General features: G+C 40.4%; 6 protein-coding genes and 1 long non-coding RNA gene across 8 annotated transcripts; 4 read left to right on the plus strand and 3 right to left on the minus strand.

The window, feature by feature from the left end:
• Nucleotides 1-6,287: 6,287 nt before the first annotated feature.
• lrrc58b (leucine rich repeat containing 58b) lies at nucleotides 6,288-17,219 on the minus strand. Its single transcript, XM_026145261.1, has 4 exons — nucleotides 16,669-17,219; nucleotides 10,606-10,734; nucleotides 10,125-10,402; nucleotides 6,288-8,735 (listed from the first exon to the last, which is right to left on the minus strand). The coding sequence occupies exons 1-4, from the start codon at nucleotides 17,124-17,126 to the stop codon at nucleotides 8,542-8,544; spliced, it is 1,059 nt and encodes a 352-aa protein (XP_026001046.1). The 5' UTR covers nucleotides 17,127-17,219; the 3' UTR covers nucleotides 6,288-8,541.
• An 11,361-nt stretch (nucleotides 17,220-28,580) lies between these two features.
• On the minus strand, nucleotides 28,581-52,303 carry fstl1b (follistatin-like 1b). The gene is made up of 11 exons (XM_026144873.1): nucleotides 52,147-52,303; nucleotides 51,943-51,999; nucleotides 36,474-36,575; nucleotides 36,222-36,351; nucleotides 33,572-33,604; nucleotides 33,088-33,218; nucleotides 32,421-32,539; nucleotides 31,953-32,065; nucleotides 31,214-31,324; nucleotides 31,039-31,133; nucleotides 28,581-30,001 (listed from the first exon to the last, which is right to left on the minus strand). The coding sequence occupies exons 1-11, from the start codon at nucleotides 52,147-52,149 to the stop codon at nucleotides 29,960-29,962; spliced, it is 936 nt and encodes a 311-aa protein (XP_026000658.1). The 5' UTR covers nucleotides 52,150-52,303; the 3' UTR covers nucleotides 28,581-29,959.
• Nucleotides 52,304-67,589: 15,286 nt separating this feature from the next.
• LOC113008414 (myosin light chain kinase, smooth muscle) lies at nucleotides 67,590-82,107 on the plus strand. The gene is made up of 6 exons (XM_026145791.1): nucleotides 67,590-67,654; nucleotides 67,747-68,064; nucleotides 77,895-78,194; nucleotides 78,280-78,370; nucleotides 81,505-81,589; nucleotides 81,724-82,107. Exons 1-6 carry the CDS (start codon nucleotides 67,636-67,638, stop codon nucleotides 81,832-81,834), a joined length of 924 nt encoding a protein of 307 aa, XP_026001576.1. The 5' UTR covers nucleotides 67,590-67,635; the 3' UTR covers nucleotides 81,835-82,107.
• Nucleotides 82,108-83,312: 1,205 nt separating this feature from the next.
• LOC113008415 (uncharacterized) lies at nucleotides 83,313-86,749 on the plus strand. The gene is made up of 5 exons (XM_026145792.1): nucleotides 83,313-83,520; nucleotides 83,699-83,998; nucleotides 84,084-84,174; nucleotides 85,751-85,817; nucleotides 85,908-86,749. The coding sequence occupies exons 1-5, from the start codon at nucleotides 83,451-83,453 to the stop codon at nucleotides 86,007-86,009; spliced, it is 630 nt and encodes a 209-aa protein (XP_026001577.1). The 5' UTR covers nucleotides 83,313-83,450; the 3' UTR covers nucleotides 86,010-86,749.
• Nucleotides 86,750-107,371: 20,622 nt separating this feature from the next.
• On the plus strand, nucleotides 107,372-112,208 carry LOC113008125 (uncharacterized). Of its 2 annotated transcripts, XM_026145303.1 has the most exons (5): nucleotides 109,039-109,277; nucleotides 109,427-109,744; nucleotides 109,830-109,920; nucleotides 111,117-111,186; nucleotides 111,290-112,208. In XM_026145303.1, exons 1-5 carry the CDS (start codon nucleotides 109,202-109,204, stop codon nucleotides 111,389-111,391), a joined length of 657 nt encoding a protein of 218 aa, XP_026001088.1. In that variant the 5' UTR covers nucleotides 109,039-109,201; the 3' UTR covers nucleotides 111,392-112,208. The 2 variants fall into 2 exon arrangements, 1 of the variants encoding a protein (XP_026001088.1); XR_003269987.1 differs by lacking the exons at nucleotides 109,039-109,277; nucleotides 109,427-109,744 and adding an exon at nucleotides 107,372-107,475.
• Nucleotides 112,209-113,067: 859 nt separating this feature from the next.
• LOC113008060 (uncharacterized) lies at nucleotides 113,068-114,208 on the plus strand. Its single transcript, XR_003269983.1, has 2 exons — nucleotides 113,068-113,270; nucleotides 113,882-114,208. It is a non-coding gene; the product is annotated as an uncharacterized LOC113008060 (long non-coding RNA).
• A 19,418-nt stretch (nucleotides 114,209-133,626) lies between these two features.
• Nucleotides 133,627-135,295, minus strand: LOC113008031 (beta-1,3-galactosyltransferase 1-like). Its single transcript, XM_026145145.1, has 2 exons — nucleotides 135,105-135,295; nucleotides 133,627-134,797 (listed from the first exon to the last, which is right to left on the minus strand). Exon 2 carries the CDS (start codon nucleotides 134,788-134,790, stop codon nucleotides 133,669-133,671), a length of 1,122 nt encoding a protein of 373 aa, XP_026000930.1. The 5' UTR covers nucleotides 134,791-134,797; nucleotides 135,105-135,295; the 3' UTR covers nucleotides 133,627-133,668.
• Nucleotides 135,296-144,179: the final 8,884 nt, after the last annotated feature.

Here is a 144,179-nt window from a genome sequence, read left to right on the forward strand (position 1 = left end):
TGAATATTGGATAAAACACCTGTACGAGATCGCTTAAAGAAAATAAGCCTTCCTCCGGGTTCGGTAGCATAATCAGCTGTGAAGTGCGATCCTATCCGGTAAAAGAGGCGACCGCTCATGGCTGTAATTAGTAGGCTGTACAGTAAAGCAGCCAATTTGTCAGCTAAACCCGCTGAGAAGAAGAAGAAGAAGAAGAAAATAATGACTTCAAAAGAACAAACCTCGATCTTCAAACCGCACGCAGGATCCCATTGCTTCGTCCCGTCTCGGACTCCATGTCGCCAGACTCAGAAACCTTATGATAATAAAAACTGAAAATAAATTAAAATATAGTTCCTTATCTAACATTGCTACATGGCTTTCGCGGCCGCACACTTGGAACGATTCCCGCCCGTCACTCCGGAAAGAGCCCGTCACTCTGGAGAAGTTCAGCAGAACTCTGGAGTCCTCCTTTGCGCACGGAGGAAGGGGAGGGCGCGAGTGTGAGCGAGTGTGTGTGGGAGATACTGTCTCTCTCTCTCTCTCTCTCTCTGTTTCTCTCTCCAAAAAAGAGAATTCAAAGCGTGATGCGGTGCAAGATTGTGACAATGTGGGTCCAGTACGGTACAGGGGGCCCCTCGGGGACCTGCGTGTGGCAGATGGGACAGGGCGGCGCTCTAACTATCACCAGTACAAATAAATAGAGTGAAAACAGCGCTCGTTTTAATGGAAAGAGAAACACACATCATCACTGTTTATATTATCGTTATTTTTCTTCCAAAGCAGACGTTTATGACGGATGGACATGAGGTCGCCGTGCAGCCTGATGAGGACAGATTGAGTTTCTCAGATTGCTCAGCGAGCCTCTGCAGAGGTATGTCAGCATTTATTCAGCCGGCTATATGAGACATAAAGGTGTTATTAAGACGTCACTGTAGGCTTACAGTGTGAGCCTACACGGCGGGTCATTCCTGATAAGGGAGTGCCACCACTGAGAGCTGTAAGTGGGGAAACAGAGACAAACACAGATTATCAGAAAAGAAGAATATGCGGATATCCACTCGTGCGTCCATCTGCCCCCATTAGTCCCATTCACACGATATAAAATTTTCTCCCATGGCTGTATTAATCTATAGGTTCACTGCTTTTAAATTTTAAAGTCACTTAATCTATATTAAAACTCTGAACAGACGCATATAGCTCCCTGTTATTTCAAATAGGCCACAGTACGTGTTTACAGTGCACCATTGTTTCATGTTTGAAAAAGCTTTGTGCTCCTGTGGCCTTTCCCCGGAATTAAACATATAAATTATTCTGGCATCGAAACTATGACAAACCAGATTTTCCAAAACCGGAAAGCTTACAACAGGGGCCCTGCAGCAGTTATCCCAAAAGTTGGGTTTCATTTTTCAGACTTCTCAGGTGGGAACCAGGTGAAACGCAGACGCAAACATATTTACGTAAACAGGATGGAATGACTGCGTTGTGGTTAATGAACGCCCAAACAGCTTCCGGCACATTGAGTGTATTCTTCAGTAACAGCATTGTTTGTTACTTTCAACAAGTAAATATTTCAAAGCAGAATTAAATTCAGTGCAGGCTTGTAGTCATGAGAAGAAGAAAAAGATAGTAGTTGTTTTTATTTGTTATTTTTAAAATTGCACTTAAAAAATACAAGAAATTCTCTCATTTGTTGAGTAAAAAGACATAAAACACGATGTAGGCACTTGACATCCAGCTGCGTCAATGCAAAAGACCCATTGTTTATTTGTGTCTTTTTTGGACCTATATTACATTGCAATATGCATTATTTGGAAGATGGTTTTCATGTCAGTGGCTGTGGCCAAACTGTTGGTTTTAAATATGATAAAGTGCCGGGAGAACAGATTATTATGAAGCATGTTAAAATATGTAATTCAACATCATGTATTTCATTAAGGACAATTAGGTCTTCATTGGAGGCTGGCAATAGGACCTTATGAAAAATGCACTGACTACAGTACTAATCACTCATCAGTGTAAGAAAGTTTTAAAAGAATGCACAAAGAGCTGGAGTGGAATATGGGACGAGTGTTTTTAAGCTCATAATTTTTCTTGTGAGCTAAGCTCAAATGACATGATGTCAGTACTCCACTGAAAGGCTGAAATGCTGTCACCAGCTCAGTTACACCCAAAGTGTGTCGATCACTCTCGGGTTTCCTTCAAGATCAGGTTCAAAATAACTGCAGCAGCAGGTGGACTGCAATGATGCTCAGGTTACTAGGAGCTTGAATAATTGATGTGAGGACAGGGAGGGGGCTGTCACCCATAAAGCAGGAGTCAAACAGACGAGGCTGAATGGGAAGGCGAACTGGATGAAACAGGACACATGTTGTTCCACTGAGCTTAACATTGAGATGTTATAATTACCAAATTAAGGTATCAGTGAGAGCCTCTATCTTTCTCTGCCGTGTTGTGCACATGGAGCAGCTGGAAGTCCACCAAACCAAACAAAAAACAAGCAAAGCTTATAAGCTCCTGACACACCATTTCCTGTTGAACCACTCCTGAATGCACCGCTGTTTCCTGACATGGAAGCATCTGCATTTGTGGTCCAACATGTGACCGCAGCACCAACAGTGTACTGTGTGGGTGGAAGCACATTGTTCTACGTTTGAAGCATCACAATCTTTTTTTTTTTTTTCCAGTTCCAAGCTGTCCTTGCTTGAGCCCGGACGCTCCTCCGTGACATGCCCAGGTTTGCCCACTGACATACCGGGAGACAAAGCCCTCTCTGGAACACCGCAGATCCTCCTGCAGTGTTGCTATGGACCTGGATTAGAAACTTTGAATCAAAGCTCCCAAGCAGGTTCCAATCATGGTGTTTCTAAAGCAGCGGATTATGATAATGATTAATGTGGTAGCTGTAAAGCATCAGCCTACACACTTGTTAAAAAAAATAAACAGGTAACAAGTGATTATGCAATAACTGACAGCTAAAGTTAAACAGTTTTAAAGAGTCCTGACGCATTAGGGGTTTGTTTACTCAAATAACTGTTATTTAATCAAATTCTCATTTTAGCTCCATTTATGGTCTCAATCGAATCATTCTCATTTTCATCGTTAGCTATATTTAATTGGATTTATTGCTTTCTATTATATAATGTGATTGATTACATTGTTTACATTGATGTAAAAATTTGTCAACATTGTGAAACTGTAGATCCAAAAGAGGAGTTTGCCGTGTCACAGTCTTAAGCTATTTGATCTGTCGTATACACTTCTGACACTCAAGCAAAGACATGCAACAGTTTTAGCAAATGCTGAAGCAGACTGCTGTTAAATGCTTTGGAAAGACTGAAAAAGTGATGCTTTTTTTGCAGCCATTCTTTTCTACTACACATCATCAATGAAAGGCAAATATATCCAAAAGCTGCAGTCACATGTTCCTTATTGTGTGTGATTAGCTGCTGCACATGGTTTCTTTCAAAGTTCCCGAGCATTTATGTGACAGTGTTGGCTGCTGCAAACATTTGCCTGAGATGAATGAATAAGAGATAAGTGATAAAAGAAGACTGAATGGCTTAAGGAAAACAAAGGAAGGGAAGAAGCTATAAACCAAAAAAACAAAAACACAGTTGCTCAGCTCTGGATGGTTATTTACCTGCCACTTCTTCTTACGCCCTTCTTGCTTCTCCGAACTCCAGCCTGATTTTCACTGTCGGCGGGATTAGCGGTATGACTTTGAAGACAAGGCTTCCTTATTGACAGGGTGTCTGCAGTGTGCGGCTGTCATAAGTAATAAGTGTAAATTTGAAAGCGATCGTGTGAGGTCTGGCACGCATGTGTAAAACATACTGGCTTTACTACGAGCTGATATGGGCTGGTATGCCTCAGACTGTGGGGCATTAAGAGGATTAAAGTATATTTAAAAAAAACACGTAGAAGTGCTTTGATTTTTGGATCACCTGCAATGCTGTAGTGTAACCACCAAAGAGAGCTGTGCTGCATGGAATTCAGCAAACAAACAAAAATTATATATGTTTGCATTAATCCTCAGATGTGACAAGGACTACACAGACGCTACCTTTCGAGAAGTCTAAAACATCCTCCTTGCTGCAGGCCCATTCTGCTTCAGGAGTGATCCGAGGTTTCAAAGTCTATGTTCAAGCAGTATTTTACTTTCTATGACTCTGCAGGACTGATTTGACTCTTTGGTTTTGGTGACAGCTACCAGTCACAGCTAACTGTGCTTCATCACTGCTTGCGTCTCAGGTTGCATTTGACAGCATCCCCTTATTTAACAGACAAGGTATACCACTGTGTGCGTGCAAACCATAGATGTAACTCAGCACAGTGATGCCAGAGTGTTTCCTTGGTGTTTGCTGTTGGTAGAAGGGTTCATGTGCAAGTGCTGAGAGCAGAAATGAGGAACAAGAGACACGCTGCAAAAACAGTGGAACCCAGCTGTGACTTGCTCAAAGACCATTGAAAATAAACAAAATATGTGCTACCCTCTTTGCCAACCAGGCTTAATGAAACAGTGAGGTGAAAAGAAGTGGAATTAGATGCCGAGGTAAGAACAGAAACTGTGAAAAGAGGCGAGAGAAAGGAAAACAAACTAGTAGTTTAGCAGCCTTTGGCTGCTGATGTTAAAGGATTTGCAGATTGTGAGAGGCGGAATTCACTAGCTGTATCAGAAAAGGGCTCTTGGTATTCAAATGCAAGAATGAATTCACCTTCATATGCAAATGAAACCTGGACATATTCAAGCTACAAAATGGAACGGTTCGTGCAAACAACAAACACAAAGTCTTTAGGAGCCAGTGTTGCGCATGAATACATTTTAAAAAGAGTATTTCTGTGAACGCTGACCCAAACAAGTTCAGTTTGCAACTAAAAAACAGCATGAGCATGAACAGGTGCTGTGAGGTGCCTGTACAGCATTTGGTGCAACATAAAAAACAATGCAGCTTCTTGGTTTCACTACTACTAGTCAGATAATAGCAGCAACCAGTGATTCTACAAAAGCCAATCCAACCCTGTTCTTATTTAATTTAGGCATGTGGCTAGTATTAGGAAATATCTGCAAGTAACTGATCAGAAGAACTGAGTGTTACTTTTCATCTGTGATCACTTTAATAAGTACACATGCTCATTGCAAGTGTAGGCATGTAGACAATTCAAGATGACCAGTCAAACTGAGCTTCAGCATGAGGGAAGAAAGGAGATTTAAGGGACTTTGCCTTTGCCATGGTTATTGGTGCCAGAAACTGCATAGAAACTGTTGGTGTCCTGGGATTTTCCTCCACAGACATCTCTACAGAGAATGGTCCAAATGGTCCAAAAAAAGAGAAATACCCAGTAAGCAGCAGTTCTCTGGGGAAAAATACCTTGTTTATGACAGAGCTCGACTGCTTCAAGCTCTTTGGAAGGCAACAGACTTATTGCAACTAATGCAATGAGTGGTTGAATATCAAACATTAAAGCAGATGGAGTACGGCCGCAGACCACAGCAGGTTGGCTAAGATCAGCAAACAGAGGCTACAACTTGCACAGGCTTACTAAAACTTGACAATACAAGATTAGAAAAATATTATATTTAATGAGTCTTGATTTCGTTTGCAATATTCTCATGCTTGTTCAGAACTTGGTGTAAATAACATGAAGGCATTGATCCATCCCAAATTAATTTCTTTATGACCGCAGTGTACTTATCTTCTGATGGCCACTCCCAGCAGGATAGAGCACCATATCACAAAGCTAAAATCAGATTGGTTTTGGAGGAAATTTCAGTCAATAAATCTGCAGAAACAGTTTCCAGTGCCTTGTTGAGAATAGGCCACGAAGAATGAGGCAGTTCTGAAAACAAAAGGTAATCCAATATTGATAAGGTGTACCTAATAAAGAGTGTGTGTGTGTGTGTGTACATATATATATATTTATTTTTTTACCAGCATTAAAAAGTACTCTGATTCTATTAGGGTTAAACAGCAATCAATGTAGTTGTAATCACAGGCTGTGTGGATCTGAGGAGATTCTGCTGCTCAGACCAACACATACAAAAAAAAAATATATGTAAAAGGAATGCAATTCAGTCCTTTTCAGGACTAAAACGGTGAACATGTAACTTTTTAAATTGACATTAGTTATAGTTTCAGCTAATAGTTGTGCGAATCATTTGCACACATGCATATTACAGATACCAGATATTTGAAAAGCAGCCTCTGTATTCAAATCGTATAACAACATAAATGCAACTGAAGAATTCCAAGTTGTTGCTCCCATTTGCTTTAATTCAATCAGAAAAGATCACAATACACACACAATTTAAAGATATAACAATCAGTCTTTATTAATGTCATTATTTACTGTACATCTACTTACAATATCTGAGGTTAAAGCATTGTCTATTCCAAAGCTTGTTACAAATGTAGCACTTTAACATTTTTTTAAAAATGGATTTATACATTTATATAAATCCATTTTGTTTTAAAGGGCTATTTTGTATATTTGCTGTTAAACAGATGAGTATGGAAATCAGATAAGTGACTTTTATAAAGCTAAATTATTCACATTTCAGGGTGCATATATCAGTTTCTTCATACTTGCTTTGCTGTTAGAAGTCTTGATTAGTAAGGCACTTAGGAATTGTAACTACTGTAACTTCTGTAACATAGAAGAACGTTCTTCTGTTTTCTTAACATTAAGGTCTAATGTGAAGCCAAATTGGATTTCTTCTCCTGACTAATGGACACAAACTGTCTGGGACATTATAAAATGATCCAGCTTTCCACACAAGCAGAAAGTTGCAGCAGATATGTAACCATACATATATCACTGACTGTGGGTTTTATTCAGATACATCTTCATATGTTTATGCCCACAGAAAACTAACAGCCCTGAACATAAACACAAAGGCTGGTACTGGGTTGCGCTCAATAGCTATTGTTTTTGTGAGAACACAGTGAATGGTTTTCCCTGGCCCAACCCACATCCACTTCCTGTGAGTCAGCCTGGATAAGCATTCTTCCACATAACCACTATGAGTTAATTTAAAACTACTAAGCCATCGCAGCCTTCCCCCCCCAAAGGTGGCATGCAGTTGAGACAAAAGCACTGATAAAAGATCGCCACCTTGCTATTCGGAAGGCAGTATGCAGGATTAAGTGGGATCTAGCAACATGACAACCAAGTCAACACCTCTGAGGAACCTGGAGCGGCTGCTAATGAAAGGTCCTCTGTAGAGACAATGTTTGGCTCATCTCTTCTGGGCTAAAGTAGAAACACTGGAGCTTGGTGGATGAGGACCCGCTCCTGTGTTGAAAGCCAAAACCAGGTTTTGTTCATCTGGTTTGTGTTTAGCCAAAATGCTGCACAGCCATTACAACCCATAATCAGACACTCAACTGTTTCACAACTGCTAACAAAGCGCAGAGTGCAGGACTCCATGTGAACCATTGTCTATGACACACCCCAGTCTTTCAAAAGCAAAGACATATTCTATTGGCATAGTTAACAGTTACTTTCCATCTGTGAGGACTCGGTCCTCAGTCATCTCCTTCACAGATACCCAGGTTGTCAGTGATGATTTATTTGAAATGACACACAATGGTTTAAACTTGACCACAGTTTAGTTCTCCCTTGTCATTGAGTATGCTGACTAGACAGCCACATATCTAACTTATGGTTCACAAATCTTTGCTTTTCATATTTGGGTGATCTAAACATGTGGTTTGAAATAGCTGGAAAATTGACAGGTGTGCACTTTTCCTCAGTTATGTGGCATATCTAGCTTTGGCCAGCAATGTTTAATTTTCTTTTGGTCCTCCAGGGTTGATCACATGACTGAAAGTGAACCCTCCCCATCAAAATCCTACATACTGGTCCTTTAGTATTTTGGGGGACTGGCCACAGCAAAGTGCGCATAAGCCCATCTCAAACCACAAAAAATATTTATAGTACCGCAGTTTGAAACAGTGTTCAAAGTTCCTGCTCACATACTATAAAAAACACTGACTTTTTCTTGGTTGGCACATCAGGCTTGATGGTCAAATAAAGTCAGATGAAGGCTGACAAAGAGCTCATACTCAAAGTGAAAATGCAGACTAATACACTGTAGCATCTGCACAGAATGAAATGTTGTAATTACAACTAAACATGTTGCCCTGAAAACAAAAAAGAATCCTTTCACTCCTTCAGTCAAACAAGAGTTTTACTGCCCTCCTGTGCTCAACCATGAGGCAAGCAGGTGTGGAAGGACCTTCCTTCATGTGCTCTAGATAGACTGATGTATGGTGAGACAACACGCTTCATGAAACAAAAGAAAAAAAAGATTAAAAAAAGAAAGAAAACCAACCGAAAACATTCATAGAATAGATTTCACATTAGTAAGTTGTCTCACTTTTTTTGTGCGTTTCAGTGGCTGAAACGGGGGGGGGGGGGGGGGGGGAAATAAAAATGTGTATGAGCACTAATATGTCCAATAAAGTCTTAATCAGGGTCCTTGTTAGTGTTATAAAAACAATGGCAAACTGTCAAGGATTTGTCTGGACAGAGGATCAGATGTTCCTCTTGGTCGTACTATCCCAGAAGCACTCTCTGAAGGCGGTCAGCAGGCACACTGTTCTCTTCCTCAGACTCTGCGTCGCTCTGCGGGTTGGAGCTACAGGGAGAGGTGCACTCAGGGGAGCACAGGTAGTGCATGAGGGGTAGCCGGTACTTTCCACAGAAGTCTACAAATTTGATCTGGCGCACGCACGAATCAAAGTACACACCTGGAACAAGAAGAGTGACAGGAAATGCACAGTCAGGCTTAAGTAACAGTAACTTGTGCTGTTCTTCTCTCTCACACTCACACACACACACACACACACACACACACACAGGTGGGTGATGGGCTCCGCCAGGGCTGCCCTTTGTCATAGGTTCTGTTCAGAATTTCTAGGCGTAGCCAAGTGGTGGAAGGCTTTCACTTCGGTGGTCTCAGGATCTCATCTCTGCTTTTTGCAGATGATGTGGTCCTGTCGGCTTCATCAGGCGATGGCCTCCAGCTCGCCTTGGAACGGTTCGCAGCCGAGTGTGAAGCGGTGGGAATGAGAATCAGCACCTCCAAATCTGAGGCCATAGTCCACAGCCGGAAAAGGGTGGAGTGCCTACTCCGGGTCAGGGACAAGTTCCTGCCCCAAGTGGAGGAGTTTAAGCATCTCGGGATCTTGTTCACGAGTGATGGGAGAAGGGAGCAAAAGATCGACAGACAGATTGGTGATGCGGAGAGAAGAGAGAGCTGAGTGTAAAAGCGAAGCTCTCAATTTACCGGTCGATTTACGTCCCTACCCTCACCCTATGGTCACGAGCTGTGGGTAGTGACCAAAAGAACGAGATCGCAAATACAAGCGGCGGAAATGGGTTTCCTCCGAAGGGTGGCTGGCCTCTCCCTTAGAGATAGGGTGAGAAGTTCGGCCATTCGGAAAGGGCTCAGAGTAGAGCCGCTGCTCCTCCACATCGAAAGGAGCCAGTTGAAGTGGTTCGGGCATCTGACAAGGATGCCCCCTGGGCGCAGTTTTACGGGCATGTCCCACTGGGAGGAGGCCCCGGGGCAGACCCAGGGCACGCTGGAGAGATTCTCTCTCTCTCAGCTGGCCTGGGAACGCCTTGGTGTTCCCCCGGATAAGCTGGAGGTGGTGGCTGGGGAGAGGGAGGTCTGGGCTTCTCTGCCTGGGCTGCTGCCCCCGTGACCCAGCCCCAGATAAGCAGAAGAAAATGGATGGATAATATACAATATGAGGAACAACAGTTGTAGTGAGCAGCTCACAAGTGTGGTGAGCATGGTGACATAACTGTGGTTCCCAACCTGGGATATGGAATTTCCATAGGAAGGTCACAAGATAAAATTAAAGGAGCTATGACGCTTATCCTTATCCTGTCATATATACTGATACAATGGATAGATGCTCATAAAATAAGTTTCAAATAAGGAGGTCACCATATGTACAATTAATCCATGTGAGATTTCTTTTGCTACATTTAAATCTGTATATCAAAGAGAGGATATCCTCAATCTGATTATCTGAGGCACACAGCTCCGGCTTGGAGCACAGCAGCCTCACCCACCTATTGTTCACTGAAACTGGTGACATGGCATGTAATCATTAGGCACAACTCACCGGCACACTTGGGGTTGGGACACTTGCTGGCCAAGTCCAGATAACGCACCAGGTTTGCAGGCAGGTCAAAAGGGGAGTACAGAAGATTTCGACTCTTAACGGTGCGCCCTGCCAGCTCTAGCAATGAGGGTGGATCGTAGGTCATCTCCTTGACAAAGCGCACAACCAGCGGGTTGCCTCTAAGACTGAGCTCCTGCAGGTGCACCAGGCTCAGGATCTCTCTCGGCAGGTAAGTGAGCAAGTTGTTGTGTAGGCTTAAAGATCGCAGCGAGTGGAGCCTAGAATCGGATGCATAAGCACTCTGTCAGTTTTGTTTGCACTTTGATAAAAATCATGACTACTTGAAAGTTCAGCTACCTGATCAATGCAGGATAAATTACAGTTCTAACTCAGATAGCATCTCTGAGGAGACCATATAGTCAAGCTGTAGGTAGACTGGTGTGTGGCGATTGCTAGGATAGTTGGAGAGTGCTGATATTACCTGGTGAGCTGCGGTGGGACACTTTGGATGCGGTTGTCACACAGGACCAAGTAGGTGAGGTAGGGCAGATTCGCTACTTCAGGAGGAATGGCTGAAATAAGGTTTCCGCCCAGGTACAACATCTCCAAACTGACAGATGACAAAAGAAAACAGGTATTGATTTGCAATCTCAAGATTTTTTTCCTCCGTGCATCACACAGAGCACCATCTTTCATATGGTGCTCTGTTGTAGAGCATCCATTTCTCTCCTTTGTGATTTTTACCATGACAAATTTAAATAAATAAGTCTAAATGCAATAAAATTACACTTTCCATCACAATTGCTGCTGTGCAGGTATTTTTTTTCTTCCCCCAATTAAACTCCTATTGTCTATTGTTCCTATAGACAATAGGAGTTTATAGCCATAGCTTCAGACTCCTGTCAACCCTGCTGATGGCTGAGGGCCACAGATACCACAAAGAGCACTGTATTAGCCACCAATGATGATTTCATCTCATTAAATAAACAAATAAAGTGTTACATTAAAGTATGCCACAAGGGGGCGCTGAAGCTTCACCTTTTCATGGTCAGAGTTCAGGTTTGTCACCAAATATGAAACTTTGCTTACAAAATATGTTGATTTAAATAAAAAACAAAACAAGGACATGAAATAAATTCTGAGATGATGATGATGACGACATTTACATTGAGGAAAACAGACATACATGCTTGTTGCTAGGCAAAAAAATTAAATAACCCCCCCCAAAAAAAACAAACAAAAAAAACCCCCACCATGCTGAGTTATTATAGGTATCAAGAACACGAGTGGGTGGGGGTGAGGGGATGGCATCAAAGAGAGACATGAGAGAGCTATGGGTGGCTGGTCAGCGAAAGTAAGCTGTCAGGCCATCTGCCTGCAGGAACTGATGACACAGCGACTGCGAGACATGAAGCCATTATCCTGTCCTTGGTGGCTGAGCCTCTCTTTGAAAAGAACGGAGACATTCAGGGTCTGCTCACTGCCCACACCAACACCGTGAAACAAAACTACTGACAATTTCAAAGACATATCATGAACTGACTCATGGTACATCATCATCCATGCATAGTTTTGTTATAGCCCGCTGCTGTATTTTATAAACTGTCATTTGATCACAGCAGTGTTAGTGATAACTTGCACAATGACCAGCCATCCTACAAGATCGCTTGCTGAGACTAATGTTTGGGTCATGGGAAGGATAAACCTAAAGAAACTTGTTAGTATAGCACCTCTCTCCGTCTTACAGGTATCTAGCTGATATGCAAGGTTTATCAGCTAATCAAGTTCAGCGCGTCCTTAAAGGTTATAAAGCTGGTTCATGTGGTTACATGTACTTTGTCTTCTTCTTCTGTTTGCACCCCTGAAACACCACAGCACGACACATTCATTCACTGCTTGCCTAGATAATTCACCAGTTATTTTTTTGTATTAGTTTATTGGCAATATGACTAAATGTCTATTTTGTAGACTCTACAATTAATCCCCCCCCCCCCCAAAGTCTGTCACAAATCTTATGGAGTTGTATCAGGTCAATTGTCTTTGTAGGTTCTCAGTCATCCACATCGCAGTAATCTAAGGAGCTTGGAATGAAAAGTGACTCAAGTCCCCCCCTTTAGATTAACCATTTTTGGGAAATATAGTCAAAGAATACTAGCTTGACTTTTTTCCCCTTTATATAGTCTATAATATATATTAGAGATATTATATAAAGCCTGACTGATTTATTGGTTAGCCAATATTAACCATTAGTATTGCCTTAAAAATCCCATATCAGGCAGGCTCTAATCTTGTACACACATTTTAATGGAAGTCACTTCTTGCATTTCAATTCAAAAACAATGTCCAGAGGATCAATCAAACAGTCTTAATTCACAGTAGATGCTTTGACTTTAAAAGACAGAAATGCAGCATAAGTTTAGATTTAAAATTTAAAAAAAAAAACATATTAATGTAGTTGAAACCTTTATTAGGATAACAGATTTGGCTGCAGTGACAGTTTTCGCATACAAGCACCATCCAGTGTGCTTCAGGATTTTTTCAGATGCATTCCATCTTTCTCATCCCTGACCAATCAGTGTTGTCTCTGTGATCCAGGACCTCCTGGTTCATATACTGGGCACTGGATTGTCCTTTCATGTTCAATAAAACACAGTGCGAACCAGCTCTGTGTGAATGAGGCTCACAAACTCACAGGGTCAGCGAGGACGGACTACAGGCAACTAGGTCAACAAGGACAAACTGAAAATTACTCAGGCAGAAAAATGTGTAGAGTTACAAGTCATTTTGCTGCATGAGGGATTATTTTTGAAGAACAAGAAAAACTTAACATACAGTGATAGTGAACACAGATGAGTTTGTATGACGTAATCAATTAGATCAGGAGACGGCCTTTAAACCTGTGCTGTAACAAGTCACTGAGCTTTTTGGAAACAAAGATCACCAGTGTGTAATCAAAGTGTGCTTATCAATGATTATGATAGCAAGTGGACAGTAACTTTCCTACATTGCAAAGAGACTTAATGAACCCTTATCAGGTGCTATAGGACACATAACCAAAAGGAATCTCTTTGCGTGCACAACTGTTGCCAGGGTGCTTCAGCTGATGCAGCATTAAAGCTGAGACAAGAACGTAAATGTCCACACACACACACACACACACACACACACACACACACACACACACACACACACACACAATTTATTAGTCCTGATAATAAAGAAAAAAAGTATATACTGTCTTTTTGCAGCAATTAGGTGGCTTGTCTATAAAATATCCCTTTTATGATATGTTCACATCAAATGTGAAGCCAAGTTTCCCCTTTGTGCAAACAGAGTCAACTGTTTGGGTTTTTTCAAAGTCCTCAAATATTCACTTATATTTGTTCAATATTCTCCAAGACCCCCCCCCCCCTCTTTTTTTTTTCTACATAAAAGAGAAGTTGAATCATAGGTCTCAGGCTGCCCAGAAACAGTTTAAGTATGTTTGTCCACCATTTCTGGTTGTCATCTGAAGATGAAATATTTTGAACTCTCATTTGGTCTGAACACATCTTCAGACATCTACTACTTTCCATTTAACTGGCATCACCTGAAAAGGGCTTTGTAACATTGTAACGATCCTACTTCCACATCATCGAAGTAATGAGTTTCGAAAGACAGCCGTGCAACAAACTGAGGGAAGCTTAGCAGTGTGGAGTTTCTTTTATTGTGTCATTAAGTTATTTTAAGTGAGTATGCAAGAATATTAACAATTAAGCCCACCATATCCATTCTGCTCAATAAGCACCTCCAGGAACAGCCACAGTCAGAGCCCAGACTTCGATCCATGTGAGAATGTGTAGTTGAATTTGGAAAATGCAATTCAATGTTGAGCAGTTTTCAAGGAAAAATGGTGAATACAATACTGTACTGTCCACATATAAAAGGCTTACTGTAAAAAAAAAAAAAGTCTAAATACTTCCTGCCAGTATGTGTCTTATAATTAAATTTAAATAATTAAATCGGTTGCCTCTGAGCTGCAGTATTTTGTACGCGTTGATAAAACGATTAGGTTTGATCTTTGGCCCAGCATTCGGTCACTGTGACACTTGTACCTGTCAGCAGTTCAAGATAAGAAGTCCTTACCCTGCTTTGCCCCATTTAACAGAAAACAGGGCTGAAAAAGTTTTGAACAGACTTGAGCTGTTCGCTTTTATTTTGAAATGAGCTCCTCTGATCTCAGTGAACTTTTGAGCTTGGTTATAAAACCACGTTCTTGCTCGTGAATTTATTCAACTGCTCACTTTCTGCATTTTCTGCCAACAATGTCTTCAACAGTGCCGCAAACCTCCTTTCTGAAATTGAATAATCAAAACTTACAAAATAGAGTTAGTGTCTTATTCAACATGAAACCAAAATGAGCGACTGAGTCAATAAATTCACCAGCAAATTTGTCAGGGTTAAGGGACATTTTCCCATACACTCCAATCGAATACAGCCACAGTCAGACAGCCCTAAACACCATTTGGCAACCAGCAGCTTCAAGTGGTTGCAGGAGGTTGATGGCAGTTGCTGTGAAAATAGGAAAGCAAGCCTGCGACCCCGTGCAATCACCTGTCACTGGGAAAAGTGTATTCCCCCTGTTGGCAAAACCCTCATAGTTTCTTTGGTTGCTACTGCAGTCACAGTTTGAATGGAAGTGAAAGACTTTTCTCCAAAAACTTTTTCTGAAATTTTTGGCTGCACAGCTGGAGCAAAACTTTTACTGTAAAAGACAAACCTCTTCCATTTCCAGTTTTTGTCATACCTTTTCAAGTTGTTCCGTTGCTCGGCTAGTAATTAACAAATGTTTGCAGACAAACATGAAAATCTACAAGCAACTGTTGCAATATGCAAGCAACCAAAGCAATTAGTAGGATATTTCTAGTGAAGAACCTTCTTACAATCGGATTTCACCCAGCGAGAGCCAGCAACCACAACCAACCAGTAGAGAAATACATTTCCCTAGCAACCAGTCGAAAGATCCCATTCGATATGGCACAAGGAGTACTGCGAGTACTGCTGGGCCCAATACTCACATATCCTAATATATTCCCCAGAAACAGCATCTACTTTTCTTCTTTAAAAAAAAAAATAAATAAATAAAATAATAATAATAATAATAATAATAATAATAATAATAATAAGTTCAAAATACAGAAAAATTAAAAATGATATATTATTTCAACAATTTATATATGAAATTAATATGGAATTTCACATACATTTTAAAATTAAAATGTATGTGAAATTCCATAACATAAAGAACAGCAGGAAAAAGTAATTTTTACTAAGATATTTCATTAATCACCAACTTATGGATTTATGCATTTTAACATGTTTAGCGTCCAATAAGTTCAGAAACATCAGGAAACAAATTGCAGATCTTAGCAGTAATATTTTAGTCGCCTGACAGGTGAGATTTAGTTGGCTATATTCAGATATTGTTGCTGACTGGCTGAGCAGAGCCAGGCCAAGTCATAAACAGTCTAAGCCCTGAAAATGTCACATAAGACAGGTTGATGAATGTATATTTTTATTGTGTAATCATACAAGAGAAAGTGAATGTTTGACAACTTAATGCTACTGGGATAATAATTTTCATTGTCAGAGTTAGGACAGTGTTTATCCACACTAACTGCAAACAGATTGCAATAAGTATATCTGAGATTTAAAAAAAACAAAAAACAAAAAAGGATGTATGAACAAAACAGGAAAAAACAAAAACAAACAAAAAAAAAAAAAAAAAAAGCAAGATAATGGTATGCTTCCTTTATCTTAGTTATTTATCATTATGATTCACTAACAGTGATTCAAACAGATGAAAGCCTAGACTTGACTAGATGCGACTTTGCATTAAAACCATAGGCATTATCACTGGTAACCAACTACTAAGTTAGCAAGTTTCTATTTAAGTTTGTTAATATTGTCTGTTTTAACAATTGCATTGCTATGCAAATAAATTTAAAAAAAAATAAAATAAGTCTATGCCTAAATAACAGCTAACTAGTTTTAGAAACTTATTGTCTGCTGGTTTCTTTTATTTTTTTTATTTTTTTACAAGCACAATAGTTACCCATTATAACAGTTGTGCCAGATGTATTATGCCGAGACGAAGCGTGGACAATATATAGTACTAGTATTAGCAGCGTTGAAGTGTGTCGTTGGTGGTGGGTTTAGCTCGGGCCGAGGGGCCCAAAGGCTGGCCCGTCTCTGCAGCAGATAACCATAGCAACGACCATAGCTAATTACATTGTTAAATTTAACCAAAAGGGAAGTCGTAAAAAAAACCTATGTAGTGACCAATACAGGTAATATTCAGAGGGCTTTACTGGAGAGAAATAAAAGATTGATTCCTCTCCACCCCCTCAATTATCAGTTGGTCAGATTATATCGTATGCAATATAGTCGATTGCCTCAAGCAAAGATATGCAGATTGGACACTATACGTAATCCATTACCTCAGCGCTGGACTGAAACGTCACTCATATATTGACTTTTCGGCCGTTTTGTGTTGTTACCTTACCTGGTTAAGTTTTCTATCTCTGCAGGTATACTTTTCAATCTGTTTCCTCCGAGTGAAAGCGACTGCAAGCGCAGCAGTTTGGTACACTGAAGCGGGATCTCCTCGAATCGGTTCCCGCTAAAGTTCAGCACCTCCAGCTGCAGAGAGCCGAACTCCTTGGGCAGCGAGAACTCGTCCAAGCGGTTGTTCTTGGCTATAAGTGTTTTCAGCTTGGTCAGGCGCATAATGTCCTCACAGATGAACGAAAGTCCGTTGTTGCTAATGTCCAGAAACTCGAGGTTGAAGAACAGGGTGACCGACGACGGCAGCGAGCCTAGTCGGTTGTAGTTCAGGTAGAGTTGTTTGGTGTCTCTTTTCCTCCTGTCGGTGATACTGTCAACGCTCAGAGTGTTCAAACCCAAGCGTGAGAAGTCGAGCACGCCGTCGCCCACTGCCGCTGCCCGTTCGTGACTCTCCATTTTGGCAATTTTGTTTCCTTTTTTTCAACTCTGCAAAAGTTTCGCAGAGAACGTTTAACGTCAACGCGTGACTTAGCTCCACAAGTTGCCTATTTTTAACATAAAGCACGAGCATCTACCAGTAACATTTAACAGCATTTCTAATCACGTCTAAATGACTAATGTATTGCTTACAACAGGCTGAAATAAGCCACAATAGCTACACCGAACGCTGTGAGGCTCTTCTACTCGCAGCTGTTGGGATGGCCTGTGGCTTCCTGGTTCAGATTGGCTGATTCTCCATATAAATCCCGCCCACCCACGCGCCCATTGGGTTCGCTCCCGATCTGTCATATTACATGGCATTGATTAAGGGAGTTGTAACTGATTTTTGGAGTTTATTAACAGTTTCCTGGCACAAGTTGCCATGTACAACCTCTGACTGCATTTTTTTTCTTGTTTTTGTGTTTTTTTTAAGTCTTACGAAAACGGGACAGTGGTGGCCGATGATCGATAAAATCAGCTACCCATTTTCTCTGCCCTTATGCAACACGCGTCCTCTGTTACGTTATGCAGTTCAATGCTGACTTGGATGTGCATGGAATGAGAAATAGGTACAGGATAATTGGGTTCCTCCCACTGAATTCAGGTCTATGCATAAAAATGTCACAGCTTATTCACCGCGGTAAAGTGAGCGGTCATTTGTGAGCCGCGGTCAAGCCAGCTGCTTCTTCTTCGCCGCATAAATTTCCTTGCGCTTTTACACCAGTCTTTACGGTAGCGCCTTTTCGCTTTATATCCTTGCTGAAAGAGCAGAGTGAAGTATTTAGTGAGTTAATAATCTGTTAATTTATGTGACCCCATCTTTATATTTTATTTTCACTATATATGAAAGTTGCTAATATGTAAGAAATGTTTATTCTCTGAATCTGTAATATATGGTGCATTTTGTTTGTATGTTTATATTACTAATAAAGAAAAAAAAAAAAAAAAAAAGAGCAGAGTGAAGCTGACCCCCCACCCACTTGAAACGTAAAGGCAAATAGGCGGAGCGGTTAGTGCTACGTTTGTGCAGATTTGTGCAGGTAAAATTAGCGTTTGTGCTGCTACGGTTTCCGAGATATTAAACTTTATTTTATAGGTCATTCAAAGGTCACCATCCCCCCAGACTGCTCCAAAACGGGCCAAAATGGTCTACTTTTTTAGTGCTACGTTTGTGCAGGTAAAATTAGCGTTTGTGCTGCTTCTGTTTTAAAGATATTAATGAAAATGTAAAGGTCAACCAGCCCCCCCACATTACCCAGATCCAACAAAAGTGGTATCAAACGTTTGTGCTACGTTTGTGCTGGTTTGTGCTGCAAAGATTTTCGTTTGTGCTGCTATCATTTTAAAGATATTAATAACAATTTCTAGAGGTCATCAGAGGTCAACCAGCCCCCCCACATTAATTAAATCAAACAAAATGGGTGTCAATCAACTGTGCTACGTTTGTGCTGGTTTGTGCTGCTAAAATTTTCGTTTGTGCTGCTTCTGTTTTAAAGATATTAATGAAAATGTAAAGGTCAAAAGGTCAACCAGCCCCCCCACATTACCCAAATCCAACAAAAGTGGTATCAAACGTTTGTGCTACGTTTGTGCTGGTTTGTGCTGCAGAAATTTTTGTTTGTGCCGTTATTATTTTAAAGATATTAACAAAAATTTCTAGACGTCAACCAGCCCCCCCCCCCCCATATTAATGGAATCAAACAAAATGGATGTCAAACGTTTGTGCTGGTTTGTGCTGCAAAAATGTTTGTTTGTGCTGCTAACATTTTAAAATGTTTAATAAAATAACGTCTTGATGCGTGCTTAATCATCCAGGTAAGTAAATCCCAAAAGGTTGATTCTGTTCATCTGGACATTTTCAGTTGGAGAAACGTTTCGTCACTCATCCAAGTGACTTCTTCAGTCTCAGCTGACTGTAGGTTTCCCCAACCATATAAACAGTACATTTGCATAGTGAAGGAAACTAGCGCCACTGAATGAACAATGTGCCGGGGGGTTAATTCCATGATTGTTAGTATGCAAATTCTTATGACCATTGATCAATGACAACTAATCAAAGCCTATTGATCAATGGCCATGAGTACCATTCACAGAATGTGTTGAATGGCTACAATCACAGCATTGTAGGATGGCGAAAGATGTACCCTTGGGCCCCCCTTCTCGATCCAGAGATGGTCAGCATCCTGACAGCCCGATGGACGAAGCTGTCTCTCAGTCTGCTGGTTCTGCCCCGGAGGCTCTTCAGTATCCTTCCTGATGGCAGCAAACTGAAGACGCTGTTGAAGGGATGAGTGGAGTCACCTGTAATGGAGACGACCTTCCAGATGAGGCAGGTGCAGTAGATCTCCTGGGGAGGGAGGCAAGAGAGGTCCCCACAATGCTCTCGGCTGCTCTCACTACCCGTTGTCATTTTTTCCTGCAGAACCCAATGCAGGAGTCATACCACACAGTGATGCAGCTGGTGAGGATACTCTCAACTGTGCCTCTGTAAAAGGTGCTCATAATGGGGGTTGAATCTCTTGTGCTTCTCAGTTTGCAGAGGAAGTAGAGTCACTGTTGATCTTCTCCACATTCAGGGACAGGTTGTTGTTGCTGTACCACTCTGGCAGATGGTTAACTTCACCCCTGTAGTAGATCTCGTCGTGGGTCAGCAGAGTGAAGAGAAGGGAGCTCAACACACATCCTTGGGGAGCCCCCGTATTCCGTGTTCTTGGGCTGGAGGTGTTGCTGTTGACCCGTACTGTCTGCTGTCTTCCTGTCAAGAAATCTAGCAGCCCGTTATACAGCAAGGTGCTGATCCCCAGCAGATCCAGTTTGGGAATGAGTTGCTGGGGAATGATGGTGTTGAATGCTGAACTGAAGTCTATGAACAGCACTCTGACATATGAGTCTCTAGTGTTCAGATGTGTGAGGGCTGAGTGAGGGGCAGTTGAAATTCCATCATCGGTTGAGTGTTTTGACCGGTATGCGAACTGAAATGGATCCAGGTTGGGGGAAAGCAATAATTTGATTTGATGCATGACTAACCGTTCAAAGCACTTAACTTAATAATGATGGAGGTGAGTTTGACAGGACGGTAGTCCTTAAAGCAGGAGATAGATGACTTCTTGGGTTCAGTAATGATGGTGGAGGGATCTCCACACACTGTCTGGGGATTGTGTCACCACGGTCTGTAGAGTGGGCTTGTAGTCTGTGATGGTTTGTATTCCTTGCCACTGCCTCCAAGTATCTCTGCTGTCGCTGAAGCTTTGCTGTAGCTGATGCCACGTGACAGGTTTGCCCTTGCTGTTCTTAGACTCACCTAATTCCCGGCTCTGAAGGCTTGCATTTTTCAACTTTAGGAGCATTTAAACCTGACCTGTGAGCCATGGTTTCTGATTGGCCCAGACAGTGATAGTCCTGGTCTCTGTGACATCATCGATGCATTTTGGGATGTAGGCAGTGACAGTTTCTGTATATTCCTGAAAGTCTGTGGTGTTGTCGTGTGTGGCGGCCTGTGGTGGAAAAGCAGTGCCTCTGAGGACCCTTCTGGCCACACCTGTACCTGCTTACGAACTGGTTTGGTGACTTTGACCAGGGGCCTGTGGGAACCCATGGCACACCTAGATTTCTGCCTGTACTGACCCTTATGCACAATAGGTGGAATTAAGACAGTTCCAAAAGCAAACATGACGTCTAGAAATTTTTGTTAATATCTTTAAAATAATAACGGCACAAACAAAAATTTCTGCAGCACAAACCAGCACAAACGTAGCACAAACGTTTGATACCACTTTTGTTGGATTTGGGTAATGTGGGGGGGCTGGTTGACCTTTTGACCTTTACATTTTCATTAATATCTTTAAAACAGAAGCAGCACAAACGCTAATTTTACCTGCACAAACCAGCACAAACGTAGCACTAAAAAAGTAGACCATTTTGGTTTGTTTTGGAGCAGTCTGGGGGGATGGTGATGTCATCAGCAAAAAATATAACTTTTAATATCTCGGAAACCGTAGCAGCACAAACGCTAATTTTACCTGCACAAATCTGCACAAACGTAGCACTAACCGCTCCGCCTATTTGCCTTTACGTTTCAAGTGGGTGGGGGGTCAGCTTCACTCTGCTGATTGAAAGCCTAGACCCGTGCACACGTGCGCGCGCGCGAACAGTCACACACGCGCGCACACACACAAATTACAATGGAACAGCCCAATAGAGTCAATACAATTATGGAAAATTCAAAAATTCATTAAAAATCATCCTTAGTAGTTGAGGTCCAACTTTCAACACATTCCTTCTCTGCACCTACTGTACCTGTGCGCCAGGTTTCATCCAGATTTACTGTAAAATTCCTCAAAAATTAAAGGACAGTTATATGCAATTCAATACAGCCAATACACTACAATTATGGAAATTTCAAAAATTCATTAAAAATCATCGTTAGTAGTTGAGGTCCAACTTTCAACACATCCCTCCTCTGGGACACCTACTGTACCTGTGTGCCAAGTTTCATCCAGATTTACTGTAATATCCTTCAGAAATCACAGTAAATTTGTGTTCAGTTCAATACAGTCAATACACTACAAATTTGTCTATTTCATAAATTCATTAAAAATCATCCTGAATAGTTGAGGTCCAACTTTCAACACATTCCTTCTCTGGGACACCTACTGTACCTCTGGGCCAGGTTTCATCTCAATCTGCTGCATCAATAATTGTTTAATATTGATGGATCAAAAGTGCTGCTGAGAGAGTCATGACAGGGACTATAAAGAGACAGCATATTTGCTTGTCTTCACTGACTCGCTCTGAAATCCAGATTTTAATTTTGGAATATTAGGTGTGGTTCCTATAGAATTTTAAGGTTGAACGGTAATCAGAGTCTTCATCTCTTAGACCTCTCTTCTGTGGATGCAGCTCACATCATTCTGTACAATACGATCATTTTTAATTCTACAACTGTTTATAACCTGCATAGTTCACATTTCTGTATAGCTGTATATCTCATATTCTGTATAGTTTTTCATATTTATATCCTGTTCATAGCCTGTACATAGCTTGTACTCACTACAGCCTGTAACTATACTTATAGTTATAGCATATTCATAACATACCTTCATACCGTGTGCATTGTAACATACCATAATAGACCCATTTCTGTAATATACTTACATACCTATATTATTGCTAATATATATTCTAATATATCTATATCATGGCTAAAGCACTTCTGGATGGATGCAAACTGCATTTTCTTGCCTTGTACCTGTGACATGTGCAATGACAATAAAGTTGAACTCTATTCTATTCTAAATTAATTCAGAAGACAAACACCCGTCTCTGCTTTTGAGATTAGCATTAAAACCCTCAGTTTTGACAAATAATACAGTTATAGTGGATCAGGTGACCCTGGATCTTCCCTTATTTGTGCTGCAATAAGCCTAGGCTCTTGCTGGCTTCCCATCATGTATGAATTCTTTCCTTCTTTGCTCGTTCTGTGTTTATACACCTCTCTGCATTTAATCATTAGTTAGTATGTATCTCTTGCACAGTGTATATGTTGTCCTATGGCTGTCTCTCCTTGAGCCTGCCAGATGTTTCTACCTCTTCAAATGGAGTTTTTCCTTCCCACTCACACTAAATGTTAGCTCATATGGGGTACTTAAATTGTTGGGGTTTTCTTTGTATTATTGTTGTGTTTTTACCCAGCAACATAAAGTGTCTTTAGGTGACTGTTGTTGTGATTTGGTCCTGTATAAATAGAATAGAATAGAATTGAATAGAATACTGTACTTCAGACCGGGAGATTGGCAAAATGTATAAATAGGATGGCGATTAGGGGAATTGGAGACAGCTGTGTAACACAGCAGGGATACATTGGGAATAAGAAGACAGTGGAAGTAAGACTCAACACAAGAAAGACACAAGAGGCCACCAAACTAAAACACAGACTAAGACACACAAGCTTGACACAGACAAAAGCATAAACAGACATGAAGACAAGACTGGCTTTAACACTAGAGTGTTTTCACAAGTCTTCCATCCACTTGTGGAACGCTGAAGAAGAACTACACTTAAAAGCAATATGGAACTGAAAACAAAAGAATACATAATGTAAACATATCATCAAATAATCCAGGACTCACAAACAATGATATGATGAACAGAACTATAAAGAACAAAACTGAGAAATGCTTGGTAAACTGACCAAGGACTATGTCATCATGTCATTTTTAAATATCATACACTCAACAAAAATATAAACGCAACACCTTTGTTACTGCTCCCATTCCCCATGGGATGGACGTAGAGACCTAAAATTCATTCCAGATACACAATATAACCATCCCTCCCAAACAGTGGTCACAAATCAGTCCAAATGTGTGGTAGTGGGCACATCTGCTATATTGAGATAATCCATCCCACCTCACAGGTGTGCCACATCAGGATGCTGATCTGACATCATGAGTAGTGCACAGGTGTACCTCAGACTGCCCACAACAAAAGGCCACCCTGGAATGTGCAGTTTTGTCTCACAGCAAAATGCCACAGATGCCACAAGCAATGAGGGAGCGTGCAATTGGCATGCTGACAGCAGGAATGTCAACCAGATCTGTTGCCCGTGCATTGAATGTTCATTTCTCAACCATGAGCCGTCTCCACAGGTGTTTCAGAGAATATGGCAGCACATCCAACCGGCCTCACAACCGCAGACCTCGTGTAACCACACCAGCCCAGGACCTCCACATCCAGCAGGTTCACCTCCAAGATCGTCTGAGACCAGCCACCCAGACAGCTGCTGGAACAATTGGTTTGCACAACCAAACAATTTCTGCACAGACTGTCAGAAACCGTCTCAGGGACGCTCAACTGCATGCCCGTCGTCCTCATCGGGGTCTTGACCTGACTCCAGCTCGTCGCCGTAACAGACTTGTGTGGGCAAATGCTCACATTCGATGGCGTCTGGCACGTTGGAGAGGTGTGCGCTTCACGGATGAATCATGGTTCACATTGTTCAGGGCAGATGGCAGCTGAGAATGTCCCAGTTCTTGCATGGCCAGCATACTCACCGGACATGTCACCCATTGAGCATGTTCGGGATGTGCTTGACCGGCGTATACGACAGCGTGTACCAGTTCCCACGAATATCCAACAACCTCGCACAGCCATTGAAGTGGAGTGGACCAACATTCCACAGGCCACAATTGACAATCTGATAGACTCCATGCGACGATGTGTTGCACTGCATGAGGCAAATGGTGGTCACACCAGATACTGACCGGTTCTGGGTCCCCAGACCCCCAATAGCGCAAAAAACTGCACATTCCAGGGTGGCCTTTTGTTGTGGGCAGTCTGAGGTACACCTGTGCACTACTCATGATGTCAGATCAGCATCCTGATGTGGCACACCTGTGAGGTGGGATGGATTATCTCAATATAGCAGATGTGCCCACTATCACACATTTGGACTGATTTGTGACCACTGTTTGGGAGGGATGGTTATATTGTGTATCTGGAATGAATTTTAGGTCTCTACGTCCATCCCATGGGGAATGGGAGCAAAAACAAAAGTGTTGCGTTTATATTTTTGTTGAGTGTAGTTAATGTGTCCTGATTTGTAGATAGTGCCATCTTACAAATACCAGGAAATCTAACTGGGTGACAAGCCAGAGTTGTCTGCCCACACACCCACTGACTAGAAAAAGGGTTGAAACCTTAACTACTAAGGATGATTTTTAATGAATTTCTGAAATTGACATAATTCTATTGTATTGGCTGTATTGCGTTGAATATAAGTTTCTTGTAATTTCTGAGTAATATTACAGTAGATCTAGATGAAACTTGGCACACAGTAGGTGTCCCAGAGAAGGAATGTGTTGAAAGCCGGAACTCAACTATTCAGGATGATTTTTAATGAATTTTTGAATTTGACATAATTCTATTGACTGTATTGAATTGAATATAAGTTTCCTTTAATTTTTGAGGAATTTTACAGTAAATCTGGATGAAACCTGGCCCAGAGGTACAGTAGGTATCCCAGAGAAGGAATGTGTTGAAAGTTAGACCCCAACTAGTAAGGATGATTTTTAATGAATTTTTGAAATTTCCATAATTCTATTGTATTGGCTGTATTGCATTGAATATAAGTTTCCTTTAATTTCTGAGGAATTTTACAGTAAATCTGGATTAAACTTGGCACACAGGTACAGTAGGTGTCCCAGAGAAGGAATGGGTTGAAAGTTGGACCTCAACTATTCAGGATGATCTTTAATGAATTTTTGAAATAGACATAATTGTAGAGTATTGACTGTATTGCACTGAATATGAGTTTACTGTGATTTCTGAGTAATATTACAGTAAATCTGGGTAAAACCTGTCCCAGAAGAGGATTGTGTTGAAAGCTTGGCATCAACTTTTAAGAATGATTTTTAATGAATTTTTTAATATGCAACCAGACTGTCACGATGGCTGTATTGGGCTGTTCCGTTGTAATTTGTGTGCGCGCGTGTGCCTGTTCGCGCGCGCGCACGTGTGCGCGGGTAGGCGCTACCGTAAAGACTGGTGTAAAAGCGCAAGGAAATTTATGCGGCGGATAGGAGGCGGCTGGCTTAACCGCGGCTCACAAATGACGGCTCACTTTACCGCGGTCTTTATTCGGGAGAAGCACAGCAGTTGGCCATGGGTATTGTTCCTGCAGAATTATCTGGAAGCGGTTCGGAAGAGTTATTGTGTAGGTTAGACGTAGTTACATGTTTTCATGGTCATTAAAACACCTAAACGAACACTGTAACATTTGTGAGGTGTTGAAATACTGCTGATATGTAACATGTACACACAGTATAGCAGAAACTAATGCATCTATGTCATCTTATCAAAAAGTTAAGTAATTCAAAATAACACTGTAAATAAAGTCCTGTGTAAAACGTCTTGAGCCATCCTTCGTCATTTGGTGGTCTCAAGCAATAGTCCTCCAGGTTCTGGCAGCTTTTTCACTCATTGCCAGTCCAATTCTTGTACTTGACTATTTTTGGAGGAATATGTTTGTGTTTGATGAACCACTTAACACTATGAATCATTCAAACATAGTCTTAAAAGGTTAATGCAGTTCTTTAAGTTTGTGAAGATATTTTTGTCATCTAAGAGGTTTCTGCAGCTCAAAAAACAGAAAGTGGAGAGATATGGGTATTTAAACCATAGTGGAGGTTTTCCTCTTCTGAGGTGGTTGTTGACTGATCATGAATCCAGTGTGTGAAAAAAGTGGGGGCTAAGGATTAAGAAGGCACCTAACTCAAAGGATGAACCTGTGTTGTGTCCTGACATAACACCTAATTTTTCCAAAGAAACTGTTTAAAATTGTATCTTTAGGCGCTTTGTTTCTAGCATCATGCCACAAATCACATAAGTTGTTTGCATTTCTTTAGGTGAATAAATAAGTAATTGTCAAAGATTACTGACATATCTCAGCATGGTGTGCAGTGAGCCATTTAAGTGAGAACCTTTCAAGAAAAATAAATGCTTTATGAAAAAAGCTAGAACATCAAAGTAAAAAGAGTCCATAGATCTCAGGCTCAGTGGGAGAGAATTCCAGAGTCTTGGGGAAACTGGGGCAAAAACTCGTGCAGTTTTCAGCAGGCTCTGATTTCATGACCTCAGGGACCTGCAGGGGATGTATGAGTTTGTGCTGGTGCTTGTCCATACAGGGCTCTAAAAGTATTAGCAGAATCTTAAAGTGGATCCTGATACTAATGGGGAGCCAGTGCAACTGAATTAATAACTGTAAGATATGTGAGTTCTAACATGACTTAGTCAGAAGCCTTGGAGCAGTGTTCTGAACAATCTGCAGACGGTCCAAGGAAGATTTGTTAAGACAAGCGAACAATGAATTACAATAAACCAGACATGATGAAATAAAGGCATTAATAACAGGTGCAAACCATTCTTAAAGCATATCTGGATAGAAAAACACAATGGGCCAGAGCCCAGACCTCAACATTACTGAAAGAGTTCAGGTTGTGTTGAAGCATAAAGGTGATGATACCAAGTGTCCATTTTGTTATAATTGTACAAACTCTGTTTTTGCATAATAAACTGAATTTCCATTTACGTTGGCCCATATTTAAATAAATCCTCTAATATCCTTTTTAATAAACTAAATATAAAGGAATAAGGGCTGGTACAAAACTTTTGCACAGTATTGTACATCCATTTTGCCTAACTGGAACAATAAGTTGAATTTTCACATTATTTCTTCTTCTTTTTTTAAACAAACATCTATTTCTGATTATTAAATCAGTTTTTGTCAGCATGAAAGATACCATTTTTCAATTTCTGCATAGATGTTCTGCCATTCCTCCAAGAGCATCTTTTTTTAGTCACTCTTTGATGGAAGAGCTGCATTGCTCTACCCTTCTCCTTGTAACATACTTCAAGCAACATACTTGACCATGTTATGCTGATTGTTTTCTTCTTTAGTAATCCGTTTTTACTTTTGCTTTGAGATATTCCTCTACTGACAAGCCTTGGTCAGCTGGCTATCTTCTTGTTAAACAGCATTGTGGTATACCCACATACATTCATGGTGCCAACTATTCTCTCCTATAGCCTCATGCATTTCTCTGACCTTTTCACCTTCTGCATCACTGTTGGAACTGCATTCATATTGACGCCATTTTAACCAAAGAATTCCCAAAGCTATTTTTCATGTTCTTTAGTAGACTTCAATTTTGTGCCACAGAAAATAGTCCACACATGTCCAAATTATGCAACATCCGCTGTACTATTTGCATTTTGCTCCACTGACAACCCCTGTACCAAGTCAGAAGTGCTTGTCTGTTATTCAGAGGTAGATTCGGGAGTAGGTCAATGTCTGCAGTGTCACTTGCTGTAGATTTAGTTGGTGCAAAGTAGGAATAAACACACACACCCTTAAAAAACAAACCCCCAAAAGTCTACATTACATAATCAGCCAAGTAAATGGATGGAACATAAAGCATGGGATGGTTCCTTGATAAGTTTTACTTGAAAATGTTATTTCATTTAAATAATGTATTACAATAGCCCGTTAGGCAAGAGAAACTCCAGTTAACATTTAGAGGTAAAGACAACAAATGAGTTGCCCTTTCAAGCTGGAAGACTAGAACAACCAGCAGTCACCGATTTGCTGAGAGGAGCACCTTCATGTAACTATAGGCACAGCAATACGCTCATTGGTCTCACTGATTGGTGCTTTTTAAGTAGGAAGTGCAATTTTTTAATGCGATTCCCATCTGTACTGGCAACCAGTCCAGTGGTGAGATTACTGGCTCACTGCACTTTGGAAGACAATGGAATAGCTTAATAGCCAATGATTTAAACTTTTTCCCCACTAACAGTATCTCATAAGTAAATCTGGCAGATAAAAGCACAAAAACGTACGCGCACACAGACACAAACAAAGTGACAAAGCTGTGTTGTGGTGAATGGGCTTTATTGGCATACATATTCCTTAGTCTCTGCACTTTTAGTGAAATATAAAGATTCAGCTTCAACGTAGTAATGCAAATTTCACACACATAGGAAATAGAGTCACAAAGCACTAGTTTGATGCCATCTTCATCAAAGCACACTTGTTCTTGAAACGCCACATGGCAAAAAAAAAAAATCCTATGTGCAGGTAATGGTAGCGACCTGTAAAGTTTGCAGGTCTAAGGCACTGATTTCTGGTGTTTAGACATCCCAATTCAGATGCAGGATTTCAACAAATGAACACAATAAACAAACCAAGCTACTCTCAGCGTCATAATTGAAAATCGCACACACGCACACAGACACACACGCACACATTTCATATGCACCAGGTTATCGACGCGCCTAAGCTACTTCCACTGACAGTGAGGCTAGTCCTTCTGTTAAGAGTGATATTGAAAGCACAGGTATAGTGTTGTTGCTGGGTCCAGAGTAATGGCTTACCTGGATAATTTTGTACATCATTCAAACACTTCATCTAGACTTTGGTTTCAGGTTTCACCATGCTATATTCAGATCAGGTCTCAACGAAAGCTGGACCACTACATCTCGGAAAAGTAAGACACACATAGAGGGAAATGTTTAATCCCTCACAAAAAGGAAAAAAAGCACCAGAGAGACTTTACTAAGTATAACATGGGAACAAGATGAACTCCAACTCAAGCCAATAACATAATGTATAAAGAAGCAAACTTTTTTTTGGCAGCAATGTTATTATTTTAGCCGTAAGATACAAATAAATTCATGGTTGTGGTTGAACTAAAGCCTAAGAAAGCTAAAGAAAATGAAAGAGAAGTGCAATGGTCAGGTAGTGGCCTACTGTGGCAGTTCTACAGGCAACAAAATTTTGAAAAGCACTAGTAGCTCTACCTTGTTATGCAACATTCTGACAAGAGGTTGTACGAGGCGCCAAGCAGTCAGTTTTCTGTGTACTCAGCGCCTATATTTAAACAACCCTCAACCTCACTACCTTTTCAAACAGTGACTTCCATATTCCAAAACAGTGATAACTTGACAGTTTTCTTTTCGTAATAACTGCAAAAATATAAGGATTGTAGTAAAAAAAACATAAAACAAAAAGCAACCCCGAGGCTAGAGTAGGGGTGCAGTAATACAATCAAACATGACAGTACTCAACACAAGGGAATCCACTGATACGCTTTGATTGAAACTAACAAACATCAACACAAACACTTAAAAATGTAAAAAAAAAAAAAAAAAAGGATAATAATTAACAGAGCAGAGAAACATAATAAAGTGAGTTAAATCAAGTATGGAAGAAGGATGATGGCGTGCACCCTCTTCTTTCATTGCATCCCGACTTAGGCCTCCTTTGTGCTGGCCTTCATCTTCTCCACTGTCTCCTATGTTTAAAACAGGGAAAAGAAACGTGAGCTATAGTGTCTCATTTGACATGCTGACTGAAACAGTATTTCTGGAAATCGCACGCCTTTCCCGTTAATATCAGCACTGCATTTGTTTGAAGGTGAATTTGGTGTCACCTATCGAAACTTGTACACACGATGAACCACATTTGTTTACAGTGGCACTACCAAGTATTCTTCTGGGGTGCAGAGTACACGGCTTTGCTGACTCAGTCATAAGATAAGATAAGATAAGATAACCTTTATTAGTCCCACACGTGGGAAATTTGTCATGGCCTCAAGCCAGATTCCTAGAGCTACCTTGCGGACATCACGGTTACATTCACGCACACAAGCAGACGCACAAGTTACAAAAACAGCAATCTGCAAAAGATTTTGTACTTTTGCAGATTGTTCTAAATACATGTGCCAATTAGTCTACTCCTACTAAACCTAATGCACTGCCTGTGAATCAAAATAAGCAAGAAACGTTAAAGGAAGATGTCAACACATAAATCTGTTAAAGGTAAAAGAAACTCAAGCATTGATGGGTTTTTTTTTTAAGGCCATCTGCCCTACATTTCATATCAGCAACATCATTTTATGGCTCTAAATTTGAAAACATCGCTCTCCTTTGGATTTATTGTTTCACTTGTTCTGTCAGAAGCAATAAAGCTGCTGATACTGTGGCTCGCCGAGCTCTGCCAGGTTGGAACGCATCAAATATTTACAGCGACCTATTCCTCTGTCGGTTGTATTGAGCAATTTGATTTGAAAGGAACTACAGGTAATCAAGGAATATAAAAGCAGGCACGAGGCTATTGGCTCATAAAGGTTATATTTAGTGGACCTTATAACCAATTCTACAAGCAGTGGACAGTGAATGAGCTTTGGAGTGCAGTAGAACCAAGTGGGGAGAAAATCAAATATTAGGTTCTAAGGTTGGGAAAACACTTATAATTTTTTGATTTATCTTGTCTTTAACTCGACTGATATACTGTACTTTTTTTGATGGGATTTAGTTTACAGATACACACCTGGTGCTTGTTGAGCTCGGCCACACGGAGGTTCCACTCCTCCTCAGTCATCTCCACTCCAGCATCTGCTAAGTCATCCACAGCTGGCTGGTTATCTGGTCAGATTACACAACGGTTAAGTGGAATGTGTGCGTGTAAACAAACAGGATAAATGCCATTTTCAGGTTTTTTTTACCAGTGCACGTCATGGCGGTGCAGACCCAGTTGCCGCATGCACAAACGCAGCGATTGCACTCCACCTGGGTCTCTGCTCCATCCTCATATGTTTCATCCTCCAAGGCACATTCTGCACAAAGATAAAGAACACGCTACCTAGATAAGGCCACAGATAAGACTCTAGTAGAACAATAAAAGTTTTACATTGGTACCAATTTTATGACTTTTGCGAGTTGCCAGCATTTTAAAATGCTGCATCATTCATCCACCAGCATAACCACAGTGTCACATTCTTTTGGTTACTTTTGCTTACTCACAAACACTCAGCAAAACAGCCAACGCCAAGCATAAAACCTTTGTGTGTAAACTGGAGAAACTATTATGTAAAAAGAGAAAAAAAATCAAATGCCTTAACCAGGCATGAAAATCTTGATTTGCATTTGAAATTTTGCATGTGGACTAAACCCAGAGTTTACACAGCTAACAGTTAGTTCACCAAATAAACGTGTGCGTCCTTGAATCTGGTGTAGCTCCAGAGTTAAGTCAACCGCAGAGATTGGCTGCTGGAGAAATGCCCCCTCTTCCTGCGAACTTTATCCCAGATATATCAGCACCAGTCAACTGAACAGATTGAAGGGCTGAGTCTCAAAATCCTAAGAAAACAGCAGCTGCACTACTGAGCTTTCTGTGCTTCGGTCAATTTATATAGTAGATCTAATGGTGTGCTACATTATGTCAAAGTATCACTCCAAGCTCACTCTTCTCTGGTGGATTGAAGCCAGGCTTCAGGCAGTTAAGAAACTCATCAAAGCTCAGCTTCCAGTCGGCATTCTCATCGGAGAGCTCAATGAGGGCATCAACACACAGGCTCCTGGGGAACGAGAAGCACACAAACACAGAATAAATATTAGCTGTTACATACAGTAACAGTGGACCATTACAGAAACAATGCAAATGCTGTAAAAATCATTTTGATAGCTGCTTTTCTTTTTTTCTACACAGAGTGCAGGTGTTTTTACCAATATGGTTTCCCACAAGAGGCCTGCAATAATGTTTGCTCTGGCCAAGATCAGGTTCAATGACTTGTCTTAAAATAGTGCTGCAGCACAAAGATAAGATTTTCTGCGCACAAGCAGTACCATTGGAAAAATAAATATGTGAAGGCTCTCTCACCTCTTCCACTTCCACACTTTTTCGTAAACATGCAAACTTGCAGACACACTAACCGGAGCAGGTTGTTGCTCTCCTGGTCTGCATAGGACTGCAACTCCACAACTGACTCGTTGTGCTGGATGAATTTGAGCAGCTCTGAGGAGTCCAGCTGAGAATCACCACTGTCATATGACTGCAAACACACAGACTCATGTGCATGAGGATTGAACACAAAGAACTCTGTAAGAAGTCATTTGGGGTTCTGATCCACAGGCTGGGTAGGCTGTAGCGCTACATTAACATTTTTATTCATTTATTCATTTTTTAAAAATGACTAGTTGTTGTTCAAACTGATTTAGCATCCAAGCTGACTACTGTTTGACTACTGTACATGGGCTTCATATATGATGATGAAATAAGAAAATCTTGGGCATAAGTAAAGTTTTAAATCGTCCAACACAAAACCCCCCATCTTTTGCTATAATGGCATTCATGTCAAACCATGGAGAGGAAGGGGCCCTCCTCTGCAGAACAAAGTTCCTCATTAAACTGAATTATCACCACCAGCTGACTCGCTTGAAAGGTCTGTCACATGAATAATTAGACACAGTCCCAAGCAGCTTTAAAAAGCAGGCGGACTGAAAGAGGCCCGCGTGGACAAATAAACTGGGGTATTCTGTGAAAACACTGGTTTTGGAGCAGTGGTGAGCATAAAAACAGAAAAGGGTTAATTCTGCCTACCTTGAAGTATTTGAGCAGGATGTCAGAGAAGTTGGAACCCTTGACAAACCAGCCATCTGGGATAATCTCAGTTTGCAGCCACTGGATCACACGAGATCTTAACTCGTTGCGGTCAGCAGCATAGCAAACCACTGCAGGAGAGGGGATATTTCCAGAAGTCAGCAGCATGAATAAATAACCCAGTACACCTGGTATACTGTGCATCGGTGTATTCAGGCTCAATATGTTCTTTCAGTTAGACCATAAATGTCTGCTACTGTATAGCACGTGTGTTAGTAAACTGTAACCCATCCATGTAACCATGGACTAGACCTTAATATGCCAGTACAATCCAGTGAAAAAATTACAAATACATTCAGTTGTAAATTAATTTATATGTTTATATAACACGCAAACTTGATAAGGATAAGTGGAAGAAAAAGGATGGGTGAATGGATGTTTATATAAGCAAAAAGAGCATGCACGCACATACACATAAACTTACCTGGACTGGCAGCGGCCTGTTCTGTTTTCTTTTCTAAAGGTGATTTGAAAAAAAGAGAGAGAAAGAAACAACATTTGATACAAAACCTGGAGAACATTATTGGAGATAAACATGTCTGTCACTGAACAATTGGCCAAAGGTCTGCAAAGAGCATGCTGTGACATAATGATTTTCCCTCGCTGACCTTTCTGTCACCGATCAATGTCCAGGCTAGCCTTCTTCAAGTTCTGCATTTTGTTTTCTTTCTTGTATCTTTCTTTCTAGTTGTACATTTTTGTTATTCCTTTGTGATTTCATTTTTATGTTTGATTTTCTTTCTGAAAATCAATGTAATTTCTTTTCTTTTCAGACTGCTGCTGCACTTCATGACACACACTGAGCACTTCTTCTCCCCGTACTTCTTTTCTCTCCTCACGTGTTTATACACCACTGCAGTATGCCACTAAATTTTTGTCTTCTCTCTGCTTTAATCTGTGTTTTTGTTCTGCCTCCCTATGCTGTCTTTTTCTTTTCTTGTCTTTGTCTTTCTCCTCATCCCCCAGCTGGTTGCAGCAGATGGCTGCCCCTCTCTGAGTTCGGTTCTGGCGGAGGTTTCTTCCTGTTAAAAGGGAGTTTTTCCTCAGGGATCTCCTTATTGTTGGGCTCTCACCAGAATATTGTAGGTTCTTTACTTTACAGTATGAAGTGCCTTGGGGAAGCTGTTTTTTTGATTTGGGGCTATATAAATAAACCTCAACTGAACTGAACCTCAGCTGAAATTAGTTTCAGAATTAGTTTTGCTTATTTATTTATTTATATGTATTATTTGCATTACTTATGTTGACCAAAGCATTTTAGATTATATATCACAGATTAAGGTCCAGTTAACTAAACAACTTCATGTCAGCAGGGACCAGCAGGGAAGTGAAAGTTCACTCGAGATCAGATAAGATACTAATACGAGATATATGAAGAGGTGGCTACAGGGCAGAGGTGTGATAAAAATGATAGTGCAGTGTCATGGAAGGGGACATTGTATGACTGTCAACCCAGTCACCTCACATTATCAGTTCAGTGAATGTATGCTAGTTCAGAGATCACATACTAATCAGTTTAATTGCTTACTATCAGCGCTTTCACAATTAGTCGGGTGAGCTAAATGACATTACTGAAAAGGGGCCAAATTGGCCTTTTTAGGCCTCCCATTGTCACATCTACTAGATCTCAGGGATTCACTTATACTTAAGCTTCTACTCTGTACCTGACAGTCCGGCAGAGCGATGTGGTGTCACCGCTGTTGTTCAACATCGTCATCGATGCGATAATGCGCAAAACATTCAAGGGCCGCCGCGGAGTCCAAGCCTTGACCGATCAATTTATCACCGATCTAATGTTCGCTGACGATAGCGCCATTTTTGCCGAAGACGACACCGAGGCGACTCACATCCTCTACTCCAAACCGTACGGCCTCAAGATTAACGCCGAGAAGACCAAAGTCCTGACCACCGATGGCTCACCAGCGATCGTCCACCTCGACAGTGGGCAGATCACACAAGTCCAACAATTTAAATATCTGGGGTCCCTCGTCGAGGAGAAGAAAGTGGCATCATCAGTGGAGATACGCTCCAGAATTGGGCAGGCGGCGGAGTTCGCTTCCCTGCGCTGGTGCGTTTGGAAGAAGAACAACATCTCATTGACAAAGATCCGCCTTTACCGAACCCTGATCCTGCCCATTCTACTTTATGGCGCGGAGACGTGGACAATGCTCAAACACGACCTGAGCAAGCTCAAAGTTTTCCAAATGCGTTGCCTTAGATGCATTCTCGGCGTTTCCCTTCGCGACCCTCATTCGAATGACACCATCCTCACCAGCTGCGGCAGCCAACCGACGATCGGTGACCTAATCCAGCGCTGCCGACTCCGTTGGTTTGTCCACATTGGCCGAATGGACCAGAGCCGCTACCCCCATGGCCTACTATGGTTGACCCGCCCCACCGATTGGAGGGTGCATCGAAATGCACCAAAAAAGACATGGATGAAACAAATCCAGGATGATTTGAAGGCCCTTTGACTTGACCTCGAGCAGGCAAGAACCATCGCCTTAGATTGAAAAGCGTGGAAGATAATCGTTGGTCAAGCAAGAGAACCTGCGGCACCTACAGCAGCGCACTGGTTGCGCAGCCGACCACCGCCGCTGGTCGCCCGCTAAAGGACAAGAAGGAAGAAGGAAGGACCTGACAGTAACCTATGACTCTGACATTCGGTGTTATGAACACGAGATTTTTAGTCAGTGTTGTTAAATTCCTCTCTAGTAATTCAGTCATGACAGGTTCCAAACTGTGTTTTCATCTTTTCATCTCTATAGCATTCTCGTGTTATCAGAAACCTGATTTGCTATGTCCTATCCTATCAAAATGTTGTTTCTGTGTGTACATTTTTTAAATTGTAAAAATTAAAAAGAAGAAAGAAAAAACCCTGAAAACCGTTCAAGGCAAGAAAGATGATGATGTTAAAAAAAACATTTTTTAGCAAAAAATCATTTAACAATTTTTGAAAAATACATTTTCAATGTCTAACATGAAAATTATGCAACTTCCATTTCCATTTCCAAGGACGATTGTGTGATAATTATGCCGGTTTGAACTGTTTTATCAACATTTGTTATCCGTACCCTTGCAGTGTCCGTCGTGTGCCACTTGGATCTTCAGGCCAGTCAGACAAGCATCTCTGTGGAGCTCACAGTGATTCCTGTAGGTCTTACCATTGCTGCCACATACTGACCTCTTGTGGGGCTTACAGCTCTGCAAAGAAACAAAGTGCAAAGGGAATGAATGTGAAGTGAAACCAAAGTGAGTTTGTAATCCAAATCTATTATTTGGACATATATTGCTTCCTTGCGTAAAAGCAATGACCCGACACTCACCTCTATGCACAGACAGCTGGGCTCCCCCTTCTCATTGACAGCGCACTCCCTGCCGGCCCCGCAGAACACATTAGCACACACTTTGCTCTTGGTCTGCACCTCCTGTAAGGCAAAATAAGTTTGTGATGGTTGAACACAGGGCGGCGCTGTTGTGCTTTTCAAACAGAATAGCCAATCAAGTCAAACAGGAATCTGCAAACGGGATCCAAAACACAAATATTTAACTTTCACAATAAGCCATGTGGAACCAAACTCATGTCACAGATAAAGAGATCGTTTCGCCCAATTAACTGACAAGAGTCTGTCCCCTGATGGCATCCGAGATGAAAGCTCACCGATCTTGCACTGCACTCAGTCTAGGAGGTGATGATTTTTGTATCTGTTTCCTATCTTTTTTAGCAAGATACCAAGAATTACTTAAATCATTTTGGTAAATAAGCTCAGTTGCTTTGTGCACGTAGTGGTTCATAATGTTTCATTGGAGACTCTGAGGAATCCTCAAACAACTGACTGCATTTCAATTTTATTTGTTCCTTTCTCATCAACATGATAAGCAAAAAAGGCAATATTTACGTGCTCAAACAAATGTGTCCTGGTTTATTGCTTATCTTTGTTGTTTTTTTATGTGTGTGTTAGTATCTGCACTTTTAATGAGGTCTCCAGAGCTGTCTGAATTGTTGCCCTGTCAGTGACAGTTAGACTTGGATCCAGAAGTTGGCATGAAATAAGGCAGAATACAGAAAACATGTAAGTGGGATGAGTTCCTGCTGGACCATGCTGCCTCCTCGAAAATACTCTTTTTCTTTCATCCAAATGTCTCGAGCAAATCTGTTTCAGTTAAACAGCCTTTTCTCTCACATTTAGCGTGTCTCATTCGCTCTCGTTGACACTCATGGACACACACACCGTCTCATTTGCTCGTCTTGACATCTTGTGTTTGCTCATTTTAGGGACTGCCAGCAGACTCAAGAAATGAGCTCTAGCAACCAATCAGAAGACGCCAAGTGGAGCTCCAAGAGCTGGTTTATGACCCTCATTACCGCCTCCTTTCCCCATCTGTTTGTTTTTGTATGTGTGCCATTGTGTGTGCTTGCATTTGTTTGTGTGCGTACTCGTGTGTGTACAGGGTGTTTCCACATCTGGAGTCTGAGCTGTGTTTTCCTTTAGGCCCATTCCCATGCAGTGCAAAATCTTTTCTCCCCCCCCCACCCCCGACTCCACTCCTGCTCCCTAAGCTGCTGTTTCCTGTAACAGCGAGACAGAAGTTGGCCTTCTTTGTGTGCCTGCACGTGAGCTGGCTTCCAACTTTGTCTCTCTGTGTATGACTGCAAGGTCTGGTATGTAGGTCAAAATGAAGGTGGGATGTTGTTACTGAACCTTCTTGAGCTCTCATGATAAAATGTAACAGGATGGATTTCAGAGCTAAAGGGATGACAGTGGGGGAGCAGTCACATGCAATCATCACAGTGTAGCAATTTTGACTCAAAACTGGTGAGAGGAATTCGGTTCTATGCATGCTTCAGAGACATATACATACACACACTTCCTATCCTAAGATGAGGTCATGGAAAAATCTTCAAAGCAACCCCCCCGGCCTTGAACATGTTGGACAATTCAGTTTCTCAGACACAGATGGGCAAGAGGCCTGTTGAAACCTGCAGAAACCTCCTCTGAGAACATGAATAATAGATGGGCTCCTTAAGATGAATCTGGTACAAACACGGAGTTCTGTCTGTCCATCTCCCTCCTAGCAGAACCAGCTGAGAATATCTGACATTTAGCTAATGAATACAGAGGTAGAAGGTCCCTTTTTTTGCAGCTGATTCATGAGCTTTGTTGCCATAGTGAGAACATATACTGGCTTCTTTTGATTACAGAAGTGTCAGTCAAGTAAGCCAGATGGAAGAAAGCCTCAAAATGAGATCTCAGCAGGGCTCTTTGGACATACAGTGCTGTGAAATAAGTATTTCTCCCTTCCTGAGTTCTTTTTTCATGTTTGTCACTCTTACATGTTGCAGATCATCACACCATTTTTTTCATTAGACAAAGATAACCAAAGTACAAATATACAGTACAAAGTGCAGTTTTTGAAATGATGATTTCATTTATGAAGGGAAACCAAACCTACCTAACCCTATGTGAAAAAGTAATAGTCTCTTAAACCTAATAACAGGTTGTGCCACCCTTCACAGCAAAAACTGCAATCAAGTGTTTGTGATAACTGGCAATGAGTCTTTCACATCACTGTGGAAAACTTTGGTCCACTCTTCTTTGCAGATCTGTTTTAAACATATAATTCATGCTCGAAAACTGATTCAAGTCTAATTCCAGTCCCAACGCTGACTAGGCCACTAGTTTTTGCTGCCAGCGGTGGCACAACCAGTTATTAGGTTTATGGAGCATTTACATTTCTTTCACACAGGGCCAGATAACCTTTTTTCTCCCCTTAATAAAGTAAATCATCATTTAAAAATGGTATCTTGTATCTTCTTAGGTTATCTTTGTCAAATATTAAAATCTCTTTGATTATCTGAAACATTTAAGTATGCCAAATATGCGATAAAATAAGAAATCATGAACAGGGCAAATACAGCACTGTAAAAGAAAATAACAGATGAAATAGTCTCTTCGTGTGTTCTTGGGATGCCACAAACGCAGTGCATAAAACATGCATGGACAATGCGGAGGGATAAATAAAAACTACACATAGCAAATGTCAGAGACATATGGTCACATTTCATGCGTCTAAGAGGAGAAAAATTAGTAGACTTTTAAATCCCCAAATATTGTAATCAGTAATTAGTTACTGATTACTTTTTTCAAGTAACTTGACCAACACTGGTAACAGCATATAGAATAGCATGCAGAAATAATACTCCAAATAACTTCCTGTAGGAGTAAAGCTGACAACTTCCCCAAAAAAGTAATCCCGTTACTTTACTGATTACTTATTTTCAAAAGTAATTAATTACTTAGTTACTTTTTAAAAACACGATTTACAACCTGAGTAGGTGATAAAGTGATAGATCTTTCAGTCCAGTTCTACTTTTTCTGCATAATCCATCATACAAAATGTAATCAAATGGAAAAGTCTCTTTTTAAAACTTGTTTTATTAGTTTTAATCTTTTAACTTTATGCATCAAGCAAAGATTTAATTATATGCAACATGCTCTGACTGGAAGAAATTTCTTTTAAACCTATTTAAACCTATTTTCTGCACATTCCAGCACATAAAATAAAATATTTTTTTGTGTTTACACTCACTCTTTCAAATAGATGCAAGTAAAACACAGCAGAAAATAAATAAAATCAAAGACTCAGCGGTCCTGTTGCTCTATTTTCACCTGTAAAGCAGCACTGCGGTAGGCGGAGGTTTACCCTGGTGCAGGTGTGCCGCAGCGGTCAGTGGAAGAATCCGCGAGTTTCGCTGTGAGTTTCCCATTACGTCGTTGCGCACTCGGTGCTTGCTCGGAAGTTTAGGGGTTTTTTTCGCTGTAAAAAGAAGTTTTCTTCCCACGCACGATGGACGCTAATGTTTTTGTCACTTTTTATGGAATCAAACTCAAAGTAAGGTCGGTACTTCCATGCTTTAAACGCTGCACGCTCATACTCTCTCCCGCAGTCGATCCATTGTTGATCTGCACACAGCTGTTGTCATGAACGTCGCACTTGCTTACGTCACTGTCGTGAGACATTCTCGCAAAAAAATCACGGTTTTAGTAACGCAGTAACGCAGCGTTCCTACGGGAAAGTAACGGTAATCTAATTACTGTTTTTGCAATAGTAATCCCTTACTTTACTCGTTACTTGAAAAAAGTAATCGGATTACAGTAACGCGTTACTGCCCATCTCAGGCTGTTACAACATAAAAGCTTAATTTATTTACTTGAGTGTTAGTAGCCTGAAAATATGAGAAGTTTTTTTAAATCATTGTTGTTATCACTATTTTACTTTATTTGGTAAAGAGCTTCCCATGTTTCCCCTCTTTGAATCTTTATGTAGTTCCAAGTTCATACGCTGAGATTGATATCAATGTTTTTATTCAAGTGGGTATCACTTTCTGTTTACACATTGTAGGGACTTGGCATCAACCTCACCATAACTAAAAGGCACTCATTAACACAGTCACCAGCAGAGCAGACATAAAATAAGACATGACACAAAGTCAGCACAAACAAAAACACACCCATTATGCATGTCCCAGATAAATTATTATTTTTAATTTACTGACAACAACTGCCTTCTTTCCCATTTAAAGCCAATCAGTGTTCTCATAAGAGACTGGTGAATCATACCAGAGTCCTTCATACAAAGAGCTTCCCTAAGCTCATTACAGTCAATACGGACACATTTCACAGCTCACGACACTAATCTCTTGCCCCGCGTTTCACATGTTTTCTATTTCAGTGTTTTAGTCACGAGGCTGAAACGACTTAAAGGTTTCTAAAAGACTTTTTTTTCTCCAAAAACTCTTTGCATCATTTCCATCTTTTTATATCAGCGTGGCAACTCTCATTTCAAGTCTTGCTTTCATTTCTGCTATTCTTTAGTTCTTTCTCTTGTCATCTCATCTCTAGCACCATGCCCTTTTACAGATGCAAGACACGTGTCTGTGAACGAAGGCCAGCCTTGAAGAGCTAGATGGAAATCAGAGGAGGAAAATAAGAGAATAGTAAGAGTCTGAATAAAAGGAGAAAGTTGTGAGGACAGTCTGAATATTAAGAAAGAGGTGGGTAGTGAAGAAGAGGAGGGGGGCATACGAGCATGTTATATGGCTCGTTGATGAGGCGGACTTGAGTTAAAGTGGAACACATCCTTGCTTTAGAGAACAAAATGCCCTTTTATCTTTTATCCAATGAAGACAACAGTGAAAAGGCACACTAACTAAAGGCACCTAAAGGCACCTTGCACAACACATAAAAAGCATCAGAACATCTGCTCTGCCTTTGCACGCCTTTCTTATCTCTGTGTCCTCAAAGACTCAAAACAGTACAAGCAGCAGCATATTTGTCTGTATTTGCATGCTTAGTGTGTGTACCTTCAAATATCTTGGAGATGTTCCACTAATCGAACAAGCCGATCAATGCCTCTCTACTGTTGATGTCATTTACAGCCACCGTGAGCACTTTCCCATATTGCACCCTGCCCCTTATTAGCATAGAAAACATTAACCTAGAGATTGCACTGAAGTCCCTGCCATAGATATGCCTACAACAGTGAAGAGAATAATGGAAGCAACTGCAAAAAAGCAGTAAGTGCAATAAATACAGAGTGTGGCATTTCTAATAATACTAAAAGATTAGTTTCATCTGTTTGATTGGATTAGTTTTGGACACAATAAATCTAATTCAATAGAATCCAATACAACGAGCCTGCAGTTCGACTGTTTTCACATAGAGCTTCTTTTGCCTGTCTGCTGTGTTCGAGAGGTGTTGATTCAGCGCTACTTTCACTGTGTAGGCTGTACTTTCTGGTGCTGTTCATTCGTGCTGCATTATAAAAAGGTACAGGGTAGATCAGCTTGAGCTGCTTCAACATCTGTATGACACATAGAGTTTCATCGATATCTGAATGTGAAAGGCTCGAAAAGGCTTTTCAAGAAGTTTGGATTTAATGCACGGGTGTAAGAGACACCTCACTGTAAATGATGCAGGCTGGGCCACTTGAAATATTGAAATGCTGAATAACAATGAAGGAACTACAGCACACTGTTACACATGCTGCTGTCGTGCTGAGACACTGATAAGGCTTCGGTTTGTGAGGAAGCAGAGGAAATATTTACAGTGATATTGAAATCTAATCTAAGTATGCACACAGTTGTCTGTTCAATTTACTGCTTATAAAAAGCATCTATTTCCCCGTATTTACATAACAAACTGGCAAATTTGAAGAAAAATGAAAACTATCACAAGCAAAAAAAAGAAAGACTACTGAAATGAGAAAAATAACAAGTAAATTATTTTCTTTTGATTAAAAAAATTAGCTTTTTCAAAAACATGTCACGTCCTTGCACAGAGTTGGTTGAGAAAGGTTATATAAAAAGTCTTACATTTGAATATAGGAGTGAAGGAAAAGTTCTACACTTTAGAGGAAAAGGTAGATTTTTTTTTGTGAGAAACTGAGAAGAGCGAGGCTAGTACCAGTCACACAGGCCTACAGAACAATTAGCGTCCTCTGGTCACTAGATAATAATATCTATTCCCAGACCAACTGGAGGTTTCTGGCAGTCAAAACATTGCAATCGCCCTTAGTCTACATGGAATACAGTCACTTGTCTGCCAGCACTCACCAACTGCTTGCCGAGCAGGAGTGAAAATATGACAAGTGTAATCCAAAATGTACACAAAGTTAAAATTGTGCTGTTCGAAATGTGTTGGCTGCAGTGCGAATGTTGAAGGTGAACATTCTCCGTTTCCAGCTGTCTTTCCTTCAAAGTAATCTGCTAGTGACCAAAGCAATCACAGGGATCTTTTTAATGCAGCACCGTCTTTGTGACCTATTTCACCCAGCGACAGTCAGGAATGCACATTCTTGCCTAGTGACTGGAGATTGCTGGGGGTCAGAATCTGAGGCCTAAGCTACAAAAAGCTAGGCTGTTGACTGCAGCTTCAGAAGTGCTTCAGAGACAGTGGTTTCTCCTTTCATATAACTCCCTCCAAGGAGGTGCATAAGTCTATTTAAACAAATGCTGACGTGGAGGAGATGTGCACTAAAACGTGATTTTACTTTGAGCGAGGCTATAACAGTGACAGATAGAGACAGTCAGCATGACAGATGGACAGACAAATGCATGGACGCCCCCCCCCCCCCCCCCCCCATTACCTCTAAATGCAACCGAGTGTTTTACAAGAGATTCTATGTAACAATGAGGTGAAAAATGAAAGAAACACAAGACTGAAAGGCAGGAAATGTAGACAAGAGACATAATCAGGAGAATGAGAAGGTAAGAGGGGTTCATTCCCGAGCCATGTAGTGCCTCAGCTGGAACCCGACCCAGTTTGCCTTGAGCCAAAATCTCCTCAGTATTTGGGTCATAAAGGTGGCCCTGCTCTTCCCCTCTCCAGCGTTTTCCCCATGGTGTCCCTCCAGCGTTAGATTGTCTAACACTCTTCAGCTCCATCAGACATGAGTCCATGCCAGGAGCAGACAGAACAGGGAGGGCTCAAAATTGAGCAACTTGTTTCCCCTTAACTTCTAATCAGAAGAGAAGTGGAGTGCAGCCAAAGAAGAAAACCACTTACCCGATACACTGCAAGCTAACTGCGATCCAGTTTACTCCCTTAAGGAATTTTAACGAGATGATGGGAAGAAATATTTTTTTTTTTTGGTTTTGAGTCATTACAGAAAGCTGTCTCTTTTGCCTTCAATAATTCACATTGCTCCATTCTCAGACTCTGTTGCCTTTCCCCCCCTCTGTGAATCTGTGTCTTCATTTATATCAAATCAGTTTCAGTCTCATTTCTTCTGTACTTGACAGCCTCGTGAGATCAGATGTACAGTAAAGCCTCCACTCAGAAACAGGCAGTCAGCCCATCAAAAAGACACGATCGACTGCCATGCTTCCTTTTGGCTCAAATATCTGCTTAGTATTTCATGGATTACATGACAAGTGATCGCCAGCAGTTGAGAGCAGTATGTGTCCTTGAAATAATGAGGCCAAAGAAGAACTAATTTGAGCGGTTTATAAGAGCACTAGGGGTGGTCTCAAATGTTCTCTGAGGGACCAGGTCCGAGATTAAATCTTCAGAAACAAAAGGGCTCAGAGTAACGACCAGTTTACAGAGTTCTGCCTGTTATTCTCGTCCCTGTTTCTTATTCAGTGTAAAAGGAATGCACCAATGGATGGGATGATGTCACCCCAGTCTGCAGCCTGTTATTTTACACCCAGCAGCCTCATTGTTCAAAAGCTGAAATGCAGCAACTAAACTGAAAAGAGACATGGGGGAAAAAAGAAGAAATAGAAGAGGGAGATAACAGAAATACACGGTAAGATAGGTGTAGCAGAGAAACAGAGAGAGTGAGAAAATGGAGAAAGCAAGAAGTACAAGACTAAAGAAAAGCAGGAAATAAGTCACCGTCTGGGCAGAGCAACATCTGCTAGCAGTTAAAACGTCACCAGAGAACACAAAATGCTGTGAACGCAGCACCGCCCCAGGCCTGCCCTCCCCTGTTCACCCCGCTGTCACTCTGCTCGGACAAAAACGTCCCCTGTCCTCACTACCTGCTTCATCTTAACCTCTAGTCAAGTTTTCTTTCTTATCATCATTTTCAATAATTTCTCATCTATTTTGCCTTTAATTTTTTAATCCCTTTCTTTGACTCTTTACAGATAATCTTGCTCATTTCCCCTTATCCTTTTAAACTTTCTCTCTTTGCTCACTTTGTCACCTTTCTTTCCCCTCTGAACCACCCCCCACCCCCCTCTGTTCTCTGCATTTTTCCACCACGAGGAAGGGCAAGTGAGGGGGATGGGGAGGGTGGGCCAATGCAGGCTCACACTCAGTCTAGGGGAATGAGGAGACTCCCTGCCCTCCTCTCTGCTCCCTCTTTGAGGCCAGTGTAGGGGCTAATGTCGAACGCTTTTGTACAAGGGAAAGTCCAATTAGAGACTGCAAGATGTATTTAGTGTGTGTAGACATTTCAAACCTGTTGTGAGATCAGACCTTCATTATATTTAAACAACTGTATTTTGCCTTCCTTTTAATCAAAACCTTTCAAAGTATGTCAGGATACAGCGAGAGAAGAAACAATCAAAATGTTATCTGATTCACAGAAAGTAAGTCAACTGTTTCATTAAGGCACTGTGGCCACTGTATCAGGCGCATGTGTTCACTAGGGGTGCAACGATACTCGTATCGATATTGAACCGTTCGATACAGTGCTTTCGGTTCGGTAGCATATGTATCGAACAATACAAAATTTGTAATTTATTTTATCAACTTTTCTTCTGACGATGCTGTCTGTGTTGAGAGCTCAGTGGATCTGCGTTCGACTACTCCGCCTAGGCTGCACTGTTGAGCGCAGCTCCACTGAGCGCAGCACAAGCTAGCAAGACAGAAGCTAAGCTCCTTGCAACATGGCAAATTGAACCTCCCCCACCCTCATTCAGATCTGGCCTTTGGAACTATTTTGATCTTCATGTGAAGTATGACCCTGATGGTAAGGGCATCATGGACAAAAGTAAGACAGTGTGTCGGATGTGCCACGCAATGCTCAATTACGTGGGTGGGAACTACTGCATTAGCGCAGTTAGCTCGTTAACGTGTTGACGTCGTCCAGCCCCACGCACGGGGCGATCCGCGGTAGCTCGTTAACGGAGATTTGCCGTGTTGTGGTGTTAACGTCATTTCAGATTAACACTGACAGCACTAGTGGGAACACAATGAATATGACTGCACATTTACGCCGACATCATCCTAGTGCAAAGACAAGTGGAAGCAGACAAAAACAACAAGCACGCATGCTACAAACTTTACCCGAGTCATTTAGACAGCCGTTAGCACATGATTCTCCTTATGGGGACCTGATATGTTTAATATCTGTCAGTGCGCCCCAGGGCAGCTGTACCTACAATGTAGCTTGCCATCACCAGTGTGTGAATGTGTGTGTGAATGGGTGAATGACTGAATGTAGTGTGAAGCGCTTTGGGGTCCTTAAGGACTGAGTAAAGCGCTATACAAATGCAGGCCATTTACCAATATGCTGCTGAGAATATAGCCCAGAAGAAGCGTATAGTATAGCTTTTATTTTGGAAAGAGCCATTTCTCTGTAATAAACTCTCTTTTCCAAAGATGAGTGATTCCTCAATCAGATAGAATTATTATTTTATCCCTGTGTTGTTTCAGCAACATTAAATTTAAAAACTGTACGTTTGAGTTAAAATATATAGAATAGAATAGAATAGAATAGAATTCAACTTTATTGTCATTGCACATGCACAGGTACAGGGCAACGAAATGCAGTTTGCATCCATCCAGAAGTGCTTTAGTGATATAGATATATTACAATATATATTAGCAATAATATAGATATGTGAGTATCTATATTAGTGCACCCCTAGTGTTCACGTGTTCCTTGTTAGCACAGATATTTATTCAGCCAATCATATGGAAGCAAACTGACATATTTAGGCAGGTAGACGTGGTCAAGACAAGCTGTGGAAGCTACAACTAATTATTAGAATGGAGGAGAACGGTGATTTAAGTGACCCAGACTGGTCTCGGGATTTCAAAAACTGCCAAACTTCTGGGATTTTCCAGCACAACCATCTCTAGGGTTTAGAGAGAATGGTCTGAAAACAGAAAATCTCCAATGAGCAGCAGTTCTCTTGGTAAAAATGTCTTGATACCGGTTCAGGCTAGTGGTGGTGGTGCACTGGTGTTGAGGGGAAAGTTTCTTGGCTTCAGCCTACCTGAGTACTGGTGCTGACAATGTCCAGCAGGATAACACACTATGTCACAAACCTCAGATCATCTCAAACACATCTCCTGAACTTAACAATGAGATCACTGTTCTCTAATGGCCTCCACAGTCACAAGATCTTTTTTCTGCAGACCATCGTTGTATTTTGGATCATGTGCTATATAGACCAAGCAATCACCTGGGCTCAGAGAACTTAATTGGCAGATTAAACAGTAATGAAATTTAGCATTGTTGTAATCTAAGAACTTGCAAGTCACACTTTTTCATGGTTCTTGAAATTCCTCATGACATTTTAAATTACAGATTTTTAGTACTTTTTCTTTTCCTTTGGGTTTGACAATCAAAGTCATCCCCCCTGCTTTGTATCGTGTCTCATTCGTACTAAAATAGACGGAGAAAAGAGCCTCTCACTATGTATCAGTCACGGCTGAGGTATTTGAGCTATAAATGATCAAACTGAATGAAACAGTCATCTGCGCACTCCAATCTATTCAAAAATCTTTTTACCGGTAATTAGCGAGCTTCACAGTATACTGCAGTGAGGCTAATCATGGGATGTTCTTTTAACCTTTTGTACTTCAGCTTTCACTTGCTACCTGTTCATGCCTTGAAGAAGACTGAAAGGGTGCTAATTAAAGGGATTTTTTTATGAAGAAGTGGCTTCCTTCCACACATATTAACCACATTTTTGATCACTTGAAGAGCTGCGGTTGATACGTTTTTTGACCTCTGCTGAGCTACATCAAATCCAGCTTAAACTACTTATTTTATTACAATTGTTCATCCTGCAGATTACTTTCTCAGCTGACTCTTTAGAGAAGTAGGATGTGTTGTAAAGGGAAAACTATTATGTCCTAAAGCAGTGGTCCCCAACCCCCGAGTTGTTTGGTACCGAGGGTTGAGGCTCGGGTATGAAATGTATGGTTTTCAGGGTTTTTATTGTTATTTTTTTAAGCGTTTTTATTGTTAACTTGATTTCCCTGGGTCTTTTCCCATGTGTTATGAATACATCTTTTTATGGTAGCGGTACTGGTTTTATTTTGTTGTATTTATCCGCGACACCTTAAAGGCCAGTATATTGTCAGACATAAACTGGTCCAAAAAAGGTCGGGGACCGCTGTCCTAAAGCATGCAACACACCCTGGTGTAGCAAACAGCACCAACACACTCATAGTACAGTGACTCAAATCAATGAAATGCTTTTATTCAGCACCGGTGGTGGTACAATACCACCACCAGAGAAAAACAAGCTCCATCAAAGTTGTTTTGCCCCAAAGGAAAAAAAAAAAACTATATATTTTTAACCATCATTTTTTTATGTTAGGGTGTAATATACTGAATAACAGGAAAATTGACAGATTTCTGTAGCAAACAGGCTGTATGTGGATCAATCATGGTTGTGCGCACAGTCACCCTTTGCAGGCCCTTGAGCAAGGTTTCTGCATGTGATAAGAGAGGTATGCTACATTATAGAGTGCTCGCTTATCACATAGATCACAAGAAAATGGAAGAGTTACAAAAACTCAAAACAGCCACTTTAGCCTCTATGTTTTTTGCTCAGTGTTGGAAAACAGCAGTGTTCGCTTGTTGATCATTCCTCCTACAGTTAAGCCTGTTCAACAGAAAAAAAACTGCATTGCATATACAGGGCGTGATCTGTCTTTGACAGGTCACTGGACACAGAATAATCTCTGCTGGAAGTAAATATTTGTAGAAGTTTTGTTTTTTAAGATGTCAAGCTCACAGTGATGTTCATTACATTTTCCAAGAGCTTAAAGTGGGCAGAAAAGCAGCAAACAGTCAGTCATCAGTAAATTACCTACTTTTGCTTTTTAATTTTTATGATTGAAAATGATGCATTACCTCATTCTTTACAAAATGCTCAGAGAACCCTTTGGTGCCAGTCTTTGTGATTTGCGTGGGTGCCTGTGTTAATTTATGTGTGAGTGCAGAGTACCGGTAATGATAAGACACCAGTACAGCTGCTAAGCTAAATGAGGACTCCTTTCAAGCCAAGCCAAGAGTGAGGAGAACACACTGCAGGGACGTGAAACGTAACACACCTCTTCTTTCTCTACCCCTACACCACACAGCCAAGTCTTACCTCACTCCCAGTCTGCCTGCTGTAATTGCATGACATCTCCTTCCTGTTTTACATCACTATCTCACCGCCCTGAACAATCTCTGCACGGGATCCATGACTGAATGTCGAGCTACAGTAATTAGAGCAGGCTCATACGGACAGAGGACACGGCGTCCCCTCATGCTTATGTTCTCTCCACCTGGGCAGATATTTTTAGCCCACCTTGTATGGGAAAGAACAAGCATCAACATGGCAACATGGCGGGTTGCCCGAGAGCATTTAGCTCAATCAGGGTGCAACAAATCCAGGGCCAGAAAGAAAAAGGGATCCAGCTCCTTCATTTTTTCATGTTTTCTTTGTTACGTGAAATGTTGTCCTGGCGAACTAGTCTGGCTGCCTGTTGATGCCAGAGCGCCATAAACTAAATTAACCAATGTGTCATTCACCGTGGATGATGCACAATAACACAATAACACTGCATGCCATAACAGCGGAAATATAAACACTCTCCTCCCTCTGTTTATATGCGGCTGTGCGCACACATGTCCCCCGAGGCCGCAAAGTCTTACGACTTTCACTATGCCTGCATCCGACCTCGTTTGCATATCAAGCTCCCGGTGTGTTTGAGTAAGACATCAAGGTTTTTTTTCCCAAGATGCATATCTGCTTTCCAGCCCGCGGGCACACACACAAACAGAGTTTTGAGTCTCGACCCCGGCCACCCTGTCACACTGCATTTCTGAGCAGCTTATCTTCAAACGCAGCAAATTCTCACCTCAAGAAGCACACACGCATTCGACTTCTTAATAGATCAGGAGTTCGTTTCCACATTTTAATAGCCTAAACTCGTGCCAGCAAATAAAAACACAATCGATCCTCTTTTCAGTGATCTTTCCAGCTTTTTTAGTGATGTGTATACAGTCAATTTAACATGCATCCCATCGTTGATACACAAGCTAAATAGATACCCTATAGGCTCAGATTCACCTCTTTGCTGCAACTTGTTGACCTTCGTTAGACAGCACGCTGGTATGCCAGTTCAGGCCCTTCTCACAGCCTGTCAACAGGCCATATATTATCAAGAGAATTACCTTTGGAGAACAGATGCCTCTTTTTTTAATGGGTGCCCATTACTTTGCGGGTCCACCCAACAACAACTGCCGTTTGTTCTATCCCATCTAGGACATACCTCACAGATCACGGCCATAGATTCAATTAGGAGGCACACAATCCCACATTTAACAGCCAGCGGGTAAAGATAGGAAGAGCAGGGGAAGGTCAGCCGGGGTAGCCGGCACATCAGTCTATGAGCAGTGTTGCAGTTCCGACACTAATGGCCATCTGCATTAAGCCATAAAGACAGGCTCGGCCACAGATAATTGATTTATCTTTCACATGTGGCATTGCTCTAACCTGCTGAAAAATCCCTCTAATTAGGCTACAGTTATTACCGTGTTTATATCATCCTCCTGTTTTTGTTGTGCCGGTCAACAGAGGAGTCAGCACAAAGCCAGGTGTTCAACAGCTGCGTCCACTGAGGGTCCAGGCCATCATCAAGTGCCACCTGGCATGTGTGTGCTTGCTCGTTCTTCGAGGAATAATTTGGGACATAGAACAAATGACTTTTTGCCAAGTTATATGAGAACATCCATCCTGCTTTCAGGTCTGCATAATAATTAGGGAGGTACAATGAGCAGCTGGTTGGCATAGATTGCCACAAAAGCTAGAAACAAAGGAAAAAGAATCATTTTTTACAAGAGACCATGTGCTGGATCACAAAGACATTCTTGTAGTTTGCTTTCTTTTTTCTTTTTTTTTTACTCTTGGATATCTTGATAGCTGTTTCCATAACTATAAATTTGTTATTCTTGCACAATCACAACAGACATCTCAGAACAGGAAACTTGCCAGTCTTCATGCTCAGCTCAGCTAACTGACTGCTAGGTTTACTTTTAATCATATTTAGGCTTACTGAGCATCCACCCCAGACAGTAAGCTTCACTCATTCTTCAAACCCACTGACATATACGAGCCCATCTGTCACCCCTGTGAGATGCTTAAACTTTAATAATTGCACGCTGTTTCAGTTAATCATTCTTGTGTGCAATCGGGCCACCTACTAACAGCACATCCTGGTGTTTACCTAGAGAGGAGACTACTTAGCACTGCAGTGTGATACCCATGAGGTGAGCATTCTCACAGCTCTTGAGGCACTCACTGCCCTGCAGACAAACACACATGCTCCCCGACCAACCACCAAAACAAACATTATGCCATTAGAGCAGCTGCCAGTTGGCACCAAAACACCCTCCAGTATTGATGAAGAGTGTCATCCCCCCCAGAGATTTGTGAAAGCTAAACCCATTCTCCTTCACAGCTGTCTGTCACTCCTCTCGTCCTCTCATGGCACATGTCAGCTTTTGTTGCGATGTTACCTTCAAAAATCACAACTCAGCAAAACAAAAACAGAGAATAGGTGAAGGACTTCTCTTTGTGCGGTCAGCAAACAAGATGGAAAATGTGAAGGTTTAAGAAATATGTGCGCTCACTTTTCCAGTGCCTCATGGGTGCAACCTCATTAACAACAATACCCCAAGTGGAAGAAAGCAAACTAGTCAGAATGTGTCTGTAATGACGCTCATGATTGCCGTAATTGTGTGGTTCCGCTTAGGAAGATAAACAACCCAGCCTACATCACATAGACACAATACAGCCTTGAAAACCCAACTATAAATGGCCCATTTTCACCACGGCACCAAGTTTTCTCCAATAAAATACTTTTTTTCTTCTTCTCGTTTTCCAGATGTGTTGAAGCTCAACAAAGCTGTTGTTTGGCTGCCTTGTTTTTTTGTTTTTTTTAGCGGTTATAAAGTGTTCAGTACAGGCGTAAAACGGCTGATTCCAATATGAAGCCTCGCAAAGACAACTGTTTGAAGAAAAGAAAAAGAAAAGAGCAAACTTACCTCCGCGTTGTACAAAGCTACGGAGAGCAGAAGGAGCACAGCCACACTTCGGAACATCTGGACAAAAAAAAGGAGGGGAAAAGAGAGAGAAAGTATGGTTTTATGGGAAAAGAATGAGCCAGCGACAGTGTCCATTCGTTTTCATACCATTCATATTGTCAAGACAAACTTGTGGAAAAGCCAAATTTTAGTCCTCTACATTACCATTTTATATTCGGCTTGGGAAATCTGCTCGGAAAAGGGGTGCTGGTCCGGATATCTGTCGGGACGCAGTCGAGCAGAATTGCCGAGATTTCAAGAAATTTGAGGAGCGCTGAGGAATTCCTGCCAGTCCGTCAGTCTCTCCTCCTCCTCTCGTCTCACCCTGGCCAATGAAAACGTCTGGAGAGGAGAAGAGGAGGCGGGGGAGGAACGATGGAAAGTGTGTAGGCTATTTATTGTGTGTAAATTAAAAGGTAAATGCAGCCTTTCTCTCAAGAAAGGTGGATGGCTGTGTTTGGGGCTCAGTCACATTTTGTGTTCGGTTCGTATAAAATCTTTTGTATCCTACTGATCTTATGGAAACATTTCTCTTGGCCGTTTCAGTCCATTTTAGTCAAACTCTCAAAGAACAGCCATAAAATCATCCAGTATTATTAACAAGGTTTCGCTTGCTTTTCTTTGCTGCCACCAGGGGGCAGAAGAACTCTTAAAACACACAGCTGCTTCTTTGTGTCGTTTTAAGCTTATATTTTGATTATTCACCTCTCTCTCCATCTGTTTGATGCTTCTGGTTCTTGATGTCTCACTTTGATGATTTACTTCCCTCGTTTCTCTTCAGACTAAGACAATCAAATGTGGAGGTGTACTGCACTGAATGGGTGCACAATGCATATGCGGACATCTGCACCTTCAGTTTGTATACATTATATTGTAGAGTCTATGTAAATAATGTTTATTAAATAAAAGTGACTCAACAGAACCTTCTGTATTTATTTCTTGATGGTTTGTAACATCAGCAACGCTCAGAGCCAAAAAAAACAAAAAACAAAACCCCTCAAACTCTGACATGTTAAAAATACTTTAATGTGCTGAGACTGAGCACTTTTTAGGCATGCAACAGGTCCTTAGTGAACATAATGAAGTATGTTCCCAGATGTTATGTTCCCAAATGAGGACACAAGATCTTAGGAGGAAAAAAAATGAGAGAAGCAGCTGTGCTTTGTTTCTACAGTTATGAGTATAGGGCCAACTGAGGTCTCCTGCTTTGAAGTTCAATGTTTTGTCACCCAATCCATCCCCTCCAGCCTCCTCCTTAAGTAGTGTTTGTATCCCCAATGGGGACATTCCCATAGGGCTTAAAATCTGGGACTCTCCACCTGAACTTCTCCAACTGAAGAAGCTCCTCGGATGAGAGGTGAAACGTCTTCAAGGAAACTTAAAGAAGTCCAGATGCTTTTCTTTCCAAGCTCCTTATACTGTTTGTGATTGAATAGTCTCAGTTTTCCACATGCATTCAAATGGTCACTGGAGGGTGCTGACACAATGAAACGTGTAGTCATTTTTAATGAGAGGATGGCCTTCTTTTAAAAGAATTCAGATTTGATTTGATAAGAACCTATTCATTTATGCACATATTAATAGTATAAACAAGTGCATAAGGAGATCAGACTTTGTGCTTTTAGTGGTATTAATTTAAAAAAATATATATATATATTTTTCAGTTTTGAATAGGCTTTTACATCATTAAGCATCGCGTCCTTCGATCAGAGCTTAGGTTCATAAAAGTCCTCTGCAGAAAGACCTTTGTTGTATCTCACGTACTGAAAGATTAATGTTCTTATTTCTTTCAGGATTTCAATATTTCAGGATTACAAACCATCAATGGTGTGCACGCTCCACTGAGGAGTAATTAAAGAGTGATTAAGAAGGACAGTCTGAGCTCTGAACACAGCGGCGCACTGAATTTTGAACAGAAAAAAGCGAATGAAGAATGTTTTTCAACTGCAACCCATCAATTATATATAACTTCATCTCCTTTGAGTCTACCTATTTAAACAGATTCTGTGTTTATTTGACACCCCGAGGCGTTTTGTATTACTGTGTGTGAAAGCGTGCACATGCACTGGGCCTTGTGTTTGGGATAGCACTGGTGTTAAAATTCATGAAAAAATATTTTCCTTGTGTTTACAAAGTTAGTTTCATGCCCGTAATTGACCCTGTTTCTAACACTGTAGGGAGATATTCTGTATTTTTCCATATTGTCTCGCTTATACACTGACCTTTGTTTGTCTCCCTGTTTTGTTGCCATGCAGGACGCTGTGAGAGAAGAGGAAAAAGACTTTTTCTCTTCATGCTTCCCATTGGGAGCTGCCTAACTAAACTTAATGTGTTAAACAAAGCAACAATGCAGCACAGACAAATTTAATATGGCATTTTCAGTGAGAGAAGTGCAAAGCACATCATTGAATATATTGCAATGCAAAACGTGGGAATGAGAATGGGCTGTGCAATGTGAAACTAAAGCCACAGCAACAAAACCAAAGAACACAACGCGCAATAAAACATAACATAAAACAACAAAACACACTTCAGGAAATAAAAACGTGCTGCTATGGATTAAGTGGGAGAATGGGGCGTCCACTAAATGCAGATTTGGTGTTTCAGTCCCCAGACTCACCTGCTAAAGTGTCACCGAGCAGATGCAGAGCACCGAGCTCCTTTTCATGGGCAGAAAAGTGAATTAAAAACATGCTGTGAAGTGTTTCGTGTAGCTGATGTTAAAGGACCTGCTGTATGTGTGCACACGGCTAGCAACATTCCCTTTGCAGATAAGATTTTCTTCATTTTCTGCATCAAAGCTCTGCAGCTCTCAGTGTCTGTGGGTGATTTTACCAACTGTGAGAGGCTAAAAGAGGAGAATCAAAGACTAAGAGAATATTTTATTCTCAATACAGTTTAGCACAGTTGTATACACCGATTTCCTGAATCTTTGCCCACAGTAGGCTCAAAACACAACGACAGAAAAACAAACAAACAAACAAACAAACAAAAAAAAAACCCCACAATATTTTTTTTCTTCTTTTCCAGAAAAATGCAGCTATTTGTACTTAAATTTAACATGGATGGAACTGAAGTTCCTCATGGCAGATTGATGTCATTTCCTCTGCCTATGCTAGTAGTCAGCAGTGTCCTTGCCTGAAGTTTAAACTATGTTTGAAAGCATGGAAAAAGGAGAGAATAAAGGGGACATTTTAGCAAAGGGGCATTCACATAATATATTTCTGGATATGCTTTTAAGATATAATGACATTGAAATGTCCATTTGAACCCTGAAAGCATGTTAGATTGAATTAGGACTGAGGAGATGGGCTGCATTATGCAGAGTTCTGCATGCACACTGAGAGCTGCACACGCCCTTTCAAGGGACCATGCAGAGCTGAAGAGGAAATAATCTTTAAGAGGCTTATAAACAATTAAATATTGTTGCTCGGGTTCCGCGGTGCTAAGAATTTTAAAGCAGTCCATAGTTTATAAAGTCTTCATTTTGAATGTCCTTTGATAAAACATTCCCTTGTGATTTCAATCTCCTCTTACATCTTTTCAAATTAGGCTCAACAGTCTTGCTGAGACACCAGTGAGTGAAACAGGAAATGGCTTTAAGCCATCATCGCAGACTTTTGTTGTTTCGATTCCAAAACAAGAAACGCTGCCCCATTTTTTTTTTTCCATGAAGTGGTGTGTTGTTGAGTTTAGAAAAAACAACAACAACAAAAGGGGCCCAGTTGTGACTCATTTTGTCAAAATGCTAAACACAAAGCAGAAAGGCAAACCGCACTGTTTTGCAAAACTGTTTTGTCTCAAGTATGTGTTAAAATTGCCTCGTTCTAAAATCTTTGTTGATCAAAAAGACACACACATACTGTCTCATGAAGAGGTTTTTCTGTCATCCAACAACACACTGATATACTTAACATATACACATATCATGTGCAGTAATAAATTGTGTGGGTGATTACAGACTTGATGAGTAATTAGGCTTACTGTGTCAAAACATTTAGCACAAGCCGGATAACATGCAGCGATTGTTCTTTAGGTGGAGCTGTTCTACACAAGCACAGTGCATTTGGTCACGGAAACATGTTAAAAACAAGAAGATAAGAAACTTGTGGCATGGCTGTTGGTGACAGATGGGCTAAGTATTTCAGACACTGCTGAGTCACTGGGATTTTCCCCACATAGCCATTTCTAAGGTTTACAGAGAATGGTCTGAGAAAAATATCCAGTGAGTTCTTTTGGCAAAATGCTTTATTGAGGTCAAAGTTTAGAGGAGAATGGACGGATAGCTTCAAGCTAATAGGACAGCAACAGTAACTAGGGTCAGAATTTGCTGTAAACAACATGAAGCATGGATCCATCCTCCCTTGTAACAGTTCAGGCTGGTGGCGGTGGTGTCATGGTGTGGGGAATATTTTCTTGCCACTCTTTGGAACTAACCTGAGCCTCATTTATATGCCAAAGCCTACCGTTGTATTGTTGCTGAAAAGCTCAGATCATCTCAGACAGGTTTCTTGAACATTACATTGAGTTCACTGTACTCAAATGGCCTCCTCAGCCACCAGATCTCAATCTAATAGAGCACATTTGGGATGTAAAATAACAGGAGAATCGCATTATGGATGTGCAGCTGACAAATCTGCAGCAACTGTGTGATATTCGCTAACATTTCCAAAGAATAGATCAGGGGTCTCCAACTCCTGGCCTCGAGGGCTGGTGTCCTGCAGATTTTAGATATAACTGTGAGTCAACACGCCTGAGTTACATGATTGGTTCGTTACCAGGCCTCTGGAGAACTTCAGGACATGTTGAGGAGGTCATTTAGCCATTTGAATCAGCTGTGTTGGACCAAGGACACATGTAAAACCTGCAGGACACCGGCACTCGAGGCCTGGAGTTGGAGACCCCGGAATAGATTTTTCAAGGCAGGACATTTTGTTTTCCTACAATGAGCATGGTTTCCAGGTAAGTTTATTTCCAGAACCAAACTTTACTGATACAGCAGGGGGCCCTAGGGAACAGGAAAAACCAAGGTAAATACCCAGATAAACACAGAGCTAGAAACAGGTGTGTGCCTGAATGTGATGCTGCATGTACTGCTGCAGCAATCTGGTGAACAGAGGGTGAATAAACCAGACCTTAAAAATTTCAGGTAAGTGGAGATTATCAACACCTGCTGTTGATCAAGATGCTCAACAGCAGGTGCCTGTTAAGAGAGCTGGCAATCCTGGCAGAACTTATCCCCTTGCAAGAAAATGCACACTGGGTAGAAGAAAACAGAAAAGCATGAAAGAAAATCAGATAGAGGGAGGGAAAGAGAGAATTTGCTGTCCAGCACTGAAAGCAAGAGGGAACATAACAAAAAGGGCCTCAGGTGATCAGCTGAGTCAGTGTCAGATGGGACTGAAGGCAAGTTTGAAAATGTGAAGATAAAAATCTTTGTGTGTGAGGTTAGTAAGGAATGAGAACACCATCTCTGACGTTATGTGGCTACAGCAGTGCTATCAGTCATCATGCATTGTGGTTACTTCAGTGCATGAGCATGCATGGGTTTGACAAAACAGAACAAAGCACAATAGAAAACCCATAACTCTTATTGAACTGTGCATCATAAATAAAATGAGGTTCTAAAAGTGCAATGCTAGATAGATCACTCACTGGGAACATTTTTCCATGCGAAACTGCACTTTTGTGTTGAGGCTATCAAAGCCTATTACACAAAGCAAAAGATGGCTTTCTGGTATTGAACAGCAACAGCAGTTTGTACAGTTATTTACCTGAAACCATAATCTACCTGAGCGCTAACCGCATTGGAGGTTCACAATCTCTTTCTAGAAGGCAACACTGTGAAAACGGCAACATAAAAAGCTATCAGTAGAAAAAATGCAAAAATATAGTTTCCCAGAAGTGTTTGATTGATAAATTCTGCAAAAGCTGATACAGCTGTTATCAGTTGTACTACACACACGCACAAACGTACATATTTACACCAAAACAGATAAGTGTGGTGGGAAAAACAAAAGACTTTTACAGCATGTTCTGCAAGCAACTGAGAGAAGCTAACCAACAACAACAGCTCTTTCTTTCCAAGCTATTATTATAAAAACTGTCTTCTTCATAGAAGATTTAAATTCATTCACTGTGCACGTACATGTGAGAGGATCAAGCTGCGCTCAGAACAGAGAACTGAGGTATTTTCTCTTCTGATGTCTCCCCGTTTTCTGCCAGGGGCTTTCCAAGAGGCATCTCGAATATTCACGATCATCCATCAATGCCTGAAAGGGTCAGAAACTAGTCACAGTCATTGAGAATCACACACTCGCAGACACACATACACACATTTAATTATTTCCTTTTTTTTTTTTTTTTTTTGCTCCTGGAGTTTTGTTTAATCACAGTTTTTCTATCACATCTTTCTCTGAGGCCTGTATAAGTCAAATGTAAGCGTGAGTCATAGGCAGCTCTTATGTTTGCAGGGGTGTGTGTGAAACATGTGGGGAACAAAAATTTAAATATGCTTCCGGAAAATAAATGTACCTCACTTTGAAGTCCTCTGAAGTGATAGAAAGGTGTTTGGTGCATGTGCATGTTTATATGTGTGTTTTAGTATGTGGTTAAGGGTTAAAGGCTTCCTGTAGTAGATATCTATGTGTCGGGGGGGGGGGTCCTATTTTCACTGCAGGGCAACCTGCACGTGGCGAATAAAGCCTTGATTGATTGATTGATTGATTGCATGCTAGAGGTCTACAGAAATGGATAATTGTTCTTAAGGACTTGTGTTTCACTGAAGTATGCACAATATTGTTCTTTTTTCACAGTTGCAAATACGAGAGAGAAAGGGGGGAGGGATAAACAATGCAAAACAGGTAATCACTACTAATCATGGTTCAGTGATGAATAGTTTGGGGATGGTTTGCTTAACCTAATGAGACAAAATTAGATGACAATAAATCATTTGCATATATATATTTTCCTGTTTTTAAGCTGAACCTGCTCTCACTTTGGCACATATGACCGGGTGCTCTGGTTGACAGCTGTTAACCATAGGCCGCAATCATTAACACAGCATTTTGGAGAAACAGGCCCAGCAAGTACACAAATAAAGTAATGCGGGAAGAACGCGCATGCGCAGTATAGCACAAACTGGAGGGCATACGTGCAACCAAGCAATGAGTATGTCATCAGTCATGTACTGCCTACAAAGCAATAATACTTCTTTAATTACACACACACACACACACACACACACACACACACACACACACACACACACACACACACACACACACACACACACACACACACACACACTCTGTGTCCTGTTCATGTGCTTTCTTTGTAGTTAAGGTTGTAAGACCGGGCAGACATAAAGGAATTGAAAAGCTTCTTGGGTAGTGATGCTAAACTCTTTATCTACATTGCATTTGCTGGAATGGAAAAGTTAAAAGTACTCAAAATTAATCATTAATCAATGGATCAGTATGTGATCTATCTAAACCCGATTGCCCTGAACTTCCCCTTGCTTACTTTCAGTCTGCAGTAGAGCGAAGTTTACTATAATATCTCATTTCACACATCAAAGCCGCAAAGAAGGAAATTACACATGCTTGACACAGTTGTCATAATTTCTTCCATCAGAATTATGCCCCACACATGATGGGTGCGTTTAGAACCTCAAGACCAATATTAAACTTGTACTTAGTTTAAACTTCCATTAGCTTGATAGGTTTATATAATATAACATTTGGAGCATCTTCAACACAGATACATTTATTTAGTGAAGGGAAAACTAAGTGAGAACACTTAATTATAATTATACTCAATTTAGTTGTTACAATTTGTTGCTGAAGGGAATCATTATATAGACTCCTCAAAAAAATAAAATAACATAACTAAACATAAAGAGCACCAAGCACTGCAGGATCCCTACAAAATGACCTCCAGACCATTGGTGTGAATGTCTCTGGCTGAACAATCAGAAGCTTCATGAGTGTGGCCTGAGGGGCTGGCATCCTCTAATGGGCCTTGTGCTCACTGCCTGGTATTGTGGAGCCTGACTGACATTTGCCATAGAAGACCAGAGTTGGCAGATCCACCAGTGGTGCCCTGTGCTTTCCACAGATTAGAGCAGTATGATCCCAAGGATATGTTACAGACATGAAAGGGTCTGGAGAAGCTGTGGAGCATCACCGGTTTGGTGGTGGGTCAGTGATGGTCTAGGGAGGCATGGCCATGGATGGGAAGCACAGACCTATACAGGCTAGACAGTGACACCCTGACTGCCATTACGTATGAAGGATGAAATCCTTGGACCCACTGTAAGACCTGACGTTGGTGCAGGGGTCCTGGGTTCCTCCTCGTACCTCGTCTCGTGTGAAAAAAGTACGCAGGCAGTTCTTAGCAATACAATAACTAACCGCTTCCTTTTCCCCTGCTGCTCTTTCTCAGATACAAATATAGCTGATCGTGAAGTTCAGTTCTCTTTCTCTCTCAGTCTGATGGTCATGATGTTTAGACTGAACCAAGCAGCACTTCTCATTCCGCTATTAGTGATGTGGCATGTCTTTGCAGGTACAGACATAATTATGTTCATCCTGTTATCGAAATTTGTCATTACCGATGACTATATTAATTGATTAACTCCTTTAAACTATAGGAATCACTAAAGACGACCGCAGAGCTTTGCTGGTGTCCAGAGGAGACTCCGTGACGCTGACTTGCAATATAAGACATAATAATGTGACCCTAGTCTCCTGGACCAACAGCAGATGTGTTTTTCAATATTCCAATGTGCTGAATCGCACCCATTCAAATTTCTCTTTTCATAGACTGAAAATAAGTCGTGAGTTTCCTACAAAGCTAATTATTTTTAGTGCTCAGCCTGAAGATCCAGGACTTTATACATGTAGCATAACAGACAGAAGTGGCATATACAGCATTACATGGAGTTTAACTGTGTCTGAGCACCCCAAAGGTAGGTAGAACAAAACACAGAGCTAATCACTTCTAGTAAAGGTCAAACAAGCACTTGAAATTAATTTACTGCTGATTTTATACAGATTCCGCTTCATCGAAGTATTTTCTATACATACTCCCATCTGCAATTGGAATCATTCTATGTGGCATCACACTAGCTGTCTTTATCTGTGGGTGAGTAAAACCTTTTAACTACTTAATTGTAAGAATGAATACATGAATGTAATCGAGGATAGTTCTGAATAATCAGTACTGCTTAAGACTGGTTAGACTGATTCGATCAATAATCTCACACGCTTTGTAACATTTTGTCTTTTTTTCCCACTTTACACCAAATTAGAAATGATCATTTTTTTTATGTTGACCAGACCGTTTAGTCTCAGTTATATGTTCAGCTTTTGAAATATATTTGAAGGTTGCACCGTATTAGATAAAAGACAGAACTGGAGTGTAGTTTGGTGTTCATTAACTAAATCAGCCATCAGAGCCTTTTGATGATGTATCTTTCTATGGAGCAGAGACCGAAAGAGCTCAGAATCCATAGGTTCAGAATCAAATATTCAAATATCTGATATCTATTGTTGTAAATCAAAGTTTGGTAACTAATCCAACAAAATATGAGTCATGCAACAGGAAAGACTGCACTGTTGAATGCTGAATACATGCAAGGATTATCAGCGAGGACAAGAACTCACAGTTTATAAGTCCACAGGAGACAGAGGCAGGTACAGAACACATTATGAGAGGAAACCACAAAGGTAGGGAATGCAGGAAGTGAAAGATGAGAAATGAGAGAGAATGATGAGTACAAAATAAAACAGGAACAGAAATAATGCAAGAAAACGGAACAAAACATGCAGCCTAAAGTTTCTGCAGGGTTCTCACAAGTACTCTTTGGTGGCAGTGACTTCAGTTTTACTGAGAAAAGCATTTCCATACAACAAACTGCATTCAGACACATTTATGCTTTTTAAAAATCTGATATACTCCATCCAAGGGAGGCTTGTAGGCCCGTTTAGCTTTTGGTATTTTGTGCATGATGACCTGATGAGGACATTCAGGGAACTCGGGACTAAACAAATAACATGGAAATTAATAGACCTACCTGCACCTACCTGAGCCACAGCTAAAGAAAATCTTGAGAACACAAAGACATTAATCTGTTGTCATAACAGAGGTGCTAGAGCACGCGCATTTGTCCTGCTTATAGACATTTTGGTGGCACAAGGGGTGAGCTATACTGGGCAGATAGTTTTAATGTTGTGATTGAACAGTATTTATCAGATTTATGATGTTAAAAAATTATTACTTAATTTCTCACATTGGCAAATGTTTTGTGTTTATTGCATGCTTTGTGTTTCTTACAGTAGGATGTGCAAATTGTGATGAAGACACTGAATCAGGATCTGGTCCAGGATCAGTTTCCTCCCCAGTCAGGAGAAGAGGTCAGAAGATGGTCACTCACATGTCTCAGCCTTTATTTTCTATTTTAGAACCTGCACTGATTTTTATTTTTCTCTTTTTGTCTTTGTAGGCAGTTCTTCCTCAACCACAGGGTGGCGCTGTTTGTTGTGAAAATAAAAAGCAGAGGCATCACTATATGGAGAGGGTGAATACAATCTATGATAATGTCTAAGCAGATTAACAATCCACACAAAAAGTTTTAATGAAGGGGATTTTAAGGGGGCACCATCAGAGGGAGGACAACGGTGCTACTATAGCCAATAGAACAAATCCCTCTGCTTACACGAAGCAGCCAATTAGAAGAAGGTTTGTATTAAAGAACACGAGAAGGGAACTAAACATGTTGTTTCAGAGACAGGATGAACTGCAGGTCTACCAAATAAATAGGGATGACATGAAACTGTGAATCAGAACAAGTCGACTCCAAGTGTAACTTAAATGTTCAAGAATTTTCCTTAAAGTTTTCACGTTATGACAATAATGTATTCTCAGCTCAAGCTCGTTAATGTTTTTTCCATCTAGGTCTTCATTATAAGCTTGTTCCAGAGTGATTGTGTATATTTTTTTTTTATAGCGTGCGTGTGTGTGTGTGTGTGTGTGTGTGTGTGTGTGTGTGTGTGTGTGTGTGTGTGTGTGTGTGTGAGTGTTATTCCATCTGTAAACAAAATAACTTGAAAGAAATTCTGATAAAACCTTCACGAGTGGGGTCATGTTAACGATCCTTTAACATTTTGATTATGTCCACTGAGGCCTTCAAGGTCAACTTAATGATGATTCTTACAAGTGTAATACGGAGCTGTTTAAAACTTTGTTTATTGCTACCATTGGTTGTGTTGACAACATATAAAGGATATGAGTGAAATAGGGTCAAACTTTCATAAAAGTACTATCCCCTTAAATGTAAAAACTGCTCCCTTGGTGGAGGTTTGTGCTCCCGGAACACTTGTTGTAATAGTTATATATTACATAATGTTTTGTTTATAACTAGTTTATATCGAATTATTGTTTAAATATTATATTGATTATGATTTAATTTGTCATGTGCTTAAACTTCATGCATCGTTAAATGAACTGCTTTTTTGTCCCCTGCAAGTAACCACTTCCTGTTCTTGGCATCACCTTGAAAAGCACACGTAGAAGTGAAGCTTCACTTTGTCTGTCTGTAATCATGTTTGATCCAGATCAATCAGACATTCTCTTTAATTCATGCTTAGCTGTGTGCCATGTCCTCACAGGTACAGCACAAGTTTTTGATGCACATTTTCCGAGTTTAGTAACAGAATTTGTTTTCATTGAAAGCACACGGTGCACACTGTGCTTTGCCTGTGAGGTAGGAGAAAGGTGATTAGAGCTCGATCTGCAGCCACACAATACGATTAAAGAACTTCCTCTGTCTTTAGTGTACCTGATGCTGTAGTGGACTTGTTTCTGAGAATAATAACAAACACTGTGATCTATTGATAAAATGAACATTAATTGGAATCGATTACAACACCTAGTAGAAGAAAAATGACATGTTTATATTTAGCATACCTGTGATTCACGATGAGGCTATAATAACTAAAATATACTGATAGTGTTTTTCTCCAACACCTTTGAAAAGTGTGAATTTCCTGTTTGTACTCTTTCTTTGCAGTGTGAGACCCTGTGTGTGGGCATAAATAAAGGAAACGAGAAGCACCTTCTGTACTGCTAGACCCTTGTTCTGCATGTGTGGTGGATAGACAAAAGTCATTTTTGTATGTCATGCAGGCTGTTACTCATAACACATAGTTTCCTAATTAGTGAGTCATTTTGGGATCTGATTAGACTTTTCAAACGGGTTCAGTTATTTATTAGGTTTTGCATTATCTAACACCATTTCCATTGAACATATAAGGTTTTTAAAAACATTTTCTTTCCTCACTTTAAACCTGCAGTAGAGCAGAATGCACGATAAGGTGTCATTTTCCACAGCAAGGCCACAAAGATGGAAATCATACGTTGAAGAGTGTTACGCACGCACGCACGCACACACGCACACTTGCATTCAAACACATATACAATGTTTAACATTATTTTGAAAATCTAGAAAACCTCAGTTTTATTGCGAATATACAACTTAACTGACCACTATTAGCTGGCCACTTTATTAGGTACACCTTGTTAGTATCAGATTAGATGGTAATTTTTGTTTCAGAGCTAATCTAATTCTTCATGGCAACAGGGGTGATGGGCTTTTGGTTGAACATGATAGCATATTTGTGCGGATTTGTAAGCTCCTTGATGTGACTTTACCATCCCACCACATCCTAAAAGTGCTCTGGTCAACAGACATGCTAACTGTTCAGTTCAGTTTCAGTTTCAGTTTTATTTGTCATATGCAAGTTAGCACAGGGTCAACATCGCAATGAAATGTATTTGACGAGCAGAAGACAGTCACTCAGTAGAATGGTACAGTAGAAAAAAATAAAATAAATTAATAAAAAATAAATAGAAAAATAGTAAAGAGCAAAATATTAATAAAATGTAGTAAAGGAAAAGGATTTTCAGTTAACTGACTAAATATATATATATATGTGTGTATATATATATAAATATATGTACACACTAGTGATTAACTAAAGAAAATCTTAAATAGGAATGGGGGGGGGGGGGGGGCAGATGGGATATTGCACAGAAATAAGCAGCAGTACAAACTAAACAGTACAAAAGTTTTTGTTTTTTATGGCAGTTGTTACAGTATTGCACTTTTTTAAAAATATAAATATCAATAAAGTGGAGTGACCAGTGCAGATTAAACAGAGTACTTGTGAAGCTGCAGGGTAGCTTCTGAGTGCGTCCTGTGGAGTTGTTGTGTGTGTTTAAGTGTTGTGGTGTCGTATGGCTTGATGGTAGAAACTGTTTTTAAGTCTTGTAGTCCGAGCCGACAGGCTCCTGTAACGTCTGCCAGATGGTAACAAGGAGAAGAGCTGATGTGCTGGGTGGCTGTCGTCCTTGATGATGCTGTGTGCTTTATGGAGGCATCGCTGAAGATAAATGTCCTGAATGGCAGGAAGTCTCAAATGCCCTTCACAGGAAGCTCCACAAGAAGCTGTGGAGGGCATTTGGTACCTTGAACACATTTTCATGTTTAAAAAAAAAGTTTGACAAGATTTGGACTTGGTGCGTTACCCTGCTGGAAGCCAGCACCAGAAATTGGGTACGCTGTGGTCATAAAGGGGTGGACAAAAAATACTCATCTTGGCTGTGGACATTTCGCTCAGTTTTTACAAAGACCCTCCCACCATTACAACACCAGCAGCCTTCCTCAGCCAACTGCTGATAAAGGCAGCACGGATCCACCATGTTATAGCCACCACCATAAAGTATCCATTATTATTTGGATATAACAGCAATAGAGACTCATCAGGAAACATTTCACCAATCTTTGGATGCCCAGCTGTGGTGAGCCAGTACTAACTGTTGCCTCAGTTTCCTGTTCTTAGTTAACAGGAGTGAAAACTGGTGTGATCTGTAGCCCATCTACTTCAAAGTTTGACATATCATGTGCTCAGAGATGCTCTTCTGCATAACTCAGCTGTAATCAACGGTTATTTGAGTTACTGTTTCCGTCCCATCAGCTTATAGCAATGTGGCTATTCACCTCAGACCTGTGGGACACAGCTTTCTTAATTTCACACACTAAGTTTATGAAATTTGTTTTTGTTTTTCAAATGCATTACCAAAAAAACAAACAAACAACATACAAAAACCATAAAAACAAAAAAGTTTGAGGTGGTAACCAGAGTGTCAATAGTGGGACAATATGTGTGATTGTGTAAAGAGACTTATGTCACTGACATCACCAGGGTTTCTAATGAAACAGTTTTTAATTCAGTTATCAAACAAAGCTTAAGGGGAGCATTATACACAGCAAGAGGAGGTGTGTTTGACTCTTGCAACTGTGGTTTTACACTCTACATTTAACACCTGAAAGGTGTTGCTAAGGTTTAGCTATTGTGCTCTGAAAACATTCACATTCTCACCAGAACCCGTGCACCATAAAAATCATCGTTATCATCAAATCCTCACAGTGAAGGACAGAAAAAAAATCTCTTGTGTTTATACTAATCACTATAAGGCAGTGTTACTAATCTTATCTCATATATTTAGGTATCTGAAACACCTGGAAAGTGCTAAGATATTATTATTGGTCACTACTTTTACTCTGCAGAAAGAATTATGATGAGGACACTGAAGCAGGATCAGTTTCCCTCAGGAGAAGAGAACAGAAGATGTTTGTCATGTTATAGGCAGCAACTCTCTCAACCACAGGGTGGCACTGCTTGTTGTAAAAATAACAAACACACCAGTGAGGTGGCAGGCTGAATTCAATCTATGATGTTTAAGCAGATCCTTTTAGACATTATCGCTGACATTATCAGTTAGAGCCTGAAAGGTCCTGATAACGTTTAGTTATTTAGCTCTCAAAACATTCACATTTTCACCAGAACACGTGCAACACAGCAAAAGCAGAAAGTCAGGAAGTCACTACACAAGAACAGTTTGTTCAAAATCACACAGTCCTGAGATGAAATGTCATCAGTCAGCTGCTAATGAATATTTATACATGACTGTTAATAGAAAACATATTAATGTTAATAATAATTCTTTATTGAGTCACGTAACAGTGAACTATTGATTATGACATATCTAAATGTCTTCCATAAAAATGACCTGCTGTTGTTAATTGTTCTACTTCACAGTCATAAAGCAGAACAATCACAGTTGTGTCACAAACTGAGCAATGCAAGAAAATCATTGCAGGTCCAGTTTTTATCTGGTGGGTAAAGACTGATTAACAATGCAGATGCAGTTTTAGCAGTTGAAAAATGCTCCTTTACTCAGGTGCAGCTTATATTTTCCATTTATGACATGAGTGACTAAATTACAAGAGGAAATTAATTGCAATATAATTGTGTTAAGTTTCTGGAAGAAATATACTTCAGTTGTGACAATTCTGAATCATTGCATACATTACTTAAATGTAAATTATCGCTTCAACAAATGGTGATACATTCACATACATTAGTTCAGAGCTCAACTCTACAGCAAGTAACCACTTCCTTTTTTTGCGGCTCCTCCTCAGATATCAATACAGCTGACGGTGAAGTTAACGTCTGTTTCTCTCTCTGTCTGATGATCACGATGTTCACTATAAATCGAGCAGCACTGCTCTTCGTTCAGCTGTTAGTGATGTGGGATGTCTTTGCAGGTAAAGAGCACATTTGTGTTTGAGATTCACTTTTTTACAGATGAAGTGCAGATAGAATTTTATATTGAATGATTGTCTCCTTTAAACTATAGAGATCGTTAAAAACGACCACAGAGCTGTGCTGGTGTCCCAAGGAGACTCAGTGACGCTGACTTGCAACATATCCAAGACAAATGCAACACTTATCACCTGGACTAACAAAAGATCTGTTTTTCATTATTCCATTGAGCTGAATCGCACCTATTCAAATTTCTCATTGCATAGACTGAAAATAAATCACGAGTTTCCTACAAAGCTCGTTATTTTTAGCGCTCAACCTGAAGATGAAGGACTTTATACATGTAACATAACAGGCAAACGTGGCCTACACAGCTTTACATGGAATTTGACTGTGTCTGAGAACCCCAAAGGTAGGTAGACAAAAAGCAGATCCAGTCAATTCTAGCAAAGGTCAACCAAGCATTTTAAATTAATTCACTGCTGTTTTGATACAGAATCCACTTCATCAAAGTATTTTCTATACATACTCCCACCTGCAATTGGATTCCTTCTGTGTTGCATCACACTGGCTGTGTTTCTCTACAGGTGAGTAAAACCTTTTTATCTTCATAATGAATTTATGAATGTGATTATTTTTTGTTTGTCTGTAGAAGTGTTCTCAGTACATGTATGACTGATTGGATTATAAAGCACTATTTTCCTATTTTCTATTTCCTACATTGAAAGTGTTTAAAGTTTGTTTTAAATAAGTAAAGAGGGAAATAGAAATGTGATATTGTGGCTTATACCATTGCGTTCATAGATGTGATGATTAATATTGTCATATTTCTATGATGTTTTTAAAGCAAATCATTACATTAGTGATCACAGGCTCAGTGCCTCATTGCACAAAGCTCAGATCTTTTTCATTGCTAAATGCAAGTTTTTATTTAATAAGATGATGTATTATTATCTATCTTTGAAAACTTCAAGGATGAAAGAGCTCAGACTTTTTTTTTCACTACTTCTGTAAGCACCGCAAACCTGCTCTGAATTTAAAGTTGTGAATCAGCCCGCTGTGCTTTCTTGCAGGGGGGCTATTGTTATATACAACAAGGCAAAAAGTGTCAATGACAGTAGTAAAGAACTGGCTAAAAGTGGTTAGAGTCAAAGCTGTCATTCACTTTTCTCTGAGGCAACCCTTCGCCAACATGTACATTTACATCCTACAACTACAAAAGAATGCAAGCTGAACTCATTCTGTACAGATTCATCATACATTTGGAAAAAAACCCATTAAAATAACAAAGAAGACGTCGTCCCACTAAACACTGGATGTTTTATAGATGTGCACTTTTGTTTTAGCTCAAGAGCTTGCGTCATCTTGGAGATGTCCGCTAATCGCTCTGCATTCCTTCATACATAACTGTTATGATCAATCCCATTTCAGAAAGTGTTATACTTTTCTAGATCATTTTCCAATAACTTCCTAGCCTGTAGGAAACATGCCCTCCACCCTCTGGAAACATGGGACTACAGAAGCAGTATAAAAATAAGATCTGTCCACAACGACCACATTTGGACTATAAATAGCCTGTACATGGCGGGCCTACGGACATCAACATCAGACATTACAAAACAACCCCTTCAGTGTGTATCAAAATTTGACGTCCAAAAATGACATATGAAAAACGTGACTCCAATATCACTTTGCATAGTGGGTTAGGGTTAGGTCTTGATCCCAGAGGTTATATGGGGTCTCATGTGTATGTTGTCTCTGTTTGGAGAATACAATCTTTGAGTCCTTCCATTCATGTAGATTTTCACATGGGTGGGGTAATACAGGAATACAGGAAGTGAAAGATCAAAAATGAGAGCCAATGAGGAGTACAAAATAAAACAGGAACAGAAAATAAACACACTAAAAATGCACAATGGTTTCATACTTCAGTGGCAGTGACCTCAATTTTACTGCATACCTATACAACAAACTGCATTCACTCGTGTATACTATGCTTAAAAATCTAATATAATTTGTGATTATTGATGCATGCACAGTAATTTGGAGTTCAGTATTTTGCTCAAAGACAACTTCACATGTGGACTGAGGGAACTCTAGATCAAACAATAAACCTGTGAATTAGTAGACTGCCCACTCTCCTAATTCACAGGCTGCTCTGAAGAACATCTTGAGAACTCAATCAAGAACCTCAGATATTCAACCTTAAAACCTCCTCAGATCTGTATCAGATTGAGGACTGAGGTGGCAGAACAAGCTGAATTATTCTGTTTTATGAATGTTTTGGTGGACAAACGGGATCGAAACAATGCTGAGCAGGTGGTTTTAATATTGTGTGTGAGTAATGTCTATCGTACTTTCATTGTGTTAAATAAATTACACCGTTCAAATACTGCAACACACACACACACACACACACACACACACACACACACACACACACACACACACACACACACACACACACATATATATATATATATATATATATATATATAAAAATAGAAAGTGTGCAACAGTTACTTAAACTAAATTAGTCTGGTGCATAAATTTGGCCACCCTTGATGTTTTATTGATTTGAATACATTTAGCACTAATTATTGGAACATAAAATTTGTTTGGTAAGCTCATTGGCCCTTGACCTGCATACACAGGTGAATCCAGTCATGAGAAAGCGTATTTAAGGTGGCCAATTGCAAGTTTTTCTCCTCTTTGCGTCTTCTCTGAAGAGTGGGTACATGGGAGCCTAAAACAACTCTCAAATGACCTGAAAACAGAGACTGCTCAACATCATGGTTTAGGGGAAGTATACAAAAAGCTATCTCAGAGATTTCAGCTGTCAGTTTCCACTATGAGGAACATATTGAGGAAATGGAAGACCACAGGCACAGTTCTAGTTAAGGCTGGAAGTGACAGGTCAAGAAAAATCTTAGATAAGTAGAGGCGAAGGATCGTGAGAGTCAACCCACAGACCAGCTCCAAAGACCTACAACATCATCTTGCTTCAGATGGTGTCACTGTGCAAGCCAGTGACACAAGCCAGCTTCATTTTGGAATAAGGGGCTGTGGACTGATGAAACTAAAATTGAGTTATTTGGACATAACAAGAGGCGGTATGCATGGTGGAAACAGAACACAGCATTCCAAGAGAAAGACTTGCTACCCACAGTAAAATTTGGTGGCGGTTCCATCATGCTGTGGGGCTGAAGTGCAGGTACTGGGAATCTTGCTAAAGTTGGGTTGCATTCCAGTCAGTATCAGCAGGTTCTTGAAAATCTACTAAGACGTTCAGGCAGAGGATCAAGTACAACATTCTGGAATGGCCATCTCAGTCCCCAGACCTGAATATTATTGAAAATCTATGGTGTGACCTAAAGCGGGCTGTCCATGCTCAGAAACCATCAAACCTGAGTGAACTGGAGATGTTTCGTAAAGACGAAAGGTCCAAAATCCATTCAACCAGAATCCAGACTCTCATTGGAAGCTATAGGAAGTGTTTAGAGGCTGTTATTTCTGTAAAAGGAACATCTACTTACTTAATACTTAAGCTACTGTGTACTTCACACACATGGAGAGATGCCAAACTGCCTTTCATTGTTCTTGTAACAGTGACAATAAAATATCATTGTGTTCATCTGCTACATGATATATTTAAATGAAATTGCTGATCCAAATAGCCAGTGATTTACGAAGGAAAATTATCAAGGGTGCCCAAACTTTTGCATACCACTGTAAGTCCAAAATGCAGTAGGAAGACGTATGTACTTACTTATTAATCCCTACCCCACGCTCAACACTCTATTGAATCAACATATTCGATGTTACCCCAACTTCCCCTCATCACTAGCCCCACACAATAAAGACAGGCTGAAGGACATGTATAACCATAGCTACAGTGATAGATATAATTCAGATACAATTTAGCATAGTTATATATACTATCTTCATCAGCTTTATCAGTTTCATATTCTTCCGAAAGCACGTTTCAAAACATCTTTATGAACGGACTAATGCTTGAACATTGCTGTACCCACAGGAAAACTGTTCCACAGTTTTACTCCACAAATGGTAATACAAAAGGTTTTAACTCTTGTCTGTGCTTTAAGAGTCTTCAAATTAAATGTTCCCCTCAAATCATAGTCCTCTTCTCTGTCAAAAAACATCCTTTGTACATTTCCCGGTAACATATTATATCTGGCTTTGGACATAATCTCTGCTGTTTTTTATTTTATAAGATCCATAAGCCTCAGGATTTTCAATTTTAAGAACATAATGTTAGTGTAGTCTCTAAATCCTGCTTTAGTAATCATCCCGATTGCTTTTTTCGGAGTTTTACATAATGTTATCTATTTGTTATCTATTATCACACCCAGAAATTTTGTATGAGAAACTTGCTCCACTTCAACATTATTTATCAACAATTTGCTCCAGCATCTCTTTTACAATTTCCAAATAACACAAATGTAGTTTTATTCAAGTTTAGCAATAACTTATTGCTATCAAACCACATTTTCAGTTTAATTATTTCTTGTGTGACAATTTCCAAAATCCGTGAATTCTCTCCAGCACAAAAAATATTTGTATCATCTGCAAATAAAGCAAACTGTAATATATCAGATGTTTTACATATATCATTGATGTACAGGATAAACAGTTTTGGTCCCAATACTGACCCCTGTGGAACGCCACAAACACTGTCCAGGCACTCTTATTGATATTCACCAATCTTCACAAATTGTTTGTTTGTCTATCAAATAATAAGCTTTTTTTTTTTTAGGTCAACAAAAACTCCAACTGTGCATTTTCTTTGAACTATATTATTAATGATATTTTCAATTAGTTCAGTTAATGCCGTGGATGTTGATCTGTTTGGTCTGAAACCATACTGACTGTCCATTATTACTTGATGTTTATCAATGAATTTGTCAAGTCTGTTAATGAAAACTTTTTCCAGTATTTTTGAAAATTGTGAAAGTAGAGAAACAGGCTTGTAATTTATGAACTGGTGGTATTACTTTAGCTATTTTCATTTGTATTGGGAATATTATATCCTGTTATAACAGGATGTTCCAAAATTCAACCCTATTATTGCAATAACCACAATAATAACAATACTTAAAGAACTGGGATGTGTCAGTAATGGGACTGAAAAACACAATAACTGTATACGCAACTGTTTACATTCACTTTCAAAGACAATTTTCACATTTTTCTTTGCTATGAACTGTCAGATTATGTATTGTGCGATTAAAAGTGTGTGTCATACATATCACCCATAATTCATACCTCTAATTTGGTAAATATCAAAAAGCAGCAACAGATATTTATAATTTTCACTATAAATAATCCACTATCAGAAAATTTTCAAAGGCAGGAAACAAAAAAAAAAGAATATGTTTTGTGTTTATTCTAGTCATTATGAGGCAGTGTTTACTCATCCTATCTTACTGAAACACCGGGCGGTGTTCTAAGATTTTATTATTGGTCACTTCTTTTTTTGCAGAAAAAGCATGATGATGAAACTAAATCAGGATGCCGTCCAGGATCAGATTCCTCCTCAGTCAGGAGAAGAGGTCAGAAGATTGTTGCCATCTTTAACACTGTCACATGCCTCTGCCTTTGTACAGTCTGTACTTTGTCTTCATAGACATCTCTCCCTCAACCACAGGGTGGCAGCACTAATTGCAAAAACAACAGACAGAGGAGTCAGTATATGGAGAGACTGAATTCAATCTATGATCACTTCAATCTATGATCAACTGAAAAACCTTCCAGTTCCTGACAGACATGAACAGTGTCAGAGCAGAAACTAAAAGGGAACGCGATCAGAGGCAGGACACCCGGGCTATAATACCCTCAGCTTCAGCTCAGACAAATGACTCTGCCTGTGAGCGCAGCAGTTCCAACCATCCATCACCATCCAGGGAGCTTTTATATCTCAAGGATCTTTGCTGTAACAACTTTGAGAGCACTTAGTTTGACAGAAGTGCTTTTCTTCATCTGTGAGTATAAGACCAGGTTCATGAACCTATGTACTGTCAACCTATTGACTGACTATAAGAAAGCCTATGACTCACACAGATCCTGGAATGCCTAGAAATACAAGAACAACAGGACCCTAAGAGCCTTCATCAGGAATTCAATGGGGATGTGGTGAACAATGCTAGAGGCCAACTTGAAGCCAAGTGCGTGGTCAAGTGTGGGATTTACCAGAGAGATGCACTGTCCCCACTGCTGTTCTGCATAGGCCTGAACCCCCTTAGCCAGATCATCAACAAGACTGGCTAGGGATATCAACTACACAATCAAGCAATCATCAGCCACCACAACTATATGGATGACATCAAGCTGTATGCCAAGAGTGAACGAGACATAGACTCACTGATCCATATCACTAGGATATACAGCAATGACACTGTGATGTCATACTGACTGGAGAAGTGTAGTGAGATGGTAACAAAGAGAGGGAAAGCAGAACTGAGCGAACTGCACTGGCAGAAGGCAACAATGCAGACATCAAGGACAGCTACAAGTCCATCCATACCATGCATGGAGGGTTTCACCATATCCTGGGATTGTGCACTAAGCAGAATGAAGGAGACTAGTGAGTGTCAGTGTCATTATTGCTTCACTTTGCAGAAAAATAATGATAAGGACACTGAATCAGGATCAGTTTCTCCCTCAGTCATGAGAAGAGATCAGAAGATCGTCATCATCTTTAATACTCTCAAATTTTGTCTACCAAATTTTATTTTAGCCTTTTGTCTGTATAGGTAAGTATATTTATTTATACATGATTTGAAGTTCTCTGAACCATTTTCCAACAAAAGACACTCAGGAAATTCAGACCTCCACCAAGGCAGGTCATTCTCTGTGCAGGATTTTAGGGAATAGTGTTGTAATTTGTGTTCATTATTTTGTTTTCTTTGTTGCTTTTAAGCATTTTAAAGAAGTTTCACTGCAGAAATAATTAAGTGTAAAGTGCAGACGTTTGCTGTTTGCCCCACAGAAATACTTTTTAATATGTGTGCCATAATTTTGAGTATAATAATAATAATAATAATTTTTTATTGTTCATTAATGTGGATGTAGCGGATGTTTGTTTAGTAAAATGTCCTTAAATATTTAGTAATAATTAGCAAATGAACAAACGTTTTCTATGTTAATGAACATTTTTGGAGTTTAGCTATTCTGTTTTTACATTTTGTATTTTTGTATTGATTTTTTTATTTTGTCTTTACATCAGAGAGTGGTACAGAGCTGTGTTGTTGTCAACAAGACACTTGGTGATGTTGACTTGCAGCATATCCAATAAAAAAAAGATAAAACAATAATCTCTTGGATTTTCAATATTTCCTTCTGCTAGAATCACTGCACATAAACAGCGGTTATAGTTGTTTGGCCTGCAGCATTCACACTACCCCCCTAAATGTACTTGAAATGAGAGGAGAATTAAACACAGAATTAATTTGACTGCAATCTGCTATCTACTGACATCTAGTGGTGAGATTACAGCTACACACTGTACCTTAAATCAACCTCCCAGTTTTTAAGTGACTGTTTAAGACTGACATATTATATTATTTGTATGTTGAAATATTATGTGATTAAACTTCATGAACCCTTAAATTTATTTTATTCACTGAAGACATTTATACATGGTGCAGCACGGTGGCACGGTTGTTAGCACTGTTGCCGCACAGCAAAAAGGTCCTGAGTTCAACTCCACCATGAGGCCGGGGTCTTTCTGTGTGGAGTTTGCATGTTCTCCCCGTGTTTGCGTGGGTTCCCTCCGGGTACTCCGGCTTCCTCCCACCGTCCAAAGACATGCAGCTTGTGGGGATAGGTTAATTGGATAATCCAAAATTACTACTAGGTGTGAATGTGAGTGCGAATGGTTACCTGTCCCTGTGTGTTGGCCCTGCGACAGACTGGCGACCTGTCCAGGGTGTAACCCGCCTCTCGCCCTATGACAGCTGGATAAGCAGAAGCGAATGGATGGATGGAATGGACATTTATACATGCGACATTACAAGTGACCTACAGTTCTTCATCGCTTCTAATTTTATACAGAAACCATTTCATCAAAGTATTTTCTATACAGACTCCCACCTACAATTGGATTGCTTATTGAAAAGGATGATTCTTGAAATTGTGTCCAACCGAGATACACTGTTAATCACTGTGACATTTAATAGATACTAATCCAGCCTTTCAACTTTTTATTTGATCAAATTTCTGCTCACTGAGTACCAATTTTATTCTTTTTTTTAGTAAATCTCTCTAAATCTGAGCACTTTATATTTTATTAATATGACTGAACTTGATCCTCACTTAACTGCTTAAGTTATGCTACAGGTAAAATGTGCTTTTTAAGAAAAGCAATCCATAGTTTAAAATAAGTTTGATAAACATACACATTAGTATATTAACATACATACTGGCATATTTTCAAACTTGATCTGTAAGATTCTTTCTTATGAACGACATTTGAATGCATAAATGTAGAATATATATGAATATATGTAACAAGTGGAACATGTAATGTTTTTAAATAGCCAGCAGATTGTGACAGTTGATTATATTTATATTATTAAGTTGACAAGTTGGTTAGTGATAACTGGATAAATGTGATTTAAAAGGTGGCCTTTAACCTTTGTGTGTCTAAGATGAATACCTGGGATTTACAGAACGAGATGTTTATTATTAGTGGTTTTTAACATCACAAAAATGTGATGACTCAGTTTAAACAATCTGAGAAGCATTTTATGTGAAGTATATCGAGTTAATATTTTGTGAAAGATTTAAAATAAATCCAACTGTACAATGAAATAAAAATTCTAATAAATAAAATGTGTGATTGAGTGCAGACAAAATGGGTAAAATGAACTTTCATTTTATTGATAAAAGATTCAAACTTGAGAAATTCTTCAATTAGAAAATAAAATGTATTAATTTAGTGAGCACCCCAAACTATTTGTATTTTTAAAATGAATGAATGAGCCAAAGAAAACACTGAAAAGAAGAAATGTCAGTGGTAAGGTAGAGGTGACTGATATGATTTCTAACTTTGGGAAATTTTGGGTCCCTTCATTTTGCTTTGAGATCTTCAACTTTCTGAAATTCATTTCCTAAATACACAGTTTTTACTTCATTAAACCAATCAGTCCAACTTTACAATGTAAAAGCACACCACAGTATTTGGGTGTCATTTTCCGAGGTGGTGATGTAGTGTTGCAGTTCAAAGTTGCCTCTCTACACAAGTGAGTCACACGAGAGACTAAATTATAGGAGACAATTATTTGTCATATAATTATATTCCCACTTCACTTTCCATGTTTGAACTGTGACAGTTTGTTGTGAATCTGAAATATTGTATAAATTACTCCCATGTAACATGTATTTTTCCATGTATTTTCTCAAAAAAGGTGAATCACATATTTGTGTTGAGTTTAACTGCAACAAACCACTTCCTCTTTTTTTGCGGCTCCTCCTCATATACAAATAGAGCTGACGGTGAAGTTAACGTCTGTTTCTCTCTCTGTCTGATGATCACGATGTTCACTCTAAATCGAGCAGCACTGCTCTTCGTTCAGCTGTTAGTGATGTGGGATGTCTTTGCAGGTAAAGAGCACATTTGTGTTTGAGATTCACTTTTTTACAGATGAAGTGCAGATAGAATTTTATATTGAATGATTGTCTCCTTTAAACTATAGAGATCGTTAAAAACGACCACAGAGCTGTGCTGGTGTCCCGAGGAGACTCAGTGACGCTGACTTGCAACATATCCAAGACAAATGCAGCACTGATCACCTGGACCAACAAAAGATCTGTTTTTCAATATTCCATTGCATTGAATCGCACCTATTCAAATTTCTCATTGCATAGACTGAAAATAAATCACGAGTTTCCTACAAAGCTCGTTATTTTTAGCGCTCAACCTGAAGATGAAGGACTTTATACATGTAACATAATAAGCAAACGTGGCATACACAGCATTACATGGAATTTGACTGTGTCTGAGAACCCCAAAGGTAGGTAGACAAAAAGCAGATCCAGTCAATTCTAGCAAAGGTCAACCAAGCATTTTAAATTAATTCACTGCTGATTTGATACAGAATCCATATATTGAATGAATATCTCCATTAAGCTTTAGACATTTTTGGAGGAAACCACAGAGCTATCCAGATTTTCTACTGAAATATATTTATTATTTCTTTCAATCTTACATGTTGCTTACAGACGACCACAGAGCTATGTTGGCGTCCACAGGAGACTCAGTGACACTGACTTGCAACATATCTGTGAAAAATGCAACACTTATCACCTGGACTAACAAAAGATCTGTTTTTCACTATTCCATTGTGCTGAATCGCACACATTCAAACTTTAATAGACTGAAAATAAACCATGAGTTTCCTACAAAGCTAATTATTTTTAGTGCTCAGCCTGAAGATGAAGGACTTTATACGTGTAAGATAACAGACAGAAGTGGCGTAAACAGCATTACATGGAATTTAACTGTGTCTGAGAACCTCAAAGGTAGGTAGAACAACAAACAGGAATAATCACTTCTAGTAAAGGTCAAACAAGCATTTTAAATTAATTCACTGCTGATTTGATACAGAATCCACTTCATCAAAGTATTTTCTACACATACTCCCACCTGCAATTGGATTCCTTCTGTGTTGCATCACACTGGCTGTCTTTCTCTACAGGTGAGTAAAACCTTTTTATCTTCATAATGAATGCATGAATGTGATTATTTTGTGTTCTTCTTCTTTCTTTGGCCGCACCAAATAAGAAAAAGACAAAGTGAAATGGAAATAAATGTATATGGCTAATATTATAGGATAGTAATTCGTTTAAAATTAAAATTGTCATATTTCTATGATGGTTTCAAAGCAAATTATGATAAATGAAAATTCCAAGTACACAATACAATCGAAAAATAAAATGCATTTAGATTCATAAAACCAACCTGGGCCTCTTGAGTTCAGTTCAGTTAAATAACAAAATCACTGACGCAGGGTGAATGTTAATACCAGACGAAGAATGCAGGTGAAAAATCTCTCATTGCATCCAGCTCTGTCAGTAAACATGGTAAACTGTGATGGAGCAAAATACTGAAACTGCATCCATCCAGCGAGTGTGTTCAATAAAAAATAAAACGCAGAATAAATGTGTCTGGCAGTAGTTTCTTTTATTACTCAACCCAACCTTTTTATTTCATATGAAGATGCTTTATTGTTTTAGGTAGGAGAACACCAGAATTATCAAGTTTGAGCTGAAATAGTTTTTATTTTTCAAGTTTAGTTTTTTGTTCAGTACGTCTGTAAAGGCTTAAATCAGCCTCTGTTCTTTATGTTGGCCTATTTTTCTATACAGACGAGAGTGAAAAGAGGAAATAAGAGTCGTGAAGAAGTGGTTAAAGGTGGTCAGAGTCAAAGCTAACATTGATACTGGGGACTTTTTCTTTCTTTTTTCTTTTTTTGTGGTAAACCTCCAGCGTGCATGTTTCCATTCTGCAACTAGAAAAATACCTTTGTTATTCTCAAAGAGTCTGCATTCACTGTGCGTAAGGGTCATCGTGCTTCATGTAGATTTTGCTACAAACAACTGAGATGCACTCCCCAAATAGATGATATTCCCTGCCATAAATTAAGGTTTGGTACACAGGAAATAAGTTCAACAAGACACTCGGAGACATAACAGGGCCAGACAACAAGAGGGATAAGAAAGCTGGAATGCTGAATACTTGAGAAAGATAATCTGAAAGAAGACGAGAAGAGCTTAGCTCACATGCAGAGAGGAGGAGACAGAGGCAGGTATATTGTGGAATATAGCAGGAACTTAAAATGGTGTGGTCAAATAGGAATACAGGAGGTAAAAAAATCAGAACTTTATGTAGTACTCATGATGAGTACTACATAAAGTTATAACATATAACACTAAAACCACTGCTGATTGATGCATCCAGGGCATTTCGGGGTTCAGTTTTTTGCTCAAAGATGATTTGACATGACTCTGGGGACTGTGTTGTTCTTGTGCTTTTAGATTTGACAGCTGTGTTTGATACATTGGATCATCCCATTTTACTCTCTCGTTTGGAGCACTGGGTGGGCATTAGGAGTGTTTCAGTTCTTTCTTGGCAGGGCGAACTTTTTGTGTCAGTCTCTGTAACCATGTGTCGCCCTCCACTCCTCTCTTTTGTGGTGTCCCACAAGGGCTCAGTTCTAGGTCCCCCTCCTCTTTTTTTTTATATCTGATCCCTCTTGGTCCTATACTGAGAAAACACAGCATTGCATTGCACTTTTATGCTGAGGACTGTCAGATCTATGTCCCTCTAAAGAAAAAAGGCACATATTTCACACACCATTACTTCAGTATCTTGATGAAATCAAGGCTTGGATGTCTGTTAACTTTTTAAAATTCAATGACAGAAAGACTGAGGTGATGGTTTTTGGTAGCCCGACTGAGACCCCAAATGTGTATTTAGATACCTTGGCCCAGTATGTTAAGCCAACTGTCACAAACCTGGGGGTCAAAGTGGACTGAACTGAAGCTTGACAGTCGGATTAAGGCAAAATCAAGCTTCTTTCAGCTCAGGCAGCTGGCTAAAATAAAGCCAATTCTTTCACAGCACACTTTGAGACAGTTATCCACACTTTTGTTTGCACTCAGCTGGATTACTGTAATGCACTTTAGATAGGGATCAGTGCATCATACGTTACTCATCTACAGAGGGTGCAAAATGCCACAGCTCCTCTTTTAACTGGCACCCATATTTTAGCTTCACTTGACTGGCTGTCCATTTCTTTTGGGATTCATTTTTAAATTATTTTATTTGCTTTTAAAGCCCTCAATGGCCTAGCCCCATCTTATGTGTCTGAGCTGCTACAGCCTTATACACCCACCCGCTCTCTCAGGTCAGCTGATCAGCTGCTCTTGAAGGTACCCAGGACTCAGCCTAAACTTAGAGGAGATCGAGCTTTTGCTGTAGCAGCTCTGTGGAAATGTGGAACGATCTGCATTTAGAGATTAGACAGGCTTCTTCTCTAAATGTTTTTAAATCACTCCAAAAAACCCACCTCTTTCCCCTCTCCTTTGACCCCGTGTGAGATGTTGGTTTTATTTTTAGTTGATTCTATGCTGTTTTATCTTGTTTTTAATATAGGGCTGTTTTTTTTCCTGTATCACGTCTTTTGTTTATTTATTTTTGCTGTTTTCTGTTATTCTATTGTTTTTAACATATTTTCTGTACAGCACTTTGGTCCTGTGCTGGGTATTTTAAAGTGCTTTATAAATAAAATTGGATTGGACTGGACTGGACTGGAGGTTCAGATAACCAACCCTGTGATTAAATAGCACCAACCCTATATCACAGATACCTATAAAGAAAATATTTAGAATACAAGAAAGAACCTAAGATATTAATGTAGTAGCAAACCTCACAAGATCCTCCAGATCTCCATCAGACTGAAGTCTGAGGTTTCAGAACAAACTCAATTGTTCCAGTCAAAGATGTTTTAGTGACACAAGGGGAGGAGCTTAACACTATTGGGCAGGTAGTTTTAATGGTGAGCCTGAGCAGTATCTATCAGAACTTCACTGTGTTAAATAAGTTGAATTATTTAAAGAATATAACACAAAACTGAATGTTACATTCATTTTTCATGAACTCAAAATATGTTTTCATTCATTTCACCAAAATTTTTACCTCTACTTTGTCAAAAAACAAAATATCTACTGAAAAATAATGATTATTTTTACTATCAGCAAATTCTTAATCATTTCTAAACCCATATATAAAAATGAAACAAAAATAACGTTCTGTGTTATTTTTCATTAGATGCTGCACCAGGACCCTGAAAAATGGCTTGCATGAGATCAGGACCTTGAGTTTTGTCCAGTATCATGCTCAGCTGGAAGGAAAGGTTAGAGGAACTTTATTTATTTATTTTTTTCCACACAAAGTGTTTCAACTCATATCTTCTCTTACCTACCCTCATGCTTGCTATTTAATGTTTTTCTCGTAAGAATTAAGTTTATTTACACTTTCGATCCATAGGTGGTCCCTCCACAACCTCAAAGTTTTGCAGTGTACAGGACAGGCAGCACTTTGAGAGACTCAGTCCAACCTGTGACTTATGGTGTGCTGACAAGAAGAAAGTCCAGATAAAGAAGATGAAAAGGAAACAAAGTATAGACTGTTTAATTCATTGTCAGTGCTTGTAAGAATAATTCAACCACAAAGCTCAAACACCATTTTTCATTGCGTCTGCCTGGATTTATAGAATCAACTTACAAAAATAACAAATGATTGCTTTTATGTTGACCATGCAGTTTAGTTTTATTTTTATTACCAGGTTTTGAAACGTCTGGAGGTTGTACCAATTAAGAAAAAACTAAAGGAAATGTAAATTTATTTACATTATTTACATTACACTTAAAAATGAAAATTGTCACATTTCTATTATGGTTTTAAAGCATTTTATAAAAAATGAAAATTCCAAGTACACAACAATGCTAACAAATAGCATGCATATAGATTCATAAAACCAAGCTGGACCTCTTGAATTTAATTCTGTTAAATAACAAAATCACTATATTAGTGTAGACCTAATTTTCTATCTGTACGAGTAAAATTTTGTGTAAAAACATTTGATTTTCAATCTTAATTTTGACTGTTTTTTTTTTTTTTATCTTTGACTTGTTTCTTCTGTTTCAGATATATTAGTTTTGTCATAAATGTATTAAATTAGGCTTTTTGCACCTGATTATTTTCATAAAGCTGAAACTGGATATATGTAATTTTTTTAATAAGCATAAAACAAGCATAAAATTAAGCTCATTCAGATTATGTCTGTTGTGTAAATATCTCCAGGTAACTTGCTGGTGATTTTCAAACAGATTTGGACTAACATTTGTGTCCTGGGTTTGAATCCACCATCTGGCTGGGACTTCTCTATGTGGAGTTTGCATGTTCTCTCCCAGTACTCTGACTTCCTCCCACAGTTCAAAGACATGCTGTTAGTCGCGTTACGTTAATTGGTAATTCTAAATTGCCAATCAGTTTGTCTCCAGGCTCCAGACATGTGTCATGCTTTTTACACCCTCCATTTGAACTTAACTAGTTTTGTTTTGAATGTGGCTGCTGAGAATTTAGCCAAAAATAAAAGTGAAATGATTCTGGAAGTTGTGTCCAACATGTTCATGATGCTTAATGTGAAATTCGACGGCCAGTCTGAAGACATTTTATACAAATTGCTATTTTAACAGTTAGCTGCTCACTGACCAAGACGTTTTGTACTACTTAGTGAATTTAGTCTTGTTCTTGGTTCTCAGTTGGTTCTTTATCTGTAATACTGGCATTATTACATCTAGTTTAGTTCAATTCCCCAAAGAGCTGAGAATAGGATTGGAGCCCCTTTTCTGAGAGAGCTACTTTAACTCTTGGGGGCAAAGATTCAGCTGATAAATTTTCCTTCATTCCAGTGCATCTTATATTTATGAAATGAGTGACTAAATTACAAGAAGAAATTATTGGCAATATAATTGTGTTCAGTTTCTTGAATAACTGTGTTTGAACTGCGACATTTGTAGTTAAATTCAATCATTGCATTCATGATGACATCCATCCAACTTATTGTTTGAACAAATGGTGACACATTTACATACATTAGTTTCGTAGCTCAGCAGTAGAGCGGCTAACCACTTCCTTTTTGTGGCTCCTCCTCAGATACACATAAAGCTGACGGTGAAGTTCAGGTCTGTTTCTTCCTCTCTCTGTTGATCATGATGATCAGGCTAAACCAAGCAGCACTGCTCTTCATTCAGCTGTTAGTGATGTGGCATGTCTTTGCAGGTAAAGAGCACATTTGTGTTTAAGATTCCTTTTTTTCTAGATTAAATGCAGATATAATTTTATATTGAATGAATATCTCCATTAAGCTTTAGACATTTTTGGAGGAAACCACAGAGCTATCCAGATTTTCTACTGAAATATATTTATTATTTCTTTCAATCTTACATGTTGCTTAAAGACGACCACAGACCTATGTTGGCATCCACAGGAGACTCAGTGACACTGACTTGCAACATATCTGAGAAAAATGCAACACTTATCACCTGGACTAACAAAAGATCTGTTTTTCACTATTCCATTGTGCTGAATCGCACACATTCAAACTTTAATAGACTGAAAATAAACCATGAGTTTCCTACAAAGCTAATTATTTTTAGTGCTCAGCCTGAAGATGAAGGACTTTATACGTGTAAGATAACAGACAGAAGTGGCGTAAACAGCATTACATGGAATTTAACTGTGTCTGAGAACCTCAAAGGTAGGTAGAACAACAAACAGGAATAATCACTTCTAGTAAAGGTCAAACAAGCAATTTATATTAATTCTCTGCTGATTTGATACAGAATCCATTGCATCAAAATATTTTCTATACATACTCCCACCTGCAATTGGATTCCTTCTGTGTTGCATCACACTAGCTGTCTTCCTCTATAGGTGAGTAAAACCTTTTTATCTTCATGATGAATGCATGAATGTTGCTTCTTTCTGTTTGGCTGTAGAATCGGTGTCAGCACTTGTAAGACTGATTTGTCCATAAATCTCAAACACCATTTTTTATTATGTTTGATGGCATTTAAAGAGTCACTGTGACTCACACTAGCTGTCTTCCTCTATAGGTGAGTAAAAGCTTCACATAACTTCACAATGAATGGATGAATTTGGAATTTTTGTAGAATTAATGGATGAGTGAAAGCACAAATTAATCTGTGTGTGCTAGTTTGCTGAAATGTAAGCTCTGGTCTGATTTCACTGTATAATACCCATGTATAGCGACAACAATGCAATCTTTATCTTTCTTTTTAAATCAAGGTTTGGTACACAACTCACCACTAAAGTCCATCTGAGAGAGGACAAGGATAACTATAATACTATAGTATTTTATATACAGAGGAGGGGAGAGACAGAGGCAGGTATAAAGCGCATTATGGTAGAAAATCACATAGGCGGGACCACAGCAATACAGGAAGTGAAATATCAAAGTTGAGAGCCAGTGATGACTACAAAATAAAAGAGGACCAGAAAAAAATAAAATAAAATGCAAAACAATGATTGAAAATCTACAGTAATATACTGACTGCTGATCGATACATACACGGCAATTTAGGTTCAGTCCTTTGCTCAAGGACAATTTGACATGTGGACTCAGGGAGCTAAAGGTCAAACAATAAACTCGGTAATAAGTCACCGGTAGCTCTGAAGAAAATCTTCAAATAACTCAATTTAAAGAAAAAAACTCAAAAAAATATGTTCAGATATTCATCTAGCTTCAAAATTGCCCAGATCTTTATCAGATCGAGGACTGAGGTGCCAGAACAAGCTCAAGTGCTCTGGTCACAGGTGTTTTGGTGAACACTACTGATCAGGCTGTTTCAGTGTTGTGTCCAAGTAATGTCTATCAGACTTCAGTATTTAAATACTTTGCAGTATTTAAATACTGTAACAGAAAACTGAATGTTACAAACATTTTTCAGTTGAATCAGAAAAAAGCCTCAGGTACTTTAAAATCTAAAACAACATTTACTTTCCCGTCTGTGCTAATATATATTTTGTTTAGTGTTAAAGTGTTAAGCTTTGATATTTAGTGCTACTCTAATTAGCACTTTACACAATAGTATAGTGCATTTTCATTTCATGAAATATGAAAATAGATTTTTTTTAAAAGCGAAAAGTATCACTCACATAACTGAAGGAAAATAAATAGATTTTTTTCTCAAAATATGTTGAGAATGCACAAATGCCGAATGCCATAAACTGCACGAATGCCATAAACTGCACAAATGTACTGTTAATAAGGCTGGGAAAACCTGCAGTCAGCTAAGACTGAAGAAGTCACTTGGATGAGTGAAAAAATGTTTCTCCCACTGAAAATGCTACATCCAGATGAGCAGAATCAACTTTTGGGATTTACTTACCTGGATGATTGAGCATGCATCAAGACTATCCTGTCTTATTTCTGAATCACCTGGCGAGTACTAAGATTTCATTATCAGTCACTTCTTTTAATTTGCAGAAAAAATGTGATGAAACTAAATCAGGATGCCGTCCAGGATCAGATTCTTCCTGAGTCAGGAGAAGAGGTCAGAAGATTGTTGCCACCTTTAGCACTGTCACATGTCTCTGCCTTAGTACAGTCTACACTGATTTTTATTTTTACTTTGTCTTTATAGACATCTCTCCCTCAGCCACAGGGTGGCAGCACTAATTGTGAAAACAACAGGCAGAGGAGTCAGTATATGGAGAGACTGAATTCAATCTATGATCACTTCTGAACTGAAAAACCTTCCAGTTACTGACAGACATGAACAGTGTCAGAGCAGAAACTAAAAGGGAACGCCATCAGAGGGAGGACATCCGGGCTACAACAGCCTCTTCAGCTCAGACAAATGACTCTGCCTGTGAGCGCAGCAGTTCCAACCATCCATCACCATCCAGGGAGCTTTTATATCTCAATGATCTTTGCTTTAACAACTTTGAGAGCACTTAGTTTGACAGAAGTTTTTTGCTTTATCTAAGACTATAAGACCAGGTTCACGAACCTATGTACTGTCAACCTATTGATTCACTATAAGAAAGCCTATGACTCACACGGATTCTGGAATGTCTAGAACTATACAAGACCAACAGGACCCTAAGATCCTTCATCGGGAATTCAGTGGGGATGTGGTGAACAATGCTAGAGGCCAACTTGAAGCCAAGTGCGTGGTCAAGTGTGGAAGGTCTGAATCCCCTTAGCCAGATCATCAACAAGACTGGCTAGGGATATCAACTACACAATCAAGCAATCATCAGCCACCACACCTACATGGATGACATCAAACTGTATGCCAAGAGTGAACGAGACATAGACTCACTGATCCATATCACTAGGATATACAGCAATGACACTGTGATGTCATACTGACTGGAGAAGTGTAGTGAGATGGTAACAAGAAGAGGGAAAGCAGAACTGAGCGAACTGCACTAGCAGAAGGCAACAATGTAGACATCAAGGACAGTTACAAGCAGAGGTGTGGACTCGAGTCACATGACTTGGACTCGAGTCAGACTCGAGTCATTAATTTTATGACTTTAGACTTGACTTGAAAAAATGTTCTAAGACTTGTGACTTGACTTGGACTTTTACACCAATGACCTGGGACTTGAATTGGACTTGAACCGGTTTACTTGAAAAGACTTGATATTTCACCCCAAATATAAAATTTAACATGCATATTATATAGAGATTGAAAATGTGACGTCATTCAGGGGTAAAACCGCAAAGGATTCTGGGAACTCGTGGCAAGAGGTACTAGCGCACGCAGGCTTTCAATTGAAATCAGTCACACAGCGATAAAAAGAAACACAAAAATGTCAAGAAGCCGTTGTATTATTAACTGCAATAGCCGGTCGCATGACAGCCACGGGAAGCCGACGGGTAAAGAGATCGGTTGTTATCGGATTACGTCGTTGAAGAGAAATTGTTCGAGCCGTGTTTCCGAAGTAACAAAGAGGTGATGGATGGTCTGGATTGCAGCCATTCAAAGACCAAATATAACGTCCCAGAACCCTCCAGCTCACAGGTTAGTCTGCTCCAAGCATTTACACAAAGGTCAGTCTGCTGTTGTAGTTAATACGTCATTTTTCTTAACATAATTGGTGATATAGGTTACAAGCAAGTCTGGCGCTGAACAGAAATTGTCGCGCTATGCTCCTTTATTTATTGTGTTTATTGTGCATAAATAGTGAATTGTCCTGACACAATACTGCGTTTCGCTTCTGTTATTATGGTACATTGACAAAAACATATACTTTTATTCACAGGATAAAACAGGTTTTTTGTATCACTAATTGCCCAGTACGATTACAGCATACAATATTGTTGTCACTGCTACATTTCTGTGATGCTACCAGAAATTATTTCCACTACTAATTAATTACCGTTGAGCTCAAAGGTCCTATTAATAAACTGTTAACGATTGTGTATTTATGATGACGATTTGTGAGACTGGTAAACTTATGATACGTACGATGGTCTTTCGTTCTACACGGTGCATTTCAAGGTCCTGCACCCATCCGTCGGTAAACTGTACCTGGACTTGTTGCAGTGACCTGAAGTTACTAAACTTCATGAGTGTATGCACTCACTCCAAGAACCGTATGATTATAAATATGCATATAAATATGCTACAATGAGATAGCTGACTTCATCTAACTAGCAAATGTTGTCCAGGCTACGTTGGTGATACAGTTTTTTTTAATGTGTATATTTTTGTCATGCGATTTTAAAGCCGGTCCTACAACCGCATCCAAGAATAACATGCAGCTTATCTCAGAACTGTCGGTGAAAATTATTCTTGGAGCTAAGTTTAATTGAGCTGCATTTTAAAGAGGTGCAATTTCACAATTTGTGTATATTTTCTAAGTTCACTATTTTGTCATGTGTTGAGAAAAACACAGATTTAAAAATTACATGGTCTAATATTTACATTTAGCATATAACTGCAACATGCTTTTTTCGTTTGTTTTTTTTTAAAGACTCAAAAAGACTTGAAATTCAAAATTTCAGACTTGTGACTTGACTCGGACTTTTACACCAGTGACTTGAGACTCGACTCTGACTTGCCTGACATTACTTGAGACTTGACTTGAGACTTGAGGATAAAGACTTGAGACTTACTTGAGACTTGCAAAACAATGACTTGGTCCCACCTCCGGTTACAAGTCCATCCATACCATGCATGGAGGGTTTCACCATATCCTGGGATTGTGCACTAAGCAGAATGAAGGAGACTAGTGAGTGTCAGAGTCATTATTGCTTTACTCTGCAGAAAAATAATGATAAGGACACTGAATCAGGATCAGTTTCTCCCTAAGTCAAGAGAAGAGATCAGAAGATCGTCATCATCTTTAATACTCTCAAATGTTTCTACCTTATTTTCTATCTCAGAGTCAGCACTAAATTTTCTTTTAGCCTTTTGTCTTCATAGGCAGCGGTGCTCACTGTAAAAATACCAAGCAGAGCAGTCAGTATATTGAGAGGCTGGATTTAATCTGTGGTCACTTCTGAACTGAAAAGCCTTCAAGTTACACAAAGACTTGGATGTTTTTCAGGGAAGCAGGAGGACAACAGGGCTACAATATCCTCTTCAACTCAGAAACACATCTCTGGCCACAAATAGAGCAGTTCCAACCACTCCCATCCAATCTGCATGTTCACAAGGAGCACCCAGTTAGGAGAAAGTTTGCATCAAAGGAAGATGAAGAGAACTAAACTAAATAAACAGCAGGTCTGCACCAAAGCGCAGTGTCAGATAAATGAGGAGTATTCGAAACTGTGAATCCGGTTTCAGTAGTCTAAGTATTAAAATGTGAGCAGGGAATGGGCATAGTGGATGTCTTTAGGGTGTCAAGTATATTTATTTATACAGGACTTCAAGCTCCCTAAACCATTTTCCTACAATAAGCCCTCAGGAAATTCAGAACTCCACCAAGGCAGGTCACTCTCTGAGTGTTGTACAACACTGTTGTAATTTTATTTATTTATTTTGTTTGCTTTGTTGTTTTTAAGCATTTTTAAAGAAGTTTCACTGCAGAAAAAATAAAGTGCAAAGTGCAGACTTTTGCTTTTTAATATACTTGTAATAATCTTGAGTATAATTATTTGTATTTTATATAGTTCATTAATGTGGATGTAGTACATGTTTGCTTAGTAAGGTTTCTTTAAATATTCAGTAATAAATAGAAAATGAACAAAAGTTTTTTATGTTAATGTACATTTTTGGAGTTTAGTTATTTTTTTTTGACATTTTGGATTTTTATATTTATTTATTTTTCTTTAGATCTTAGATATTTTTATAGACGAGTACAGACTTGTGTCATTGTCAAGAAGACACTTGATGATGTTGACTTGCAGCATATCCAATAAAAAAAAAGATAAAACAATAATCTTTTGGATTTGGATTTTTTATTTCCTTCTGGTAGAATCACTGCAGATGAACAGTGGTCGAGTATTTGTGCTACAGCATTCACACTACCCCTCCAGTTGCACTTGAAATGAGAGGAGTAAGAACACAGAATTAATTTGACTTCAATCTGCAATCTTCTGACATCTAGTGGTGAGATTACAGATACACACTGTACCTTAAATCAACCTCCCAATTTTAAAGTGACTTTCTAAGACTGATATATTATATTCTCCAAAAATTAATTCTGTTCATCTGGTCGTAGCGTTTTGTGGGAGAAACGTTTCGTCACTCATCCAAGTGACTTCTTCAGTCTCAGCTAACTGCAGGTTTCCCCAATCTTGTAAACAGTGCATCTGCATAATGACTGAAACCAGCCCACTGAAGGAACAATGGGCTGGGAGGTCAGTTCCTTAATCTTAATTATGCAAATTCTCATGACCATTGATCAACAACCACTGACCAAAACCCACTGATCAAAGACCACTGACCAATGGCCATGAGTACCATTCACAGAGAGTTGGGGAATGGCTGCAATCACAGCATTGTAAGATGGCGAAAGATGTACCCTTAGGCCCCCTCCTCGATTCAGAGATGGTCTTTCCCTTTTCACGTAAATGGCCTCCTCGACTCCGCGCTCAAACCAGCGTTCCTCCCTGTCCAGGATGTGTACATCCTCATCATTGAAATAGTGTTCACTGGCCTGTAGGTGTAAATAGACTGCAGAGTCCTGGCCTGATGAGGTAGCTCTTCTGTGTTGTGCCATCCACTTCGCTAGAGGTTGCTTGGTTTCCCCAATGTATAAATCCTGGCAATCCTCCTGGCACTTAACAGCATACACTTTGTTACTCTGTTTGTGTCGGGGACCCAATCCTTGGGGTGGACCAATTTTTGGCGCAGCGTGTTTTGGGGTTTAAAAGCCACAGAGACCCGGTGTTTAGAAAAAATGCGTCTCAACTGTTCCGATACTCCTGACACATACGAGATCACTACAGGTTTTCGCTTGGGCAGCGATTGTCCTTCTCTCCTGGATCGGCTGGAGCTTTCTTTAGGTGCCTTCCCAGCTTTGACAAAAGTCCAGCTGGGATAACCACATTTACTCAGGGCCTTCAGAAGGCCCTGAGTAAATGTGGTGTAATTAAATTGTAAAAACCGGTGTATACTTTACAGTCCGAATTTTCAACACGGGTTGAAATAGAGACTCAGCGTGGCTGCACCTTGTTGCACCTTGATGCTTAAATCAGTGATTTGGAGGTGCAGCGTGTCTGTGGACCCCAGAGGGTTAATAACACTCACCTTCATTCCATTTCCAGAGTGTAACAACCAACCACCTGTGTGAAATCTGAAATCCCCATGGTGTTGTTCAAAATGTGCTCTGGCACAATCATAAGCATTGGTTGCTACTGAAAACAAGAAAAGAGCTGGTCGCTATGGGCTGAACCATTTGTTAATTGTGGAGGGGGGTAACACTATGCAATAAATTCAGTTTTAGCATTTCTATACACTGTTAACTGTAACTACGCTCAAAATGTTCATGCTATTTTATTTTAAAAATCAACACTGTCATATGCAAAACTGGGGTGGCACTTGGTTGGCAAGAGATCATTTTAGGGTGGCACTTGCCACCACATGCCACCTGTGGTATATTGTAATAAGCAGCAGCTATTACTACCTCCCACCAGTAGGTGGTACTGTGGTATTGTATGTGATTGAAAAGCGAGCTGAGTAAAAGAGACCCGACCTCCACCATAGCCTCGTCTCAGTCCTCTGTGCTTGATCTAAAGTTGACTTTGACCGCAACCCACGTTAAACCAGCAGTTGGTACAACGCTGCATAAAGTTACAACATGGTGTCAGAAGTTGGCGAGACCGTGTGAACGGGGACCGCGACGTGAGTAAGCTAGCCGTAGATTAGCTAACGGTAGACGTTGCTAACGGCATGGAGCAATTCAGGCCACCATCGCCGCTACTGCTCACCGGCAATTTATCTGAGACCTGGCGCAGGTGGGAACAAAGATTCAGACTATATATGACTGCTACGGGTGCGCTGGAGAAAGATGAAAAGGTTAAAACAGCCATTCTTCTCCACACTATCGGTGAGGAGGCGCTTGAAGTGTACAATACACTCACTGTAACCCCGGCCGGAGACGCGCTAGCAATGGAGGACATTCTGAAAGCGTTTAAAGACTACCGTAGTCCACAAAAGAACGTTGTTTTTGAGCGCCATAAGTTCTGGTCATACCCAATGTCAACAGGTGTAACAGTGGACAGATATATCACAGAACTCCGTCAGAAAAGTAAAAGTTGTGAGTTTGGGGTCAATGAGGACGACATGATCAGGGACAAATTGGTGTTCAGCATAAATGACACAAGACTAAAAGAGAGATTACTTCGTGACAACGACCTCACACTGCGCAAAACGATAGAAATATGCAGATCAGCAGAAGTGGCCAAGTCACAGATTCAGGCTATGCAGTCAACAACTGCAGCCCAAGATACGTCAGTGGACACATTAAGAAAAATAACGGGACACATTAAATCAGGACACAGTAAAAACAAAACGAGCAACGACAAGCAAATGGTTTGTTACAAATGCGGCAACAAACACGCGCTCCGACAGTGTCCAGCCTATGGGGCAACATGCCACAAGTGTGGGAAAAATAACCACTTCTCAAAAGTATGCAGAGCAGGCGCAGAGAAAAGTAGAAACTACAAGAAAACAAAAACTATTAATAACATTGAGACTGATGGGGATTCACTGTACATTGGCGTGGTGTGCAGTGACAAGCACAAAACTGAAAGTTGGCATGAAAGTGTAACAATCGGAGACGTATCAGTCACCTTCAAGCTAGACACAGGTGCGGACGCAAATGTGCTCCCCAGATCAGTTTACAACAAGTTACCAGGGATGCTTCGGTTACAGCCCACAAAGACTGTACTCATAGCTTTTGGTGGAGCCCGCATACGTGCAGATGGTGTGGTGTCTCTTGAGTGTGAAGCACGGAAGCACAAGGCTGTGTTTGACTTTCTTGTATCAGGCCATGCAGATAAACCGATCCTGGGTGGACAAGCTTGTGAAGAGCTGCATCTGGTGAAACGAGTTGAGACCCTTGCCATAACATCCACTAAAACGAAACTAGCCAAACCACCTTCTACCAAGGAAGAGCTTGTGGAGATGTATGCTGATGTGTTCACAGGCTTAGGTGAGTTCCCTGGAGTTCACCACATACACACCGACCCAAATGCAACACCTGTGATTCATGCATGCAGGAACGTGCCTCTCTCCATAAAGGACCCGCTGAAGAAGACGCTACAGGACTTACAAAACAGAGATGTCATAACACCTGTCAATGAGCCTACAGATTGGGTCAACAGTCTTGTCGCCACACAGAAGAAGAACGGAACACTAAGGGTGTGTTTGGACCCTTGTGATCTGAACCAAGCAGTTAAACGCCAGCACTACTCCATCCCCACACACGAGGACGTTCGCAGCAAGCTAGCAGGAAAATCCATCTTCACCATATTGGATGAAAAAGATGGATACTGGCAGATCAAGCTGGACGAGCCATCATCAAAGCTTTGTACCTTTAACACACCTTGGGGCCGGTATCGCTTCCTCCGGCTCCCATTCGGGATCAAATCCGCCAGCGAGGTTTTTCAACAAAAGAATTGTGAGACTTTTGGCAACATTCCTGGTGTATTTATCATTGCAGATGATATGATAATTGCAGCTACATCAGAGCACGAACACAATGAAATCCTGCAGAAGGTCATGGAGAAAGCAAGAGCAGCTAACGTGAAGTTTAACAAGGACAAAATTCAGTTCAAAGTTGACACAGTGAAATACATGGGCCATATCATCACAGCAGCAGGGCAGAAAGCAGATGTTTCAAAGATCAAAGCTATTGTCGACATGCCGACTCCAGAAGACAAACAAAGCCTTCAGCGTCTGCTGGGAATGACGAAGTTTTTGGCACAGTACATTCAAAATGAAGCATCACTCACAGCACCTTTAAGACAGCTACTCAAAAAGGACACAGCGTGGCAGTGGCAGCCACACCACACAGCAGCGTTACAGATGCTCAAGGCGACGCTCACACAAGCACCAGTGTTGAGATTTTATGACCACAAGAAACCATTAACATTGCAGGCCGATTCTTCAAAAGATGGGCTGGGTGCATGCCTATTACAAGAAGGGCAACCTGTGTGCTATGCGTCACGAGCACTCACAGACACAGAAAAAGGTATGCACAAATAGAAAAAGAGTTGCTAGCCATTGTGTTTGCCACTAAACGATTCCACCAGTATGTCTATGGAAGACCAGTGACCGTGCAGTCTGATCATAAACCCCTGGAGGCGATAATGCGTAAGCCGCTATGCAAGGCACCAGCAAGGTTACAAGGAATGCTGCTGCAACTACAGAGATATGATCTCACCGTCACATACACCCCCGGCAGAGACATGTTTATAGCCGATGCACTTTCACGTGCCACAACCACCAGTGACAATGAAAATGTGAGTGAAAACACAAATGATGAAAGAGTTGTGTATGCTCTGGAGGCCACAGCAGCATTGAGTGAGAAAACACTGAGTGACCTGAGAACGGCAGTTGCAGCAGACAGCGTGCTACAGGCTGTGTGTGGAAGACACTTCAACGGATGGCCAGCTAAAAGGAAGAGTTTAGACAGAACACTCCACAGCTACTGGCCTATGAGACACAATATCAGTATCCACGATGACATTATTATGATAGGGGACAAGATTGTAATACCCCAAAGCTTCAGACAAGTGATCCTGGAGAAGTTGCATTTCGCTCACCAAGGTGTACAGCGCACAAAATCCAGAGCAAGAAGAGTACTGTACTGGCCTGGCATGTCACACGATATAGAGACTATGCTTGAAAAGTGTGAACAATGCCAGCAAATGCAGCCAAAGAACCAGGCTGAGCCACTTATTCCACATCAGATTCCAGAGCTGCCATGGATGAAAATCGGAGCAGACATCTTCGAACTGAACGGTCAGCCATATCTTTTGTTAGTTGACTATTTATCCAAATACCCGGAAGTTCTTAACTTACCTGACAAAACGGCACACTCTGTGATTCAGAAGATGAAATCAGTCTTTGCAAGACACGGGATTCCCAAAGAGATAGTGAGCGATCATGTTCCATTTGCCAGCTACGAGATGAGATCGTTTGCAGCATCTTGGGAGATAAAGCTAACTTTTTCCAGTCCCGGTTTTCCTTCTTCAAATGGAATGGCGGAGCGAGCCATAAAGACTGTTAAACATGCACTTAAAAAAGCAATACGAACTGGAACAGATCCACATCTAGTGCTGTTATCTCTGAGGAACACTCCAGTCACAGGACTGAATGTGTCACCTGCACAAATGTTGATGGGAAGGGTTCTCCGCAGCACGCTGCCATGCGCCAGTGCTGTGTTGAGACAGTCAACCCCACAGAACATTCACGATAAAGTGCGTGGACTGCAGTCAAAGCGGAAATACCACTTTGATCAGCATGCAAGACCACTGCCTGTTTTGACCTCAGGCGATACTGTGCACATGCAAACACGGCGCGGTTGGGAGCCAGCTGTTGTAGCTCATCGGCGAGAGGAACCACGCTCCTACACTGTGCAAACACCAGAGGGTGAAGTGCTCAAGAGGAACAGGAGACATCTGAGGAAAATACACCCAAGCCTGTTTAAGGACACATCCATGGAGCCAGATGAACTGTCTGTTCACGCCCAAGAGCCAGTTGTGCCACCAGCAAGTGACACCCCACAACACTCTCGTCCTGCAAGTATGGACAATACACCCACATGCTACACACGCTGTGGCCGAGCAATAATACGCCCTGCCAGGTATAGAGACTAAGTGATTGGGAAACTTAAAGTCACTCTACCCTGTACCTGAGTTGTTCTGTACAAGTTAGATAACTGTTTTGTTGGAAAAGAGAGAAAATATGTCATGTTTCATATGGTCATTTTGACATGTCTCATCCAATTTGTCATGTGTTCATCTGTTTCAAAAACACTGCACTGATATGTATTTGCATTGTTCAAGTGATAGGCAATCTAAGGTGTGCTTTACTTAATGTCTCAAGAATATAATATTGTTAATGTTCCTACGATTTAAAAGGTGCATTTATGTTACAAAATATTGGAGTTAAGAGGTAGTATCTTTATCTCGGAAAAGAGGGATGTGGTATATTGTAATAAGCAGCAGCTATTACTACCTCCCACCAGTAGGTGGTACTGTGGTATTGTATGTGATTGAAAAGCGAGCTGAGTAAAAGAGACCCGACCTCCACCATAGCCTCGTCTCAGTCCTCTGTGCTTGATCTAAAGTTGACTTTGACCGCAACCCACGTTAAACCAGCAGTTGGTACAACGCTGCATAAAGTTACAACACCACCCTTCTAGATCCACCCCTGCCTGACACTCGCATGGAGGAGACACACCCCAGTTGTTGGTGCTGCAAAGCCGCCGGGAAATGGCTTTCCAGGCAGCTCACTATAACCCCGTGGCAGGCGGGGGCGATTCTAGGATCAGAGCTTTGAGGGTGCTGAGCACCCAGAGAACTGCCCAGCCAGGCAAGAGAAACTTTACTCGTCACGATGAGACTTCTTCCCTGTCTCTGTCAGTCCCTGCATCCTTAAATGTCTCCAGTTGTCCCGAATTCTCTCTGACTGTCTCCTTGGTGCATTTAAACCCCTGTTCCTCCCTGTCCTCGTCTCCATTATCAGTCATCAGAGTTTTACCATCTCTGTGCAAGTCTGCAAATTTTGGGGGTGCTTGTAAATATAAGAAACTAACAAGAGTTTGAGGTACAGTGTTAAAAAATACAAGTAAAATAAAATAAAAAATACTAATAAATAATATGTATGATGAACTGCAGATAAAATGGGTAAATTGAACTTTCGTTTTATTTATAAAATATTCAAACTCGAGAAATTCTCCAATTATAAAATAAATATATTAATTTAGTGAGCACCCCAAACTATTTGTATTTTTAAAAGAATGAATCAGCCAAAGAAGACACTGAAAAGAAGAAATGTCTGTAGTAAGGTAGAAGTGATTGATATGATATCTAACTTTGGGAAACCTTGGGTCCTTTCATTTTGCTTTCAAAAATCAAACTTTCTGAAATTTCACAACTGTGTGAAGTACACAGTCTTTACTGCAGTGAACCAATCAGTCCAACTTTACAATATAAAGCACACCACAGTGTTTAGGTGTCATTTTCAGAGGTGGTGATATAGTGTTGCAGTTCAAAGTTGCCTCTCTACACAAGTGAGTCACATGAGTGATTAAAGTATAGGAGACAGTTATTTGTCATATAATTATATTCCCACTTCACTTTCCATGTTTGAACAATGACAATTTGTTGTGAACCTGAAATATTGTATATATTACTTTCAAAATATTTTCTCAAAAAACATCATTCACATACATTTGTGTTGAGTTTCAACTGCAACAAACCACTTCCTCTTTTTTTTTTTACAGCTCTTCCTCAGATACAAATAAAGCTGACAGTAAAGTTCAGGTCTGTTTCCCTCTCTGTCTTGCAGTCATGATATTCCAGCTAAAATGAGTGGTACTACTCTTCATTCAGCTGTTAGTGATGTGGCATGTCTTTGCAGGTAAAGAGCACATTTGTGTGGGTTTTTTTCTGTTAAGTAGATTAAATGCAGATATAATTTTACATTGACCGATTGTCTCCTTTAAACTTTAGAAATTGCTAAAGACGACCACAGAGCTTTGCTAGTGTCCACAGGAGATTCAGTGATGCTGACTTGCAACATATCTGAGAAAAATGCAACACAAATCTCCTGGACCAACAAAAGATCTGTTTTTCAATATTCCATTGAGCTGAATCGCAACTTTTCAAATTTCTCATTTTATAGACTGAAAATAAACCATGGGTTCCCTACAGAGCTAATTATCTTTAGTGCTCAACCTGAAGATGAAGGAATTTATACATGTAGCATAACAGACAGACGTGGTGTAAACAGCATTACATGGAATTTAACTGTGTCTGAGAACCCCAAAGGTAGGTAGCAAAAAAAGGCAGATGAATCACTTTTAGTAAAGGTCAACCAAGAAATTTAAATTAATTAACTTCTGATTTAATGCAGATTCCACTTCATCCAAGTATAATTTTAAATGTATTATTTTCCTTTAACTTTAGAGATTCTTAAAGATGACCACAGAGTTTTGCTGGCGTTCAGAGGAGACTCAGTGATGCTGACTTGCAACATATCTGAGAAAAATGCAACACTAATCACCTGGACCAGCAAAAGATCTGTTTTTCATTATTCCATTGTGCTGAATCGCACACATTCAAATTTCTCATTTCACAGACAAAAAATAAATCACGAGTTCCCCACAAAGCTCATTATTTTTAGTGCTCAACCTGAAGATGAAGGACTTTATACGTGTAAGATAACAGACAGAAGTGGCATATACAGCATTACATGGAACTTAACTGTGTCTGAGAACCTAAAAGGTGGGTAGACAAAAAACACTGCCAATCACTTCAATAACCAATTTAAATGAATTCACTGCTGGGTTTTTTTGTTTTATACAGAATCCACTTCATCAAAGTATCTTCTACACATTCTCCCACCGGCAGTTGGATTATTTTTATGTGGCATCACACTAGCTGTCTTCCTCTGCAGGTAAGAAAAATCTTCCTGATGAATGCATGAACGTAGCTCTTTTCTGTTTGGCTGTAGAATCGTTGTCAGTATTTGTAAGACTGATTCAACCATGAAGCTCAAAGACCATTTTTTATTGTGTCTGCCCGAATTTTAAAAAAAAAATCACGTTGACCATGCAGTTTAGTTTATTTTTATGACCAGGTTTTGAAACGTTTGGAGGCTGCACCAAATAAGAAAAAGACTAAATAATAATATCACTATATTAGGAGCCACAGGCTGGATGTTCATACCAGAAGAAGAACGCAGCTGAAAAATCTCTCATCGCTTCCAGCTCTGCCAGTAAACATGGCAAACTGTGATGGAGCAAAATACCAAAACTGCATCCATCGACAGCGAGTGTGTTCAATAAAAAATAAAACACAGAATAAATGTGTCTGGATGTATGTAGTTTCTTTTATTACTCACCAACTTATCATTTCATATTGAGATACTTTATTATTTTTCCTTCAAATTTATTCAAGGCTTGAAGAACACCAGAATTATCAAGTTTGAGCTGAACTTAAGTTTACATTTTTTTTTTTATTTCTGTAAGAACTGTAAACTTCTAAATTTAAAGATTTGAATCACCCTCTGTGCTTTTTGTTGGCCCTTTTTGTATACATTGAGAGAGAGAAAAGGAAATGAAAGTCGTGAAGAAGTGGTAAAAGTGTCATGGTCCTGGGTCGTGCGACCCAGTGTTTTGTGTTTTAGCCTATTTTGATGTTTATTCTTTGTTTAGGGTCACTAAGGCAGTCCAGCCATTTGTACATATTACCCGTGTATTAAGTCTCCCTTGCCCTTCGTGTGTTTATGTCTGCGTGTCTTATATTGTCAAGTCCATGCTGTCGGTTATGTCATCTCCCCTGTACTACGTCTCCCCGGTTCATGTGTCTTGTCTAATCTCCATGTTTCCTGTTTTACTTTGAAAGTCTGTATTCACGGTCAGTGTATTCAGTTTCACTCCTTCTGTCCTGTCGTTAAGTTCATGTGTGTCAGCTGTGTTCCCATGTGTGGCCACTTCCCCTGATCATCCCTCATGTGTATTTAGTCTCTGTGTTTCATACAGTCTGTCTCGCGTCGTCTGTGTTACCACCTCCTGTGTTCTGTACCTCCAGCCATAGTCTTTCCTTAGTTTTGTCCAGTTTAGGTTTTCTGTTGAGTACTACACGTATGCTGCCCTCATTCTGTTTTTGTTCTTTTCATCAGCCATAATAAAAGGCTCGTTTTGTTGGAATCCACTCCTGCATCCTCGTTTGTGTTCGCACCTGGGTCCACCACACACCTTTCCGCACGGTCTGCCTCCGCAGACCGTGACAGTACGACGCGAGCATGCCGGACCCAGCGACACATGACATGGAGATCGTCCGGACAGTGGAGTCGCTATGCGACCGATGGCTGCACTGCCCCAGAGAGGGGGAACGGGAAGAGTTAGCCCGCCAAGTAGGGGTGTGCGTGTCCGTGTTCCCCTGGTTATGGGAGACGCTGCACCCCCTCGTCAGCGACTTTCTCGTCTCCACTCTCCGACTCCGCCCGCAGCAGCAGCGGCCCGGCGAGCGTGACTCGTCACCAGAGCCATGCTGTTGCGGTGTTACCCCGCTACCTCATGAACCAGTGGCGGTCAGAGTCGGAACGGTGAGGCTCACCACCGACACACACACTTCATCGGCTTCCGCATCTTCGCCACCGCCTGTCTGCACGGAGATGCCCGAGGCTATTGACTTCGGTGAGGAGGAGCGGCAGCAGGTGTTGCGGGCGTATCGGGAGGACGAGCTACGCTGGAAGCCCTGGCTTATCTCCGAGGAGGAGCTTCTGCCAGCCGCCCCGCCTCGGACCGGCCGCCCGTCCTCGCCGCCTCGATCGGACTACACTTCTCCCGCTTCTTATCTGGCGCGGATGTGGTCGGAAGACAAGGAGCCGCTCGCCACAGAAATCCAAGTTCCGTCCGCGTCCACTTCAAGACGGAAGCGACGTTCACGTCGCTGTCGCTCATCGCTACGGCATGTGTCGCCCTCCACTGAGCTACACGAGGAAGCTGTGGGGGGCATGGATTCCGACCTCGAGGGGCGGAAGCGCGCCGCATGCGCGCAACTGCAGGAGTAGCTACGGGAGGAACCATGGCTCGCTCCTCACTACGGTGAGATCTTCCGCGGGACACGCCTAGCCCTTGGGGGCCCCCGGAGTTGCCTGGAGCTCCCGCCTGCCGCCCCGCCAACACTCGCCGCCTCAGCCTCTGCGACGCCGCAAGAGGCTCCACTTTCCACGTCAACGGGACCCACGGCCAAGAAGAAACGGCGTTCGCGTCGCCACCGCATCGCCCGACGCTCGGAGGTTAGTGACGATGTTTTGTGTCCACGTGAGAAATCGCTCTGGATGTACTGAGAGCGAGGGGCTCGGAGGGACAATAAATGTCTCAGAGATGAAGACCCCGTGTACCGGTACTGTTAACTCTGTCACCCCCCCAGGCACCGTGTCACAGTCTGTTTTCTCGGAGGCCAGTGAAGAAGCTGTCTTTCCCGTGCCTCTGGCTACTGATATTGAAGGTGTTACTCTCGTGCCTACGTTTTGTATTGACAATAAAGCTAAGTTTTCTGGTGTTGGGCATGCTGTTTTTGGGGACGCCACACTGCCCTCACAGTACTGTGAACCTGACACTGCCAAACCGGCCATAGGCACTTCGGTTTTGGGGATCAACCCGTGCGATGTTCTGTTAAACCCTGTTATTATGAGTGTGCAGGCTGAGGGGGAGGTTAGGGAGATAGAGGATAGAGAAGACACTGCACACCCAGGACATGCGTCTTTCGCTAAGGAGGCTTCTTTTAAGACTGTTACGGCATCTGGAGCCTTTTCGAAGACTGTCTCAGCCCCTGCTATCCATTGACTATAAATCACGTGAGAAAAGGTCTGATCTGACTAGTAATAAGACTGTATTCCCTTTGACTAGCACCCACCTTTTGGGGTCTTTTTTCCCTGTTCCCAAGCCGAATAATGAATGTTCTGCTTATGTAACTAGCCCAGCGCAAGAAGGAACGTCTGGTGTTGATCGGGAAATTGTATGTTATGTTCCGGCGCTAATCGGGCCCCAGGTTCCTCACTCTGCTGATGATTTGACCAGAGTGAGTGCTTTGGGGTCCGACATCAGCAACCGCTCTTCTGCACCAGTCCGCCGGGGCTGGACGAGTATTAAGGGCCTGCCGGGTTTTCCTATGTCTGTGAATGGCATTGTGATTTCTGTTAATACTAAAGTGAAGGTCTGTTTATGTTGTGCTTTCCCCTTATCTAATGACAAGGCTGTATTTTGTGTTTCCAAGACTGTCGGGGGGGGGGGGGGGGGGGGGGGCGCCACGCTAATCATCACAAACCAGCTAGCCCTTTAACCGCACCCCTGGGCCAGGGCCTTTTGACTGCAGTTAATGAACTGGCCGATCTAAGGACAATTCAGCCGGATTGCTCAGAGCCAGTCCACTATGTTTTCTATGCCACGCCAAGTCCATGTGCATCCCACTCACTAGCTTTCTACAGCCGCCTAGTGTGTGGGGCTGAACCCCTCCTTAACTCAGTCTCGCCAACAGGGCTCTTAGACTCCAGTAAGTGTAGTTGTCTCCCATGTGACTGCCAAATTATTGTGTTCAAATCATCTGCACCTAGTCCTGGTTGTGTTATGTGGGTTCATGCATAGAGTCTTGGCCTTAAGAGTCATGCTTCCTGGGACAACATAACTGTCACTTGTGTCACTGAGCCACCTTGCTTCTGGTCTGAAATATTGTTTGAATCGTGCTCCAAGACAGAAGGAGTGTTTAGCTCCCCAAGAAGGGCAACTAAGGACAATTCGGACTGTGTTAAGGACTTAGAGACATCAAGGTCCTTGTCTGTCGTTGCTCCTCTGCTTACATCTGCCAAGGACAGTGTCCGGAGCTTCGTGCTCACTCCCAGGGTGGCTGTGGCGTTACCTGACCTCTCACCTGCGTCTGATCTCCAGGTAGAGGCAGTGGACACCCAGCCAGCACCTGAGCTAGCTCCCACCACCAGGGTCAGGGCAGCCGGAGGTCAGCCATATCCTGCGTTTACACCCCAGGCGGGAATGGCTGCCGTCCGGTTTGTTCCTACACCCAGGTGGGTTCCCAAAGTTATGCCAGTCAGTACACAGCTGAGCTCCGCACCCAGCCTCGGCGCTCAGGTGGGAGCGGTTGTCGCTCTGCAGGCGCCTGCACCGGCTCATGTTTCCATTGGAGGCTCAAGAGAGTCATCGCCACCACGACAGCCTCCTGCTCTGCTCCCTGTCCAGGTGGCAGTCCTGCTCCCGGTCCAGCCAGGGGCCTCCTTAACTGTTCACCCTGCGCCTGCTGCTGGATGCCCGGGTGTGCCTATCCGGCATCCTGCAGCATCCACACCACTTCCCGTCATGCCAGCTGGAGGGCCTGAGGAGCCCCTCCGGCCTCATGTCTCGTCAGCTGGAGGGTCCGAGGGGCCCGTTCAGCCTCATGTCTCCGCTGGAGGGTCCGAGGGGCCCGTTCAGCCTCATGTCTCCGCTGGAGGGTCCGAGGGGCCCGTTCAGCCTCATGTCTCAGCTGGAGGGCCCGAGGGGCCCGTCCAGCAACCTGCCACGTCTGCTGGAGGGCCCGAGGAGCCCGTCCAGCACCATGCCACGTCTGCTGGGGGGCCCGAGGAGCCCGTCCAGCACCATGCCACGTCGGCTGGGGGGGCCCGAGCCGCCCATCCAGCCACCTTCTGCGTCGTCTGCTGCAGCCTCAGAGTCGTCGTCTGCTGCAGCCTCAGAGTCGTCGTCTGCTGCAGCCTCAGAGTCGTCGTCTGCTGCAGCCTCAGAGTCGTCGTCGGCTGCAGCCTCAGAGCCGGCGTCTTCGTCTGGTCCGGCCTCATCGGAGTCGTCAGCCTCGTCTGGTCCGGCCTCATCGGAGTCTTCAGCCTCGTCTGGTCCTGTGTCCACCGGGCCTCGGCCAGTGCGCCTGACACTGCTCCGTCACCGCTGCCTTCCGCGCGGCCGGCCCCCTGAACTGCTCCGTCGTCTCCTTCGCCGCCGCCGCTGCCTTCTGCGCGGCCGGCCTCCGGACCGGCTCTGTCACCTGTGCCGCCCGCCTGGTCGGCCCCCCGACCATGTGACCCGTGTACTCTTGTGCCTGTGGGCTCTGGGTCGGCCCCCTGAACTTTGTTTGGACTTTGGTCTTGTGCTCCTGTGTGTTCTGTTGTTCGTTTTGTTTCCTGTTCTGTTGTTCGTTTTGTTTCCTGTTCTGGTCCCTCCGTCCTGGTCCCCCGCCTCCCGCCCTGGGTGGGGTTTTTCTGTTTTTGTTTGGTTTCTCGGTTTTGGGCTGTCGGGAGCCAGCCCTTGAGGGGGGGGTATTGTCATGGTCCTGGGTCGTGCGACCCAGTGTTTTGTGTTTTAGCCTATTTTGATGTTTATTCTTTGTTTAGGGTCACTAAGGCAGTCCAGCCATTTGTACATATTACCCGTGTATTAAGTCTCCCTTGCCCTTCGTGTGTTTATGTCTGCGTGTCTTATATTGTCAAGTCCATGCTGTCGGTTATGTCATCTCCCCTGTACTACGTCTCCCCGGTTCATGTGTCTTGTCTAATCTCCATGTTTCCTGTTTTACTTTGAAAGTCTGTATTCACGGTCAGTGTATTCAGTTTCACTCCTTCTGTCCTGTCGTTAAGTTCATGTGTGTCAGCTGTGTTCCCATGTGTGGCCACTTCCCCTGATCATCCCTCATGTGTATTTAGTCTCTGTGTTTCATACAGTCTGTCTCGCGTCGTCTGTGTTACCACCTCCTGTGTTCTGTACCTCCAGCCATAGTCTTTCCTTAGTTTTGTCCAGTTTAGGTTTTCTGTTGAGTACTACACGTATGCTGCCCTCATTCTGTTTTTGTTCTTTTCATCAGCCATAATAAAAGGCTCGTTTTGTTGGAATCCACTCCTGCATCCTCGTTTGTGTTCGCACCTGGGTCCACCACACACCTTTCCGCACGGTCTGCCTCCGCAGACCGTGACAAAAAGTGGTTAAAGTGCTCAGAGTTATTCACTGACTCTGGGGACATTTTCTTTGTGGTACACATTCAACGTTCATGTTTCCACTCTGAAACAAGAACAGTACCTTTAGTTCTTCCAGTGGGTGGCAGGGTTATATTTTTTTATATATATTGTTATAAAATATATTTAAAATGTATTTTAAAATATTTTTATTTTTATGTATATTATTTATTCATTTGTCAAATTCACAACTCAAAATGTATGTTGTCCACCAAAGTGGACATGTAAAAAACTCTTTGAATAGGACATGTTGAAAAAAATGAACATTTTTTCTTTTTTTCATGCCTCGAGGTTGTCATAATTCATGCATGAAAGGTTAAAAACACAGAAGAAGCACTGAGTCTTGGTACCAGAGCTGTCTCGGTTTGGGGAAAAGATTTTACTGGAACATACAAAACTACTGAGATGCACTCCCCAAATTGATGATATTCACAGCTGTAAATCAAGGCTTGGTACACAGGAAATTCAAAGTTCAAAAAGACACCCGGAATGCTGAATACATGAGAAAACAAATCTCTAAAAAAGCCCCTAAACAAACAAAAAAACATATAAGTCATATATAAAGTTCTGACTTATTTTTCATTAGATTCTGCTCCAGGACCCCGAACCACGACCTTCATGAGATCGAGATCTTGAGTTTTGTACAGTATCATGTTCAGCTGGAAGGAAAGGTTAGAGGAACTTTATTATTACTCAGATTTTCATTTCTCAAGTGTTTCAACTCATATCTTCTCTTACCTACCTTCATGCTTGCTATTTTTCTTTTTAAAGATTAAGTTTACGTACAATTTCAATCCATAGGTGGTCCCTCCACAACCTCAAAGTTTTGCAGTGTACAGGACAGGAATCACTTTGAGAGACTCAGTTCAATCTGTGGCTTTTAGTGTGCTGACAAGAAGAAAGTCCAGATAAAAGCTGAAAAGGAAACAAGTGGAAGGAGAGCTCAGGAGAAAGGTCACATTGAGTTTGAAAACATTACACATTTCTTTGAAACCTCATATAGACTTCTTTTTCCCCCTTTTTGTGTGTATAATTTTATGTAAAAACATTTGATTTTCATTGTTAATTTTGACTGTTTTGTTACATTTTGCTAGTTTCTTCTGTTTCAAATTTATTATTTTTTGTTATAAAGGTATTAAGTTAGGCTTTGGCTCTTGATTATTATTATTATTATTACCTGATTATTTTCATAAAGCTGAAAATGGATATATATACATATATATACAATTTCCAAGTAGTATAAGTAAGTATATAACAAGCATAAAACTAAAGTCATTCAGTCATTAATTATGACTGTTGTGTAAAGATCTCCAGGTAACTTGCTGGTGATTTTCAAAGAGATCTGGACTGACATTTGTGCTGCTACAACTAACACTTTCTGTATCTGCAAATAATATCTGAACATTTGACATTTTTGATCATTTATCTGACACTGTTGTCTCAGAGCAAGAAGGTCATGAGTTTGAATACACCACCTGGCCGTGATCTTTCTATGTGGAGTTTGAATGTTGTCTCCAGATACTCTGACTTCCTCCTACAGTTCAAAGGCTTGCTGTTAGTGATATTAGGTTAATTGGTGATTCTAAATTGCACATAGGTGTGAATGGGAGTGTGAATGTCTGTCTTCAGGTTCCAGCTCAAAAAACTGAATTGGATCTGTTATGACACAATATGTCACTAAATTGATATGTTGATAAGCATGATTTAAAAGATGGCCTTAAGCTTTTGTGTGTCTGAAGTTAAAACTGAGTTTTTATTTTCAAAATAAGCTATCTTTTTCTTTTTATACAAAGAAGTGGCTTGTTGTTGCAACATTTTTACCTGTGCTGGATTATGGAGATATTCTCTATTTGAATGTTTCTGCTCAATGTCTTCGAATGGTTGATACTGTCTCTCATGCTTCTCTAAGGTTCATCACTAATCGTAAGTTTCAGACTCACTAATGTGAGTTATACTGTTCAGGTAGGATGGCCTGCTGTTGGAGGAACTCTCACCTACACAGTTTTATATATAAGGCAATACTTGGATTTTTGGCTTCCTATACATGTTTCCTGCTTGCAATGAAACATGCTGGTCGTTATTCTCTTCGTCTGCAATGTTACTTGTTGCATTCTTTTCCATTTGCCCGAACTGAACTTAGCAAAAGAGCTTTTGTCTATTTAGCATCCTTGGCTTTGGAATGAGTTGCAGAGCGACTGGAAAATGAAAGAATTAATTTCATTAAGTGCTTTTAAAACTAAACTAAGAATCCTTGAGGCAATTCCATAACATGAAACTGTTTCAATTGGATTGCTTGTCACTGTAAATTATATAATAATTGTAATTTTATCAAATTTTATTTTATTATTTTTTTATTTTTTTATTTTTGCTTGAGTGTGTTGTTGTTGTCTGTGTTTAATTGTGTAATTTCTGTAACCGTGAGATACTTGCTGCTGCCTATCTTGGCCAGGTTTCCCTTGAAAAAGAGGTTTTTAATCTCAATGGGATCTTCCTGGTTAAATAAAGGTTGAATAAAATAAGATGAATACTTGGGATTTACATTTAGAGAATTAAAGGTTCATGATTATTGGCTGATAACATCAAATGTGATGACTGAGTTCAAACAAACTTAGAAGCATTTTATGTATAATATATTTAGAAAATATTTTGTGACAGTGTTAATGTCACACAGTGGAAATTTGTATTTATCTTGTATATTGTTTTTATTCTGATTTTTAGTGGTTATTTATGAGTGTTGTTTTATTTGCATGGTTTTATTCTGTTTCTATTGCATGGTTTTTAGTGTTTTATGTGACATGGTTTTTATCCACTGTGGACTGGCGGCACATGGGACAAATTAGCTGATAGGGACCACCTGCTGAGGCAGGGGTGTGTCCGGAGGTGGCCTATCAGCTGTGTAAAGACCTTTTAAAAACAGGTTAGCTGAGCACTGAAGGAGAGAGGCCCCAGACTGGAAGGTTAATGTGAGCCGGTCAGCGTGACGCGGCGGCTCAGTCCCGACCTCATGGAACGGCAACAGTAAGAGACAACGCGTGTGATTGGCAGCAGGGCAGAGGTTTGTGGTCATCACTTTGAGAGGCTCAGTTACAGTTTTTTACAGACGCTAGGACACATTTCTCAATACTTAGGTCACGTTTGCAAAGCTCCTCACACAGTGAGCACAACAGAAGTCTATGTGGGCTAAACTGAGGACCAGTTATCATTGTTTTGGCACAAAATGCATTCAATGACTACATCTCTCAAATTTCATGAATTATCTTCTCACTCAGACACAACAACTGCCAAAAATCTTTGTACGGACAGGACATTTTGCATGTACTTACATACTGTTTTCAAAACTGTTAAACTCATGGCCAAAACAATAACACAATGCAAAACTTGAAAAGACAGCAAAATTCAACAACAATATTTTATTGAAACATATTTTAAATCTAAAAATGCAGTTTAACCAGCCACAGCTTATTCTCATTGTAGATGAACATCTACACAGGTGTTGCTCCTTCAATTTTTCAACTCCTTCAATTCTGGCATGCCAGAAGATTCTTTCCTAGGTGTATTGCCCTAGATGACATAAGATGTGATGTGGATGAGAACCTGTGGCCAAATGGAGAAGACCGAGTAGATTAGCATTACTATTGTATGTGTATCAGTGGATGGTGTGTATACAAATTCTTGTATTTTGGGATTACTTAGTGCAAAAAAATAAAAAATACATAAACAAATATTAACGAATTCTGCATGATGTCTGATTCATTCCAGTAACATATATTGAAATTATAAACAGAGATGTGTCCTTGTTTTACACAAGAAAACACTGTGTAATGCTTTTAGGTGTTTTTAGGTCATTGTTTTGTGGGTGACAAAGTGTGTTTGTCGGCTGTCAACCTTTGCTAGTGTTCTGGAAGAATGAGGTTATTTGAGACCTGAATGAAGTGTTTTGGTAGTTGTAGTGCATTTTGAATGTGAAATGAACTGCTTTGCCAAGCTGACGGTCAGTTAGGAGGATTGTGTGAAGAGTTTTGCAAAAGTGACCTAAGTATTGAGAAATGTGTCCTAGCGTCTGTAAAAAAAACTGTAAAGCTGTGAAGAAAAGAATTCTGTGAAAAGCTGAACAGAAAACAAAGTGTACCAGAGAAAAGACACATTGGATCAATCGTTTTACAGTTCGGACTTTAATAGATCTCAACAGTGCTCTTTGCTGACAATTTCTACATTTGCAGGTAATATCTGAAAGCAATGTTATCTTGGTCATTTAAACAATATTGTTACTAATTGGCTGCAGGTGGCATAGATCAGTAGGCTATTTGTGTGAGAACAATTAAATAGATTTCTCTTCCTAAAAGTAGTAACACGTTAATTCCAGTGTATACACACACACACACACACACACACACACACACACACACACTCACACACCTGAACATAACAGGTAAGTGAAATAGTTTCCTTTGCTTTTAGTGTACTTTCTAGTGCAATGGACTAGTGATGTGTCGGTAGCGAACGAAACAACACACAGTTCATTTGACTGCAAACGGCAATCTACTGACACCTAGTGGTGAGATTATATATTTTTAAATCAACCTTTAAACTTTGAATCAACCTTCTAATTTTAAAGTCATTGTCTAACATTGACATGTTATATTATTTAATTATTATTTACACAGTCACATACATTAGTTCAGAATTCAGAAATAAAGCAACTTGCCACTTCCCTTTTGTGGCTCCTCCTCAGACACAAATAAAGCTGACAGGAAGTTCAGGTCTGTTTCTCTCTCTGTCTGATGATCATGATGTTCAAGCTAAACCAAGCAGCACTGCTCTTCATCAAGCTTTTAGTGATGTGGCATGTCTCTGCAGGTAAAGACTACATTTGTGTTTAAGATTATTTTTTTTCTAGATTAGATACCGATATATATTTATATTGACTTATTGTCGCCGTTAAACTTCATACACTGTTAGAGATATCCACATTTTATATTAAGATATTTTTTCCCTCTAAACTTCAGTAATGCTTCAAGACGAAAACAGAGCTATGATGGTGTCCAGAGGAGACTCAGTGACGCTGACTTGCAACATATCCAAGACAAATACAACGCAAATCTCCTGGACCAACAACAGATCTGTTTTTCATTATTCCATTGAGCTGAATCGCACCTATTCAAATTTCTCATTGCATAGACTGAAAATAAATCATGAGCTCCCTACAAAGCTAATTATTTGTAGTGCTCAGCCCGAAGATGAAGGACTTTATAAATGTAGCATAGCAGGCAACCGTGGTGTAAATATCATTACATGGAATTTAACTTTGTCTGATAGTCCCAAAGGTGGGTAGTGAAAAAAGGCAGATGAATCACTTCTAGTAAAGGTCAAATAAGCCATTTAAATGAATTCTCTGCTGATTTTATACAGAATCAATTTCATCACAATATTTTCTATACATACTCCCACCTGCAATTGGATTCCTTCTGTGTGGTATCACACTAGCTGTCTTCCTCTACAGGTGAGTACAACTTTTATAACTTCATGATGCATGCACGAATGTTGCTCTTTGTTATGCTGATGCAGAACTGTTGCAGAAGTGCTTGTAAGACGGATTTCATTATTAAACAACAATTTTATTGTGTATGCCTGCATTGAAAGAGTTAGTTCATCTCAAATTACCAATGATTATTTTTTAGTTGACCGAGCAGTTAATTTTACGTACATGTTGAGGATTTGAAGCATCTAAATGCAGCGTGTTGTGAATTTTTGTGTGTTCACTATTTCTGCAAAAACCACAAATCTAATCTAAATTAAAAGAGGTGAATCAGCCCTGAGTGCTTTAGCTTGACTTATTTTTCTATGCAGTAGAGGATGAAAAGAGGAAATGTCAGTAGTGAGGACGTGTTTGTGGTTAGAGTCAAAGTTGAGTCAAGGGCCATTTTCTATCCAACCACAACCTCTATGTTCCTTTTTTTTTAACTAGAAAAGTATCCCAGCTAATTATTTTCTCAGAGTCCAGTCTGCAGAGGCTCATCATACTTAAAAGCTTTTGGAGAACAAAGAAAAAAGAACAATCCATGAGTCTGGGTATTAGTTTTTATGTTTCAGTACTGTAATCATGGTGTGGTACACAGGTAACCAATCCAACAACAACACAGGATCGAGCAATAAGAAGGACAACAAAATTGTAATGCTGAATTCATAACTCTAGGATAACTGGATCATAGGTGTAACTAAACACAAACATTTACCAGGTATAGCCTGGTATTTTTATGTTTAACTTGTGGTAAGTTACAGCGCGTTAGCAAGCACAAGAGTGTAACAGTATATAGTTACAGTATTGTACTTATATATATCAAAGTGAGCTGTATTACAAAGTGTTACAATACAAAAAAGGAAGGCTTCCAAGGACAGTTTTCATGTTTTCTATTGGTATGAATTTTCAGTTCGTGTTGTTTCCAAATTATGTTTTAATACAATTCAATATATAATTCAGTTCATTATCTAACATGTTAAAAAAAATATAGCTACAAATAGTGACTGCCTTCATTGTCTGGGTTTTCTCACAGTGATAGACATTTTGCATTTCCTGTGGTCACTATAAGATTTCGAGTTTGTTACAATTTACTAACCAACTCACTTGTGATAATGGACATGAAACAGGTGGATATAACTAAAATGTGGTCATTATTGGTCACTGCTTTTACTCTGCAGAAAAATGAGGAGGAGGGCACTGAATCAGGATCCAGTCCAGGATCAGTTTCCACCTAATTCAGGAGACCAGGTCAGGAGATCTTTGTCATCTTTGACACTCTCACATGTCTCTGCCTTATTTTCTTTCCTAGTTTCACCACCAATTCTTATTTGCACCTTTTTGGTCTTCATAGGCAGCGTTCTCTCAACCACAGGGTGGCACTGCTCACTGTAAAAACGACAAACAGAGTGGTCAGTATATGGAGAGGCTGAATTTAATCTATGGCCACTACTGAGCTGATCAGTCTTCCAGTTACACAGAGACATGGACGTTTTTCAACTTGAAAGCTGAAACTGCAGGGGAACCCCACCAGAATGAGGACAGCAGGGCTACTGTTGCAAAGAAATGTTGGATTCAAGGACTAGAGAAAGGACATGAACATGCTGTTTCAGAGACAGAAGGAGCATTTTTAAAAAGTTTTCAGTGCAGGAACATTGTATATTAATGTATTTAAACGGCTATAACAGTTACTGAAAGGTACATAACAAAGTCATAATAAAATAATACACTATATTTACAATCCCCACATATCTTTGATGATATGTCAGTATATTTTTCAGTACAGACAATGGCAACAATGAACATGGTTTAAAATACCTCAAACATTTTTATCACTTTCACCTTTAGATCAGTGTTTCCAGGAAAGAGGTACTTTCTATATGTTCACAATGCATACCACCAGAAATCATCAAAGTTATAGGGCTTTTTGTCTCTTTGTGAAAAACAAAACATTAAGTGGACTTGATGGCCTTGCTGGATGTAAGAGAAAATTTAATGGCGTTTTTAACATGACCCAACTTTACACTAATACAAGTTTTAACAAATTAATTCAACACATTTTAAGTTATCGTGATTACAGACAGAATGACATGCACATACACAAATGCTACCAAAATACAACCTACAACTGGTGAAGTGAATAAATATCCATGTTATGGCAATAATGGATGAACCGAACAGAATCCACTTGGAGCTTTGAGAGAACAACAGGTGGTTGTTTTCAGAATTAAGAAAAATGATTTTAAACCTTTTAATCTTTTCAGTGGAGAATATCAGTGAAAATTAGTTTTTAGTTTCTTAGCTGGTTTATTGAATAGAAACAAAGCCTAATTGTTGTTGATGAAATATGTATATGAATATGTATATGTCTATGAGGATCCACAATGTCTCCTCATCTTCCATAGTCCTCAGCACTGGCTCCCCTCAGGGCTGTGTGCTAAGTCCCCTCCTGTTCACGCTGCTTACATATGACTGCTCAACCAGGCTGTCATATTGTAAAGTTTGCGGACAACACAGCTGTTGTTGGTTGCATCACAAACATTGATGAGACTGGCTACAGGAAGGATGTGGAACACTAAGAGGACTGGTGCAGGAAAAACAATCTCTAGAGATTGGCATATATAAGTACAGAGCTGTGTTCAGAAGAGACTTGTTGATGTTGACTTGCACCATATTAATAAAAAAATAAAACAATAATCTCTTGGACCAAAGTAAGATCTGAGGATAGCAGGGATAGCAGTGGTGCCTGTGCTTTTTTTAGAAAAGTATAGTTTAAAATGAGTTTGACCAACATGCATATTAACATGCATAATGCCAAACAAGATTTGATTAGCAAGTTGTTTTTTTAACAAAGTTAAATGCATAAATGCAGAACACATAGTGGAACCACATGTAATGTTTTTAAAAAGCCAGCAGATGGTGACAGTTGATTATATGTTATGACACGATATGTAACTAAATTGATACTTTGGTTAGCACTAACTGAAACAAGTGTGATTTTAAAAAAGGGCCTTAACCCTTTGTGTATCTAAGATGAATATTTCGGATGTTCAGAATTGGAGGTTCGTGATAATTGGAATACCTGTTTAAGTTAGCTCTGTGTAACCACGGTAACTTCTGACCCCAATTCCGCCAGTCCCTTTATTGTGGCGGGAATGAATCCTGTATAAGTTCCGGGTCAATCAGCTGCATGTCCCTGCTCCTCTGGCTGCTGTTGTCCCTGTGGTTGGTGTACTTGTCAGATCACGACAAATTTTGCACTACAGGCCAGTTGACAGCGTGCAATAACCCGGCCGATTCATTCATCTTTACACTACCTCACACTCGACTCAACGGTGAGTTATTTGTTTGTTTTGTTTTGTCACAATTAATGTACATGCGGAGCCGCGATCGCACATCCTACAATGCCGGTAAGCTAATGCTAGGCTAGCGACAGTAAGTGCAATTACTAGTGTCATCTATTGAATATTGTTGTTTTTGTTTATTCCATTATGGCCGAATGTTGACTTAACGTATCTAGAGTTGAATGAGTGATTTGATTTTTGTAGTTTTGACCGTTTTGGATGTTCTTTGTTACTTTTCTGATGAAATGCCGAAACGGCCTATGAGATTTTGCATTGAGTTAAATTCCATTTACATTATTGAATCTGTTGCGCAACACCTGTGATTAAATGAGTTTTGTAAATATATTTGATTAACTTTGGATAATATTTATTAGCTTTAACGCTGATATACTTTGATGGGACCCATGAGAATGTCTTTCTATAATAGTATTTAGAATGACATTCATTATAAGAGATGATGGTTTATTGATTGTTGTATGAAACGTGGCATTGATTACTTGACTTTGTTATTTATGGATTTATGTATTTATTTTGTCACAGCAGTAGAATGCTGTTTCATTTTCTTCTGTGAATGATAATTTCTGTTTTTTGACCTTGTTTAGGTCAGGTTTTTTTTTTGTTCTCCCGCGATCAGCCCTGATCAGCGCGAGATGGCGAGCCACCCGACCACCGCTACGTTGCGGTAGGAATCGTGAACCTATGGACTGAATCACAAATTGTTGACACATGACCTATCACAGGTCCATGGAACTAAACTAAATCACATACTGGACTACACCTCATCCCACCTCCTTTTGGAACCTAATAAGCTGTTTTGTATTGTCAACATTATTTTTGTTTGTGATATATATGCATATGTTTTTATTTCTTTTGTACATCCGTCTATACACTTCTCATAACAAACATAATATATATATATTTGAGCTCTACTTTTGTTTCCTGTGTTTTATTCACACCCTCAGGCTCCATAGTCGAATCTTATTCTGATAGCTCATTGTCTATGAGGCTGCAGTCAGGCGCCCTGTGTTTTTCTGCATTGCGCCAAATACATTCTGTTTTTTAGAGGATGTTTTGTGGTCATTACGTTGAGAGGCTCAGTTCAAGCTGTCAGCTGACAAGAAAACAGTTCTGAGAAAAACTGAACAGGAAACAAAGTGTGCAAAAGAAAAGACACACTGGATGAATCGCTCTACAGTTTGGAATATAAAGATCTGAACAGCGCTCTCTGGTGACAATTTCTACATCTACAGGTAATATCTGATGGTGATGTTATTTCCATGACATAAAAAATATTGGCACTAACTGGTTGCAGGTGAAATGGAACATATTGTTCAAATTCAAATTCAAATTCAAATTTTATTTGTCACGTACACAGTCATACACAGTACGATATGTAGTGAAATGCTTGGACAACTGCTCGTGACCTAAAGAAAACAAAAAAGGAAAAGGCTATGAATAAGATAGGAAATAAATATGAAAAATTAAAAAGGGTAAATTTAACTAGGAAGGAATAAAATATAAATTAAGGTTAAAAATGAAATAACTGTACAACACAAATTAGAATGAAGGGTAAATTTAACTGGGAGAATAAGATAAAATATATAAATTAAAGTTGAAAATAAAATAACTGTACAACAAAATACACAATATAGAACTATATAAGAATGTATGAAGAAATATAAATAAATATATACACAATAACAGCAGCGTGATTTAAGTAATGAAGTGAAAGTATCTTCCTCTGCTTTTGTTTGTAGTGTTTGTGTCATGGTTCTGATTCGTTTCGACCCAGTATTTTTAGTTCTTGTGTATAGGCTTTATTTGAATGTTGGATCGTTTTGTTTCCCTGGTGCTTTGTTGATTATTATTATTATTAATAATAATAATAATAATAATAATAATAATAATAATAATAATAATAATATTATTATTAATCTATTTTCAGTGATTCTGGTTTAGGGTTTTGTGTCTCATGTTTTGCATAGTTTGAGTTTCATGTGTTATATTCTGTCTGCCTCTCTGTGTCTGCATCCTAGTGTGATGGTTTCCTGTTTTATTTTGATAGCCCCCGTCTGTTGTCAGTGTGTTCATTTTTGCTTCTCCCCTGTCTCGTTAGTCTAATTTCTCCCAGCTGTGTCTCCCTCCTGTTGCCCATTCCCTGATTACTCCCCTGTCTATATAAGCCCTGTGTTTTCCTGTGCTCTCTGTCGCATTGTACCCGCAACCTGCTGTGTCTCCTGTTCCGGTTTAGTATTTCTAATCCAGTGTTTCAGTCCTTAGTTCCTCTGTCCAGAGGTTTGTTTGTTTTTTGAGTAAGAGGTTTTTTTTTACCAGCAATAAAACTGCTCCTTTATTACTCCCCACCTTTTCATATGAAGAAACATTATTTTTCATGGTCCCTGTGCCTCCCAGTGTTGCTACAAGTATTTGTTGTTTTGCTCTCTCTCACTCTGACTCTTACCTGTCTGCCTGGGCGGAGCTCAGATGGGGCTCCTGCCCTTGGCATACGCACCTGCAGCTAATCACCGGTGATTTGCAGTTGCTCTCGTGCTCTTCTTAATGCAGGGGCTCTGAGCGACTCGTTGCTGGAATATTGGCTGTATCCTAGTGATGTGTCCTGTGTGTCGAAGCGTCGAATCGTGTGTCGGGTAATCTCGGGGGCTTGCTTTGATTACGTATGCAGTGACGTTCGAGGCCTCGCGGGCAGTCCGTACCACGTGACTGATTCAGGGACTGGTTTACCGGTTCGCGCCAGATTCGAAATAAAATGGGCAGAAAAACAGCTGATTCCCCATCACACTGTGTTGTGGAATTGGATTACGTACGTGCTACATAGTTACTTGTGCATTTCTTCTTCGATGGAACCAGCAAGGAAGAGATGTTTTTTTTTAAATTGTCTCTCCTAATAAAGTATGCACACAGTAATAAATATCACAAATGATAAACACCATAATATAAATAAACAACACTACACATCCTATAATCTGATTTCTGTCTTTTAGTTTATTAAAAAGTGAAGCACCAAACACTAGTTTGTGTCATTATCCAGATGTACATAAGCATGATTACACAGGTACTAGGAGCGGGTTTTGATTATAGATTAAAATCGATTCCAGCTTGGATAACGTGATATCGATTCATTAAAATCCTGAATCGATTTTTAATATAAATATTACTACATTTCAACCACCACCAAACAACTAAAACAGTAAATGAGAGCAGGTACACCGATTCTGCACAAAGATGTAAACACAAGGCGCGGACCGCTGACGCATCAGAATCACACACACACACACACACACACACACACAATATACTTCAAGAACAGTTTCCCGTCTAAAAATCTGTTTTCTGCATTATTCGCTTGTTTGTTACGCATAAGACCTCCGTTGTTTGTCAGCCGCTGTTCTTTCCCATTTAAATACTTCCGAAAAGAAAACCTAATTTCTGCCGTTCAATAGGCTACTAAAATAATTTAAACTTTTTAACATTATGCAAAATTGCAAAACGCTAAGGTGTGTCTCTAAAAAAAACCTCTATTTGCTCTGCTTAAATTCAGCAGCATCAGGTAATGTTCATTTGTTGATTAATGGTTTTCTTTTGGTTTTGATCTACTGCTGAATATTTTTATAAAATCGTTTTTCTGTTTTTGCCTCAGCTATGTTGACACAAAGGCATCTGCAGCTTTCTTTTTATAGTTATACAAATATGCAAATGTACTGATCTTTGATCTGAATTATACTATTGACTGACTGTCTGAGGCTAACAGTTACACAGTCATACCAACACGCTGTCCTGATACTTTCCACTTTCTCTTTTGTATCACACATACTGAGACAATATTCGGGATAAATAACCAAGAAAACAATTTATTTATTCAGTTTAGAGGTTTACACATCATCATAATCACAGAGCCCGCTTCACTTGAGTTGTCCACTTGATGGCGCAGTAGAGCAAATGAATCATCACAATGCTTCGAACCATGAGTCGACCAATTGGGTGGAAAGCTTCAGTCCATCATGAGGCTTCATCTCACCATCACTACTGTATCCCAATTCAGGGTCTGCAGCTTTAAAGGCTGCATTTTAAGGCCGATTACGTCACAGCGACGCAACGAAGGCTGTCCCAATTCAAAGGCTGCTCAAAATGGGGCCCTCAAATGCGTCCTTCATTTCCCGGAATTTTAAGGATGTGGCGGTGTAGACTTCGTGGCCCAACCTATCCCAGAATGCATCGCGGTGGGCATGGATAATTTTGCCGAAAAAAATGGCAGAAGCAGAGCGGCGGAAGAGTAAACTTTTTAAAGTAAGTACTGAATATTATGTCACTCATTTATGTGCAAATTTAATAATGAAGAACATTCAAACATTACTGTTGGCCACATGGCGACAACGTTATGTGACATTAGCGATGTTTGTACTAACTTGGTTTTAAAGCCTTTACTTTAAAATATATGACGTTCAATAGTTGACGTTAATCCTACAGAGAATGTGATGATTTTATGGATAATTAAAGTCAGTCATATATCCACAAACACAACAAGCTGAAAGTCAGTGATGCTGCTCGGTTTGCAGTCCTGAATATCACGGCACAAGCAGGATTCACTGCACTGTTAATGTTAGCTATGTTATATTGCTGCCTCTGTTCGGTGGTGTCAGCCAAACGGACTTTAACATGTGTTTGAACGAGCTGACGGTTCACTCATTAAGCTGAAAGAAAGATGCTTTAATCACAGGAGTCACACATGTGTCCACTGCACCATCTGGGAACTCTTCCTGTTTAGCACTCGTAATAACACAAACACTAAATCCTCCTTCTCTTGTGCTGTTTTGTAGCAGTGTATACACCTGAGACTGTCACCTGTCTGTCTGTCCTGCACTCTCTCTCTTTGTCTTTCTCTCTGATTGTGGAATAAAAGTATGAACATGTATTTATAAGTTACACTTGTGTTTGAATCCTGCAGCTTATCACACATTTGATTTCCATGTGTGACAACTGCAAGTGTCCCGAGTGAGGACAGACTGAGGGACCCACTGCTGCACATCATCTGTGAGGTTTTGCACCCCTGATGATCCACCAGGACAAACTCAGCAATGTGTGAGGAAGAGGAGGAGGAAGAGCCAGCAGCAGCTGACAGATGGAGAGAATAGACAGACTGTTCCCTGTTTGTGAAGGACTGCTAGAAAAGTTTAAAATAACTAATTGTCTGTCCTGAATCAGTCTTATTAGGTAATGTTCAAATAATGTTATCATTCCAGTGTTTTCAGTGTGGGAGAAAGTACTCAGGGCCTTCAAGTTACACACTATGAAAGGCAGCAACAAGTTTAATGTTCAGAAACCTAAAGTATGTATCAGCAGCAGAATGGAGCTAAAAATAAATGTTTGTTCCAGTTCTATGAAGCTTTGAGTATTTTGGATTAGTAGCACTGCTGTGTTTGTTGCATCATATTGCTGTAATTTTTTATATGCTTTATATATTCTGAGGTAAGTTGATCTATAGTGTTACATCATATTCTATAAGGATGTTATATGTTTGTATACTTTGTGCCCAGTTTTACCCATTCAGCAGAAGTCAGCCTGTTTAAGGCTCTGATATCTATTCTGTATGACTTAAAGCAGTTATGACATGGTCTGATTTTCTAACCCAATAAAGGAATATTTCATATATCAGTCTACTCTTCATTTTATCAGACACAGTTATCACAGCTTGTACATTTTCTTTTCATACATATGTAAGCATTGAGCCAAATTTAGTAATGCCAACATATTAAAAGAACAATATTTGTCTCTTAAATATAATACATCTATATATACAATGTCAAAGATACTTGTCTTTGAATGAAGATTTAAGGTGATGGGAAATATAAATAACTGCAACTTGAATCTTTACTGAAGCTCAGTGTTTGGCACAGTTCACTCATATGTATTTCACTCACATGTGCTGTACCAGTGTACCTGGCCATATATCATAGTTACACTGACTTTAGTCTCATGAACAACATTAACTAATTGTTATTTACTAACTAATCTTAAAATGACTGTTCAGTACAGAAATGAAGACCAACAATCATGTTTTACAGTCCCGTGGTCTCAGCCTCAGATACTTATTAAATCACACAAAGCTCATGTAGAAACAAATGAACAAATGTTCTCCTTCATTTCTGTCAACCAAACGTTTCCAGCTATCATGGTTGCTAGGCAACCTGGGCAGCGCGACGGAGGCTAGACCGTCCCATTTCACAAGCCTCGGACTTCCGGCCTTAGCGGTCTTTGAGTACACGGCCCTTGAGGACCATTGAGGCTGCGTACTTTAAGGCTGCAGACCCTGAATTGGGATACAGCCAAGGAGTAGTAATTAATAAATTCAGCACTATTCAACAAAGTGCGACACTGTGTGTGCAAAAGAAGGTGTTACAACTAAAAAACGTGATTTGGTACCAACTAATAGTAGGATTGAGGTAAAGCCTCCTCTCAACATCTCAGTCGACAGGGTCTCTCCCAGAGGGGGGGGGGCTGTGACCCGTTGACGCCCCTGCCAGCCCCCATCCTTTGGGAAACCCTCTACAGAGGAACCGTGAGAACAAGGAACTTGCAAGTTCTCCACTCAGGCACTGTTCATACCTGGTCTATTGGAAGTTCATGTAAGAAGTCAGAAGCATGATGGGGGCGTCAGGGGGTGGAAGGCAGTGCCTAAATGCATCTCCCCTTCTTAGATTTTGAAGGAAAAAAATACATCAAAATAGTTTAAGTAAATTGAAAGAAATCAAGTGGACTTCTTTAAATGTCTCCAAGCCGATTCTCCTCTGATCCAAGAGGCTTCTTGTCCAGTTGATTTGCTACGAAGAGATTTTGGCTGTAGAAGTATTAATAAACAATACTTCACCTTCTAAAGGGGAAAAAAGTGATGTTTGTGATGTGATGTTCAATATAGCTGTATAATGTTTATAATGTTTAAATGACTATAATGTTTAAAGTGTAACAATTATGTGAAATTTGACTCTGACACCTTTGAAATATGTGAATTTCCTGTTGATGCTTTTCCTTTTAGTTAAGGCGGTAAGACCATGTGTGTGGCTCTTTGTGGTGCATGGACCTTTGCTCTGCACACGAGGTGGATAGATAAATTGTTTTCTTATGTCACAGGTCAAAAATTGAACCCCTATATTGGATAAGTGGAAAAAAATGGATGGCGATGCCTCAAAATACTATTTTTAACAGCAGCTTTCTTTTTCTTTTTCTTTTTTTTACAAGTCTCGATACTTTTATGAATCAACAATGGCCAAGTTAAAGTGGAAGTTTGTAGTAAAAATGTCATGAGGCAGAATAAGTGCAAGAATTACTGGCTGTGTTGCAAACTGAGCAACATAAGAAAAATCATTATAACGCCCAGATTTTTAATGAACAGCACAAGAATCATTGAATCTGCAAAATGTCCCTGCATCTTTACAATGTGCATCTGAAAAAATTATATATACTCTAAATGTATTCCCAGTTGATTTAATTTTTTTAAAATGTAATAAAAAAACAACGAAGTGTGTTGACATGAAACATTGTCTATGCTACTTCCACATACATTATTATTTATAGTTAAGGTCAATCACCTACATGTAAACGTTAGTTATCTGCTTAGCAACAGAGCAACTAACCACTTCCTTTTTTTTCAGCAGCTCCTCCTCGATGCAAAAAAGCCGAAGATGAAGTTCAGGTCTGTTCTATATATAGAACAGTGGTGGCATAGAAGAGCCACCTCCACAGGACAAGACTCAGCAGTCTATCTGCATCTTAAGGACAAAGGTCACTCTTTCGAGGATGCCAATGTTGACATTTTGGACAGAGAGGACAGATGGTTTAAAAGAGGAGTGAAAGAAGCCATCTATGTCCACTGTGAGCGACCATCTTTGAACAGAGGCGGTGGTTTACGACACCAACTCTCTGCCATCTATAATCCAGTTTTGAGTTCCCTCCCCAGACACCTTAACGCCCACTCACATCCTGGGCCATCTGACCTCAGGAATTCGCATGATAAGGTGGGGCCAGGTTTCACAATGAGCTCACCCGAAACCCTGGCTGATTGGACCCACACCCAGTTTCACACCTTGGCTCAGGGGATTAGAGGATCATCAGGAGGTCCTTTGTCCCTCTGTGGGGGGTCACTCCCACTAGGTTTAAATCTGGGACTCCCCACCATTTGACCTTAGAACTGAAGAAGCTTCTCAGATGAGAGGTGAAACGTCTTCAAGCACCTTAAAGAAGTCCAGACGCTTTTCTTTGCAAGCTCCTTTGACTACGATGACCTGGATGACTGAGAACCTTCACAGACACACTTACAGAGGTAGTAATTATTGACCTCAGCTGTTAGCCTGGTGATGACTCACACACTGATACTGATACCGAGACATGCATGTGTGTCTGTTGCATCTTTTCAACTGGATTTCATTCTCAAGTTATTGATCAGTTAAATTAGTTATTTGGTTTAGCTGTACGAAACTCCAGTGATGTACTGACAACAAAAAGAAATGATAGAAATCCAATGTACGTATTTAGTTCCATTTAATTCAATTTTATTTATACAGTGCCAAATCACAACAAAAGTCGCCTCAAGGTCCTTTATATTGTAAGGTAGTCCCTACAATAATACATACTGAAAAACCCCCCAATAATCACATGACCCCATATGACCAAGCACTTTGGTGACAGTGGGAAGGAAAAACTCCTTTTTTAAGAGGAAGAAACCTCCGGCAGAACCAGGCTCAGGGAGGGGCGGCCATCTGCAGTGACCAGTCGGGGTGAGAGAAGGAAGAAGGGATAAAAGACATGCTGTGGAAGAGAGCCCGAGATTGATAACAAGTATGAATTAGTGCAGAGAGGTCTGTTAACACGTAGTGAGTGAGAAAGGTTAAGAAGGAATACTCAGTGCATTATGGAAATCCCTCAGCAGCCTACACCTAGGCTGTATCCCAATTCAGGGTCTGCAGCCTTAAAGGCCGCATTTTAAGGCTGATTACATCACAGCGACGCAACGATGGCTGTCCCAATTCAAAGGCTGCTCGAAATGCAGCCCTCAAATGGAGTAGATGGGCCTGGCGGGCCAAATCACCCCGTTGCAGGTGAAAAAAAAAAAAGGGACAACCTAAAGAAAAAATACAAAGTATGTACAGTACCATTGAATGCAAGTATCCCGCATCAGGTGAGGGGGTGAGTGGGAAGACCACTGCTGCCACTTGGCCCTGGTTTGTTCCAATGGATGAGCTGTTAGGACAGAGGCCTTCTACCAGACCTCCAGTCCTAATTGCATCCATCCAGGAGGACACTCCAAGGCCCAGTACAGCAGTGGGCACCCAAGGGCAGGATGTGGAACAACAGGAGGATGAGGCCCAGCTGGAGGCAAGATCAGAAAAGAGGAAGAGGGACAGGGAGAATGAAGTCCTGGCATTGATCAAAGAGGACATGAGGCTACAGAGGGAGATTGAAGAAAGACGTGCCGAGCAAATGGACAGGCTCATATGTCTACTGGAGAAGGTTGTGGAAAAAAATGAGTAAGGTAGTGTGAATAAGACCCATTGTACAAACACTTATAATTTTCATATTTATGTTTGTGCAGGATATGTAAAATGTGGACAAAATAATTTAAGTTCTGTTAATACAAGTCACACTTTTTATTTGAATTGTTGAACAAACAATGTGAAAAATGAAGGGAATGTACAAAGTCCTGTGAATAAAAAATCTTTTGTTATACTGCATTAGGACAGTGTGTGAACTGAGGGAATACCATCAGTGCAACACAAATGACACAAAAAACCCAACACAACATGACAATCATTCACTAGGACTCATCACTGAAGTCCAGGATCAACCTGAATGTCCCAGTATGCACAGGCACTGTTAACTAGGCCTGCTATATGGCTGAGGAGGAAGTCTCAGGCAGTACTGCTCAATCTGCTGGACCAGGACCACAGAAAGGAATGAGGTGCCACAAGTGAGACCGGTGGTTTGCGTTTCCAGCTACTGAGTGTAGCGTCTTCCAGCTTGGTGGCCAGGAGTTATTCAGGGGTGCTCATTTCCACTGTCCACTGCATCATCTCATCACTTGGGTTTGCAGGGGTGGTGTAACCGACAGCTGCCATGTCACTGAAATGTTTGCAAAAAGATGCAAGGACAAAGTGCTGCACACAATCCTGTTAATATGGATGTCACACATAATATTCTAGCACTCTAACAATGCACTACAAAAAGCATACTTGCCTGCTAACAATAATCGTGGTCCAGGGATACCTCCTCCAGGGCAGACACCTCAGCAGATAGCCGATCCCGCCAGAGAGCCCCACTGCCTGCCTCCAAACCAGCCTCCCCCTCATCTTGCACGTCATCCTCGGGGGCCACAACATCCTCAACAGCGAGGCAGATGTTGTTATGACCTGAAACAGATGTTTTGTGTTGTAAATAGCGTCCTAATACATGAGCATACAGTCCCCATTATATCATGATGATTATTAGTGAAGCAATGGCTATGTATCCTACTGACTTATATGTGGCACAAAGGTGTGGTGCTTGGAGGAAGATGGCCCGGAACCTTGTCTTCATCATTGCCCTGGAATGATGAGAACCTTGGACTGGCCTCTTGTTGGCAGTGATGATGGGGAGTGGATGCTGGAGACATGGGTACCCTCCATCTGCAAGGATGAAATGCCCTGGAGGAGGGTAAATGGCCTGCCAATACAGTGGGCTGTTGCGGAGCCATGCACGGACCCCGTCCAGCCCACATATGTATCAATGATGCGGCCCTGATGGTCACAAACCGTCTGCAGGATAATGGAGGGGACCAATTTCCTGCTCCTGTAGCACTGACCGTCAGGGCCACTGGGAGGCTTGATGGGGACATGGCAGGAGTCAATTGCACCAGTAGCTTTCAAAAAGGCTCTGTGTTTTGCCAGCTCTGCAAACCCATGAGACACGATGTGTAGATCTTCAGGGGTCCGAGGGAGGTGGATGACCTGATGGCGAATAGCCACCACCTCCTCTGTGACCCATGCGGTGGACAGTGGAATGGGGTATTGCAAACACCCTGGAAAAGACTCTGTAGGATGCTTTACTTGCCAGCCAGAATGCAAAAACAAGGACCTCAATTGTGGCACCCCAACTATATGTCTCCGATCCTGGTTAAGGAGATTCAGCAGCACGTTCAGAGACTCTATGCTCAGGCGGAAATTGGGCCTAGTGTCCTCATCATTGAAAAACCTGTCCAGGACTGGGACACTCAGGTTGATCGTGCAGTACAGGGGTCATGTCTGGTGAAGGGAAATATGGTAAATGACAGAAATTGTTTTAATTATGTTATGTTATTATGTTATTATTATTATTATTATTATTATTATTATTATGTTATGTTATGTTATGTTATGTTATGTTATTATGTTTAATTATGTTTTAATTATCATCATTATGGATGTTGGTGTTGTTGCAGTTTACAAATCTGACTTTATGTGTCTACACTTTTTTTTTTCATTATTGTACTTGAGGGAAATGTACTAAAATGTACTGGTTCACTGAAAAGGGTGGTGGTCCACATACTCCTATTTGAGACTCACGTCTACAGTGGTGAATATCGGAGTTTTAAGCTAGTGCACCGTTTTCAAATACACACACTTCAAATGTCAGTAGCAGTATCGTATGGGCAGCAAAAGCATTTATTCAAATTACAATTCAGATTCAATCTGAGCAATTCAAATTCAAATTGAACTTATTCAAATTCAGTTTCTGATGGCACAGATTTCTGCCCATAGTATCAGTATGTGTTTTTTTCCACTCTACCTGAACGTGGTTTTGGATTAGTCGCAACAAAATCACTCGTCTGTGACGAGGGACTTGTTGTAGCGAGTATGTTTTCCGCCAGTGGCGTGCACAGACATTTTGGGGGGCAAGTGCTCCAGGGGGAAAAAAGGGCACTTTTTGCATATGTGGAAAACCTTTTCTTTTTATAATAAAAAAATCGCACAGGTTAAATGCAATTTGACTTTTATTTCAAAACATTCTCTAAAAATCAAAAATCACACCACAAAAAGATAAAATCTGTATCCAACTCTAAACCATATACATACATATTCTCAAGTGTCCATTAAATGGAGTGTACTGCTCTAAAGAAGCATCCTTCTTGGTGCCATGTCTTTGTAGATGTTGATGACCTCGTTGTAATTGATCTCCACATCTTTCTCAATGGCCAACAAGAGGAGATCAGACAACCTTTCTTCTCCACACAAACTTCTTAGTTTATTTTTGATTATTTTTAGCTTTGAAAAGGATCTTTCAACTGTCGCAGTTGTCACTGGTAGTGTTGCGTAGATCTGAATCATTTTGACAAAGGCAGGAAAGATCAGCTGGCCATTATTTTCCCTCAGTATCAGAAATATTTCTCTGAGGTCTTTTGAACTAAAGCTGGAGTGGAAGACCTTTAATTCTGTTTTGAGCTGGTCCTCATCTTCTCCATAGAATTCACAGAGGATGTGGACAGCTTCAATGGCTTCTGGGTTTGGTGGGCCTACCCAGTTAGCATGCACAGTTAAGGGCTGGAAGGACTGAATGATTCTGGCCGTTGGGCTTCCAGTATTGTCCCCTTTGAACCTCCTGTTCAGTTCCCCAGTCATGATGTCCAGAAAGGTGAAATATACACCACTCCTGAAATATGCCTCCACTGACTCAAACTGAGCACCTACTTGAGACACTGTGGTGCTGTGTTGGAAACGCACTGGAACTTTCCGCTTTCTCTCCTGACCAGGCACCACGGTAGGTACTGGAATGTTGAAACTCTCTGCCTTCTCTGATGCACATCTAAATATCTCTCCAAATTTCTCCTCAGACCTCATGGTTTGCAATGTGTGAAGCACACCATCAATTACCTTGTAGGCAGTGGAATGGTCCAACCCTTCTTCCTGCAGAGAATCTGATGCCAAAGCAGTGACTTCGAATACTGGTGTGGTGATTTCCATGCAGAGAATGAACATAAAATTAATGGCATTTCTGTACATCTGAGCATCACCTTGGGCCAGGTTAGGTGGGTCACTGTCACTGATGTCATCAAGGAGCATCAAAATGGCTTTCAAATTTCTCTGAAGTGCCTTCAGTGCTTTTTCCCTGCAAGCCCATCGAGTATCTGACAGCTGCTGGAGCTCCATAACACGTTGTCCAGGAAAGAGAGACTCCTGAAATTTGACCAAGGCAGCATGACGCTTTGGGGAGCCTGAGCAAAAGGCATACAATTTCTCCACCAAGTTGAAAAATGACACAAAATGCTTGCTGGACTTTGATGCCTCCACTAGTACCAAATTGAGGCAATGGGCTTTGCAGTGAACATAGAGGGCCTTCTCATTGTGTGAACGGATTCTAGCTTGGAGACCTTTATACATGCCACTCATGTTGGCTGCTCCATCATAGCCTTGACCATACATGTTCTTCATCTCTAGGCCATTCTTTTGCAGAAGCAAGAACACTGTATTCTCCAGCTCCTGGCCTGTAGTTGTATCAACATTGCACACTTCGATGAATCTCTCCTTTATTTGCATATGATGAAAATATCGCACAACAAATGACACTTGCTCTTTGTGTGAAACATCAGAGGTTTCATCAAGTAGAATGGAATACATTTCAGCCTCTTTTATTTCACGTTGTATCTCCTTCCTGATGTAAGTTCCTAGTGCTGCAATGATGTCATTTTGACTTCTGTTGGAAAGCAGTGACACCTGGGGCCTTGTCTTGGTGGCTTTAACTGTGGCAATTTTTTCCAAATGCATTTTCAGCACACTATCGTAGCGGGAAAATACATTGACTAATTCACGAAAATTGCCACGGTTATCACTGGACTCACTCTCATCATGACCTCGGAATGCTTGTCCCTGACGTGCAAGATACACTGTTAGGTCAATTAATCTTGTCAGGATTTTTTGTTTGTCTGCCTCTCTCGCTCTCTAACTTCCACCCCTTTTACGTCTGAAACATCAAATGCAGACTGAAGGGCCTTTTTCTGGAAATTGATCCATCTAACCATGCTTGTCATGTGCATCTCTGCGCTGGAGTGTTGTTTGATTTTTTCAAGAGCAGTACTCCACTTTCTGATGCCATCAGTTGTCCAGGCTGTTCTGCTTTTATATTTTTCATCCGAGAGGAAAAGCCGACAACTAAAACAATGCATTGAATTAGCAGTGGGTGAGTATTCCAGCCACACATTAGCAGAAAACCACTGTTTCTGGAATGATCTCCCCTCAGTTTTTGGGTAAGGTATATCAGGCTGACATGGGCCCACATTGCAGCACATTGAAACGTATCTGTCATTGCGCTTTATTTTAAATGTATGGATGTGTGTTGGATCTGTTGGGTATTGTAAAGCTGCTAACTTTGACATTATGTGATCGATCTGTTCTTCCTCATTGTGGTCTTCAGAGAGCACTACATCAGTGTCTGTAGGCCTAACTGAACCTGTTGCTGCATTGGTCGCGGCTTCATCTGTTTCTATATCTCCCTCTTCTGCTATGCTGGTAGATGGCATAGAGCTGCTTCCCTGCTGTGACTGACTATAATGGAACAATAATAATAATAATAGTATTATTATTTATCATAATAATAAGCTTAAACAGATAGTTTTAATAATAACCCATACTGCAAGTCTTGTAACATAGAAATAACTTTCGTAGGTACAAAATAATAGTTAGCTCAATGCCTGCTGATTAAGTTCATTAAAAACTAAGTGTGAACAGCTTTTAAGATTTTTCAATAGAATTAACTGCAAGGAGCAGGTTACATTAAAACATTAAAATAGAACCTGACTCTGCCCTTGACTCTGACCTTTCATCTTCATTTTCCTTTGCTTTCATCCAGGAGAGCAGAGAACTGCTTCCCTGGGCTGCCTGTTGTAGATCCCTTTCTTTCTCCTTTCTCAGCCTCTCTTTCCTAGGCATTATGCTTGCTGAAATTAGTAAATAAATAGACCAAAATGTATGAGAACGAATAAGACTGACTGTGGTCATTACAAGAACAGGGCAGAATGGTCGTTTTCACAGGCAATTGGGAACTGCCTATTTTTCCTTTAGCAAATTAATGTGTTAATGTTGCCAATATGTTACACCAAAAAAAATTAACATGTCTAACCAGTGCTTCTCAAAACTTTTAACATGCACCACCCCCAACACCGTACCCTTCAAACTACCAATAACAACGTCACTGTTCTGTCACAATCAGGTCGGAATTGATGGAGAGTGGGGGTTGCCTAAATGGTTTAGGTTACATTTTAAATGTGTCGTTTTTTTGTTTATCCATATGGATGGATGGAGGGGGCAAGCTGGCAAAGTTTGTCATGTGCAGTTTCTGACAGGCTACTTCACAACAAAACAATTGCAGGTTGGTCTTAGAGGGCAAACAGAATAATTTCACTCGATTCATGGGTTACCTGACTGGTTGGGAAGGGAAAGAGCTGCCGTGTTGTCCGCCGTGGCTCCCAGTCGCTATAGTTAGCCTACTATGCCTACTCCAAGTAGTCCTATGTCATGCCGCTGCTACACGCCTCACAACAAATGAACTGCAAGCGTGTTCACGTGACACGGTGACAGTGAAAAAGCGACAGGGTTCGGGTGTCTTTGAAGAAGGGGCACAAATCAAGCCATTATTTTCACACCTTTTTAAATCGCGCAGCTTTAAAAAAAAAAAAATCACGTCTTTCAAAAGGGCACTTTTTTGGACTGAGGGCAAAAGGGCAAGTGCTTCAGCACCACCTCGTCTCTATCTGTGCACGCCAGTGTTTTCCGCATCCATCGGGAGAAGTGGTAAGGGCGTGTCCAGCTGGTGACGGAATTTTGTAGGCTGGACTGTCCCATTTCACAAGCCTCCCACTTCCAGCCTTAGTTGTCTTTGAGTACGCGGCCCTTGTAGACTGTTAAGGCTGCAGACCCTGACTTGGGATACAGCCCTATTGCAGCATAAATAAGGGAGATTCAGAGTCACCTGATCCAGCCCTAACTAATATGCTTTAGCAAAAAGGATGGTTTTAAGCCTAATCTTAAAAGTAGAGATAGTGTCTGTCTCCTGAATCCAAACTGGAAGCTGGTTCCATTGACGAGGGGCACACAAACTGAAGGCTCCTAACTGAAGGCCTGAGAACTGAAGGTTCTAGGAACAACAAGTAAGCCCACAGTGTGAGAGTGAAGTGCTTTAATAGGGTGATGTTGTACTACAAGATCATTAAGATAAGATGGGGCCTGATTATTTATTACCTTGTATGTGAGGAGCATGATTATGAATTCAATTCTGGATTCAGCCGGGAGCCAATGAAGGAAACACAATACAGGAGAAATATGCTCTCTCTTTCTAGTCCCTGTCAGTAACTCTTGCTGCAGCATTTTGGATTAGCTGAAGGCTTTTCATGGGGTTTTAAGGACATCCTGATAATAATGAATTACAGTAGTTCAGCCTGGAAGTAATAAATGCATGAACTAGTTTTTCAGCGTCACTCTGAGACAGGATATCTCTAATCTAATCTGCACTATATCAAGCAGGACAAGCACAGAGATGAGTCCACTGTCAGAGGCCATAAGAAGATCATTTTTAACCTTCACTAAAGCTGTTTTTGTGCTGTGATGAGCTCTGAAACCTGACTTAAACTCTTTAAATAAGCCATTTCCCTGCAGATGATCTGTTAGCTGTTTGACAACTACTCTTTCAAGAATTTTGGATGTGAAAGGAAGGTTGGAGATTGTCCTATTATTAGTTAAGACAGCTGGGTTCTGTCATGTAATAAATATATTCTTAGGACCAAAATAACACCTATATGAGACACATTTTTAAATTCTAATGTTAGAGTTTCTTCAACTGGTTTTTGGGGCTGTGCAGGGCTCTCTCTTCCAGAAGATGATTGAATAAAGAAATATAAATGTTTTGACCACTCTGAGTCGGGTTTTCTCTGTTCTATCATGGTGATCAAAGAATTGGGTTTTAATAGTCCAGAGATGTTTTTTTTTTTTTTTAAAGAAATGGTTTAACTACTGCCAGCTTGAAGGTCTGCAGTACATAGCTGATTATTAGAGATAGCTTGATCATATTTAAGATTGAACCATCAATCAACGGCAGGACTTTTTTGAGCAGTTTTGTAGGAGTGGGGTCTAAATCATTCTAAGTCCACAAATCTGTTGCACGGCAAAGGATGAAAGTAGAAGAGTCTGGAAATCTGTGCTGTGTTGATTACGCATGCAAACTGGTAAATGAAAGAACAAGAAGTACTGGTTATCTAATCAAGTTAAGTCAATGTTGTAATCTCGGGTTTTACCCCATGGAAGCAGTGTTGGCTCATTGTAAAAATGCCTTCCCTAACGTTTTGGTGAAATGTGTTATATATTTATCCAATAAAAAATATACTCAGGAGAAAAGCAGAGTTCAGTGAAACAGAGTTTACTGAGTTGACTGTTTTACTACAGGGAGTAGAATCTTTTCTTCCATTGGCCCAGGGTTACAATGACCCATTTGGCAAAATACAAGCAGACAAAGACAAAGACAAAAACAAAGAAATGGCCTTACAGAAAGAGGGGAAAGAAAGAAAAGTCCACAAAGCAGAGTGTGGTGACCGGGTGTGGCTTGCGGCTCAACTGCAGGGGAGAGGTGAAGCAGAGGGTTCAGGGTTGGAGTCAGGAGAGTCTGGCTGCCACAGCTGCAAGTCATCACTTCCAATTTGATCTTAATAGAATGGTGGGACCTGTGACATTGAGCAAAAAAAGGAAGGAGAGCAGAGGAGATGGATGAAAAATCTGTGTGTGAAACACTGTGAAAACTGTCTGTACATAGTTGACCTGTAAGTTCGAAGCAGTGTCGTGGTCCCCCAATAACCACTGATACATAATGAAGCAGAGAGAAAAGGCCTGGCTCCATGGTGAGCCCCTACAATGATTAAATGTTCCCTTGATCTTTCTCTCATCTCTAAAACGCTTTGCCGGGCCCCTTACACAGGACCATTTTCCCTTGGGAGACCCTACGAAGGAGCAAATCTTCTGTTTTTATTTTAAAAGTTAAATTTAACACGCATGTACATTACAGAATACCATTCCCATTCCCCCAACTTAGTTTGCTGGAAGCTGATAATCAAAAGTACAAGGTCCTTGTCAGTGGTTGTGAAAACTTGTATTATTAACTTAACTGTATCCTGCTGTGTGCTACATATGAGAAAATACACCTCCGTGTATTTTTCTGAGCCAATTCTCACAGCTGTTTCTGGATTTCATCTGTGGAAATGTCTAAGGAGAACAAGCTAACCACAACTGTAATATTGTATGACCTGCTGCCACTAAGTTACAAGGTTAACTTACTGTGGGTGTCTGTAGATAACATTGCCATATTAATCAATTAAGTCTTGTTCTATTTAAAATGAAAAGAGATATTTTTAACAGCTGTTGGCAAATTTTACAAAAACATAACTGAGTTCCAGATGAAAGGTAAGTGGATGATGAAAGAGCCATGAAAGTACACACATACATGTAAAAAAAAAAAAACACATAACAGACACATTTCCTAAAACTTAGCTGTATCAGTTATTTATTGCACACACAAATCAGTCGACATACAGGTTCAACTCGTTCCATTTCATCCCATTGTTTAATTGTGGCGTACAAAATAGCCACAAAGTGTCTGCATTTAACCTTTCTAAGATTTTCACTGTTACACACTTCACATGTCAGAATTGTAAATGTAAAAAAGATCTATTCAGTACCTTCATGTACAGCTTTACTTTAAAATACATTAAGCAGTTATTGGTCACTTAATTGCAATGCATAATGTAGACAGATATTCAGAAGAGCCTAATGTAATAGTCAGCAGTTGTAAATATTTGTCTAACTCAGGGGTGGGCAACTCCAGGCCTCGAGGGCCGGTGTTCCTGCAGGTTTTAGATGTGTCCTTGAACCAACACAGCTGATTTAAATGGCTAAATTAGCTCCTCAACATGTCCTGCAGTTCTCCAGAGGCCTGGTAACGAACTAATCATGTGATTCAGGTGTGTTGACCCAAGCTGAGATCTAAAACCTGCAGGACACCGGCCCTCGAGGCCTGGAACTGCCCAGCCCTGGTCTAAGTGGTAATAACAGAAAAAATCCTGTTTTCATAGAAGTTACTTTAAACTAATATTGCCCTGTAACCTTTAAAAATAATAATAATAATAAAACCATATTTACACATGGAATGTATTCATAATGTACCTGTTAAAGTTATATTCTAATTATATATTATAATTCAATAAAAATACTTTTGACAAAAAAAATTGTATCTACTGTACAGAACCACAAGCGGTCTTTAGCCCAGGTGCAAAAAACATTTCAAAACATCCAAGGTAAGTGTAGGCAGCAGTCCTTTTTTAATGTTTTATCCTATTCGTATCACTAAATATCCAAAAGTTCATAAAAATGTAAGTGGAGTTTCTGACAGTTTATTTATTAAACATAAAACAAAACCTTTAAAACAAAAACTCTAGATATGTCAGTGGTGACCTGGTTGATATTAGCCTGTCTTTTAGTGCAAGAAACATTCAGACAGGCGTTAAAAAAAGGGGATTTTTGGAAGACATCACTTCCTCTATATATACAGTATGGTAAGTAAAGATGAGGCCTAGAACATGAACAGAAGGAGTAAAGCAAGAAGAACATCCTTCAAGCCTTAAACTATTTTCTACACACATCAACAGAAATCTCATGTTTGAAATAATTTTCTACACTAAAGTTTAAAAAGTAATTAAAAATTAGGGCCACAGGGATAAATTTATTTCACTCCCTATGTTATGTATATTCCCATAATTGATGCATGGGTGCCGTTTGATAGGACATATGCAACAGACATCAAAGGTAGAGGTTGTTTATAATGTTATTCATGCACCTTGGAAAATTCTCAACTTCTTAATCGCAGTGAGAAATAAATTCTATCATACACTGACCTGTTGCAAAATATCCATTTAATACACTGTAAGGTCAATATGCTTAAGGATATCGGTTTCTGTGTACCTTGCATTTCCCAGAAACTGTGAACACAGAGAGGACTGTAACTTGAGAACACAGTCAGGGATCATGTTTTGTAACGTCTTAAGAACGGGTGTGACTGCATGTTTTCACTTTGACAGTTTTTAAACTTGATTAACATAGACTCAGATATGTAAAATGTCACTCTTTAAATAATAAACTACATAAAACGTCTGACTGTGTAGTTTAAATATACAGTGGAACAATACTAGTTCAGTTTCAATAAAATTTGAGATTAGGGGATTTTACATGAGTATCATAATAGCCTATATGTGAATATAAAAATACATATTTTTTTAAAGAGTCATGGAAAGTCTGCCCTGTTGTTTCATGTTGCATTTTTATTTCATTTTTTCAGTTTATGGTTAGCAGTATGGGCCTGGGTTTTTAAAGTCATTCCAAATTTGCTCACGGTTAGTGTTTGGATCAGTTGTGGTGGCTACTATCCCGGAGAAGGCACATCGATTATATTGCAAAGGAAATACATGGAAGTAACCCCAGTTTGGGGGGTCAGTGGGAGGAATGCCCAGGTGCTGCATTAACAACCCTAAATACACATCCTCAATGTAAACTGCTTTAACATGTCTGGATGCCTCAATGAGCTTTTTTGGGAGGTCTAAAGACAAAATGTAGCCCAGGCCCAGAGCATAGCGGGGGTACTGTGGCGGAGCATAAATGTCATGAGGTAGGTACCACTTAGAGCTTGGATCTCGCAGTACTGCAGCGCCTCTTGCCACAAGCCCAGTCATATAGTTTGCTTTTTGAGCATTCAAGAGCATACTGACAAGATTATGTACATTCAGAAACATGTCTGAATCAATCTTCATAGCATAAGAGGGGCTGGAGCAGTGTGCAGTTAGCCACTCCAGCATCACCATGGTCTTAATGGTGAGATTCTTGTAGCAGTCCACAAAGTTGCTCTGGATCAGGTCGTGATGCTCTTTGCTCTCCTCAAGTACTTGCTGTTGGACCTGCTCCACCTCCTCCCCGGTGTGCAGCCCCAGTAAAAAGAACGGCCTCACCACTTTGTCCAGGACAAGACTTTCACTCCCCCAGGTTTTGCGGATGATGTCACGGTGTTTCCTATTGTTTGGGGCCACAGGAATGATCAGAACCACAAATGGGTTCTCCTGTTCACATTTCTGTGGCTCATTTATGATGTACTGGTAGTCATGGGGGTATTCAACTAAATATGGTCCAGGAGACACGTAAGGAACAGGTGTTGGTGGTACAGTTGTATTTTGAGAAGTGGAGTTGTCATTAGTTGTAGTGTTTAGTGAGGATATGTTTAGTCTCTGACCACTGAAGAAATTCAACAAATTTGCTGATTGATTTTGCATCCACTTTTTTGGGTTTTCATCTGGTATTATTGTATTTCTGTTGTAAATCAGGAACAGACCTGCAAATACCAGAATAAAGACGAAATACTTGTTCCGGGAAAACTTGCACCACCTCCCATCCTCTGCTGGTTTCACACCTTCCACCATTTCTTGGCTAAGAGGAGAGATAAGGTATTGAGATATCTTTCTGTCAGTGGTTTTGCTTTCAAACAAATCAATTCATCCAATTATTAAATGCAAGTTATTAGAGTGCCATTACCTCACACGGGCTGTTTTATCAGTTTAATGATCCCTCAGGATCCCTCAGAATCATTAAATGGATAAAACCTTAAAGTAATGTTTTAGCTTCATATTTATTCAAATTTTCTATAGAAATATCTCTCAACTAGTGACCGTTTGCTTTCCTACTCCCTTATTTGAGAGACATGAGAGACAAAAATGCATTTAAAAAGGTTACATACCTTCATTGGATGTTAACATTCAGTTTTCTAAAAATGTAAGCTTTTCCCCTTGTCCAGTTATACAAAGAAAAAACTGAGGAGATGTTGTTTCGCTGAAAAATTCATGTCAACGCTGGCATTTTGTTTCACAGGGACAGACTAGAGCAGACACCAAGCAGTGTTAAAGCTTTCCAGGGATTAACAGCCCATCCTATGACTGTTCTAAGGCTGAGCGAGTAACCATGGCATTGTGTGACGTTTCTTACCTGTGAGGCAGCCACACCTTTTTTTTCTCCACACCTTTGTTTTGCCTGCGAAAGACTCCTAACCGTCCTAAGGCTTCGTGAATACCTGTTTGCCTTTTCTGATCTTGAGTGTAACTAAATTACACATGTGTACAAAAAAATATATATTTCCAATTTTGTGATACATATAAATATCAACTTTTTTGACTGAAAGTTGCTGTAGGGTGCTCACATTAATTGTCTATTTATTTAACTTTTGACCAGCTTGGAAGGCTCTTGCGTAACACCAATACACACCTGTATGATTACTGGTTCGAGGAACAAGATCCTTTATCTAAGTATTATATTAAGTAGTTAAGAGCAACATTAAGTATTACACTGCTCCATGTCAGTTTGTAAACAGCCATTTAACAGACAGTCTAGGTATCACAATGTTATGGCATAATGTGAATGTATCACTGTATAATCCACATTATTATCTGTAGCTAAAATGTATTGATGACTTCTAAACAACTCATATGCAGGAACGTTGTTGAGAGTTAATAGACATACACACTGTTCTGAAGACAGAAACTGGTCTGTTCACAAAGTATTATTCATTTGCATTTGTTGACGTTGTATAACGAGAAATGCCAGTTTGCGGGTATTTCCTACTTTCATTGTCTACTTCTGCTAATGCAAATGTACACCAACAGTTCACTACCTAAAACTTCCTGTCTGCAGGAATGTGGGAGTGAACCAGGATGAGGTCAAACAAACAATAGCTCGATAGCTCTCAACAGCTGCCTCAGGCATATGCCTCTGCTGTACGAAACTAGATAACATGTAAAGGAGAGGCAAGCCAGTGTGTGTGTGTGTGTGTGTGTGCGTAAGAAGAGATAGTCAGACAGTGAAGCTGCACCCAATGGAGTAGAAGAAGAGCGCCAAGAGGTTAGGATCAACCTGTGCGCCAATACAGGGGGCTTAAATCTAAACTATGGCCCTCCCCAATGGTTTTTTGACCAATCAGAGAGAAGCACATTCTTGTTTATATATTTTTTTACTGCCAAATTAGGGCTACGTGTCTTCCGGAAATTGGCTACAGCAAACTCCTGCAGACTGTGTTTTTTTTAATGGGAAAGAAATCCATATACATAATTTTTTTTAATTGCTTGAGGCAGTAAATGAGTGAAAATTTGGATTGGGACTGAGACCCTCTCTTGCCTTAGATAAAAAGAACCCCAACAGTGTGTAAACTTATCAGCTGTTTGGGCTGCATTTTTTGGGGGTTAATGTGACTGAGGAAACAGAAGCAACCTCATGCTCCCTTCCAGAAAATAGGACATTAGAACACTACCAAAAAATGCCCTCTAGAGTACTGTGTGAATTTTATAAATGTAGGGTTTTCCTACTTGATTTTCAGTTTTTGTTGTTTCTTTTGAAACTGACAATTTGTTTCAAGGAGACGAGTACATGCTCACACAGTCACCCCAAGATAAAAGGAGAGATATTCTGATGTAGCAGTCATGAATGCAACTCTGCGCTGAAACCTGTTTCTATGACTGAGCGGACATAACAACATCATTCCACCAAGCTGAAATTACTTCTGAATACTTTTAAGTTAAACTATGTTATAATTTCAATATGATGACACAAAGTTTGCAGACTTTTCTCCATATAATGTGTTCTATCCTTATGTTATATGAGTCATTGAATATCATATCATTTGCTGTCCAGGACTTAACTCTAAAAACCTGGAGGGACTCTGTTTTCATGTTATTCATATATTGCTAGGTTGATGGATTTTTCTTGTCCATTCCAAATAAGATATAATTAAAAAAACAAAACAAAACGGTATTTCAACAGTAATCTTAAAATGAGATAAATCTGTGATTATAATAATATTATTAAAGGACAAAATCCATTCATTCATCAAATATTATCAAAACTACTGTTTATAATGTGTTTATTTATGTATTCTTTTTTTTAGGATTCAGACACTTTCCCACAAATTTTGCGTGGTTTATTTCCTACATTCAGGTTAAGGTGGTCATATGATGTTGATGATATTGCTTTGATTGCATAATGAAAGATCACAAAAAATAACTTCCATTTATGTATTTAATTTAACAGGTTATTATTTCCTTAAACATGAAGTCAAAAAAATTAACAAATCAATTATTAATTAACAAAGTTATTTACTTGAGGGTGCTTCATTCTTTTGAGGGAATGATTTTCAATGCTTTCTTAGGTGAAGGCAAGTTGCAGTTACATTTTCTAATACAAGAAAAGGCAAAACAGACATTTTAAAATATGTTTTATTATCAGTCACTTTAGGAATCTTCATGCACTTTAAAAATATTTTGAACAAAAGCTGAATGTCAATTTGAAAAGTAAGAGAGGTGTTACAGGAAAAATGATTCTATGTTTCTTTACCTTCTTTTAAATGTACAAAGATGCCTTTTGTCTGCCCTTTGCCTATGGTTAGATTAGTTTAGAATTATCTTTTTAGACTTTCCCAGCAAAGACATCTTGCTTCTGGGACATATTGTTTTAGATTGTTTTATCTTCCCTAGCTCTCTGCTGACGAGACTAGCACCATATATGGAGTTGTTTTATTTTATCTGTTTATTATTTGTTATCCTGTTCTCACTGTCTCTGTGCACTGTGCTTATAAAAATTACCAAGCCACTGTGCATGGTGTGAGTTGTTCTTAGCAGCTCACCCGTGTACACGTTTGATAAAGAAAGTAACTTTGTCTCATTGTGTCTTTATTTCTCCTGGGTCTTTTACAGAGTTTTCCCCCAACATTTCTTGGTCCTTCGGAGCCGGAGCGCCTCCATCGTGTCCCATCTCCGTGACCAGTCCACGTTGCTCGCCTGTCGACAGCTCACATACTAGGTGTGTGATAAAAGACCAAGAGCGTTAAATTCGAGTCTTGGCCAACGTTCTTAGAAAGCGACCCACGGTGGTGGGACCCGATCGAGGTGGACCAGACCCGGCGACACTGACCCGGTAGATACAGACACACTGACACAATCTTGCGTAAAAGCGCATTTTGAATTCAGGGAATTTAAAATAGCGGAAGTAGCTCGTCGACTGGTAGCTCTGGGAGCTCGTCGACTGGTAGCTTTGGACCTCTGGGTAGCTCCCCCAGCTGGGTCTAGACTGGGTCTAGGGAGTAAGTAGCTCTGGGAGCTCCCCTTATCATAAGGGTTCCGGTCGCGCGCGCGTCGAAGCTGTGAATGTGAATGTATGTGTGTGTATTGTTTTAATTAATGGAGCAAGCTGATTTTTCACGGTCCAATAAGAGACTGAGCTGCTCCTACTGTGTTTTTCTTTTACTGCTATTCACTGACGTGCTGGTGAGTTGAGAGAACGGTCGAGTTCCGTCTCGTAAAGTTCACACCGCTTTTGGAAATAGTCCGAAAGTAGAAGGGCGTGTGAGCAACCACTCTCGTCTCTAATACCAGCGAAGGTGATAGCAGCTGTATTGTGTATATATTACTTAAACAAAAATAAGTAAATACATAAATAAGATGGGTAATCAAGCAAGTGAAATTAAAACTCACTCCTGCTGACGAGCAGTGGTGAGAAAAGAAAAGTCCAGACGCCGGACAAAAACAGTGTCTGTAAACTGAGAGATTTAAGAAAACAAAATATAAACAGTCAGAAGAACAGAACTCAACTGCCAGTTTAGTAAAACCAGAAGACGAGACACTGTGCAGTTCCCACAATCCTTTTAGTAAACCATCACTCACTCCTGCAGCCGCATCTGCAGCACCACCCATATCAGGAAGAACTTAATAATCCCTTATTAAGTGAAAACTAGAGATCACAGTAGTTTGAAGTAGTTTAAAAGGGTTGAAAACAGACCCCACTGAGTAGATATAAATATAAAAAGTACGAAATAAAGATGAACAAAGGGAAAATTACAGTAGAAATTATCTTTAGAGTATTTGAAATTAATAATAGCAAGGATAACAACCTGTAAAGTGATATCAACAATGAAACACAGTTGGCATGATGACCATGCCCAGCATGTATAAAATGAATATAAAGCAAATAATTCACACGAAAATATTTTAATAAAATAAATAAAGTATATTAAGGCTGTGTCATTGTTCAGCCAAGGACAGTGTGTGAAAAGGTAACTGTCTCCACCTTGGGAAAAGGATGATTCTGCAGGTCATCTGAAGCCCTTGATGGATACAAAATGAAATATAAATAATATATTATAATAGAACTGCCTGGTCCGCCATGCAACAGAGAGAACAAATGTGACCGCAGATTGGATGAATTCAAAATTATTTGTTTGCTAAATAAGATGATCCTAACTATCAAATTGGCTCAGTAGTAGTATAGTGGTACACACTGATAAAATATTATAATATGCTATTGCTGTCATATAAGACAAAGAGGATAATATGAACAATGACATAATATTAATATGAAGAGGCACCTTAATCGGTTATGTTGTGAGGTGAATAATTGTTAAGCAGTAGTCTGCATCAAGCTTAAGGTTTGCTGAAACTCAGTGTAATGACATGTGAGATGAAGACAATACCGAGAATAACTAAACTAATGAAGTGCATAGAGGCACTTGACCAGCTTGAAACTTATCATCCTAGAATGACACATTGCTGAGATAGAGCACACCTATAATAACAACCAATAAGAAAAACCCTGTAGACAACAGCTAAAACTACAGGATTGAGAAGCTGAATTAAATATGTAGACACTGCTAAGCTGATGAGCATGTTACACATTTTCTTTTCTTTTTATTTATTTGTTTCTTTTAGAGCAGAAGCTGCTGTAACACACCCAAAGAAAGACTCTAGGTCTGACCAACCGTCTCAGTCGTGGGCAAAAAGATGTCAGTCAATAAAATTCTAAAAGATAATTTATTGACAAAAAATATATCAAGAGATAAAAGATAAAACAGTCCAGTGTCCCACTTAAGAATTGTATAAAAACACACAGTCCCAAGGCCAGAGCCAGCTATGCCACACAGCAAAGTTGCACTCCACATGTTGCCTTTAACAGGGTTAGAAGTTGTCCTTGGAGACCCACCACCCTGCAAGCATATAGTCAGTGGTCACTCAAGCCTCTGCAACTCTGCTGCCTTTAGGCTGTGGCATATAATAGGCCCTGGACTGCACAGAGAGACAAAACGACACACTTAATATAAAATTCATAGTGCAAAACCAATCCATCCCAATCATATCTGATTTCATCACATTACATACCTGCACAGAGAGACAAAACAAAACAGCAGTGGTTGTAGTGTGGGCTATAAGTAGACCAGTGTATCAGTGCAATCAAGTACACCTGCCTCTAATTAGTCCAACCTCATTCCAGCCATTGGCTCACCAAAAATGTGACACACACAAAACCACTCCCAACCCAGTGCAACTTCACACAATAATATGGAGCTGAATTAACACAGGCACATTAGTCTACCATGTTACAAGCTGCATGCTATTACAAGCCAACATATGCAGACTTCTGCCTTGTTCGGGTGGCAGCATTTTTCTTTTTTCTTTTGTGTCCTGACACGTTTATGTTTTTTGTTTTTGTTTGATTATTTTGTTGGTTTTGGAAACGAATTTAAACGAACTTGTGACAATACTTGAGAATCACAGTGACACATAGTGATTAGGCATATGATTGAAAAATGCCTAGGTTTAGAGCTGTGAGCTATGCAAAGTTAAATATATATATACATATATATATATATATATATATATATATATATATATATATATATATATATATATATGTATAAATGGGAAACAACCCTAACTTGAAAGTTTGAAATGTGTGAGATCCATGAATTGTTTGAAAAACTAGAAATTATTCAAAACTGCCTTAAGTGAAAATGTAGTGTTGCATCTATTCTCCCAAACCAAGACAAACAAAAAAGAAGAAGCTTTCTGTAACTTCAAAATAAGGCTGACTGTTGACAATAGACTAAAACACTAATCCGCAGGTGGCTATCAGGAACAGAGAGGCGAGCAAAGTCACAAACACCAAGGCTGCAGACAGCCACGCAGAAACAGCAGATAACATAGAGACAACGCCTGCTAGAACCGTGGAGAGGAAGGTCACTTCCCACGAGATTGTAGGAGTAGAGGACAAATTAGTTGTAAAGTCAGCTTCAGGCCACACAACTGTACAACAATTAACTGCCCTTTTAGAACTAGTACACACAGCAAGTGGCCGCAGGTGCTTTATTAAATGCATATATGACCCGTCGTGTCCAGTAAATTTGCTAGGTAGAGACGCTCTGACAAAACTTAAGATAGCAGTCATGCCATTCTTTTCTGGTATTACACCTGAGTGCCAGAAACCGACCGAGTATCACAACATTCTGAGATTTAAACAAACTCCAGGCCCAGATCCACCTTATGATCAGCAAGTGTGGAAGCTAGGAGAACAGCATTTGACCTTACAGCACAGGCCGAAATTGTGTAGGTTACGCAGTAACCACAGATAGTAAAATAATAGAAGCAAAACCACTTTCTTCTTCATGTCCTGCACAGAGCGCTGAGCTGATAGCTGTGATACGCGAAAGCTAAATACACAAAGACAAACTAATAAACATACATACAGACAGCCAGTATGTTTTCTCTGCTGTGCATCATTTTGCAAAAAATTTGGCATAACAGAGGAATGATTACACCAACTGGCAAACCAGCATGCCAACCTCTTACAACGCCTACTGACTCTTTCATTACTACAGGCAACAATTTTGCTGACAGAGCAGCAAAATAGGCGGCACAACAGGCAAACATCACATTGATGGCAGTAAACACACATCAGATTCCACTGGATGTGTTGAAAAATGAACAAAAAGCAGCAAGCACAGCAGAGCAGGCAAAATGGCTAAAACACGGTGCAGTTCTGACAAACGACTTAATGATGTGTTATGGCAAGCCAGTGTTGCCAAAAAATTCCTCCACAAAATGGCGGCATTAGTGACTCATGGCTGTACGCATTTGTCAACGGGGGGACTGAGCAGTATTGTCAACTCTCATTTCTACACTGTAAATTTTGAAACCTCAGCAAAACAATTTGTCAGAACGTGCATGACGTGTCAAAAATATAATGCTCAGGGAAACCTGAGACCACACAATCCATATGGACTTTATTGAGCTAAATGAATGCCAAGGGTAAAAATACGCCCTAGTGGTTATAGATGTATTCTCAAAGTGGCCAGAAATCTACCCAGTGAAAAAGGCAGATACAATTTCAGTAGCAAAATGTATGTCTAAGTTGTAGGAAAATAAAGAGATGATTGTAAATGACGAAGAATGTAATGATGTCTATCAAGTGTCTTGCAGATCACAGCCCGGTGACTGGGTTCTGATCAAAGTGCTCCAAAGGAAAAACTGGAGCTTGCAAAATAGCGGAACGACCATCTTGCATCCATCAGAGCCAGTAAGTGAAGCCATCTAAACACAGCTGACGGCAGGCTTGCCCACTTGTTGTGATCTCGCCCGGTGGAGGGGTCAGCTTTCCTGGCCGGGGGGTCTACTCGCGACAGGAGGGTGTGTTCCGTCGTCATGAGGTGGTGGCTCTTAACAACTGCAGCGGCCCTGACCATGGCCGGGCTCCTCACCTTTGCTTCCGTGAGGGACAACAAGTCACGCTACATGGAGAAAAGGCAGACACTCTATGACAAAGGAAAGTACACCAAGTTTCCCCATGGATACGCCACTAACTTCTGGTGGCAGTTTATGAACACTACAGCTCACTTGAATAACAAAACTGACTGCTATGCATGTACCCATATGCCCCTATCCTCACAGACGTCTGGCCTGTGGCCGTACAGCATACCTGAAGATCGCAGTTGGTGTCTGTTGGGCCTGGCAACACATCCAGGCTACGGTACTCTTTGGTCCAAGGCCAACTACAGCATCCCAGCAAAAGCAACCTGGAGGTCATCATCACTCACGAATGTGCACTGTTCCGGACAGACCTACCTACTGACCTGGCCCCAAGTCTCAGACCCACTGCCTGATGTAATTCTACTGAACAAGCTGAACGCAGCACAACTTCCAGTATGTGTGATGAACAATGGATCGCGGGCAGTGGGGGAGCTGCCTACTTACCTATGCAAATACATATACACTTTCTGCCCACCGAGGAACGAGAGGAAGTGTATGGACTGTTCACTCAACGAAACCTGTGCCAGTAACACGACGCTGATGAGCCTCAACTGTCGCTCAAACTACAGCTACCGAATGCCACTACAAACAAAGACTCAGTACCAGACAGGATGTGCACGGACGGCACCCAGCAGTAGAGGAACCAGAGTTTTGGCTGACTGGTACTTCCTATGTGGCAACAAGGCTTATCTGTCACTCCCTGAAGGTTGGGGAGGTCTGTGCGCCCTAGTGGAATTATCAGATCACGTTTTCTTCATGCAACGTGTTGCACATCACCCAAGCCGCCGACAGAGACGTGAAGTGGACTTCACCTCACCCAATTCTTTCGGCATTACTGTGGACACTGGAGTGCCGGGAGAGTTTCGCATCTGAGGAGGAGTGAAATTCTTACAGAGCCTGATCCCCGGCATTGGAGTTGCCGAGGTGCGGGATCATGTGGAAATCAACCGATATGCTCTGCTACGACACATCAACTTGACTAAGACCCTGGGAACCGCCTTAGCAGGAGAACAGCAGGCCATCAGAACGATGGTGCTGCAGAACAGACTGACACTAGACCTGCTAACAGCATCACAAGGAGGAGTTTGCAAGCTGATCGGGGAAACATGTTGCACTTTTATCCCTGATGGATACGAAACTGGAGGAGACATTTATGAAGCTTTGCAGAATTTGACCGCTCTGCAAAAATATGTCACTGA

This window comes from Astatotilapia calliptera, chromosome 16, assembly GCF_900246225.1.
Source record: "Astatotilapia calliptera chromosome 16, fAstCal1.2, whole genome shotgun sequence".
Lineage (NCBI taxonomy): Eukaryota > Metazoa > Chordata > Actinopteri > Cichliformes > Cichlidae > Astatotilapia > Astatotilapia calliptera.

Bases quoted from the DNA above. Each gene is read 5' to 3' on its own strand.
- lrrc58b (XM_026145261.1), bottom strand. From the start codon at position 17,126: ATGGAGAGTCACGAACGGGCAGCGGCAGTGGGCGACGGCGTGCTCGAC. The intron at 10,735-16,668 runs GTAAGGTAACAA...GTCATCTGTCAG, and splicing joins GAGATAGAAAACTTAACCAG to TTTGGAGATGTTGTACCTGG. The intron at 8,736-10,124 runs GTGAGTTGTGCC...TTCTTGTTCCAG, and splicing joins TCCCAACCCCAAGTGTGCCG to GTGTGTACTTTGATTCGTGC.
- fstl1b (XM_026144873.1), bottom strand. The intron at 31,134-31,213 runs GTAAAAAAAACC...TAATCTGACCAG, and splicing joins CACCGCCATGACGTGCACTG to ATAACCAGCCAGCTGTGGAT. The intron at 30,002-31,038 runs GTGTGTATCTGT...TTTTAAACATAG, and splicing joins CCGAGCTCAACAAGCACCAG to GAGACAGTGGAGAAGATGAA.
- LOC113008414 (XM_026145791.1), top strand. The intron at 68,065-77,894 runs GTAGGTAGACAA...TGTTGCTTACAG, and splicing joins TGTGTCTGAGAACCCCAAAG to ACGACCACAGAGCTATGTTG. The intron at 81,590-81,723 runs GTTAGAGGAACT...TTCGATCCATAG, and splicing joins ATGCTCAGCTGGAAGGAAAG to GTGGTCCCTCCACAACCTCA.
- LOC113008415 (XM_026145792.1), top strand. From the start codon at position 83,451: ATGATGATCAGGCTAAACCAAGCAGCACTGCTCTTCATTCAGCTGTTA. The intron at 84,175-85,750 runs GTGAGTAAAACC...TTTAATTTGCAG, and splicing joins CTAGCTGTCTTCCTCTATAG to AAAAAATGTGATGAAACTAA. The intron at 85,818-85,907 runs GTCAGAAGATTG...TTGTCTTTATAG, and splicing joins TTCCTGAGTCAGGAGAAGAG to ACATCTCTCCCTCAGCCACA.
- LOC113008125 (XM_026145303.1), top strand. From the start codon at position 109,202: ATGATCATGATGTTCAAGCTAAACCAAGCAGCACTGCTCTTCATCAAG. The intron at 109,745-109,829 runs GTGGGTAGTGAA...GATTTTATACAG, and splicing joins TTTGTCTGATAGTCCCAAAG to AATCAATTTCATCACAATAT. The intron at 111,187-111,289 runs GTCAGGAGATCT...TGGTCTTCATAG, and splicing joins CACCTAATTCAGGAGACCAG to GCAGCGTTCTCTCAACCACA.
- LOC113008031 (XM_026145145.1), bottom strand. From the start codon at position 134,790: ATGGTGGAAGGTGTGAAACCAGCAGAGGATGGGAGGTGGTGCAAGTTT.